A 104,864-nucleotide genomic window follows, 5' to 3' on the forward strand; every position below is an offset into this window, starting at 1 on the left:
AGTGCTCCCTGAGACTGACATGCTGTGAAAATACTTGGAGCCCAAACATCCCAGCTGTCTCAGCTGAGCTGCCCACCCCAACCCAGCTGACATATCACCAAAACTCAGTTATGTGAAGGAGCCCAAGTAAGTCCAAAAGAAGGAACTCCCAATCAACCGAAAAACTGAAAAATGATAAATTGATGTTGTATTAAGCCTGTGAGTTTTGGGCTGATGTGGCCGATTGTGTTTTCCAATGATGGCCCCTCTGATATATCCCATCCCACACGCTCATCTAACAAAGTGATATTGACACTCCCCCCATCTAGTAATGGAGTCTATGTCCCCTCCCCTTGAGCCTGGGTTTCAACCAACTGCGTTAAGCCGAAGTGATGCTACATGACTTCCTAGGCTGTCATAAAAGTACTTTCACTTCTGCCTTGTTCTCTTGGAACCAGCTGCCATGCCTTGAGAGGGTCCAGCCACATGGAGAGGCCAGGTATAGGGGTTGCAGGAGATGGTCCCATCTGAGGTCCCTGCAGACAGGTAGGTTCAACAGCTAGAGGTGAATAAGCCTTCAGAGGATTCCAGCCTCCCCCACACCCCCTGCCCTCAACCCCCCGCAGAGGACACCACATGAGCCAAGATGAGCTGCCCTGCCAAGCCCTGCTCAAACCCTTACAGATTTGTGAGAAAAAAGAAAAATGTTGCTGTTTGAAGCTCTTAAATTTGTGATGGTTTGTTACGCAGCAATTGATAACTGATATAAATTATATCAGAGAGTGATATATATAAAGGCCTATAAAAATGCTTCAAATCACAAGTACTAAGACTTCCTTAAACCTTTCACTTTCTCTCCACATCTACTACCAGCACTAGTATTTGCCACAGATAGGAAGACTGTGAGTCCATGAGAGTTGTTACCTAAATGAAGAACAATCAAGAACAACAACATACCACCCTGTAGAGTGACTATTTTAATTCATTTCCCAGCAAAGTTATCAATTCCTATAAATCATGATCTCTCAAGGCCATTTAGAAATATTTTGATTACCAGAGGTCCAACATATGGGGCTTTGCAGTATAAAATACTTGTGTGTGATCCTCATGACCGCTCAATATAGAAACCCTGCAGTTGATTAACTTGTGAGAAGAAATGTTTAGCGCGCACTTAACTTCCTCTACTCTTTTCTCCTCCAGGCCTCTTAATCTTGTTTGGCTGGTAGTTTGGGAAACTGAAGTAAGTGAATCTGGAATCTGGAAGTTGGTAACTGCTACTTAAAAGCAAAATAAATACCTCTTATGAGGTCAGTTCTTTTTCCTCCTTACCTGCAAGTTACCAGTGTCTCAAGTCTGCTGCTGTGTCATCAGCACTGGGCTAGGGAGTGATTGTGAAATTGAACCCCAGAGAGCATGAGTATTATTGTTTGCACCAGGTGGAACATGGAGCTGCACATTAAGGCCTAGAGTCCAGGAGGGCAAGTTAAAGAGGCATTGAAACTTCTCAGTTTAGCTTAACTTTCAGGGCTCATTTATTTCCAATCCTGGGCCGAAGGAATCCATTTTAATTCAGTGATTTCAGAAAGGAGACCCCTAATTTTGGAAAGGAGCTCAAAGGGATCTGCAAACCCCAGAAATGCAGTGAAATACTTTGAAAATGGAAGCCCAGCCTATCAATCATATCTCATTGAAATCAGTTAAGTCTAACCACTTGCTTTGTTTTTTAACATTCCTAATGTTGTCTTTATGACTATCCCCAATTAATATTCTATTTTTGTCACACTTGACTTTTAGTAACATAGAATATGACATAAGGCACCTACCGATACAGAGTTCCCTTTTGTTACAACTGCTGACAACAACTTGATGAGTATGATATCCGTCCTCCTTCATGTGCAGGTTTGTCCATGCTCACACGTATTATATGGGCATTTTTAATTGAGAAAAAAATTCACACACCATAAAAGGCATCATTTTAAAATGTACAATTCAGTGGTTATTAATATAGTCATCAGTTGTGCAACCATCACCACTATCTAATTCCAGAACATTTTCATCAACCTGAAAAGAAACCCTGTACCAATTAGCATCCACTCCCCCTTCCCCTCTACCTCCAACCCATGGCAACCACTAATCTACTTTCTGTCTCTGTGGATTTACCTGTCCTGGATATTTCATATAAATGGAATCATAATATATGGGCTTCTGTGTTTGGCTTCTTTTACATAGAATAAAGTATTCACAGTCCTGTATGTTCTAGTATGTGTCAGCACAGATCTTCCTCGACTTACCATGGGGTTACATCCAGATAAACCCATCATAACTTGAAAATATCATAAGTGGAAAATATATTCGATGCACTTAACCTACTGACGATCACGGCTTAGCCTAGCCTGCCTTAAACATGCTCAGAACACTTACATTAGCCTACAATTGGGCAAAATCATCTAACACAAAGCCTATTTTATAATAAAGTGTTGAGTATCTCATGTAATTTATTGAATACTGTACTGATGTAAGACTACAAGAGCTTCCAATCTAAGTTTACATTTCAGTTCCTTATTCCTTTATTAAATTATCTTTAAAATTACAAAAGTAATCTATGCTCACTATATCACAAAAAACACAAAACATGCAGGTATATCATGAAAAAAAGTAATTCCATCTCCCTACCCCACACAGTGACTATCAAAACAGACTAGTATCTATCTTTCCACACTTCCATTCACCATTCATCAATAAATGCTTGTTGACAACCTACAATGAAGGTTAGATCAATGAACAAAACAAAGATTATTTCCCTTGTGGAACTTATATTACAGCAGAGGAGAAAGAAGCCATTTAAATATAATTGTTTAAAAAGATAGAATGGGGTCTCTCAGGTAAATATGAGTCACATGTTCAGGCTTTGAAGCCCTAAGGCCATGGAAAGGCAAAGGTTCAAGAATGAAAGGAATGAGAACTCTGATGAAAAAAGCCAGGCCCCCTGGGGTCTGGACCAGTCACAGAACAGCAATAACAGGATGTAATAGTGTTTGAATGTTTGACATGTGGTAGCCCTTTACATGCTTTACCTAATCTAACCCTCACAAACACAAGTGGGTACTACTTTAATCCTTATTTTGCAGCTGAGAACATGGAGGTTGAGTAAAATGAATTTGCCCAAGAATACTCCAGACAGTGAGCAGCAAAAGTGGGCTCAAACCAAGATCTGCTAACATTGGAGCCTGCCATATTGGAAGAAAGTATGCAATGAGGTTGAAAATAGTCTTAGTGAGAGCAAAACAGGGAACTAGCTAGACGGGATCTGGTCATAAAGTGGTGCTGTGATTTTGAAAATGATGCACAGTTGAGACTGTAGGGTATGACCTGAGAAAGGCTCGTGTTTCTCCTAGACACATCTCTGAAGGGTGGCCACAGATGGTCGTGCATACTAGATTCTAGTGTCTGGTCCTCAGCTTTGCTGGATTGGAATTGAGAGTTTGGACACCAGCTATGATCAAGTTCTAGGAGAAAAAAAATAATAAACTCAAAAAAGACTGATGCATATAAGAGCAAGAAGCAAGAGACTTTCCTGGTGGCGCAGTGGTTAAGAATCCACCTTCCAAAGCAGGGGACACAGGTTCAGTCCCTGGTCCTGGAAGATCCCATATGCTGCAGAGAAACTAAGCCCATGCACCACAACTACTGAGCCTGCGCTCTAGAGTCCACGAGCCACAACTACTGAGCCCGTGTGCCACAACTACTGAAGCCTGAGTGCCTAGAGCCCAAGCTCCACAACGAGAAGCCACTGCAATGAGAAGCCTGTGCACCTCAATGAAGAGTAGCCCCTGCTCATGGCAACTAGAGAAAGCTCATGTGCAACAGTGAAGACCCAACACAGCAAAAAATTAATTAATTTAAAAAAAAAGCAAGAAGTAATTTATTAATTTACAAAGAGAAGTAGAACCAGAAAGTATGAATACCTAGTTAGCGTGCACTCATGAGTGTGGCTCATATAGGCTCCTGAGAGCCAACTGTTAAATGTTCAGAAAATTTGGAAGCCAGTTGTTAAACATAGCCCTTGTTAAAAATTAAATTACATAAACTCATTATTAAATAGATTATATTTTTAAAGGTAAGAAAGACTAAGAACTCATCACTTAAAACTTATTTTACTATATTATATTATTATCTATGCTCAGAGGTTATTTACATCTTTTATAGCTCTATGATGGAAATACTATATAATGTTGGAGCACATTTCTTCCCAACTCTGCATTCAGTTATGTCATATTGGTACCTTGAAGTTGGCCATGGTGGGAATATTTACACTATAGAAATCAGCAAATGCTACAAATCAGGACTTTGTTTAATGTTTTGTTGATTGTCTAGAGTTAATAAAGTGATGAAGAATGTTAATAACAATGCAAATTAAACTTAAAAGTCTTTCTTGACCTACATTAGAAATTGAGGAAATATTCTTCTAGTATTCAAAAATATTACTGGTTTCAGCATAGAAGATAACTCACAACCAATATTGCCTTTCTTGTTTCATTTTCATCTTAACTGTTAATATAAATGAAAATAGTAACCACCTTTCACATCAAAACTACACTCATTCACCAGTTGCAACCATAGGTTGACCATGAACACAAGAGTATAGCAAAAATCAATGAAAGCATACTGTGAGAATCAACTGGTTATATGGAATCTACAGTAAAGAATATTATATATGGACAAAGAATCTTACACAGAGAGGCAGTAGTCTCTAAATTTATTTGTTCAGATACTGTGTTGTGTTATAGTTGTTTTTCTCTGTGTTGAGTATAGCTGAATCATACAGCATATCAGGATATTTACAACTTGATGAGACCATGATGCCCCAATTTTTATCTCCTGTCTGGGCCTCTGCAGTGATTCTTCAAACCTTTATAGCCATCAGCTGACTTGATAGCTCCACTTGGATGTTTAACAGGTTCTGCAAACTTGTTATTGTTTCACCATGCATCCAATTGCTAGAGCCAAACCCAAGGCAGCAATCTTGATCCCTTACTTCACTTCCTCTTACCAGCTAATACCATTCATTCTATGTCTTAGTGGGCTTGCACTGCCCAAACAAAATACCATAGACTCAGGGGTTTAAACACCAGACATTTGTATCTTCACAGTTCTAGTGAGAGCTCTCTTCCTGGCTTGCAGATGACTGCCTTCTCACCCTGTCCTCATGTGGCAGAGATAGAGAGAGAGCACGCTCTCCAGTGTCTCTTCTTATAAAGGCACTAATCCCATTATGAGGATAACACCCTCAAAACCTCACCTAACCCTAACTATTTACCAAAGGCCCATCCCAAAATGGGGTTAGGGCTTCAATACATGAATTAGGGTTTAGGACTTCAATATCTAGATTTGGTGATGGTAGTTGCGGGGTGGAGTTGGGGGTACACAGTTCAGTCCATAGCCCTCTATTCCAAAATATATTTCTGACTACTTAAGTCCATCTCTATTCCTTGTCCTGTAGCCCAAGTCACTATTATTCCCCACATAGACTATTGCTAAAGTCTCCTAACCCGTCTCCTTGCTGCCTTTCTCTCTTCTTATGATCCATTCTCCATATAATGGCCAGTGTGAGTTTTTAAAACTGTAGACTAGATTGTTACTCTCTTGCTTAGAATCCTCAGTGGTTTCCAAAAACGCCTTCCCATGACCCTCAAGCCCCAGCCTGTCCTAGTGGCCTCTTCGTGAACACTCTCCCCTTTACTTACTACACTCCAGCCACACTGGCCCTCTTCCTGTTCCTTAAACACATCAAGCTAGTTCCTGCCTTGGAATGTTTTCCGTTGCTGTCTCTGTGCCATAGATCTTCACATAATCATCATTCAGTGTTAGATCAAACATCACCTTTTCAAAAAGGCCATCTTTGGAGATCCGTCTAAAATAACTCCCTTTCCTCTCCTGTCTTCCCCCTTACCCTATTACTCTCTATCACATTGGGGTGGCAGTACTGTATAATGGTTAAGAAAATGAAATCTGTAGGCAAACTACTCCATGCCGTTACCAGCTGTGTGACTTTGGTCAGCTTACCTAACCTTTCTGTGCGTAAGTTTTCTCATGGGTAAAGTGGGATTTATGTACAGCTTAAATGAATTAACGCACAGTAAATACTCAACACGTGTTAGCTGCTATTATTACCTTGTTTTATTTTTTTCATGGAATTTACCATTATCTGAATTTATCTTTATTCGTTTATATATCGTCTATCTCTCCCCTTATGGCTGCCCCCACCCTCCACCGCCCCTCCAAGACGGGAGGTCTGTGAGGGCAGGAAATTTATCTTGTTTTGTTTGCTGTGATATTTCCCCAGTCTCTAGAGCAGAGGCTGGCATATAGTGAGCACTTCTAAAGTATATACAATTGTCAGAAAAGCCTCAGAGTAACCAGGGAAGTGTAGAGTCATTTAGCTCATACTCAGCTTCACACACAGTAGATTGAAACTTATTTGCTGGTGGTGGCACAGGGCACTTCAAAAAACGAAAGTAACATTCCTAGCACTAAGCTACTAGCACCTCCTCAATCACTTAAAAAGAAAAGTTTTATTTGGGCCCCTCAAAGAACCCACTTTTCTGCAATGACTGTTATCTTTTTCCTCCTTCTTTTCTTAGTGGTCAGCACTGGGCATGGCTCAGAAAAGGTGTGTCAAATATCCGTGGAATAAACATAGTCTGTAACATAAGGTTGTAAGTTCTATAACATTTGCATAGTGTTTACAGCTTACAAAGCAGGCCAATATTCCTTACAACATGGGTATCATGATGTCTGTGATCGACTTTAAATTTCTTCAGGACAGTGTAATATTCTGTGTGGGTCATTTGGTTGAAGCTATGCCCTAGAAGTTGCTGGCATTCTAGTATTAGGAATCCACACTCCAGGAGTAGTTAGCTAGCATCATACCAGAAAGGTCACATTCCAGAGATGGAGCTACAAATACTTTAGTCACCTTGACCTCTGATGACACCAGATGTTTGCTAATTATCAGAGTGAGTGCCAGAAATGGCTTTTGATTGACAAAAATAACAGCTTATTAATTATCATGATGAATACTAGAGATGAGCTCTCAAAAGAATGCTCTCCACTCCTGAATAAACAGGGTGAGCTTTTGATTGACAAAAATAACAGCTTATTAATTATCATGATGAATACTAGAGATGAGCTCTCAAAAGAATGCTCTCCACTCCTGAATAAACAGGGTGAGCACTAAAAATTCGAGTCCTCAGCCTTTGGAGATGCCACCTGAGGCTTCATCGCTATTGGTCCTGGCTCTACCACGGGTCTGGAAGGTTTCTGGTTGCCAGATGCTGGCGGTAACTATGATGATAACAGAATCCTGCCTCTGCAGCCCTGTACTTCTGTTTCTCAGCTTTCTAGTGCAAGGTGGTGGTCAAACCATTTACAACTGCACCCTCCAATACTGTAATCTTTATCTACATGTGAATTTTGAGCATTGACATATGGTCAGTTTAAATTGTAAAACATACATATCAGATTTTGAAGACAGTACAAAAAATGTAAAATATCTCATTAATTATTTTTTATTTTGGGTACGTGTTTAAATGACAACCTTGTGGCTATGTGTTAAAATATAATACTAAAATTGACCCCACCTCATTCTTTTTACTGTTTTTGTTGTTGTTGTTGTTGTTGTTGTCGTTTTTGTTTTTTTGGCTGTGCCAGGTGGCATGCAGGATCTTAGTTCCCCCACCAGGGATGGAAGCCATGCCCCCTTGCAGTGTGAGCTCAGAGCCTTAACCACGGGACCACCAGGGAAGCCCCTCTTTTCACTGTTTTAAATATGGCTACCAGAAAAATTTAAATTACATATGTGGCTGAAATTATATTTCTATAGGACAGTGCTGACCTAGGACGGAGAGCTCGACTTTCAACAAGCTAATAGGACAGATTAAATACTATTTGTGCCTGCTTTCTAATAAATATTCATTTCTGAATAAGGGACAAAATTGGGTTTGATATTTGCTTTCACTTAATCTAGTGAAGAAATTGTGGGATCCTTATCCATACTGTAACAGACCAGAAAGAATTTAAAACTTTTAGGTGATCAAGTGATTTAGGTCATCTGTGAACTGTGAGGTTGTAAAAGCATTAAATAGTAGCGATGACTACTACTAGGCTCACATACAAGATAACAGAGAAAATATACTGGGTTTGAGCCATGTAGTTTTAAAACTATCACGTATATTCATTCTATTCGCACAACACCCTATTAAGTAGAAACCGTCAATATTAATAATAAGAACTATTAATATTAATAGTCCCAATTTGACTCTCCGCTGGTTTAAACATAACTTCACAATTCCCATTTGAAAGGGCTTCAGCCGGAATCACTTCTACCTCTGCCAGCTTCAGTAGCGGATCCGTACGACTTCCGCCCACGCAGCGCAGCCAATCAGGGCTGCGGGGTGAGCGGCGTCACTCTCCCAAAAGTCCTCGCCAATTCCCAGAGTACTCCTATTCTCCGTCCTGCCCCTTTTCTATTTGTCAGAGGCGACCGGCGGCCATTTTAGGTTCGGGCGGAAATCCAGTTAAGACCGTGCGGTTAAAAGGCTGAAAATTAAAATCAAGGCAAACTTGCACGTTCAACTCAGAGCCCAAGAAAAGAGACATCTTCACTGACCAACTAGGCGGCTGGGGACAGAGAGTGAACCGCTGGGCCGGCACCGCCGCCCATACTCAAGATGGCACCGGCCTGAGAATCACCGGCGAGGCCTCCTCATCTCGGTTCCGGTCTTTCGCCCCAGTGGTGGCGTTGTAGGGCTGAAGGCTGGCATCCTGTCCGGCTTCCGGACCCGTCTCTATGGTGCCGGAGAGACCGGACCTCAGAAGATTGTGGGTGTAGTGGCCAGAGTATCACGGGGGAGGCGAGGGTGATTGGTGTCAACAGGGGGCGAAGAGGGGACCGAAGCTAAGATCCTCGGCCGCCTCCCCCGCCGCCCTCCCACAGGTAACAGGCAGCCCCGCGCTGCGTCCTCCGTCAGTGCGGGCCTGGGCCGCTGGGGAGGGGGCCGGGCCGGGAGCGAGGCGCGGGGGTGGGGGGTAGGGAACGCGCGCCCCGCTTGCGGGTCCGCGCTTGGGGCCCGCTCGTGGGCGAGCTCGGCGTGGTGTCGCTGCCGGTTGAGCTCTGCTCCCCACCTCAGTGCAGTCTCCTCCTGCTTTTTGCGGGGCGCCCTGCTAACCTGGGCTTCGCGGGCGACCCCCGCCCGGGGCGGCGCTGGCGGCCGGAGCTGTCGAAGGAAGCCGCGGAGCCCGGCCTCGCGGGCAGGTGTGGAAGGTGAGGGGCCAGCTAAGCGGGAGCGCCGCCACCGCCCCTCAGAGACCCCGGGGAGTCGCGGTCAGACCCCGCTGGCCCCCAACCCCCGCGCCCGGGCCGTCCTCCTTGCCGCGGGGAGGGCGAGTGTGAGCGGCGGGGCCGAGCCGCGGGGAGCCTGGGGTTGCGCCCGCGCTGGGATACTGCCTTCATTCTCGATCCGAGACCAGTGCCAGGCCCCCAGAGGCCCAGCTGGTTCTTGTCTTTGGGTAGTGCATTTTGTTTAGAATGAAGATGAAACAGTTCTGGGAAAATCGTATGTAGGAAACCGTGTGAATACTCAGAATTGGGTCCTGAATTTTGGAATCCCTGTGTGCATACCCACATAACATCCCATGTCTTAGCAGAAATCATACGTAGTTCTTTCGGTACGCAAAGGCTTCATAATGTATCGCCGGATTGAGTTCAATATAGGGAATATATACGTGAAACAGAGCAAAGCAAAGGGCTCGAAGTCATGTTATCACTAGATAACGAAATACCAATCAATACCGGGTGTCCTTTGAACTCACAGTGCAAGCCCTTATCGTTGAAACTTCCAAGCTGAGGGAGCTAGGGTAACGATCATCTCAGTTACTTGCTGTGAAAAGAACAGAGGAAGAGAGAGTTCCCCAGAGGACACTGATTTCTTAGTTTAGTGTATGAGTTGCCCAGTGACCTAGACAAGGGCTTTTAGTCCCACAGGTGGCCCAGAAACTTGATGTGCTGCCCAAGGAAGCAAAAGGGTGGAGGAAGATAGGTGAACAACATTTTAAAGAGAAGACCATGATGCGTATTCAAGTCAGAAACTGTGTACCCCACATTTTATTATAGAGTGGAGATGGTAAACTCTGCAAAATACCCATGCTAATATTAAAATATCCTTTTCTGCCTTTTTGTGACTTTTTAATTTCAAAGTTAAACGATTTGGTGTTTTCCCCTTTACTCCTTAAAACAAAAAAGAGTATTTTGGAAGTCCAGGTGTTATTGTTTATCAGTATTACATTTCAGTAAGGCCATTTAGCTGAATTATCATTTTTAAAGCACTGTTGATAGCAACCGTTTTTGTGCCTCTTAGGGTACAGTTTTGTGAAATTAAGAATTACTGCTTTAAGACCATCAGATTGCAGTCAACAGCACATCTTTTTTTTTTTTGCCGTACGCGGGCCTCTCTCTGTTGTGGCCTCTTCCGTTGCGGAGCACAGGCTCCGGACGCGCAGGCTCAGCGGCCATGGCTCACGGGCCTAGCCGCTCCGCGGCATGTGGGTCTTCCCGGACCGGGGCACAAACCCGTGTCCCCTGCATCGGCCGGCGGACTCTTAACCACTGCGCCACCAGGGAAGCCCAACAGCACATCTTATTATTTCCCCCCTAATGAAGTTTTCACTGGACATAGGCTATAACCCAGCTACTCTGTAAGCATTGCAGGATGGTATCAGTAGACTTCTGTCAACATTAATCATGCTTTCAAACCAATAAAATGTCAGCCTTTTGAGTTCTCACAAGGAAGGGGTTCATTCCTTTAAATTTTTAAGTGGCATTTCTTGGGGTCTTAGACCCAAATACATACTGCTAAGAAAAACTGTCAGTTTTAACCTCTTCCTAAATTTTTTATAACCCTATATTGTTAATGATCTTATAGTGGAATTCAGAATATTAAATGAAAGGTTAATAGGTGTTGTAAGGCCCAGTATTCCCACAAGAAGGTATTTTGCTATTTAGAAATGACTAAGCTCATTGATTGTCCATTGCTGTACCTCTGCTGACTGCCATTCATTCAGCCAGAGCGTGTCCCTGACTCTTGGGACCATTTTATCTCCTTTGGAGAGTAATATTAAAGCTAAGTGAATGGCATGATTTTCTGCCAAGATTATTTTCTTGCAGCAATTCCTTATGTGTGGATTTTGGAAAGCTGTATTTTGTGGCTAAGAGAGAGAAGGAAGTTAGACTAGCTTCAGATATACACTTTTCGAAGTAGCATTTCTCTAGCGCCTTCCTTTAGTCTGACTGGTTTTTCAGACAAGAGGAGTTAAAAAGAACTCCTGCTTATGAAATGGCAGTTGGTTTCAAAGAACATGGACCCATTCAGGCTACCTCAGGTGTGCCTCAGGCTACCCATGATTGTAAGGGTGGCAGTGAGGCAGTGGATTTGAAGCTGGGCTTCTTGTAGCCTCGAGTTGGAGTAGTAATGTGACTCTCTAAATCTAAGTTACTCTCCCAGTGTTTGCTTTTCCTTCTCCTGCTGCCAGCTGGCTTCCTCTGTACTTGCCAGGTTTCTGCTTTTACATGGCTTTGGCTTGCCATAGCCCTGACTCTACCTTATGGCATCCTTTTACCTTCAGCTGTGCTGCTAACAGACAAAAATATCTCACGTTCATTCAGATTCCTGGGGCAGACAGTGATTGTCCAGCTTAGCTCTTCATCCAGGTCATGAGTCCTAGAGATGGCTAATGTGTGATTTGACTGCCCTTTGGCCCAGGGTAGGCACCTGACCCATAAAGTGTGCCCAAGAAGAAGGCAGGTGCTAAACATGACCCTCCCGACTGGGGTGGGAAGTGGGAGGTTGCTGCAGGCACCACACCATCTCCAGAATAGGGGAATTAACGGTAGTTGCTTTTCTCCAAGATCCTACATAAATGCTAATTTTATTTGTAGTCCCAGTAGAAAGGTGAGTGTTACATACACAGGTGACCCTTGAACAACATGGGTTTGAACTGCACATGTCCATTTATATGCAGATTTTTTTCAATAAATATGCACTGCAGTACTTCACGATCTGCAGTTAGTTGAATCCCCTGTGTTGTTTGAATCCACAGATGTGGAACTGCAGGTGTGGAGGATCAACTGTAAAGTTATACTCACATTTTTGACTGAGAGGGTGTTGGTGCCCTTAACCCCTGCGTTTTTTAAGGGTCAGCTGTAGTTGAGATACTTTTTAATACTGTTTTTCGTTTTTTTTTTTTTTTTACTTTATTATTCTTAAGAAAGAGAAATTGCTTGGCAGGTAGGAACTCAGTGAATTTGTTACAAATCCAGCTTAGTTCTTATCCTCAGAAACATTCTTGGGTTTAAAAAAAAAAAATCAATTTTAGGTAGCTTTAGCCCTTATACGTGTTGTGTTCCTTATTCAGTGGCGTATGTGGGTCTGTAGGCCCTTGAAATTCTCTGTTTGGGGTATCTGTTTTGAGCAGCATTACATACTCTGATAACCTTGTAAGCATTGTATGGAACTTCACCAAAGTGGAAAAAAATCCAAATAGAAGGCCAGTATATAATGATTCTTGGGTTTATATTTACCCAAAGGATACAGATTTTAAACTGAATTTTTTTAAAGATCCACATAAAATTTGGGGCTGTTTTTTAGAACTAGCAACTTGTTTACCACACTGCCAGAGTTAGTAAGAACTCTTTTTATCTTTTATTTTTTAAATAATGGTAAAGCCAGAACTGAAAACTGACTGCCACAAACTTTTCAGACATGTGTTGTTTGGCCTGTACAGGTTTAAAAACATTTGAGCCAATGTTGGAAAATAGGAAATTTCCACATAATTATTCAGGCTCGTGGCTCTTTATGGTAAATGGTGTGACCTGCCAACTCTGAAATGGCAGTCCTGGTTGGAACCTTGTGATGGTGGCTCCCGTCAGAGTGCAAGCCCAGTCAGTAGGTGCCTGTGCACACAGTAGGCCTTTTGCTATTCCACCAATACTGCTGCATTGCTGTGCATTGTCTTTTGTAACCATGTGAGTTTGTATCCCTGTTGTAAAGAAAGATATGCTCTTTCATGGAAGATTTGGGAGGTGCAGGCAAATGTATGTCTATGTTTGTATATATATGTGAATCATCCATGATCTGATGCCCACAACAAACCTCTGTTGATACTTTACATATTTTTTTCTTGTGTGTGTGTGTGTGTATGCATGTGTACGTATATATATAGATAGCTATAGATCCCTCATCACTATAATCATAATCCAAATACTGAATATATCCATTCTCCCCAAAGTTTCCTTATACCCTTTTGTAATCCTTTCCTCTCCTGTGGCCCCTCTAACTGCCCTCACCCCAGGCAACCACTGATCTATTTTCTGTCATTATATAGTAGTTTGCATTTTCTGGAATCTCATGTACATGTGGGTTGTCTTTTTAACATTTGAGATTATACAATTTTGCATTTTCCCCTTTTTAGCCTAACTCTGAAGACAGTTACGGGATTGTACTTTTTCTGATGTTTATTGTCATTTGCGTTCAATGAGTAGTCTGTTTCCTTTCCCATTAATCCACAGGTGTTTTAGTGTTTTCTTGGTTTATATGCACTCTCCATTTGTTAACATGTTTTTCATCATTTTAGAAATATTCTCCAGTTCGTATTGTTTTCCTTAGAATTGTAGGTTATTTTAGACATGCAGAAGTTCATCATCTTTGAGTGATCGAGTTTTGCGACGCTTTCCTCTGCGAGGCAGGACATGACGGGTTTTAGGGAGCAGGAGAGCTCTTACTCTGTATTCGATCGCGTTTCCACTGCGACGGTTCTGCGTGTGCGCAGTGGGGGGTTGGGAGCAGCGGCAACCACGCGTGTCTGTTTGGTTAAGTGTATTTTCTCTAGAGCTGAAAGTTGTTAATTGACAAGCATTGCAGGTAATTTGCTGAACATTTACTATTTCTGTTGTCAAACAGCCTACTTTATGAGGGTTGTAGGAACTAGTAGGTTTGAGTGCCTGGGCCTGGGTACTCGGCTATCTCTGGCTCATGGATCAGATAGAGACTCAATGTTAGGAAATGCTTTCTGTTTTCTTTCAGGTCTGCTTGGCTTTGAGGAGGAGCTGCAGCACCCCTGCCTCACAGCCTAAGGGATGGGCTCAGAGAACAGCGCTTTGAAGAGCTATGCCCTGAAGGAACCACCATTCACCTTACCCTCTGGACTTGCTGTTTACCCCGCTATATTGCAGGATGGCAAATTCGCTTCGGTTTTTGTGTATAAGAGAGAAAACGAAGACAAGGTTAATAAAGCTGCCAAGGTACTGTAATAGGTGACTACCTAATAGTTAGTACTTTTTACTGTCATCTTGTTTTCTATTAAAATATGAAATTAATAAACTTCAAAGGGGGTAGGTCATAAGGAATAGTATTTTTATTCATGTCCTTTAAAAATATAGTTGCCTTTTCTTCACGGGAATGTCTCCAACTTGCACAACAAGGTCAAGTACCATAGGTAAGCCAAAAGCTTTATGCAATTCAGCGTGATAGCTCTTATCATCCTATTTTTTTTTAGTAAGAAAGTTTGGGAGGTGATTTTACATGGCTCATAGAAGATAAAGGGACTTAATCTAGCTTAGGAAAAATGCTGTTAAGTATGGGCAACATATTAATTGGTGTATTGAGGGTGGACCTGGAAATGAAATATTTTAGGAACTGTAGCTACTGTTTTTTTCTTTTCCTGAGGCATTTTGATGCTCCCAGAAAGAATGTGAAACTGGAATGTGGGACTGGATGCCCCGGAAAGAATGTGACCTTGGCTCTAGTTCTTGCTGAGGGAGCTTAGAGCGTTAACTTCTGGTGGCTTCAGTTTCCTCCTGCCTCACACCTCCTAAGTGCTCCTCCGGGTAAAGGGTGCCAGTGCCATGCTGGCTGACCTGCTGTCAGGGGACCCTGGCCTCTTATTAGAAAAAGTGATTCCTCTTTGGAATATAATTCAAGAAAACAGCCCTAGGTGTCTTTTCAAATTTAGTGAAAACAAAGGTATTAGGTGATATTTCCTTGGATAGCTAGCTGCTTCTTTGGGTATTCAGGCATTCAGATTATCTTCAGGAAGGTTCTAAAAAGGCACGCATTAATTAACTCTTCTTTGTTTACTATGGCAGGCATACTTTTCAGATTGATTTGGTATCTTTATTTTGTTAGAGTTATGATCTGTACCTTGAGTCACTTTGTACTATCAACAAGAATGAAACATTGATATCTATTTCATAGGTCTGTTTAAATGGTTTGTGCCTTTTTTATGATTATAAAGGGCTATGTTATAATATGTAATATTAGTAATATAATTTTGGCATTTTGTTTGTCACGCCGGTTCATTATTTGATGTCTCTGATCAGGCATGAAGTTAACAGTTGTAAGGTGGTTCCTGAGGAAAATGTTCCTCTCAGGATGCATTTTCCATTAATGGACTGTGGTAAAAAGTATAGCTGGCTGTTGTATTGCTAAGTAATTGTGCTTTTTGGTAAGACTACATGTTTGTCTCTTTTCCATCCCAACTAGGAATTGTTAATAATTTTTTTTGTGATTTTGCAAAAGATAAAATGCCTTGCCTCCCTGTTTTATTAACTGTATGTACAGTTAATATCTGACATACTTCCTGTTATTTTCATTTGATAAGGTTGCACTTTTTTTAGTAATAATTTAGAGCGACTGTTACTAGTTAAGTACTAGCGATTTACAATTCTTAGGGTTTTTTTCATAAGACCATAAGATTTTTGAAAATTACATTAACCTTTATGGTGTATGTACTACCAAGAAAGTAGAACAACACAGGTCAGAAAGGTTCTACAGGAAAAAAACAAAGACCTGCGCTCAATGTTTGAGGACTTCCGTGCTGTAGGAATTGCAGAGCTTGAGAGGGAGGATTTTTTCCCCCTTGGTATCTGCATACTCTTCTGAGCCATGACTGAGCCTTTTCAAGTAGTTCACACTTGTCTCTTATGTTCTTCAGGCCATTATGTGGCTTTGAATACCTGAGCTATGAATCTGAGAAATTTGAAATGGCAACAAAACGATAAGGAGTTTAGATGTAGGTTACAGTACTTGAGAAATGTATGGCATTGCGTCAGGTTTTAGGAACTTGATTTCTGAGATACCTGAAGTATTAAAACACCATAGGTAGCTTGCTTTCACTTTCTCTAGAGTTCAGGCTCCTAGTTCTACCACTGATAGTTCTAATGACCGTTTCAAGCAGGTATAGCAGTGTTTTCCTTACCAAATATTGTTAGGTAGCGATTATACTCTTCCTCCACTGTTGTAAATAAAAAATAACAATCACAGCACACTGTTCAACCTCTGAAAAAAGACAAAATGCAAGTATAACCTTTGGCCACAAAACAACATCAGAAATACTTCAAGTCCATCATATCTTCTCATCTTATCTTGAATTCATTAGCTACAATAGTATATAACTTTCTCACTGGTGATTATGACTCATTTCTAACTAATAGCCTATAAGGAATGATAAATCCTGAGTCAGAACTTGGTTACTGTGGTTTGCTATAATATAATCTAAGTGCTTAGTTAGGGCTTCATGGTGAGTACAGGCTCAAAGAATGATTCCTGGGTGTCTTTATACCAAGCAGCCACATCGGAGTAGGTATATAGATGCTATGTCAGTGCTCTGTTTAGTGCCTTAGGAGACATTATGCTCTTCTCCATGATGGGTTCAGGCTGCTTTGTGGAAAGGTTGGTCAACATATTTGAGAACCACATTGTGTGGGCACGAGAAAGAAATAGAAGGGGTGAATGCTGTGCTTGCATTCTGTTTGGAAGATGCTTTATTGCTCTTCCTTAAGTTGACATTTTCTTTCTGTTCCTCTCCCTCTCCAGTCCTTTTCTATGCTATTTACAACCCTCATTCCAGTAAATCAACTTCCCTACATAGTCAGCTTTTAAAAAAATGATTTCCTTCCCCTCATGATCAAAATCTGGTTCTCTTACAAGGCTTCTAAGCGTCAGCTGCTCAGAAGAACTTGGGAAGTATTCCCCCCTCCCTCAGGTATGATAGGGTCACCAGATGGAACTGGCCCTTTGCCAGCTCCCACCACAGTTTTCAGACTTCACAGTCTCATCCTTTCTTCTCTAAATATCTGTCAAAGCCTCTTGTCTGAACTCCAGATCTATATTTCCACCTGCCTATTGAATATCTCCACCTGGGTATTCCAGCAGCACCCAAATGCAGGCTTTCCAACATAGAAATCTTTTTTTTTTTTAACTTTTTATTTTATATCTAAGTATAGCCGATTAACAATGTTGCAATAATTTCAGGTGCACAGCAAAGGGACTCAGCCATACATATCCATGTATCCATTCTCCCCCAAACTCCCCTCCCATCCAGGCTGCCACATAACATTGAGTAGAGTTCCCTGTGCTATACAGTAGGTCCTTGTTGGTTATTTATTTTAAATATAGCATTGTGTACATGTCATCCCAAACTCCCTAACGATCCCTTCCCCCCTGGTAATCATAAGTTCTCTTAAGTCTGTGAGTCTGTTTCTGTTTTGTAAATAAGTTCATTTGTATCATTTCTTTTCCAATTCCGCATATAAGGGATATCATACTATATTTCTCTTTCTCCGTGTGACTTCACTCAGTATGACAATTTCTGGGTCCATCCATGTTGCTGCAAATGGCATTATTTCATTCTTTTTAATGGCTGAGTAATATTCCATTGTATATATGTACCACATCTTTATCCATTCCTCTGTTGATAGACATTTAGGTTGCTTCCACGTCTTGGCTGTTGTAAACAGTGCTGCAATGAACATTGGGGTGCATGTATCCTTTCGGACCATGTTTTTCTCCAGATACATGTCCAGGAGTGGGATTGCAGGGTCATATGGTAGCTCTGTGTTTAGTTTTTTAAGGAACAACGTAGAATTCTTTATTCCTTTCCCTTTCTGCATTTTATTCCTAGTTTATGATCTAACCTACAGGCAGTGGGCATTTAAAGACAGAGCATACTTACCATCTTTATCTCAGATTTGCATCTTAGGGGTACAAGGAAGAATATTTCTTCCTGAAGATTTCTTGCCCTCTAGTATAGGCATCTTGTTATTTTGTCATTATTTCTTTAACAGAGTAAAATTAAGGCTTTCTCCCTGTCTTAAAGCTTGCAAGTGAATTTGAGCTATAGTTAAGAACTACTACTTTGTGTTGTTTTCAAAGTGAAGTAGCAAATTAGAGGTAGAATGGTGATGAAAAGTTAAGCCCCTAAGGCTTGAATTAATTCTCCGGGTAGCTGAGTCATAACTGATTCCTGCAAAGTAGGGATAGTTCATATTCAAGACTAGAGTCACACACTTAACATCTCTGTGTGGGCATAGATAAGTATACATATTGGCACATTATCTAGTACTACTCATATTTAATAATAAAGGTCCTTACTCAGAATCCTTTTTCAAAGACCAGCACCTAGTACAGTGAATGAGATGTGATAGGCATTCAGTAACTTTGGGACAAATGCTTTCAAGTCACTCTCATCTGACAACAGTCACCTTTCTTCACCAGAACAAGAGCGATTTATGTCTTTAATTGATGTTCATTGAGAAAATATCCTAGTTACACTTAGCAAATACCTCTTGTTGTTCCCTCTGTTGTTTGGAGCAGGAGAAGCTTGGATCTATTTGATTAGTAACTGCTAACCTTTCCTGTGAATCTGTGCATAATTTTTTTTTTTTTTTTTTTTTGGCGGTACGTGGGCCTCTCACTGTTGTGGCCTCTCCCGTTGCGGAGCACAGGCTCTGGATGCGCAGGCTCAGCGGCCATGGCTCACTGGCCCAGCCGCTCCGCTGCATGTGGGATCTTCCCGGACCGGGGCACGAACCCGTGTCCCCTGCATTGGCAGGCGGACTCTCAAGCACTGTGCCACCAGGGAAGCCCTGTGCATAATTTTTGCATAACGTTGTGTGTGCCAAAGGGGAGTGACAAGTAAGGTTTTTGCTAAGTTAAGAGCTTTGTTCAGAATCATGCAAGAGTTATCCCGTTCTTCATTCAACAAACAAGAAGTCACTTCGGATAAAGAATTTTGCTGGTCATGTAAGATTAAAAGGATTAAACAGAAGCAAAATGGAACATATTATTTATTAATCAGGTGAACATTTATTGACTGTGTATTTTCATGCCAGCACTGGACCAGGTAGCATTCCTTCTGACTTACTAGTATGCCCTGAGTATTAGAAGGAGAATAAAAGAAGATTTAAAACCAAAGGAGAATAATTAGAGCCCTAGGACACAAAAGCTGAATGAAGACTTTTTCCTGAACAGGCGAAAATGAAGTATTTCATGTTTGGCTTGCAAATTATTTGAAATGTTTCTTATAATGAAAATATGAAAGAGGCTGCATAATTTTACTTAGAAACCACAGCTCCAAAGATACCTGTAGGAAGTTCTCTTCATTTAACACACACGCATTCAACCAACCTGCTAGCACAATTCTTGGCTTATCTGAGCCTTTGCTGTATTTATATGGGTATGTATGGATTGTTTTTAAAAGCTGATATACAAATTAATAGTTCATAATTGCTAGTTTAAAAAATTTTCTTAACTCTTTGTTGTTTATTAGAGTAAATCAGGGGAGGGTAACGCTTCCTTCTTAAGAATAAACAAAAAATTCTATCGGGGCTATCCCCAGAGTTGGCAAAATTTGAGATAAGAAAATAAATTGGGCAAATGAATCCACTCAGAAGATTCTCCTATGATCTTACCTGGGAGAAGTTTAATAGACAAGTGTGAGATGACTGATATAAAACTTGCACCAGTGCTGGGTTATGGGCTCTTAAACTATCCCATGTTCTTCTGAGATGTTTTGGAACATTCCAAACTAAGTGCTTATTTGTGAAAATGAAACCTGATATTATATTGGGGGCTGTTCTCCAAGTGAAATTTTCCATCAGTCTCCTCCCAATTCGATGATTGGTTTACAAGCCTTCCCCAATGTCCAGTGGATTGTACAGGGTACAGCTCAGAGATTTAAAGTCATGTAATTTCTTTTAGAAAAACTGGGTGATTTGTAAAGAAAACCACCAATCCAGCATTTAAGTTTTGCTGTAAATACATGATAAGATTACCTGGGTTGGGAATTTTGGCTTATGGATCTCCTAAATTACTCATGTCAAATTTTAGAGGATAAACAGCATGGGTGGAGATTGGAAAAATCTGGATCTGGTAAGTCTATCATAAAACCAACCAGGGAAGGAAAGCAACTCAACAGAATTAACCTCGGGTTCAGACACAAAATTGTTTTATATTTGTCATCCATCTGTGTATACTCTTTGCTAAGAAAATAGGACAAAGGAAAACGGTGTGTGTTTTGGGGGAGAATACTCCATATTAGGAGGTTCTAAAGTGGGTTATCCATACCCTAGGGATTGTGCAGTATGATTCATTGCCATTTGGGGAAAATATATCAAGAATGTCTATTTAAGTTTACCTTTAATCTTTTATTTTGGTACTTTATCTTTTTTTCCATTTATTTATTTTTGGCTGCGTTGGATCTTCATTGCTGCGCACGGGCTTTCTCTAGTTGCAGCGAGCAGGGGCTGCTCTTCGTTGGGGTGCGCGGGCTTCTCATTGCGGTGGCTTCTCTTTGTTGAGGAGCACAGGCTCTAGGTGTGCAGGATTCAGTAGTTGTGGCATGAGGGCTCAGTAGTTGTGGCTCGCGGGTTCAGTAGTTGTGGTGCACGGGCTTAGTTGCTCTGTGGCATGTGGGATCTTCCCAGACCACGGCTTGAACCTGTGTCCCCTGCATTGGCAGGTGGATTCACAACCACTACGCCACCACTGGTACTTTCTATTTTGTGGGTGTTTTATAGTAGTATATGTATTTTATATATAAACATATATATACAAAATATATATTACACATTCATATATATTATGCATAAGCTACATATTTAACCTTTTTACTGGTGTGAAGTGTGTGAACAAAAACCTTTGACGATCACTTTTCTAGATGATAAAAAGTTTTAAAGATCGTTAAATATTTTAGTATTTTTTAGTATTCCATTTTAATTTATCTTGACTTGGGGTCTGTATTTCTTTATTTTTTTAAAATGGTTGCACTAAGGACTTCAGTATACATAATTAACTTTTAATAGTCTACTTTAGGTTAGTATTGTACCACAGTCAAATAAAATGTAGAAGCCTTGGAATCATATAGGTGTCTCCAGCCCCCAACCCTGCCGTTCTTTGGTTACATATATATCAACTGTATGTGCACACTAGCACACAGGCATACATATACATCACACACATTGAAAACCTCACCAGGCAGTGTTACAATATTTACTTTACGTAGGTGTCTATATTTTAAGTAAGAAGTAAAAAGTAGCCTTCAAATTTATCCTGAGGTTTATTATTTCTGATTTCTGATGCTCTTCCTTCAATCCTGAAGATCTAAGTTTCCCTTTGATATCATTTCCTCTTCAGCTTGAAGAACTTTAACATTTTTGTAGAGCAAATCTTGTAGCAACAACTTTTCTATTTTCCATGATCAAAAATGCCTTTATTTTGCCTTCTTTCCTAAAGGATATTTTTGCCAGATACAGAATTCAGGGTTGATCTTTTATTTTTTCTTTCATTGCTTTAAAGATAGTTGCCCTTTGTCTTTTGGACTCTGTTTTCTTATGAGAAATTAGTATCATTCAGTTCGTTAATTCTCTCCACCAGTGGTGTTTTTCTCTAGCTGCTTCCAACATTTTTTAATATATCTTTGATTTTCAGCAGTTTGATCATAATGTAGTTCTATTTATCCTATTTGGTGTTCATTGAAGTTTTTAAATCTGTAAACTTAAGTATTTGGCCAAATTTGGGAAGTTTTCAGCCATTATATTTTTTAGCCCCAATTCTCTCTTCTTTCTTTTTTGGAACTCCAATTATATGCATTAAATTTTTTGTTGTTGTCACCCAGGTTTCTGAAGCTCTGATCTTTTTTTTTTTTTTTTAATACTTTTTCCTCTTCTTTAGATTGGTTAACATCTTCAGGTTTACTGACTCTTGCCTCTGTCATCATCATTCTGTTTTTCAGTCCATCCATTGAAGTTTTTATTAGTAATATTTTATTTTTAATTTCCAAAATTTCCATTTAGTTCTTTTAATGTAACGTTCATATCTCTTCTGAGAACGTCTATCTTACCACTTATCTCATAACTCTTTCCTTTACCTCTAGGGGGAATTGTTATAGTAGCTGCTTCAAATTCTTTCTGATAATTCTCTCTCTGGTTTATATGGTGGTCAATCTTGGGGTTGATATTTGTTGGTTGTCTTTTCACATTTTCATGGTTCTTTGTCAGTTGAGTGACTTTGGATTGCATTCTGGGCATTTTGAATGTCCTGTTGCATAGACCTTGGTTCTGCTGTAGTCCTCTGGAGAATATTGATGTTTTTTGTTTGCAGGCAGTCAATCCCCTTGGGTTCAAGCTGCTTCTTTTTTTTTAACTACTCTCCTTCTAGCCTTCCTGTGCATGGTAGTTCAAACCTTAGTTCATTTCTCAAAACTTTGCCATGCTAGTTTGGGTCTGTCCTATGCGTGTTTGGTTCAGGGGTTAGTCTGAGACCTGCGTAGGTATACAGATAACTAGGGCATCTCCTTTTCCCTCCCTTAGCTCTCTCTCCTCTGGGACAGCTTCCTCATACTCAGCCCTGCTTTGGTTCTCCTGGCCAGAAAGATGGCAAGGTTTCTCTCAGAGTTTTAGCCACGTTTGCTGCACTGCTCTGCACCTGGGGACTGCCTTCAGTGCACAGTTGTGAGAAGGGACATTCCCTGAACCAGGAAACTCCCCCCAATGGGTGACTCCCCTCCATAATCTACATGTTTTTGTTTACTTTTCAGAGTTCTTAGGTAGTTGTTTTTGGCACTTTGTTAGGAGTTTATAGCAATAATCATTGGAGATCTAGGCTCTTGGGGGGCTTACCCTCCCATAATGGAACTGGAATTCTCTGTAGAGTAATGTAAATGTTGGTAAAGTGAATACTGTCAGAACAAGTCACGTATTCTTCTCTGCCTTTTTTGAAACTTGGGGGGTAGGTGAGAGAGGTAAGGAGCTGGAAAAGACCTTGAATGTAAGTATACATTTTCTGACTTGACTACAATGTTAATGAAACTATAGTTAATCTTGTTTTGAGTCATTAACTTCACCAACTCTTCTGTTTATATTTTTAAAGCACTTGAAGACACTTCGTCACCCTTGCTTGCTAAGATTTTTATCTTGCACTGTGGAAGCAGATGGTATTCATCTTGTCACTGAGCGAGTGCAGCCTCTGGAAGTGGCTTTGGAAACATTGTCTTCTGCAGAGGTCTGTGCTGGGATCTATGATATATTGCTGGCTCTTATCTTCCTTCATGACAGAGTAAGTAACCTGGACACAGTCTGCCTCACAGGCTTTCATGTAGACCAGGGGTGGGGTGGTGGGAGGAGGCTGATGTATGGGGTAGTGCTGGTGAATTACGGTATCTGTAGAAATCATAAATTACTATTCTTATCAGAAGGCTTCCTGAGGGAAAACAGCATACAAGATGCTACAGACAGACAAGTGGTTTGTGGAACAGGCAACAAGTTCTTTGTCCCTGGGCAGTTATTTGTAGAACTTTATTTCATTTTACTATAGTCTCTCTCTAGTTTTGGATAAGTCTTTATATAAAAATAGCTACAGCTGGTATTTGTTATTAAGTCAAGATAAAAGTTTAGTAACATCAGTGCTGCTGATGGACCAACCTTCCTATTTGTTTTCAGGAGTTTTGTTTTTTTCTTTAGATTTTAAAGAAAGAAATTAGCATTTCTTAGAAAGAGGCAGAGTTTTACACACCCCTTTCCATTCAAGTAGGTGGTACCAAAGAGAGATAGCCCCTAACACTGTGGCAGTGTTTGCTATGAAGGGGATAGAGTATTTTGTTTACTTCTTGTCTATTTCTTAACAGTATTATTGAGCTACTATTTGTTAATGGAATTTACATTCTGAAGTATTAAGGCCTTTGGCAGCCCCCCTCCCCACCCGAGATTTAAAAACACCAGTTACAAGTTAGAAGCACTTGCATTTGACTCATCTTAATGTGTTTTTAAAACGTTTTCTGTTATTGGGAGACAGAGTCTCCAAATATCACTTTGGATTTATCATCTCTTAAAGTATGTCTAAGATTCACATAAGTAGAATTATTAATGACCCACTGTGGAGGAATATTTTCTTTGTTGGAGAAATGCATGAACGTGGTAAAAAGTTTGAATAGTATGAGGGTGCAGATAGGGAAAAACAAGTCCCTGCCTCATCCTTGAATCCAGCGCCCTACTTCTCTCCATCGACAACCATGATGATCAGTGTGTTAGTCCAGAGATATTTCTTGTGTGTATAAAGCAGACATCTCTGTGCTTATTCTCCTTTGCTTTTTCCCAAGCGGAAAGACACATGCATACTATTTTAAGCTTTCCTTTAAAAAATATATAACTTGGAGTGTTTTATATAAAAATGTGTACATATTTGATCTGGTGGGTAGAATATTTAAAATGCACTTATCTACTGGAATAATTTCTGGTTTGGAGAAAAACATACTTCAACCCTGTTCTCTTTTTCTTCTTCCCTCTCATTTATTTGACTGTACTATTTTTTATAGTTTTAAATTTGGCTCTTCTGTGGTCTGTGGGATATTTCTGGTGGTCCTTATCATTCCATTTTCCTCTTCTTCAGGCAGAATTTTTTTAATGCCTACTGACAAGATTTCAGGTGAAGTGGATCTGGGTTCATGATAGAATGTAGGTGAGAAAGAATTTAGAGGAGAAAATTAATACAGTAACCTATGGGAGCAAAGATAAATTGTACCTTTAAAGGCATTTGAAGCATACAATGTAGGTTAAAAAGACTTGCAAATTTATGTTTAAGGACACTTGTATCTCCTGACTCCCATGGAGATGGGGTTGTGTAATATCCGTGCAGTGGCTTTTACGTCTTTATTAACCTGCCTCACCAGGCAGGGGGAGATAAGCCTTTCTATTGTGTTTTTTCCCTTTTTTCTAACCTCATAATGTTTAAGCAGCCTCATTCAATTTGTCATTCCTTAAAGTTGTAGTTCTGTTTATAATGCCACAAGTAGGAAGACTTGCCATAATTTTTTTTTTTTTTTTTTTGGTAATGAGTACTTAGTTTTTTAAAACTTCTACTCAGAAAATTGGAGTGGCAATCTTCTTCCTGTTCTTTTTTTCCAGGGACACCTCACACACAACAATGTCTGTTTATCATCTGTGTTTGTGAGTGAAGATGGGCACTGGAAGCTGGGAGGAATGGAAACAGTCTGTAAAGTTCCTCAGGCCACACCAGAGGTAAGCCAGGTGACAGGCCCTCTTTGTTATGCAGAATTTGATAGCATTTTGGTGTGTGGTTCTCCCCTAGGGACTTCCCTTCAATGTTAGTGTGGTCTCAGATTCAGAGACTTGACTTTTTTGTCAATACTCATATCCATAGAATTGTGGGATTTTACTCTCCAGGGGGAGACTAGGAGTCATTTATTCTTTTCTCCTCATTCTATACTTGAGGAATCAGACTGAAAGAGGTCGAGTGGCTTGGGCAAATTTTTAATTAAATGCCCATCCTCTGTGCTCCTGTAGTAGCCTGTACTTAATTTTCCCACTGAATGTTTAATATTGAAATTACCTTCATGTGTCTGTCTTCTTCACCAGTGGTTGAGCTTCTTGAGGGTGATAGTCTCGTATACTTATCTTTATATATCCACCTAGAATAGTGCCTGGCACATATTAGGTACATTAGAAATGTTCACTGAACAGTCGTTCAAGTTGTCCAGAGTCATACACCACGTCTTAAGAGCTGTGCATTGCAGCTGCTCCTAGTGCCGCGCTGTGTTGTTGCTGCCTGTGGTACTTCTTGAACAGTAACTTTGTCTGACAGAGATCTACATATTTCCCTCCTGGGTTGAGCAACCTTGCTCTTCTCTGTTTTGTTTCCTGTTTTCACCATTTTGCATGTTGCCACTAGACTTAACTCTTTTTAAAACAGAAATACCACTCCCGTTATAATTTCCCTATTGACAGGGTGGCTCCCTGACTTACTGATGAGGTGGCTCCCCGACTTCCTGGCTCGGCCTAATTTCCCATGTTCCCTTGTGTGCAGCTTCCACATGGGGGCCTTGTTGCATGTGCACCTTCAGGGGCTCTGGCTCAATTCAAATGCTCCTTCCACCACGAAGACATTCCTTTTTTATTTCTGCCCCTGTTGATCGCTTTCTTCTCAGAAGTCAGCTTACATCTAGTTAGTATACTAGGACGTAATTCTTCCTGTGGGGTTCATCCCAGATTCTTTACCGTGGCATACAAGGCCCTCCACAGTCTCCTCCCCAGCCTACCTTTAGCTCCGTATACCTCTCAGTTATTGAGCTACACTCCGGTTGCATCCTGTTGCACGCATCTCAGCTGTGTTCTCATGGGTGGTCCTCTTTCACCCTCTTCTTTCTTTGTGTGCCATTCTGTTGCTGGGATGTCTTTCTTCCCCTGGGTTCTCTGCAGGATGTAAGATCCGGCTGACGCCTAGCTGAAGTCTAGATCTGGCTAAGTCTCCTCTTTGTGAAGCCCTCCCCCAGGCGTTCCCTACCCAACAAGAGTAGTTCCCTCCTAGGCTTCCATGGCACTCATTCAGCACACGTTATCGAAGTTCTTAGTTTAGTTCTAGGTTGTGAGCACCTGGCTGGGGACGGGGATTTATTGCATTCATTTTGTATTCCTGGTGCCCTAAATGGTGCTTGGGACATATAAGCTCTTGAAAAATAGTCTTTGAATCAGTGAATGAATGTACTTGTTCTGTGGATGTTGGCTTTGTCTCTGTAGTTTATAAGATCCTCATATATCTCATGTGACAGCAAGCCTTATGATTGACTTGACTCAGTGAGCAGATTAATGATAGATTTGTTCTCTGCTGGAGAAGTCTTTTATTTGTTAATATCTATGCAGGATGAAAAAGAAGTATTTCTAATTATAAGGAAATCAGTTACAGAGATGCCTCTGAACACCAGAGGGTTTCTGTTAAACCAGCTGAAGGGGAAAGGAAAGGGAACTCGTAATTTATTTTCCACTAAGCCTTGCACCATGCCAGGTACCATATCTACATTTTTTAGTTATCAAGATTTTAAATTTATGCATTTAATGTGTGGCATCGGTTTGAAGGTTTCATTGCTGCTGTTTCCATTGCTCTTTGTTTTTGTAACTTAATGTAAGAGATCAGTTCACCAAACATATGCTTGAATTACTTTCCTTAATTTATTTCTGTCTAGTTTCTGAGGAGTATTCAGTCAGTAAGAGACCCAGCATCTATCCCTCCTGAAGAGATGGTAAGAGGATACGCTTCAGATGTAATGAAGGCTTCTTTGTGTAACTGAGTATGAAACTTTAAAAAAACCTTTCCTCTGCCCACCTCTTTCTTTGCTAAGTTATAGATGCCTCATAATTCCTCTGGCCTTGAAGGCTTCTAAGACTTACTGTATCATCACAGCAGAAAGCCTTTTTCTTGACACTCAGCTTACATTTTTTGGTCATATAGACACCCGTGATAGTGCTTAAAGATAAGAGGTACCTCAGTGTGAGCAGGGTTGGCGCTTCATAGCTATTTCATGGTAAGTCTTTGTACATTATTGGAAGCCATGAGAGCTGAGGAAGCAAGACCCTGGCCCTTTTCTGTGCTTCACCCAACCAGTCATCTGCCTATCTGGCCATTAGTTGGGATTCCAAGATGTAAGGAAGGGCAATTATTAATATTATGGTGGTGGTAAAGAAAGAGTATATTTACCAGTCAATTCAAAAGCAGCTGCTTTCTCTAAATTTGTTCTTAACCACTATAGACATTGACCCCCAAAGACATATTTAGTGTGCTTTACAGGAAATACAAACCCAACTATAAACTTAAGTATAAACCTAAGACTTGAAATAACTCAGGTTTATTCAAATCAGTACTATGTATATATAGTAGTGTTTTTCAAACTGATGATTTGTGGGTTTTGAATCAATTTAGGGGTCCTGACCAGCATTTTAAGGGAGAAAAAGAAAGGAATAAAATAAAAAATATCATTGGACATCTTGGGTAGTAAAGCTAAGTACTGTCTTATGAAACTTTTGTTTCTGATATGTATTTATACATGTATGTGCATATGTTGATAATGATAATTATGATAATTTTTTTTCTCTGGTTTGCAGTCAAAAATATTTTTGAAAGCCACAGACATATATTCTGATCTTTTTTCTTTTTGCCCCTGTTTGATATTATTAGTATCTTTGATAAATTCTATTCACTAATAGTTTTAAGAGCCTATAAATTAGTGTGTGGTAATATGTAGTTAGCTTTGAGTATAATGAATGCAAAAATGGGAGAAAGTGCTTCAGAGAAAAGTAGAAATGGTTTGTAAAGCAGATCCTCTGGTTTTAATGGTCTTTACTGCTTTTAGCTTCCAGAATTCACAACTCTGCCAGAGTCACACGGACATGCTCGGGATGCCTATTCTTTTGGGACATTGGTGGAAAGTTTGCTCACAATCTTAAGTGAACAGGGTGAGTTGGAGTTATGCTGCTGCATCCACAGAATAAGTAGGAAAATCATCCATGGCTTGTTCTGTGTGTATTCAGAGAACTGCAGTCTTTGATCATAGTAAGGAGCAGTTGCTTACCAAGAAAGTTGTTTAGGGCAGATCCTAATAGCAGGGAGGGAAGAAGCTTCGGGTTTCTTTACTTTGCATAGTTAAAAGAATTTTAGGGCTTCCCTGGTGGCGCAGTGGTTGACGGTCCGCCTGCCGATGCGGGGGACACGGGTTTGTGCCCCAGTCCGGGAAGATCCCACGTGCCACGGAGCGGCTAGGCCCGTGAGCCATGGCCGCTGAGCCTGCGCGTCCGGAGCCTGTGCTCCGCAACGGGAGAGGCCACGACAGTGAGAGGCCCGCGTACCGCAGGAAAACAAAAAAAAAAGTTTTAAGTAGGAAGCACTTTGAACTATGGCTATGAATATCATATGTTATTATCTTACTAATTGTTATCGGTATTTATGGTCTAAAGACGATTCTTTATCAAGCCAGCCAATAAGTAAGTGAATGCTGTTATTGATGTATATGTAATGATCTGAAGAATAGAGTAAGATTCAAAGTTTTTTCTTAATTTCTAAATCAAGATTAACGTTTCTTTATCTTTTTTTCAAAGTCCTTTTGGTTTTTTTTCTTTGTGATTTCATTTACTCATTACTTTTTTCTTTTGTTGGCCCTCAAAGCCCAGGCCACTGAACACATAGGTCTCTTCTGAGCTCTCTGGCAGCCTGCTACACTCTCCTCCAGCCACTCCAGGCCTTCAGTCGTCCACCCTTTAAGTGTACTGGGGTCCATGTCTCATTAGGCCCCTTACTGGCCTATATCTCACATTGCTGCAGCTCTAACGCAGTTTCTTCTTCCCGGTTCACTCAGTGCTCTGCAGTCACAAGCACCATTCAGCTGTCAGCTCTGAGTTGTCCCAGCCTAAACACTTGAGAATTAAACCCTAAGGCATTCTTGGTGGATGATGGACTCACTGTTCTTCACTGTGTCTAGAATGGTGGCAATTATGTACCACCCCCGAGAGAATTGAAAATATAGTCATTCAGATAACTTCCTGTGTTCTGTGGGTGAGGAGACTTGGTTGAAAAGGCCCTCAAACCTGCCGCTTATTAAACCTCCTCCTCTGGGCCTGAGCTGAGTTAAACTGACGGTCAGGAAATGAGAGGGCTTCCAAGGGGAGGCATGTGAGCAGGGGCTTGGATGTGTTGTCAGGACAATTTTCTACACCTGTCAAGGAGCTTGGCTTCAGGAAAGCAGGAAGCTGTTCAGCAACAGCCAGGGCTTTGTTTGTTTGGGCTTTTACAGGTTGGTTTTTGCTCTCGTCAGCCTCCAGCTATAGAGGTCCTGAAAAGAGGGAAACGGCATTGGAAACTAACTGTCGCTCTGGATTTCAGTTTCAGCGGATGTTCTCTCCAGCTTTCAACAGACCTTGCACTCAACTTTGCTGAATCCCATTCCAAACTGTCGGCCAGCGCTCTGCACCCTCCTGTCCCATGACTTCTTCAGGTGAGGGTGCCTGGTGTGACACGCTGGCTGCTCCCCACTGATGCCCGCCTGCTCTCTTGTGGGTTATGCTCCAGTGGTGGGTGTTGGAGGACCAAATGCTGTGGTCCTTTTGCTGCTGTTGTTGTCCTTCTTTATTAGAAGAGAGTGAATCATGTCCACATGGGAAAATAGAGGGAGAAATTGGGTTGCCTCTCAGCTTCCTATCACAGATAGGAAGTTTTCGAACTCCTTAATTGTCATGGAGGCCTGGGTCTAGAAATTATAGCTGGATTACTTAGGGCTTCTGAATGTGAAGAAGCTAGGCTATGTCCAGTGATTTACAGTTGGAAGTTAATTGAGGAACTTAATAAACATGGCCTCTCCTTTTTGCTGCCATTGTGATACGAGTCTGTTATTGTTGAATTTTACTCGGGTGGGGGTGTGGAAATGAGCTTATTTTTCTTCAGGCGGAAGATTGTTTTCTTTGTTTAGTGATACGTGATGGAAGAGCAAAGAAGTCAGTTTAGTGGGAGGGCACAGTGTAGCTGTTAATACTGTCGCTGGATTCAGATGTTTTTGAACCTCTCTTCCAGGTTAGTTTTAATTATGTGTCCTTTATTTTTTAATTTCCATGACTGCAGATCTTCTGCACAGGTTAACTCCACATTCATGACTTTTATTAGCAAAATCAGTTTTATGTCAGTTGTGAAACTAAAAATCCTATGTGTTTGCAGTCAGAAAGCCTGAGAGAAACCAGAGTGAAGGGAAAGCTAATATTATCCCTGAAGGGGGACAGTTACCTCTAAGGATGGGGGTGTATATTATTAAACAAGGCAGAGGGGGTATTTTCCTTGTAGTTACAAGGGTTTTGTCACTTATGCTCCAGGGAAGCTGTTCAGACCTTTCCCATTATGAGTCTTTTAACCAAGGTATTTCCATGTCTTTTTGGGTGATTCATAGTGATGCTTTATCTTGGTATAGAATCTCTACAAAGCAGAATCCTTTATAGTAAATAGATGCTCTCACTACCGTGTGTGATAAGAGTTCTTTAGTAAGAATTATGTGTTAAACAGAGATGGGAGAGGGAAGCCAAAACCACACACCGGCGCCCTGTCCCCCAAATCTGATTGTTACACGAGAGGGGAAAGCCCAGCCAGAGGCGGCGGCAGGAGGAGGAGGGCCAGCAGCTCCCGCTGAGGCAGCCAAGCCAACCTGATTGCACTTCAGTTAAGGCTTTGTGCTTTTTCTCTGCCGCTGAGCCAGAGGGAAACAGGTGTCAATGTGAGGAGTGGAGACCCAGGAGGTCAGCTGTCCTGGCGGGGGCTGCAGGCTGCTGCTGAAGCCTCCTTTCCAGGGGCGACGTTGGCTTGGAGCTGAGTGGCTGCGGGGCTCTCTGGAGACCCTGCAGGAAACTGACCACTCCTCTCACCGTCTTCCCTGCCTGGCTGCAAAAGTGACCAGACAACTACAATGGGAGAACCGAGAAGATTCCTGTGACTTATACCAGAAATTCCTCTTTCCCCAACCCTCTTTAATAGTTTTCACCAAAGGAGACTTGAGAATTAGCAACTATTTTGTAACGGTAATACCGTTTCTCCCAGGATAGTTCATGTAACCACATCCTGTTACAACAAAACACTTGGATGATGATGATTAACACCGCAGCGTTGGTTGGCGTTTGTGTATGCACATGTGTGTGTGGTTAAGCGTGTATCCTCCTGACAGATCTCTTTGATATTCTTAAAATATTAAATTCCCTGTGGACTTGTTCCATAGTATTTGTCTTATAAGCTACTTAGTTATAACAGAATCTTCCAAGTGGCACAGGGGAATGATTCTTTGTTGAATATTATTGTGGTGTGGTCTGCGGTTATTGCTTCAATATTTGACAACGCCATCTTTAATCTGTTGTCCTGCATCTTTTTTTTTTTTTGGCATTTAGGAATGATTTTCTAGAAGTTGTGAATTTCTTGAAAAGTTTAACATTGAAGAGTGAAGAGGAAAAAGCTGAATTTTTCAAGTAAGTTTAGAAAATTCAGGCCTTAAAATTCAGTAACTTGGGTTAAGTCCATGTAATCACTTCAGGTGTCCTAGAGAGGATGAGTCAGACATTAGTTTTCTTAAAGTTTAGTGACATTTCCTATACGTCAGGCTCTTTTCTAGGCCCTGGGATGGATAGTTCTGGTGAGGGAAACAGATACAGACTGATAACCCTTAAACAGTGATGGAGCTTGAGGGGGTCGTCCTGAAAACAGCAGAGGACGGGGGAGAAGGAGGTTAGAGAAGAGGTATTCTAGGCAGAGGAGCAACATGAACCGGCGCACAGAGGCAAGACACAGTATGTCTTGTGCGAGGAATGATGAGCGCTTGGGTCCTGCTGGAGGGTAAGGGGTGGGCACCCTTGGACGTGGCACTTAGGAGTATTGACACTGTTGGTAAGCAGTGGACTTCAGGCCTTGAAACCATCAAAGGAGTGAAAACGGGCTGTGAGATGGCTGTTTCCCCTTGGGTGGATCGCTCTGTTTTCTACGGAGGGCACAGGTTTATTTCACATAAGACTTGGATCGGTTGGTAGACTGCAGTAGTCCAGGTAGTAAATGTGAGGCCTCATGTAAGGGCAGTGATGGTACAGTGAAGAAGACACAGATAAGAAATACTAAAACAGACTGACAAGCCTTAGTGATTATCACCAAAAGAGTTAGAGAATACTGGAGGAGAGAACCTACATGCAGAGAAAATGAAGAATTTGGCATTCAGTGTGTGTTTGAAGTGTCTGTGGGACTTCAGGTAGAGATGTACGTGGGCATTTGGGCAGATGGGTCAGAAGCTCAGGAGAGAGGTCTCAAGCTGATGAGCTAGAGGCGAATGTGAGGCTTCATCAGCCTGTAGTTGGTGACATTGCCCCATAGAAAGTGGGTAGCATGAAAGTACAGTGGCCCACACTGTACTGGGGCACACAACCTTGTAAGGGGGCCAGTGGGGAGGGAGTGGCTGATGAATGTGACAGAAGCAGTGGTTGGAGGAGATTGAGAGACAGCCAGGAGGCTGGTATTCCAAAGGAGTAGAAAATTTCAGAAAGATAGGAGCAGTCAACAGATACCTGTTCACTTAGCAGTCAGGAGAGCACTGATGACCTTGTCTTAGAGCTGTTTCAGCAGAGCGAATCAAACTGCAGTGAATTGAGAAGTGGGTGGAAGGTGAGAAAGTGGACTTTGGGTAAAATCTCCTGAAAAGCTCGGAGAAGAGGAACATAGAATTGCTAAAGAATTGCTAATGGAGTCAAGGAAGGATTTTTTTTTTTCTTTTTAGGAAGGATGTTTTTAAGGCTGGAAGAGACGGGGGAGCATGTTTGTAGGCTGATGGGACGGAGCTGGTGGGGGAGTGAGGGAGGAGTTGAAGATGCAGTTTTGTTGGGGGGCTGTCGGTGCATGGCCCTGGGGGAGAAGGGGATGTTGGGGCGGTGGCTCAGTGGGGGTGACCTTCAATAAGAGGAAGCCCTCGCATCCATGGAACTTGAAAAGGAGCTGGGAGTGAGTTTGGGTGTGGACCGGTTTGTCGATAGTGGCTGAGGGGCTTGCAGGAGATAAAGCATGGTGGGGCCTGTTTCCCAATTAAGGAGGAGGCAGGATTACCTGCTCAGGGTGATTGTATAGTGGCGTTTTACTACTGCCAACACCTGATATCTGTGTATTTCCTAACTAAGTGCTTGTACATAGCTTGTTTTAATGAGTAACAAAAGTTAGTATTTTGTTTACCGTGGAAACTTTAGATAATGTAATATCCTACGTCTTTTAAACTTGAGAAAGTACCTTTTATTGACCAGAAAGCCTCTGGCTTATTAGCGGGGAGAGAAGACACTCTTGCTATTAATGAGGGGCCATTGTTTGAAAAAATTTTCCTAGCTTGGATTGGAGGTTGTGTATGTACTGACTATCTGGCCTTGCCTCACACCTTCTGTGTTTTTCTTAAATACCTGGGGACTGACCTAGCTACAGTTTCTCTAGCTACATTTCAGATTCATCACTTTGATGGAAGTGGAATAAAGCTGCATGTGTCTAAACTGTACAAGTGAGTTGATACAGTGTTACAGCCAGTTTCCCAGGCTTTCCTTCTTTGCCCTCAGGTTCCTCCTGGACAGAGTCAGCTGCCTGTCAGAGGAATTAATAGCTTCACGGCTGGTGCCTCTTCTGCTTAATCAGTTGGTGTTTGCAGAGCCAGTAGCTGTTAAGAGTTTTCTTCCCTACCTCCTTGGCCCCAAAAAAGGTGAATTTTTTTTCAAAGTATTATTAGTAATTACGGAGTTTGGGAGTTATTAGTCCATATTTGAGCAGTGCAAGATTATTTCATGGTAACCTGAATCACCTGGGGAGCTTTTTAAAAATTTGCCTGTGCCTGATCCACTGGTTCTGGGACAGAGCAAGGATGGGTAAATATGTATTTTGAAAGGTCCCCAAATGATTCTGATGCATGTCTCTGTTGAATAACCTACAATAACTACTAGGAAGGAGAGGACCGTCAGCGCCAACTCTTGTTGTAGCATTTAACACACTTCCTGGCTTTGCGGATGAAATTGCAACAATCATATCCGTTGAATCTAGTATATGAAATTCCTCATTGATTAGATGTAAGTATATAAAGAGCTGTCGACTCAGGATTCTATTAGAACATAAGGTTTCTTTGTAAATAGTACATTAAGTATGATAGAGTATTTCAGAAACACTTCTACAAGGTGGAGTGTGATTAAGACAGTTAAGCCTTGAGTAATTTGGGGTCAAAAGAAGCACTTCCCTTTGGTTTGGGAATTTAGAAGAGCATTTAGAACGTGTGTGAAGTTCTGGGCTCAGTTTCTGCGCTGGGCTTCGTGCTCCTTTCACCGAAGTGACGCGTTGTTCTTTCGTCTGATGGGGAGAAGACGGTGCGAGGGGGGGAGCCCCCCGCCTGCTCTCCCCAGCCCTGTTCCAGGCGCGGGTGATCCCCGTGCTGCTGCGGCTGTTTGAGGTGCACGAGGAGCACGTGCGGACGGTGCTGCTGTCTCACCTGGAGGCCTACGTGGGGCACTTCACCCAGGAGCAGCTGAAGAAAGTCATCCTGCCCCAGGTAGGGGCGGGGCGGGTGCCCACAGCGCTGTCCAGGGGAGGAGGCGGAGCCAGGGCCCACTGGGGAACAGCTGAGAAGGCCTGAGGCAGAACTTCAGTTTAAATGCCTCCTGGGATTCAAAGGGCGGGAATTAAAGTTGCATTTCCAGGCCAGTCACACAGGCAAATCAGTTAAACTAACATATTTGGTTTTCACCTGTATATAACCTGAAAAACTGTAATTCTGTTTGCTAATTCTTTGGGGGAAAACTAACAAGATTCATTTGTGGGATGCTTTGTGAACATAAAGTGCAAGTGTCATAATTAAATTACTATAAAATAATTAAATTATAATGAGAGGAACGGGATGATTCCTGTCAGTGGTTTTCAGCCTATCAGTCAGCCACCAGGGAGCCTGTTAGATTTGCCCACTCCAGGGCTCCAGGTTTGTATCGGTTTTCTGTAACTGAGGTAACAAAATTACCACAAACTGCGTGGCTTAAAACAAGAGAAATCTATTCACTTATGGTTCTGGAGGCCAGAAATCCAAAATGAGGGTGTCAGCAGGGCTCCCTCTGAAGGCTCTAGGGGAGAATTCTTCCTTGCCTTCTTCCCAGCTTCTGGTAGCCCTTTAGCGTTTCTTGGCTTGTAGCCGTGTCACTCCAATTTCTGCTTCTGTTGTCACGTGGCCTTTTTATAAGGACACCAGTCATTGGATTTAACCCAGTATGACGCATTTCAAGGTCACATTCTGGGTGGACATGAATTTTTGGAAGACGTTATTCAACTCAGTACAAGGTTTTAAAAGATTTTATCGGTCACATGGTATTTTTCAAATAACTTGTTTTTCTATCAGATTAATTTATTTACAAATTATAAGGCCTGGTTTTATGCCAGTTCTTGTGCTTAGGTACTGGGGCCCTAGAGGTATGTAACACACTTCCTGCTTTCAAGGAGAGAGTAGATCGGAAATAGATCTTTGTTGTCTGTGTAGCAAATCACCCCAAAACTTAGTGCCTTAAAATGACAATCATTTTATTAATTCTCACGATTCTTTGGATTGATTGGGCTCAGCTTGGGGGTTCTGTTGTTCCACATGATGTCAGCTGAGGCAGCAGTCATCTGGGGCCCCATAACACATCCAGAATAGCCCCTTGGCACCTTGGAGGGGAAGGTTGAAAGGTGGGCTTACCTGGGGCATTGGGACAGCTGGGGCTCCCTCTCCATAAAGCCTCAGGACATTTCAGGGCCCCTATTCCTCCATGTGACATCTCCACATGATTTCCTTAGCAAGGTGTGTGGACTTCTTCCATGGCTGCCCAAGGCTACCAGAAGTGCCCAAGCAGCCTTCTTAAGGCAGAGATTGGAAACTGACAACATTGCTTCTGTCACATTATGTTGGTTGAAGTGAGTCACAGAAGTCAGGCCAGGTTCACCATGGGGTGGTTTTATACAAGGGCGTGGATACTGGGTGTGTGGTTCACTGGGGGCTGGCTTTAGAGCCTAGCTACCACAACATAGCATTTTGTGTTTACATCTGCAGCAGTAGTTGTCACCCTACTTGTAGTTGTTTGTGTCTGAAAATTTAGAAGAGGAATGAAGCACTCTAACTCTGAAATAGAGATACCATCACAGGTCTCAGAATTGGCACTGAGCTGAGGTCAAATAAGTAGATACTCAGCATATGAAAGGCAGTGAAAACTCTCAGTGGAGCTACTCCCCCTGTAGGGGAATAACTTGACTGGTTTCAGTGTTCACTTTGGGAGCAGTGGAAGATGGACTAAGGGAGTTCAACTAGGAAGTTACTAGAATAGTCCTGCTAAGAGATGACAAGGACTGGGGAAAACATGGCGGCAGTGATTAAGGGTAGAAGGGGTAGGACTCAGTTTCTCACTAGATGGGAGAGTTTTGAGGATGACTCTTGGGTTTTTGGCTTTGGTGGTTTCTTATTTTATGATTACCATATTCAGTTGATAGAATTCTAACCATGATTTAGTTTACTTGTACAGCTTTGTTTCGAGAAAGTGCCTGGTTTGTTAGCATTGGACCTGTTAGTTATTTTATTGAGTCCTGTTGGAAACCTTCATCTTGGATATATGAGGAAACTGGACCAGAATAATGAAGCGATTAATTGGCCGAGTCATACTGAGAACCCCTGGCAGAGCAAGGACCAGAGCCCAGGACTCCTGATAGCCTTGTGTCTGGCTGGTGCACATGCTTTGCCTGCCATCTTCCTTATATATGTGTTTGCCAATTCAGAGCAAAATCTCTCCTGATAGCTCCATGTGAATGTCTTCGTCAAGATTCTTCTGGCTGCAGGTAACTGAAACCCACTTAAACAAGCTAAAGCAAAAAAAAAAAAAAAAAAAAAAAAAAAAGGAGAGAGACTTTAATCAAAGGATGTCATTCTGCCTTACATGGAAGTCAAGTGCAGCTGGGACTCAGCCATATGGTCTTCATTGCGTTCCTTTGTCTTTTGACTTTTGAAGACCAGCTTTATTTGGTGTACACATGGACAAACACTGTTGACCCATAGCTTCTAAGTTCACTCTCCTCATTTTAAGCAAACCTCAGAGATAACCAGTGTCCCTAAATTCCAGTTTTTGTTACCGGGAAAGAGATCATAATTGGCTCAGTTTGGGGCAGGTGTTATATGCATCAGATATAAAGAAGGTTTCAAGGTCCTATCCTTATGGGTATATAAAACTGAGAAGAGGCCAAGGACTGGTAACATAGCTCTTAGTGACCTAGATGAGTGTTTCTAAGTGAGCTCTGCAGAATATTGCCAGTCCATGTACTGTTTGTTATGGTTCTGCAATGAGGTGAGTACAGATATGGAAAATTAACATTTAAAACCTTTTTTTAAAAAAATTGAGGTACATTATTGATATATTCATTTCAGGTATACAGGAGAATGACTTGATATGTGTGTATATGTATATATATTGCAACTGATCACCACAATAAGCCCAGTTACCATGTGTCACCATACAGAGTTACAAAATCTTTTTCTTGTGATGACTTTTAAGAATTATTCTGTTAGCAACTTTGAAATAGGCAATACAGTATTATTAACTATAGTCACCATGCTGTACATTATATCTCCGTGACTTTTTTATTTTATAACAGGAAGTATGTACCTTTTGACCCTCTTCACCCATTTCATTTCCTCCCTACCTCCTCACTTCCACCTCTGGCAACCACTAATCTGTTCTCTGTATCTGTGAGCCCGTTTTTCTGTTTGTCCTCTGCCCCACCACCACACACACATGAGTATTCGTCTTTCTCTGTGTGACTTACTTCCCTTAGCATAGCATAATGCCCTCCAGGTCGATCCATGTTGTTGCAAATGGCAAGATTTTATTCTTTTTTTATGGCTGAATAGTTTTACTGTGTGTGTACTACATTTTCTTTATCCATCAGTAGATACTTAAATTATTTCCATATCATGGCTATTGTAAATAATGTTGCAGTGAACATGGGCGTGCATATATCTTTTTGAGTTAGTAGTTTCTTCTTCAAAGAAATACCCAGAAGTAGAATCACTGGATGGTATGGTAGTTCTATTTTTAATTTTTTGAGGAACCTCTGTACTGTTTTCCATAGTGGCTACACCAATATAAATTCCCACCAATAGCACACAAAGGTTCCTTTTTCGCCACATCCTCGCCATCACCTGTTGTTTCTTGTCTTTTTGATAATAGCCATTCTGACAGGTGTGTGGTGATATCTCACCGTGGTTTTGATTTGCATTTTCCTGTTGTTTAATGATGTTGAGCATCTTTTTATGTACCTGGTGACCATCTTTCTGTCATCTTTGGTAAAATGTCTATTCATATCTTCAACCTACTTTTTAATCAAACTGTTTTTGCTTTTGAGTTGTATGAGTTATTGGGTATATTTTGGATATTAACCTCTTATCAGATGTACAATTTGCAAATATTTTCTCCCATTCATTAGATTACCTTTTTACTTTGTTGATGGTTTCCTTTGCTATGCAGAAGGTTTTTAGTTTGATGTAGTCCCACTTCTTTGTTTTTTGGTTTTGTAACCTTTGCTTTTGGTGTCAGATCCAAAAACTCATCACCAAGACTGGTGTCACAGAACTTGCTGCCCATGTTTTTTTCTAGGGGCTTTATGGTTTCAGGTCTTACATTTAAGTCATTAACCCATTTTGAGTTAATTTTTGTATGTGGTATAAGATAGTGGTCCAGTTTTATTCTTTTGCATATAACTGTCCAGTTTTCCCAACACTTTATTGAATAGACTATCCTTTCTGCATTGTATGTTCTTGGCTCTTTTTGTCATAAATTAGTTGACCATATATGTATACGTTTATTTCTGGGCTCTCTATTTTGTTCCATTGACCTGTGTGACTGTTTTATGCCAGTACTATACTGTTTTGATTACTATAGCTTTGTAATATGGTTTGAAATCAGGGCGTGTGATGCTTCCAGCTTTGTTCTTCTTTCTGAAGATTGCTTTGGCTCTTCAGAGTCTTTTGTGGTTTCATACAAATTTTAGGATTGTTCTATTTCTGTGAAAAATGCCATTGGAATTTTGATAGGGCTTGCATTGGATCTGTAGATTGCCTAGGGTAGTATGGGCAGTTTATTAACAGTACTAATTCTTCCAGTCCATGAGCACAGAATATCTTTCCATTTATTTATGTCTTCTTCAGTTTCTTTCATCAGTGTCCTATAGTTTTTAGTGTACAGGTCTTTCATTTCCTTGGTTAAATTTATTTCTAGGTATTTTATTCTTTGATGCAATTGTAAATGAGATTGTTTTCTTTCTCTTTCTGACAGTCCATTATTAGTGTATAGAAATGGTACAGATTTCTGTATATTGATTGTGTATTCTGTGACTTTACTGAAATCATTATTAGTTCTAAAAGTTTTTTGTTGGAGTCTTTAAGGTTTTCTACATATAGTATTAGGTCATCTGCAAAAAGAGACCATTTTACTTCTTACTTTCTGATTTAAATATCTTTTTTTTTCTTGCCTAATTGCTGTGGCTAGGACTTCCAATACCGTGTTGGCAAGAGTGGGCATCCTTGGCTTGTTCCTAATCTCAGAGAGAAGGCTTTCAGCTTTTCAGTATAATGTTAGCTGTGGACTTGTCATATATGGCCTTTACTATGTTGAAGTATGTTTCCTCTATACCCAGTTTCTTGAGAGTTATCATGAACGGATGTTGAATTTTGTCAGATGCTTTTTCTGTTTGTCAGATGCTTTTTCTGCATTTATTGAGATGATATGATTTTTATCCTTCATTTTGTTAATGTGGTGTATTACATTGATTTTTTGCATATGTTCAACCATCCTGGCATCACTGCAATAAATCCCACTTGATCATGGTATATGATCCTTTTAATGTATTGTTGAATTTGTTTTCTAATTCTGTTGAGTGTTTTGGCATCTATATTCATCAGGGATATTGGCCTGTAATTTTCTTTTCTTGTGGTGTCCTTCTCTGGTTTTGGTGTCAGGGTAATGCTGGCCTTTTAAAAATGAGTTCCCTCTTCTATTTTTTGGAAGGATTTGAGAAGGATTGGTATTAATTCTTTGAATGTTTGGTAGACTTCACCAGTGAAGCCATCTGTGTCTGGACTTTTGTTTGTTGGTAGGTTTTTGGTTACTGATTCAATCTCCTTACTTGACCTGTCTGTTCAGATTTTCTATTTCTTTATGATTCAGTCTTGATAGGTTGTATGTTTCTAGGAGTTTATCCATTTCTTCTGGTTTGTCAAATTTGTTGGCATGTAATTGTTCATAGTAATCTCTTGTGGTCCTTTGTGTGGTATCAGTTGTAGCATCTCTTCTTTCATTTCTGATTTTATTTGAGTCCTCTCTTGGTGAATCTCGCTAAAGATTTGTCAATTTTATCTTTTGAATAAATTAGCTCTTAGTTTCATTGAATTTTTTTTCTGTTGTCTTTTTAGTCTTTATTTCACTTATTTCTGCTGTGATACTTTCTTCCTTCTGCTAACTGTGAGCTTCCTTTGTTCATCTTTTTCTAGTTTCTTGAGGTATAGAATTAGTCATTTATTTGGGATTTTTCTTGTTTCTTCAGGCAGGCACTTATCACTATGAACTTTTCTTAGAACTGCTTTTGGCTGTGTCCCATAGATTTTGGTATGTTTTATTTCCATTTTCATTTGTTGCAAGGTATTTTTTGATTTCTCCTTTGAATCATTGGTTGTTCAGTGGCATACTGTTTAACCTCCACATATTTGAATTTTCCAGTTTTCTTCTTGTAATTGATTTCTAGTTTTTTTACTGTCAGAAAAGATGCTTGATATGATTTCAGTCTTCTTAAATTTATCAAGTCTTGTTTTGCCACCTAACATATGATCTGTCCTGGAGAATGTTCCGTGTGCACTTGAGAAGAATGTGTGTTCTGTTGCTTTGGCATGAAATGTTCTTTGTATTATCTGTTAAGTCCATCTAATCTAATGTGTCATTCAAGGCCAGTGTTTTCTTACTGACTTTCTGTCTGGATGATCTATCCATTGATGTAAATGGGATATTAAAGTCCGCTACTATTACTGTATTGCTCAGTTTCTCCCTTTAGGGTCTGTTAATATTTGCTTTGTATATTTAGGTGCGCCTGTGTTTAGTGCATAAATATTTATAAATGTTATAAATGTTGGATTTGACCCCTTTATCATTATGTAATGCCTGCTTTGTTTCTTATTACAGTCTTTGTTTTAAAGTCAGTTTTGTCTGATACAAGTATAACTTACCTCACCCTTCTTTTGGTTTTCATTTGCATGGAACATCTTTTTCCATTCCTTCACACCGTCAGTCTGTGTATGTACTTACACCTGAAGTGAGTCTCCTGTGACATCATATCGATGAGTCTTGGTTTTTTAATCCATTCAGCAACTCTGTCTTTCAGTTGGAGTATTCAGATTCACCAAGAATTTGGTTGGGGAATTGTCTACAGCCTTCCCACCCTGAATGCATCCGTCTCATCTGATCGCAGATGCTAAGCAGGGTCAGGCCTGGTTAGTACTTGGATGGAAGACCACCTGGGAATACTCGGTGCTGTAGGCTTAAAAGTGCTGAGCTAGCTCTTGGGAGGACTCTGTGGCCTTGGTTTGGAGGCAAGAGTCAACAGGCATCGTGGACAAATCTAAAACTTTTTATAGTAATTTAACAGAGTCATCTTATTCCTAATATATTTCTAATGTATTTATCTACTTAATTTCATTTTTATTTTTGAAAAAGTATCAGGCTGTGATGGATTGGGAGAAAATATTGGTCCTTGACCAGATAGGTTGCGAGCTACTGACCTAGAACGCGTATCTAAGAAATGAAGTTCACTTGAGCAAGCACAAACTGATTGCAGCCCAACTACTTGTTTACCAGGGGAGAAAGAGACAGGCAATATGGCTGCATACACTTATTACCCAATTCACTCCTAGGTATTACTGGGCCTGCGTGATACCAGCGATTCCATTGTGGCAATTACTCTTCACAGCCTGGCAGTGTTGGTCTCTCTACTTGGACCAGAGGTGGTTGTGGGAGGAGAAAGAACCAAGGTCTTCAAATGCACTGCACCAAGTTTTACTAAAACTATGGACCTTTCCCCACAAGGTAAGAATGATTAAAAGGCCTAGTGTGTTGTTGTTTTAATTTATTAGATTTTAAACATTATACAGATAATGCAGATAGATTGTATTCAAATGGAAAAAGTTAATAATTTCCCTCCCCCAGCTCCTTCTGGGGCATCTAAGGTAACCAGTTTTAATGGCTTAGTGGGAATTCTTTCATCCTTTTTTCTAAGCCCACAAAGACACACAAATGTATGTTTACACACACACATAGGATTTAAAAAAAAAAGAAAATATTATGCACAATTCTACAACTTGATTTTTTTCACATAGCAGCTTATCAGGGACCTGTCTCCAGGTCAGTACATAACTGCCTAATAGTTTTGTTTTATTTTGTTTTTTGACAGCTGCCTAATATTTCATTGAATATAATTCATTCAGTGATTTCCCTATTGATGGCTATTGCACTCATTTTTGGACTTCTGAGTCAGAATATATTGAATATTTAAAATTTTAATAGATAGTGTCAGTTTCCAAAAAGGTTGTAGCAGCTCTTAACAACACCAGATGTTTAAGTTCTTTTGATTTTGATGGCCTGTTAGGTGACAAGCTCTTGATTTTTAGGTACTTCAAGAAATCAAGAGAAAAAAATATCCTTATTTCTGGTATGTTCCCATTGGATGTTACGTGGAAGTAGCAGTAGTTTCTGATCTTTGTAGGCTATAAAAGTCAAGGATAAGAATTTTTTATCAACAGTGTCATTGCTTCTTTGCTCCTTTGTATAACCCTGAAGGATGATGACGTGTTATGAAGCTCTGGATCTCTAATCTGGTTCTCAGTCATAGTGAGTAGATAGCATGGAAACAGTTATTAGTAGAAAGGAACTGTCAGATAGACTGCTCTCTAATTTTGATGCCAAGAGAATTTTTAAAGCGACACTGACTTCCTGACGTTTTGAAGAGAGTTCAGTTCTTCCTTGGTGCTAATGAATCAGTGTCAGTGTGGCTCCAGGGAGCTTAAAGAGGGCGATGGAGAAGCTGTCGCCTCCTCTTCAGCCATGAAATGTCCATACCAAACTGAGTGAGGTCTGTTGTTACCAGTTTTTCTTTTAGCAGAGTGCACAAAGAGCAGATGAAAGATTTATATTTCATCCCAGAGGAATTTCTGGCAGGAGGAGAGGGTATGTGTAATTTTGAGATAAGGCTTAGGGGTCAGTCTCAGGGGGCAGCTTTACATGTTGAATTAGCAAAAGTTCCCACTCCGAACATCTTTTTTACTTATTGGATGGAGTTTTCTGGTTCTAGATGTTACAGCAGATAAGTTTTTACTAAAATAGATTTTCCTGAAAACTTTGAAACTAATCCCACTGACTTGCCACGTTAGGCTTTTCATCCAAGATGGCTGGGAGCCCTGGTGGCAGCCTACATTCCAAGTTTGTAGAAAAGAGAGGCCCTTCTTCTACAGGACATGGGGGACTGCTGGGGAAGGGGCGTGTGTAAAAGAGGTACTCTTAGACTTTTATCTTTTTCCTTCTGTTCTTTTACAGTTCACCTGCATGGTCAGACATAAGGGCTAATATGGAGGTTAGTGAAAAGTGTACCTAAGAGAAATAAGTCTGCATGAACAAGAGTTAGGGAGGACAATTTAGAGAAGGGGACATTTTGTAAGAAAAATGAGTAGGACTTCAGCAGGGAGGAGAGTGGCAGAAATAAGCAAGAGGGTGGAGGGCTTGTAGAGGTCAGGCTGCGCTGAGGAGGGGAGCTGCGGCCTGTGATGAGTTAGCCCAGGCCATCCCCCTCACCCTCACTTTTCCAAGGCAGAGGAAGTATTCGGCCAGAAATTTTGCTAGGATCCTTTTGAGCAATACCCGCTCTTGAGTATGAACTTTCTGATAAGGTGTTAAAGACAACATTTTCGTAAAACACTTTCCTTTTCCCAGTTGGGCATTAAATGTCTGTAACAAAGTTTACCATTTTAAACATTTTAAGTGTACAGCCTTGGGGCATTAAGTACATTCACATTGGTGTGTTTGTACTCTTTATTCTTAAAAGGAAAGTAAGTAGAATCAAGTATGATTTTAAATAACCACTAAGATGTTTTTAAAGGCTGTTAACTTTTATAACTAGGTATCCTAAAGGTTTTGTTTTCTGTCTACTTCAGCTGCTCACCTATGCTTGAAACCTTTCTGTGCCATTACCACCATGTGGACACAGCCTGTTCTTAAATGCCTCTAGGACAGGCAGTCCCTTCCTTAGTAACTATGTTTCTTCAAATATTTGGAGGTGCCCTCTTTCTGCAACTTATCTTTTATCTGTGTTAAATATACCCTTTTCCCTTAACCATTGCTCACCTAACATGTGATAGGAAAAGAAGCAATTTACTACCCCTTTCATTTTTGGGGGGTTTTTATTTATCTTCAGATTCTCCCATGCACGTCGTCTGCAGCCAGCGCAGTCAGATCTCACCTGTCTTGAAGAACCCCTCCTCTAGCATATTCCCTAAATGTTTTTCTGGCAACATGCCCATCACCAGCAAGAAGCACATACAGCGAGATTACTACAGTACTCTTTTACAGACAGGTAGATTCATTAAACTTATATAGCTGTTCCACTGCTTGGGTGAATGTTTTCCTGAGTAATAAGTTTAAATTCTGAACCTTAAGGGCACTTTGGGAATATTGAGACTGATTTTTCTTATTATTTGTAATTATGTAGTCAGCTTGGGTCTGCCTTTTTTCCCTGGACTACAGGGTATATACCTGTCTTTTCTTCATAACTGGTGAAGACGTTGCTTGAATCCTTTTTTGCACCAGATACTTTACTTTGGGACTTCTTCCAAATTGTATCAAAGAATGATAGTTCTGGAAGATGTTAACAGGTGTGCTATGAAAGAGAAGTTCTGTGGTTAAGTAAGTTTGGGGAATTGAGCACAGAGTCAGACCACACTGCACAAGACTTCAGTGACTTGACTGCACTTAAGAAAATCTGTTTAAAAGGAGGATATGTTGGGCGAGGCAAACTTATTTGAGCACACAACACTTTTTCAGGGTGTACGTAATTAACATCTCAAGGGTAACATCGCCTGGCTTAGAACATTTTTATCTTTGTTTGTAGACAGTTATGCCAATAAACAGTATGTCTGAATATTTAGTAAAGGATTAGATGCTCCAGTTAGTTGTTGCTTGGGATGCTTCCATCAAATTACGATTTAAGTATTTGTTTAACTTACATCTTTGTTGATTTATGTTCTGCTGGGATATCTCATACTTCAGTGTACATGGATATTTCCAAGGAATTGGATCTATATGTTTCTGTATAGATCTGTTAACTTTCTCCTAAATATATTGCTTGTTCTTAAAACCAACGTTTTATGAGAATAATTCTTGTACTTATCCCCCACAGGCGATCAGTTTTCTCAGCCTGTTAAATTTCCCATCAACGGAATCTCAGATGTGAAAATCACCTCAGGAGACAGTGAAAAGTTCCCGTCGAGTTCTAAAAAGTCTGAGGAGTGGCCTGACTGGAGCGAGCCTGAGGAGCCTGAGGAGAAACCTGTTGACACAGAGATTTGCCCTGCAGACCCCCATGCTGCTGCCAGGTCCCCATTCACCGACTTGAATGCAGAGGCGGCGGCTTGGGATGACTTTGAGCCCAGCAGCGTAGATACTGAAATAAACCCAGGAGGTGGAATCACGGCTGCAAGACCTGTTACCTCAGGGGAGCAAAAGGCCACTCCTACTTTGCGTCCACTCACTGAAGAGGCCACGCCTTTGAAATCAAGCCTACCCCAAAAGACCAGTCTTGCACGAAGCAGGGATGACCCAGACCAAACCAAGCCACCGAAAGTGTTGTCACAAGAAAGGCACCTTAAAGTTCCATCAGAACTTGGTTTAGGAGAGGAGTTTACCATACAGGTGAAAAAGAAGCCAGTAAAAGACCCAGAGTTGGATTGGTTTGCTGATATGATCCCAGAAATTAAGCCTTCAGCTGCTATTCTTATTTTACCTGAACTGAGGACAGAAACAGTAGCTCCCAACAAGGATAACGTCTCATCAGTGATGCACTTTTCCTCAAAATTTGCTGCAGCAGAAATTACTGAGGTGAGGATTATTAAATTGTGCTACTAGTTTATGCTTCCCTCACATGTAGCAGCTGCACTGTCCCATTGATAACAAACATGCTGTTTTCCCAGTGAGAGAAAAGACTGATGTCCACAATTGGATAACATGATCAAGTATAAAATGAATAAGATCAGTTCCTATAAATAGCATCTTTCATTCCCTAGAAAAATGTAGCAGTGCTTGGGCTAATAAATGGGCCACTTTTTACAATAATAATCTTTTTTGTCTGGAAAAGGGATTAAACCAAGAATGTGGTGTCATCAAGCTGATTTTATTGGCTTATATGGTCCTTGGAACGTTATTTTCCAATACTGTGGTTTTGTAATTCTGGAACCAAAGTAATTCTACTTTTCAGCTTCCTAGTCCAGTAAGTTATTTTACTTAGTACAAGGAAATGTATTCTGGCATCAAAAGACACGCGTTGTGCCCCTTTTAAATTCCTGATCTTTCAAATCTGAACATGGTTTGTTTCAGCAGGTTGCCCTTGGCTTGCTTTCTCTTGTTGCAGGGAGAGGCTGCAGGCTGGGGAGAAGACGGCGATCTGAACTGGGAAGACAATAACTGGTGACAACGGATGTGAGTTAATCTTTAGGAAAATGGATTCCTTTTTTAAAAAATCAAATACCTCAAAAGCAGGCTCTGCAGACAAGAAAACCCAAAAGCATCCTGTTTTTCTCATACCAGGAGCTCTTTTTCCAGTCAGTGCCAACAGAAGTGTGAGACCTGGCGTGCTGGCGGGGAGCCCTGGGCGGTGCAGAGGTTCACAGCCCTTCTCAGAGGAAGAGGCTGTGTGTCTGACTGAGGCCAGTTTCTGTGAAGAGCAAGTGGCTGTGGAAAGGTTGACCTTACTGCTTTTTTCCAGAACAATTCTGGAAGTAAAGAAAATATAAATACAAAAACTCAAGCTGATTAGCTTAATTTTGTGCTATTTCTTTGTCAGAAGAGTAAGCTCTATTATGAAATCAACTTACTGAAATAATTTTAGCTATAAAGTATATAAATGATTTTAAATTGCTAAGGTTTCCTTAGGCAGCTTATTTGTTTACAGATGTACTGAGTGAGTTGCCGACTGTTCCTGTATTATTACCTTGTACCAAAGCTCTTCATGAGATATATCCCCACCATCCTGTTCTCTAAATGTCCAATAAAGACTATTTTAACTAGAATCAACTTTAGAAAAGTTTTATGTGTTAGAAAATGTCCAGACATATAATTACATCAATATTTTCATCTATAGGTGAAATGCACTGTAGAATGACAAAAAAAAATATCCAGCTCTTACCTAGCGATAATATGGTCCAGTCCATTCAGTTTTCACCCTAGAATACATGATGTTTTAGCTTATCAATCCTTTCTTGGAGTGTCTCCATTTTTGTCAGAAGCCAGTCTGGAGGAGGAGACTTTTGGAGTAATAACTCGATTGCCTCCAAGGCCGCTGTTGCTGCTTGCAGTGCTGACCTGTACTCTTCTTCCAAGGGGAGCTCGTGACGGGCTCTTTTTGCAGAAGGCTGGCAAATGAGAAAAACAAGTAGTGCCATGATACCCATTCCAAAATGGTAAAAATAAAGAACTTTCCTTTGGACTAGAGTAAAGCTTATAAGGACAAATTCTAAACCTGTAAAGTTTTATATGCAAATTTTATTCCGGTTATTGGTTCACAAGCGCAGGAGGGCACCCGCCCCCTGCAAGCGTCTGGAGAGATGTGAAGGCATTTTTGGTTTGTCACAGGGATTCAGGCTGCTACTACCATTAATGCTCAAGGTTGAAGGAAACTAAGAAGTGCTGCCTTGTCCAGTAACTTCCAGTGAGTATTCTTTAGCCATATAATCTGTCCTTACAAAAAAGCTCCAAATATGAATTTTCTAAATGCCTGCTGTTTTTCTTTTTAATGCTGAGTTTATAATGATGCTTTCGGAGCCAGTTCAGTAAATTGCCACGGTTTCTAACATCACCGCACCAGGAAGGGGAGGAAGGATTGGGGCCAAGACAGTTTTTATAATCCCTGTCTTCCTAAGGAAGGTCATAACATATAAATTCTTGAGGGCTTATTTATACTACTGATATATTTAACTTTACAGATGTAAGGCATAAAAGTTAACATGTCTTAAAAACAAGTTTGTTTTTTTTAATGAGAACTGTAACTTAAATTTACCATTATGGATTACCGTTCCAAATATACGATTACTGCTCAAAACAATATCCTTAGAGGTATCAGATTTCTGCCTTTTAATAGGTAGATGTGATTTCTAGACAGTGCCAAAAACTCTTAGGCTGATTTGATGAATGAGGCAAAGGATCAAAGTAAACATTTTGGAAGGTAAGTTAACTGGTTTTCTTCTGTGGTTCAGAAACTACTGCATTTGTAGCATCACTGGTATAAAGACATAACTTTCCCAAAGGTTACTACAAATAATTGACAGTTATGTTAAGAGTATATTTTGTATGATTTTTAAAACTTTTTTTGTAGTCCCTCCTCTGTTCTATGTGTTGATAACCTTTCAGGAAGAAGAAATGTGATTTTTAAGAGTAGCTACCATAAAACAATTTTACATGTCTAGATCTATTTATTTTGATATTCAGTATGAGGCCAAGAACCATGCTAGTTTCTGTTTTATCAGTAAGTAATAAGGCAGAATTTCTTATTAAAGCTTGATCCACACTGAAAAGCAGTCCATACCTGTAAAGATGACTTCTTTGCTTCTTCTACAGTAACTTTAGCAAAGGGCTCCCAGAAAGTACCTTTTTCCTGTTTGACACGTTCCACTCTGGCAGCTGCAGTTTCGTCTACAAACCCCGTCTGCCAGAGACCATGAAAAACCAAGCAAACATCAACATTAGCATTCTCTACTCAATATTAAAATGGTGTGATATTCAGAAGGTGAAAGGCCTGCGTGTTTAAGTGCCGGATGTTAAACTGCTCTGGTTTAGCCTGTGAACTAAGCAAATTTGGAAGTAAGCTGGAGTCATCTGTAAATGTATCCTCAGTGTAATTTGGGTAAAATTATTCCACAGTGTTCTCCTTCCCTACAGAAAAATGATAGTCTGATAGCCTTTACTGAATAGGGTGAGAAATTGTTAAAAGCAACATGTGCACACACTTACTTATCATCCAGCTGATATGTAATATATGCATATATAAAAATAATAAGAGACACAGTCCAGTTCAATAATGAGACTATATTAAAAAATTAAGTACTTAAGCATAATTCACTTTCTCCTAGCATTCTAAATTTGTGGTGTAACTGTTCTATGAGTGCTTCAATTAACCTTTAACTTACATCCTACCACTATCTCCATATAAGTTTCAAAGCATGCACAAATATGGGAGCCATATGATTCAACAGTTTGGAAAGTCACTGTTTGGAAAAGCCATGACTAAATTACAGGAGTGAACATGATCCTCGCAGGCCTACGATTCTACATGTGAATCTAATTATGATGAGTAACGGGTGAGGGATCCTCATTCTTCATCTCACTGCCTGAATGATCAATGCAATAGTATCCCAAACTACAGGCAGAGCAACTCCAAAGTGTTTTACTTCTGACTTGTAATGAGGTCCCAACTGCTTAATAATAATGCGGGTCACCACTGTGTTAAGCACTGTGAAAAACTGGAGCTAACAAAGATATTCAACTTGGTTATAATTTGAAAAAAAAAGTAACATGATAAAGAACAAAAGTATGTGCCACTACTATTTTGATTCTATATAAATAAAATACCTTCTCCAGAAAAGATACAACTTTCTTCTTTGTTTCTTCAGAACTGAGACATTGTGGAACTATCTCTTCATGATTTGTTCCCTATTAAAAGATTTGACAAAACTAATTTCAATATATTTCAACAGCTTGCAAAGACAAGTACATGAGTTTTAAGAGCTACCTTAATTAAAAATGCATTTTAAAAGAAAATACTCAGTGCCAGAGGATACTCAAAAGATAATAAGCTCATAGTTATTTCAGGATGCCTTAGGATAATTAATACAATATTCTGCACAAGTGTGGAGCTGTAAGCTGTAATGACTTCTGCCCAGTCATCCCAACATCTCTGGGCCCCCTTATGACCACAGGCACGCTGCACTACAGTGGGTAAAAGTAACCCAACGGCAGGGTCGCCTTCTCTACAGAACCAAGCTAACAGGTCTGTGTTCATCAAACTCTAGCCCCTGTGATAGGTGGAGATGAAATGTACTCTCAATCGACCCCAAAACAGTGTCTGAGTTAGTACACCTGGTCTGAACGCCTGTTCTGATTGTTACTACTCATAGGACCTTAGGAAAGTCACCTCACTTCTCTGGGCCTCATTTTTAGGTCCTGTAAAATAGATGACTAGTAATATATCCTCCAGCAGAAAATATTATGACTGAGATAAAAAAGCAGCTCAATAAATGTTTCTGGAATGTTTTGGAATATCTGAGATACTAAATTATTTTAGAGGTCACTGTGATAGACTGGCCTTCTAATTACCTCAGCAAACTGAGTAAACGCCTCCAAGGAATGTTGTTCTAGTAGCCAATTCCTGTCAGCTAGCAGTAAGGCAAAAACAGAAGACAGGTGGGGCAGAATTTTGTCCTAAAAAGAAAACCAAACCTTATTAAATAGAGGAAAACCTCAGCAGAGTACACCGATTATTCTAACGTCGTCAAATTTCCACAATTCTGTCCCAGTGAACACGTGTTAAAACATGTTAAATCATGCCACTCTTCTGCTCAAATCCTTCCAGTAGCTTCCCGTTTCCCTCAGAGTAAAAACCAAAGTCCTCACCACAGCCTGCAAAGCCCCACTTCCTCTGCGTTAGCTCTCCTATCAGGCGTGCTCCCATCTCGGGGACTTCCATTTACTATTTCCCCTGCTCTGGAAATGCTTTCCCCAGATACCTGCTTGGCTTGCTCTCTCAGCTTCAGGTTTTACCCACATGTCACCGTGGTGAGGACTCCAGTGACAAAGTTCGATTTAAGACTCTGCCCCCGTAACATACACATTCTTTCTTCCCCTTCCCTGCTTTATTTCTCTCCGTAGCACTCGCCACCATTTAGTACACTACATATATCCCCACTTTATTAGTCTGTTGCCTCACAACAGTTGAGAGTCAGTATTTATTAGTTTCATTCATTACTGAATCCCCAGTGATTAAAATAGTGCCTGACACATAGCAAGAACTTAAGTTTTTTCTTGAATGAATAAATGAATCAATTTCATCATGTGGCTTCAAATGCCTCTCATATGCTGATGAATCCCCAAAATTTCTTCACACCTTAACTTCACTCCTGGGAATATGTAAGGTAATGTCTGCTAATAAAACATTTGTTCCATAGGTTCTGGGCCCATTAGGGTCAGTAGTTATGCACTAATGAAGCAGCATTTTAGAATACATTCGTTTTATGCTAAAAAGAAGATAGCTCAAATCCAAGCATCTTTGAATACTTTTGTCCAGAGAGTTGAAAAGAAGCTGGCGAGTACACACTTATCTCATGAGACACCTTACGTGATGAAAACAAATGGTATGGTATTGTTTACCTGTGAACAAGACAGCCCTTTAGAAACTAACCAGTTCAATTTTTGGTTTCAAAGGTTTTAATCAACACGTACTGAGATAATGTCCGTCCATCATGTTTTTGCTCAAGTTAACGTAAAAAGTTCTCATCACTGAACTCTTTATAGTATAATATCTCCCGTGGAGGTGGGAAAAAAAGGTCAACTGTCTAGAATTGTTGTTTTGACCAGACAGTAATAAGGAAGAAAAAACTCAATTTAGGAGGAAGACCTCCTTTTGCTGTGAAGCATATCGTAAAGTTCAGTAGAAGTGTATTGCCAGGCCTTTACAGTTTTATAAATATCCATTTGTCAACTCTATATATACTTTGCAACATTTTCAAAAATATCGTCTTAAACAAACAGGCTGCCTTTCATGGATATAAAACCAAGAGAATAACTTTTATAAATCACCCCATTTCCTCATTATACACCACTCTCTAGAAGACATAAATATGTTTTCCTTCCTCAGGAACTTTGTGTGCTAGAGCCCGACTAGAATAAATCTCACACCATAGCCAACACTATAAATTACTTGTATGTCAACATATATTTTTCTAAAAGTAAATAAAATGAGTTCTATTTTGACAGTCACCGTCTCTTCACAAAATATATTTTTCCCCCAATTTTCTTTGTCAACAATCCACAGAATTTCAGAAATTAAAGACTGAAAATCGATCAGTAATTCTTAGAGATTTTGTTAACATGGGAACAAAAGAATTAAGAGAGTATTATTACCTGGATGGCTTGAGGTATAAAAAGTTTTCCCAGGGAAGACAGAAAATCAAGAACTGCCAAACGAACATGGTCAGGAGGCTCTGATTTGAGTAGTGAGGTCTGCAAAGTTATTACCTAAGGGCACAAAGACCAAAAAACAGTTATAAATGAAAACAAATGCTTTGTAGAGACATGACTAAGATTTTGATGGGTATGTAGGAGGGGAAACAAAACCAAACCCAGGACAGTCGAACATTCCACAAAGCCTACACTTCACAGGTGGAATTTTAATAAAACAAAATGACTGAGTCAATCATTACAACATCAGTCCTACCAACCATTGTAAAAAAAATGAAAAATCCATGTGTTTCTGAAAAATGATATACCAGTGCTCTTCTTTTAAATCTTCAAAAATTATTTTGTATTTTAAATTCTAGAGAGAGAAGTTCATTATTTAAAACATGGGTTGGCCAACTTTCTGTAAAGGGCCAGATGGTAAATATTTTAGGCTTTGCAGGCAACATGTTCCCTGTTACATATATATACATACACACACACACACACACACACGCACACATTTTTTTTAACCTTTAAAAATGTAAAAATCATCCTTAGCACTTGTGCTGAAAACAGGAGGGCAGAATCTAGCCAGGAGGCCATAATTTGCCAACCCTTGGTTTAAAGGAGCACTGAGCTAGTCTATAAAGGAGGCAATATCTAAATGAACAACTATGTTGAAATTTTAAAATGTTATTTGGAGTTTTTGAAGGTAGGCAAAATTATTTACATTAAAACGATCACTAATTTTTCAAAAACAACTAGAATCTTCAGAATCAACAGAATTTGAGTCAATTATTTTATTATATTCTCATTCCCTGTAATTACACATAATGGTAATTTAAAATATCCCTAATTAGTAAATACTTGTTAATGCTAAGTTCTTCATGTGCACAACCAGAAACCAGAGTTACTAAAAGCGAAGTGTTGCTAGTCTCACTCTGCAATATGCTGTGACAGGGTATTACTTCTTCTGTCATCCTCCTAAATAGGAAAGGTTAGCTTTACCTTGGGACAGCTTTTGTTTCTTAAGTGACTGTAAGCTTAAGCCACTTCTGTATTTGGGGATCAAGTCTGTCCAGTATGGACTCATTCCAAAGCCTCAAATCACTTCAGGTAAGATGAAGGCCTTCTCCGTTTTTCCCTCTCTCCATCGCTTAGAACCTCCAAAAGCGAGGCATACCTGAGGCAACACCACACGGATCCCACAGTGACCCCTGTTCTGCCACGCAAGCTGGGGGCCAGAGAGAAAATTCAGTAGCGCTCCTCCTTAGTCATTTTATTTCTTCAGAGAAACAATGAGGATTATCCTTAAGTCCATGGTGGTTATATTCCACACTCCCACAGCTGCTGGCATGCCTTTGAAAATGCTATGAATGCAGGGTTCACACGTAAACTATGACTCCTAACCTCAGGGATTTTTCCTGAGCAGTTAGCAGCAACAATGAAAAAGGTCTGACTACTCAGCATCAAGGAGATAGAGAAGAACAGATAACTTGCTCACTATTCTTACCTGACTTATCAGCTGAGGATCTAGAGTTTGAATGAAAAATCCCAGCAGTGGAAGTAAAAGGCAGAGTGTCTGTTGAACATAAGGTTGACCTGTTACCTTAAATAAGCACAAAATAATTTTGGTGAAAATTTTCAATTACATGAGAATAGCAACATTTGCATTTATTATATATGCTAAGCACTTTATTACCTCACTTATCCCTTATAACTGTGAGATAGGTATTATCACTTTAATAAGAAAAAGGGGCAGAAAGGTTAAATAATTTGCTCTAGATCACAGAGCTAGGAAAAAGCAGAACCATGTTTCAAACCAAGATTTAACTCAGATGGGGATCTAATTACTTTTATCTGTCACTGAAAAAGCTTGCTTATTCCTTAGTCTTCTTAAAATTCCATTTCTCCTCTCCATAATTGTTTCTATCATGATATTGTAAGCTATATCACCAAGAGAGGTCCTCAGTGAATATTTATTGAATGATTTTTAAGGATGAGAGGAAAGTACTTATTGAAGTCAAAATGCTGCAGTAGTGAAATCTGACCTTAGACATAAACTTCAATGATAAGACATCATCTACAAAACCATTTCTATTATTTCCCAAGTGTGAATGTTGCCTGCAGCTTCCATTGACCGGGACAACCAGAGGTCACACATTTATTTCAACTTAAATGTCATATTTAGATATTTAACTAAATATGATTTCTAAACTACAATGATCTGTGGAACATACATCATTCTAATTCTAGCCTGATCGTCACTTGGCTTTCTGGCTTTTCTGGAAAAGAGTAATACCAATTAGCCACATCCATTTACTTGCCCCTTCCACCTTTAAGCCACATCACTCTCCATTGCCCAAAAGATTTTATAAAAAGACCCTGGAATAACAAAAAAGCTATACCAACCAAAGACAGAAGAAAACAATAGAAGAGATTTTTTAAAAAAATAGGATCAAACTGGTCTTGAAAATAGTTAGCTAGAACATCACTTTCACTTCAGTAGGTGCTAGTTTTGCTAATATAATTCTATCACACTTCTTTCTTTTTTAAAAAAAAAATATTTATTTTTGTCTGTGTTGGGTCTTCGTTTCTGTGCGAGGGCTTTTTCTCCAGTTGCAGCAAGTGGGGGCCACTCCTCATCGCGGTGCGCGGGCCTCTTACTTTCGTGGCCTCTCCCGTTGTGTAGCACAGGCTCCGGACGCGCAGGCTCAGCAGCCATGGCTCACGGGCCCAGCCGCTTCGCGGCATGTGGGATCTTCCCGGATCGGGGCACGAACCCATGTCCCCTGCATCGGCAGGCGGACTCTCAACCCCTGCGCCACCAGGAAAGCCCTATCACACTCTTAAATACAACTGGCTGAAAGAGTACTAGTAGGTATTTTAAGTTCTAATCACAAGTTCTACCAAGAACCTAAAGAAATTACATACAGGGCTTCCCTGGTGGCGCAGTGGTTGGGAGTCTGCCTACCGATGCAGGGGACACGGGTTCGTGCCCCGGTCCGGGAAGGTCCCACATGGGCCCGTGAGTCATGGCCGCTAAGCCTGCGCGTCCGGAGCCTGTGCTCCGCAACGAGAGAGGCCACAACAGTGAGAGGCCTGCGTACCGCAAAAAATAAATAAATAAATTACATACATTTTACTCTACAGGGAAATTTCAGTATTATTCTTTTTTCAAAATTTTATTTGTTTTTCAGGGAAATGATTAGTTGCTTTCCTTACCAGTTTAATGTTTAAAAGAGCCCAAAGCTGACTCCCAACTTCCTTAACTGCAGTTTGCTGTCCCATATCCAGAGCTTCACTAGCAGAATTACATACAGCAAGCAAAGCAGAGAGCACTGTGTTCTAAAGGGGAGAGACAGGGAAAGGACCTGAGTTTAGATACCAGTCTAAAGGAGCTGGAACCCAATTACCTGGAGGTTTTCAGTTACTTACAACTCTTCATAAAAACCCATGTAGAATTACATTTCTAAGACCCAAAACCATCTCTTCAGCGATTTCTTTAATACATGTATATTTTGCTAAAACTAATTTTCCTTATACACAGAAACATTTGCTTCATTTTTCTAAATAAAGAAACTTCTTTTCCTTTTAGGTTGAAAATTTAACAAAATGTAAACACCATCATTTTAATAAATAGGTTTGATACAAATGGCCAGTACGGTCAAGCTAATTTATAATCTTCGTCAACTAAAAATTTTATATTTTTACATTATGTACTTAGCAGTCTTTTAAAGTTACCAGATTATTGTTGCTGCTGTTCTATAAACTTTAAAATTTTTCAGCAACACTGCATTCAATAAACAAATATAGTACCTAAGTACACTATCTAGAATTTGAAACTAAAGACAATTTTCCCTGGATTCGCTCTTATCTATATATCACATCTCTCTCTGGCCAGGAATGGGGTTGGTTTGGGCGTGGTAACAATCAGTAACCTTGCCTTTCATCCATTATACGTCAAACAGCCACACTTAATTTTATGTAATTACCATACAGCTTTTAATTTATGAGTTACTTATTTCCTTTTACAAATAAGCATGTTAAGTGACCTGCTGAACTAAAGTTTTGGTCATAGAGCAAAAATCTGCTGAATTTTAGAAAATAGGTGCTTTTATTTTATCTAATACAAAAGACTTTTTGTCTTTACTATAGAGATCTGTGCACAATAACTGCAACATCTGAACAAGTTCACCTACTCCTAACTAGGTAATTAATACTTTTCCGAAAATAAAGGCACATAAAATTTTATATTCCCTTTCAATGTATGTAAATGTTTTAAATTATCTTGATGATTATGGTCAAGTGCCATTATGTAACAGAGTATCAGAACATTTACACTCATTATAGAAATATAAGTCCTGAGAAAACCCTGAACTCATAATTTAAAACTGCAAATAGGTCCTCATCCCCTTGAATGCCCTGTCTTCATCCTTGCTTGATTCTTCTCTACTTATCACAAACCGATATATAATATATATTATGAATATATATATTTATTACTTCTCTGTCCACAGCTAAGCTAGAATGTAAGTCCATGAGAGCAGGAATTTTTGTTTGTTTTGTTCCCTGATATATCTCCAATGCCTAAAACAGAGCTTGACACATATGAGCATTCAAAATATGAATGAATGAATCAAAGAATGAGCAAATAAACACTTAACTACATGTACTATATTCAGTTTTTTAAACTGTATTTTTCTTTACTTACAGATGAATTTCTTTTTTATTCCATTATTTTAAGAGGGAGCATTCTAAATAGAAAGGTACATAAAAGCTCTGAAGAGGTTTGCGTAAAATGAGGGTTGTACATCAAATAGAAGAATCATGTCTGCCTAATCCAGAGATATGTCAGCAAAAATACTACAAATAAAGTATTTCATAATGTGTTTCATGTTGTTCCAGTGTGTCTTGAGCTACGGACACTCTCCCCCCCTAACATTTACATCAATCAAGATAATAGTAGTTTCTCAAAGACTTGTGCAATGTAGAAATCTGAACCTCTTGCTAGATTCTAACCTGAGGGCACAAACTGTCTGTCTTTTTAACAATACATCCCCAGTAACTGAGCTTAATAAACAGCTACTGAATGAATCAAGGCCATCAAAATTATCTTACCAGAGACTCAAGTTCTCCCAACGTGCGACTGCTGCTTAGCCACTTCCTGCACTGTGCAGTGCCTGATCTGCTGACCTCAAGTGCAGTTTGTTTCCTAAGCTCAGCAGGTAATGCCTGAAAGGAAATATATTGCCACAGAAGCAGATTTTCTGCTTCTTTTGGGGAAAATTTCTGGATAAACTCCACCTGAAACAAATTGTTAAAGAAACAAAAGTAACATAAAACAGTCTAGTGAATGGATACACCAAAGCTAAGTATTAGCTTCCATATTTAATATTTTTTAAAAGTTCTTAACTGAATAGCAGTATCACAAGGTACCAGACCAAGGCAGCTTAAATGAACACACATTTTAGCCGTTATTCTTGTTGTTGCTGCATTTGTTTCCAAAATGAAAAACACAGGTTAAGTGGAGCACAATATAAGTGCATTAAGAAATGTTAAATAATGTATTTCATTATTAGTCACATCAGCTATTTTACATGCTCCTACCCAATAATTCTATTTTTTCCTAAGAATTTGTATACTCATCACCTTGCACAGCTCAATCAAAAGTAATATTCCCAAATATGCCAATGAGATTGATTTAGCCAACTTTTGTGGCTTACTACTCAGCTGATTATCATAGAGAACTTAAAGAAGCAAAGGTCATAGGTTCAGTTTTCCAATGGGCTAGCCGCCAGCTCTGTTCTACTTTAGACAACATATGAAACTCATTCACAAGTGTTCAGGATAGTATGGTTGGCAAATCCATTCTACCACTGAAATAATTCAAAGTGCTTGCCAGGTTAATAGGAAAACAGAACTGTTTTAAAACGTGTTGTCAACAGACTAGATAAAAATGGAAAACAAAAGTTCTAAAAAAAAAAGTTAAAATATTAAATTAGTTTCTGGTGGAAAAACAGCAAAAACTGGTGCACTTACTAATTTAGGTATACTCTAACTAGGAATATTAATGTAATTTTTTAGAAGAATAATTCAATTTACAATCCAAACTCGTTGAATGAAATTTTTCCTACATCAAAAATGAAAAAAAAACCCACTATATTAAATTTGACTGAGAAACTCTTCTACGTTATATATTTGAATTTTCTTTTGTTTAGAGAAAATATTTAGCTAAAATATTTAGTCAAAACAAGGGAAAAGTCATGTGGCTATCTTTTGGGATAGCTGATAAAGCCAGAAAAATGGATCCCTTCATGAGCTATGTGTCTATTATAATAAGCAGCTTTATTCATGAAACCAAACTGCTCCAGGAAAGCCAAGAGAATTGTGCCAACTAATAAACACCTGTTCAAACAAGACCTTTCTTTATAATAATGAAGTCCAGTGAGTGACTGAGTTCCCTTCCCAAAATAGAACTATAAATAATAACATCCTGGACAATATTAAAGGGTAGGTGTTGCCAAGATTTGTTACATACAAAGACTGATTGACTGATTTACTATTCTGAGTTTGAAAACCTTGGCCTCAACACAATTTCCAAGATTTAAAACTGCAAGTGCTGACAGTTTACAAGGAATGAAGCATAAGGGGATGATGCGCAGAGCATTATGACTTCCCTCCTTAACACTAAGAGAAAAAATACACCAGTGGGCTTAAAATGCAAATATATAAAGTAATCTTTCCTTTACATAAATATGGTAGAACAACTAATGTGCTTAAATCAGGCATATTATATCCTTTCCCCTCAGGTAACCTCCTGGTACTTTTCCTTGTTTCTCTAAAACAGGAATATTGTTAATTTCACACACTAAAAGAACAATAGGATATGCAGTAATTACTCCCCATATTGAAACAGTGGATACATCTTAATCACCTTATATACTTGCATTCCCCCCCCAAATTATTATCTATCACAGACACCATACTTTTTTAAAGTAAAACACCACTATACTGAGATTAACTATTTTCATTTATGTTAATGCTGCATCATAGATCCAAAATCTGGGTTTTTATTTCACTATCTAAAAAGACACCATCTTGTACGCAAAAGAATAATTATTTCCAGCTTCACTACCTGCCTCTCCTTTTCCCCTAGCATGTGCTCTCTCACCTTTGCTCTCTATTCCTGCCCACTCCCTCCCAGTTCACCCTTCCTTTAGCATGAATCTCAAATGCCACCATCTCCAACAGCTTCGCCATTCCTACCTGTTCCCACACCACACGTCCCCAATAAACACCCAACAAAACCTGATTTGCACCTCAGTCTTGACACTCATCACGTACTACCTTTTATTATGAGTGTTTTTATAAATTTATAATTTCTACTAGGTTATATGTCCCTTGAGATGTCATGATATAGTGCAGTGGAGTCCAAGTTTTTTAAGCAACAAAACACTATTAAAAATTTGTGAGCAAGCTTTGTATGTCTAAATAAAAGCAGATTTCCTAGGGTAAAAGGGAGTAAGGAGGCAGAGTCAACAGCCCACAAACAGAGGAGGCCCCTGAAGTAGCTGCATGAAGACTGAAAAGAATACTGGAGCTGTGGAAAGAGCACAGATTTGCAAGCAAGACAGATCTGATCGGAATCCCAGCTCAGTCATTTATTATGTTTGAGTTTGGGGTAGTTCTTTAATTTCCCTGAGTTATTATTTCTTCATCTGTAAAATGGACATAATATCATCATCTATCCCACAAGGCTGATGTAAGGACTAAAAGAATTGAAGTGCCTAGTACAAAGCCTGGTCCATATTTCAGTCTCAAAAAATACAGGTTTCCTCCCTGCCTACTTTAAGAAGAGGGATCAAGTCTTAAGAGAAAAGGAAAAAGAGCTGAGCATGACAGAAGAACTAACACTTGTTAAATGCTCACTTGATGTATAATATATATACATTCTCTATCTCCTCCGGCCTCACAACTGCCATCTGAGTAATAGTATTTCAATTTTAGGATTAACTAACTCTCCCAAGGACTCTCAGAACAGGGACTCAAATTGAGGTTTGTCCCTTAATCTTTAGTACAGTAACTCGACCACAGCAGGAAAAACCAGTATTTGATAACTGAAGGAAAAAATTAAAAGTAACCCCTCATTTATCTATAACTTACATATCTGATAGCTGCAATTATTTGGAAAAATTTAGAAAACTGAGAAGTATGTAAGAGATCTCTAAACATAGAGTTTATCTATAACAAAGCTTCTAGAACTCAGGGCTAATTCATTCTGAGTTGTATTATCCTAAAAATTAAAATTTCACAACCCTGGGAAAAGGATCTTATTCCCATTTTGTAAGTGAGAAAATTGAGGATCTCTTCCAGACCCCACTTCTTCAGGAAGGGCCTCCCAGTTAACAGGGCTTCTAGGAAGAACAGTGTACTGGAAACCAGGAGTAAGACATTTGATAGAGGAGAGAAATGTATTAAAATTCTAAGAGATCTGGAGCAGACAACTCTTGAGGAGTTTTGGAGGGAAGAACAGCAACCCTAACATCTTTTCTAGAGGGCTGTGAGGTGGGCCTGGTATGCTTTTTGCCTTGGAGACACCGGTAAGGAAGAGAGCTAGGAGGTCAGTGGGGTTCCTCTCGTGCCTGGCCAACCTCTCTCAGGCAGGAAAGCAGGCATGGGCTTGGGGTAAACACTCTAGTCAGAAATAACTCCCAGCATTTATTGAGCATCCTCTAAGCCTGGTACTATGCTAAGTGTTTTGTATATATTATCTCTAAGTCCTTACAAAATTTTTCAAAATGGTTACACATATCTGTCACTTTGTAGACAGGGAAACAGTTTCAGATAGGATGACTTGCCAAGGCACCAAGGCCTGTAACCCCCTTCACTAACCCAGTGTCTCCCCAGCTTGTATCCATGTCAGAATCATGTAGGAATTTAATAATAACAATAACAAGTTAAAGAGCCTCACCTCACAGCCACCACTCTATACCCACTCCATTCACAGGTTTAGGTCCCAGAACCTGTATTTTTTAAAAAGCTCCCATAGGAGCTCCAAACTGACTAGTCCAAGGGACTATGCAAGGCTACACAGGTTCCTGTACCTGTACAATCTCCTCTGTCACAGCAGAGTTTGTTTTCCTCACAGTAGCAAACAACTAAGGCTCATCATACTTTGTTTTCCCCAAAAAGTTCAACTTATTTACTTAAAAAAAAAAAGGTATCATTATCATTAAGAGCATAATTAATATTCTAGTTCTTCAAAATAAGTTAAAAGGGGCAGAGGATATAGAACCACTTCAAGTATCTTAAATTTATGAGAAACAAGGAGAAAGAAGACAGAATTACCAATAGAATGATTATCTGTAACTTGCAGCAAAGACATTAATAAGGACTCTCTCCTTGACCAAACTTAAGTCAGGCTTTTCTTAGCCCTCCTCTCAAGTAGCCTTTGACCTCCAGCTTGTGTCCATCTTTTTTGGGCCTGCATCATCCAATTTTAGCAAGAATCCTGCTAAGTCAATTTAGAAAAAATCCCTCACCCTTGGTATCTGATCATCCTGGTCTGTGTTCAGCAAGAATCCTGTCAAGCCAGAATCACCCCCTGACTCCTGATGCTTCTTCTTAGTAATTTTTATCCACTGACCCCCACCCTGCTCCTTGATTATAGATCCGCACTAGTTTATGCTGTATTCAGAAATAAGCCCAGTTCTACACTGAAGTCTCTTTGCCCCTATTGCAACAGCTCCGAATAAAATCTGTTTTTATCACTTTAACTACTGTATAGCTCTGGCTTTTCTTTAACATCAAAATCTAAACACACCTAAAACCAATAACCAAAGCAATGAAGACATTAAAAATTTATGTTCAGATCATGTCAGCATTTAAATGTAGAACAAATGGGGGTCAAAAAGCCTTCCAAAGTATCTGGATCCAATTCTCCTCAGGTGCTCAAAGACAGTGACGCAGATGGTATCCTTGCCTGCTGGGGTGGGGTCATGAAGAAGAAGAGGCGCCTCAATAGTACTGATAGGCTGGTGAGCTGATGACATTCTCCAGGGCAAGATTTTATCTGGGAAAGGCAGGAGACAGAGGAGAGATTGACTGACTTAAAAGCATAGCTTTTACAAGCTTTTATACGCCAAAATATTAACAGCAGCTCTTTCTGGGAAATCACCTGGGTAATTTTAATTTTTAACCTGGAGCTTTTCTTTATTTAATTTTTTCCCTTCCATGAACCTAGATTACTTTTATAATGAGAAAACAATTTTGATGTTACTTAAAAACAATACTTTGGAATTTCTATTTCTAATTACCATTTTGATTATAACTTGATATGTTAATTCCCCTGCTCAAAGATAATTCATGGAATTGTTTTAGATCTAAGCACAGAATTGCAGAGGTAAATCTCTATAAGATGGAAGCTTCATTAAAAGATTTTATAAATTCCTATCATAATGTACTAGGAGAGCTTTTATTTAAAGTAGATACAATACACAAAACATAAAAATCACTCTTTGTTTTGTGCAAGATGTATTGAGGATTTAGTAAAGTAGGTAAGTGCTCCAGACCATTAGCCATGGAGATACAGATGTCAGGCTGTCTGGTTATCATCAACTCACTGGATTTAGTCTACAATATCCTTATAAGGTAAACCAAGAAATATATGACACAATGACTCTACTAAAAGACAAAAGACACATGGACCCACATAAGATCTTTATCAAAGGCCAGGGACAAAAAAGACCAAGCAGGTCATGACCATCTTATATAGAACATAAACATCTTGGAATTTAAAAGCAAAAAAAGACCAACATTGAAAAGATTAACATAAGTTGTCATTAAATAATTTTCTCTTTGTATCCATTCACAAAGCATCACTTCTTTTTTTTTTTAATTTTTACTGGAGTATAGTTGCTTTACATTGTTGTGTTAGTTTCTACTGTACAGCAAAGTGATTCAGCTATACGTATACGTATATCCTGTCTTTTTTGGATTTCCTTCTCATTTAGGTCACCGCAAAGCACTGAGTAGGGTTCCCTGTGCTATACAGTAGGTTCTCATTAGTTATCTATTTTAAACATAGTATCAAGTGTATATATGTCAATCCCCATCTCCTAATTCATCCCACTCCCCGCTTCCCCACCCCCAACTTGGTATCCATATGTTTGTTCTCTACGTCTGTGCTTTTACTTCTGCACAAAGCATTACTTCTTTTCCCAAAAGGCATCGATCACTATCACATTTAGTCCCTCTCAGAAAGAGATACAACAAAATCAAGAGTCAGACTGTAAGTTAGTTCAGAGAGGGGGACTGGGGGGAGAGAGAGAGAGAGAGAGAGAGAGAGAGAGAGAGAGAAACGGGGGAAGGAGACAGTAAGAAGAACTCTTGGTCATCAACATTAAAGCTAACTCCTATTTTCTACTTCACATTCAACTTTAAATTTATCCTCAATCAACCTAGTCTTTCTTTCCCAGAACAATCAATGAAACTCCATAAAATTTTGAAAATATGAGACAATTTCCCCAGTGCTACACTCTTTCTAGTATATCTTTCTCAAAGCATCAGCATTAATGAAGAGCAAAGAAACTGTCAAAACAATTTACCATGCTATTTCTCCTTTTGATATTCACTTTAAGATATCATATCCTCAAAGGAAGTGCAAGGAAAGTGAGTGTTTTAGGCCTTATAATTCTACTCACCAGATGAGCCACTATGGTGACATGGTGGGCACAGAGTTCAGCAGTCCCATATCTGTGATTTAAAGAGAAAGCAATCTTCATACAATTATTTATACAATTATTCAGAAAAGCAAGGAGATGACTTCCATAAAGCACTAAATATTCTAAACTGCAGTTATTCCACGGCCAAGGAATATCATAATACACAAAACTACCTAAGCAATAGGTTCTACTGACTTGAACCAAAGAAAGGAAAGAGGGAATTCAGTCTCTAATTTAGTGCTATGATATGAAATCAAACCATTTTGGGGGGCTGTTAAAGGATTATCAAGACAGAATTTTTCTATAAACTTACAAGTATAAAGTCATTTACTGTCAATCACTACTATAAATCAATCCAAACTCTAAAAAAGTAAGTACGTTGTACCGAGCAAGGAAGCACCATGCGTCCATAGCTAGCAAAGAGGTGATCATATTAGCACTAAGCACAGCATTCAACAGAGCAGTGTCCTAGTGAAAAACAAAAAGCTATGATAAATTATCATTAATATTACATTTCTCAAAATAAAACAACAAAATACTATCACAATCCAAAAAACAACAGATCCTCAGTAGGAAAGCTCGACTTTCTAGTATATGAAAGAAGCTATGTTGCCATTCCCTCAACATTTATTGAGCACTTACTACATGTTAAGCATTGTGCTGAGCTACAGAGATTCAAAAGTGGTTTTCAATGTGGTAACTCAATCACAAGGCTCCACAGAAATTCTCTATGTAGGCTGAAATTTTTAAAACAATATATACAATACACACGCCTATACTTTTGTTTCTGCCTTAAACCATTCAAATACGATATTTAATATGTGCTGCATATTATCCATTGTATAATATCTTAAATGATACTGATCCTTAAGTAAATTCTAAGAATGTTTTTCCTAAAATTTTATCAACATCTTTTCTAATCCAATTACACTAAAAAAAAAAAAAAATCCACATTAAGCCTAGGATCGATCTATAGGAGACTTGGTACTACATACCATTTACTTCTTTTCTTTTTATGAAACTGAATTAGGTGAAATCCTACCCATTTTTCCTCTTCTCACACTGTCTTTCCATACCTTCCCACCCAAAATGTTTCCTCAAATATTTTAGCTAAATATTACATCTGAATACTATAGGACTCTAGGATTACCATTTCCTAGGAGCCAGCTGAATTAAAGGGTAAAATGTGCAAGCTGAGGGAATGACATTCAAAAATAAATACACATTTACTACCCCACACTTTCTTCTATATCTGAATCACAATTTCAATGAAAAGAAAGCAAAAGTGTAATCTCAGCTTAGCCCAGCAAGTAACAAACTTACCAGTTCAGGGAACAGTGAGGGATGAAGGGAAGCAATAAATGTACACAGATGAACACAAACATGCTGATATAAGGTGACAGCAACCTCAGTTTGCCCTTTACTCTTTACTTCCTGTACATGAACAGGTAGAGACAGTTCACCAGAACACTGCTCAAAACTGGAGAAAATGGCTTTGAGTAGAGACACCCTGCAGGGAAATTGAGAACACTGAACCCAAGATTATTAACATTTAACAATTAGCAGGTGTAATAATATGACATACAGAGGTTTATCTTAGTTAGCAAAGCCAAATGTCTCAAGATGTATATATCAACAACAGTTTCCAATATGTGTGAATATGTATCCGTAAAAATAAAATACAGTTAGAGAAATCCCTTAAAGGAGAATTTTCATATATATCTTTTATCATTTACCAAGTGTTTATCATAATACAGAACTATACAAAGTCTAAGACAAAATTCATCAAGGAACTTGAAACTTAAATAGCTAAGCTAGGTATCATATATAAAATAGAAACTAGGTATTATCATTCAGATAGGGAGGGGTTATTTTAAGATTTAAATGATTTAAGAATTCTCATAGAGGATTTAGATAACAAATTAAAAATAGGCAAACTATAACAGGTAAAGAAGATAAAGCCTGAGTATAAGGTAGACAGGAATCACCAGTCTGACAGGAGCAAGGTATACGTATAGAAAATGAGTGACATGATAAGGAGCAAAAGTAGATGATGAAAACAGAATGGGTGGGTTTTAAATGCAAAGCTGGGGAGCTGGGATATTATGCTTTAGTTACTGAGCAGGAGAATAGGAAGCTCAGAGCTGGGGTGTAAGGAGACTACCTGGTAGTGGTACACAGGATGCCACTAAAGGATAGGATAAAAAACTAGAGTACAACAATAACCCAGGACGTAAGAAACTAGAGCCTGGTGTTGGCAAGGAAGAGGAATACAAGTGAAATTTCCCAGGAAATAACTTATAGTATCTAAGCACTCTATTTAACAGAGCTCATTTTTAAATGTTACTAACTACATCTAGTCTGCTACACTCAATGTTTATAACACTATTAGCAATACCTTCTAAAAGAGTGAACAAAATTAAATTATTTTCCATGCCTATCATAGATTTATGTATTTTATATTTTTATTAAGTAACAATATGCATGAGGTCTACACAGTAACTATTAATTAGAATATGTGACATAACAAAGAACTTAATTTCAAGGTCACTGCAAACAAATAGGGCATTCCAAACCATCGTAATATGATTGGATATCAACAACACGTTTACTACCTGGTTGTAGCTTCTGAGACCTGGGTCTCTGTGCACCACAGGGTCTGCACGTCCTCAGGCTGAGAGGGCAGCTCATCCATGATGACAACCAGCAGTAGACACTGTGGAAACTGTAGTTCACATGGCAGCTCTTAAGGTGGTAAAATTAAGTTACAACAAATTAGTAAACACATACTCTACATACTTTCAGCAGAAATCTGATTGTAATATATAAAAAAATTAGAGGCATAATTTTTAAAAAGCAGAACTATGTTCCAAGAAAAAAAAGTAGAAGTAATTTTAAATAAAATTTTTAAAACTTAAAAAAAGGATGACTGGGACTTCCCTGGTGGTGCAGTGGTTAAGAATCCTCCTACCAATGCAGGGGACATGGGTTCGAGCCCTGGTCCGGGAAGACCCCACATGCCGTGGAGCAACTAAGCCTGTGTGCCACAACTACTGAGCCTGTGCACCACAACTACTGAGCCTGTGCTCTAGAGCTCGTGAGCCACAACTACTGAGCCCATGTGCCACAACTACTGAAGCCTGTGCATCCTAGAACCCGTGAGAAACCTGCACACCGCAATGAAGAGTAGACCCCGCTCAACGCAACTAGAGAAAGCCTGTGCACAGCAATGAAGACCCAATGCAGCCAAAAATTAAATAAATAAAGAAACAGGATTAACTGTATGAGAGAAAATTACCCTGTCTCTAACATGTAATAATTAATAAGAGATGATTTAACACTAAATCTGTTTTGAAATTTACCCAATTCACTGTCCAAAACCACTTCCACGAAAGGTTGGAATTTGAGAAGCTGACTGACAAGTGGATCCAGTGTGACCAGGAAAGCACCTGCTATTTCCTCCTGTTGTGCTTTAGAAATCCCAGCAGCATACAGGCTTGGAGGAAACTTACTGGGAAGGGAGGGAAAAAAACTCATTCATTAATAACTATTTTCAAATTTTAGATAGAGGTAAGTACTGATGTTCTTCCAGCAGTGAAAATATATTTAAAAATTAAGTAGCATGTGTTTTATAAAACAAAATTCAAAGTACTGAACTGACATCATAATTCTATGAAGAACCTCTGAACTAAATAACATGGCTATAATTCTATAAAATTAAGTTTATAATCTTAAAGAAAATGCTGGTATGGTTTTGATGCATTTTAATACATTGTTCACAATGATATTCTTAAAAAATACTGTAAAAATATGAATCAAATAACTAGTAAAAACATATGTAAAAAAGATATTTCTGATAAATTCTGGGGTAATTACTTCTATTGAAAGTTATTTTAAAATAGGTAAAATGCTGAATTTACTATGAATTTAATGCTCAGTTTCTCAGAAGCAAGAGTTTTATAAGAACAAACTGTATACTAACACTGAAGGGAGATGCAAAGAATTTCATGGAAAATGTCTCAGTAACTGAGGTTTAAACTAAACTTCGATCAAAACCTATGTGAGGGCTTCCCTGGTGGCGCAGTGGTTGAGAGTCTGCCTGCCGATGCTGGGGATGAGGGTTCGTGCCCCGGTCCGGGAAGATCCCACATGCCGTGGAGCGGCTGGGCCCGTGAGCCGTGGCCGCTGAGCCTGCGCGTCCGGACCCTGTGCTCCACAACGGGAGAGGCCACAGCAGTGAGAGGCCCGCGTACCGCAAAAAAAAGAAAAAAAAACCTATGTGAAATAAGATATGTATTCAGTATTTTTTGCCATGTTATTTTAACTGTGGCAAACTTGATAGTACATGAGAAAACCCTGTCTAGCAGGGGATGACAGCATTTAAGAGGAAGCAATTAATATAAACACTTGAGGCCTTTGTAGTGTGATGGAAGAAGCACCAGTCTGTCAATTACTAGTTATGTGACTTTGGTTCATTCATTCGACCTCTCTGAGCCTCACTTTCTTCACTTGTAACACTGATTCAGAGTTGTGAGGACTAAATTATAAGTGAAATTATAAGGTGAAAGACATATAAAATACAACAAAAGTAAGGAAGCTCCACAGATTTGAACTACAGCTACTGAACATCAAAGCAAGTGTGTGTTTTTCAATCAAATGATACATTTTTAAATTAATTTATTTGACAAATGTTTATAAAGTGTCTATGTATATGCCATGTACCTTTCTAGGAGCGTGTGATATACTCGTAAACAGAATATACAAAGTTACTGCCTTACCGAGTGTATACTCTAATGAAGGGGAGAAGTTAACAAGTAAGTGAGTAAGTAAATACACAATATAGTAGATGTTAATAAGTGCTAAGGTGGACAGGAAATTCCATTGAATTTCTATTTGAAATTCTATTGAATTCTGTTTGAATGTGGGTCATTTGAGAGTTTGTGCAGAGAAGTCACATGATCTAATTTATGTTTTATCACTCACTTCGGCTACCGTATGGAGAACAGACCAGAGCAAGGCAAGGGTGGAAACAGAGACAGTAGATACGATGCTCTTTTGCAAAAATGCAGGCAAGAAAATAATAGTGGATGAGATTGAATGGTAGCCGTTTAAGTGGTGAGAAGTGGCTGGATTCTCTTTATATACAGGGCATATACATATTTATACTGAAGGTGATACTGACAGAATTTGCTGATGGACTAGATGAGGGGTATGAGAGCAAGACAAACATCAAAGATGACAGGAAGGTTTTCTGACCTGATCAATATGAAGAACCAAATTACCACTTAAACTGAAATGAGGAAGCGACAAGAGGAGCAGATTTTGGGGGTTGGGGAGTGGCGGATAGATGAAATGGGTTGGAATCAGGATTTTGGTTTGCGTCAATTTTAAGTACACATGTCCTGATTGGCAGTTAGACATTAAAGGGGAGAGACATAAATTTAAAGTCTTGAGACTAAATGACCATAGAGGAGAGAAGAGGCCTGAAGACGGAGTGCTGGGCACACCCAACTTAAAGTAGCTGGAGAGATGAGGAGGAACCTGCTGAGGAGAGGTGTCTTGGAAGCCAACAGAAGAAAGAGTCCAAATGAAAGGGTTAAGTGCTGCTGACAGGTTATATAAGATGAAGCCTAAAACTGCCCACTAGATGTAGCAACATGGAGTCACTGAAGACCTTGCCAAGAGCTGTTTTGATGAAGTAGTGGAATAGAAAGCCTGACGGGAGTAGCTTCGAAAAAGAAATTAGAGACAGTGGTAAAGACAACTCTTTCTAAACACATGCAGAAAAATGGGAAGGTGTTTATTTGGAGGAGGATGTAGAGTCGAGAGATTTTGTTTTATATTGTTCTTAAGATGGGAAAAATAACAGCATGTTGGTATACTCATGAGAATGACTGAGAAAGCAGGGAAGACTGATGATGCAAGTGGGAAAAGGAACAGCTTCTAAAGTAAGGTCCCTGAGCATGTGAGAGAGGGTGAAATCCAATGAATGAATAGACGCTGGCCTTAGATAGGCACACAGACAGTTCACTCATGGGACAAGCAAATATGTGGGCCTAGATACAGATAGAATAGTTGATGTGTCAGAAGGAGAATATGGAAGCTCTCTTTCAATTGCTTCCACTTTTCTCAGGGACACACACAGTGAGGACATTAATTGACAATGAGAAATGGGGAGGTGGTGCTGGAGATTTAGGATGTTTGAAGAGGGAGAGGTATGAAAAGTTGTCTGGGAGACTAAATGGGTTAAGGAAGTATAAGAGGGTTGCTGATGAATGAGCTGACAGAGTCTTTTAGTGTCAAATCAAGGGCTCTTCTGAGGTTACTATCAATTTTAGATGTCATTTAGCCCTCATCTAAATTATGACACCCTTTCTGTAACTCACTTTTTTTCTGGGATGGATTTAACTACTACTTGAATTAAATCTCATAGAAGTAAAACAAAAATTAAGAAAGATAAAAAACGGTATGCTGATATAAAATGTATGCACGTATATATAACCTCTTTTTTTTCCCTTTGGTATTTATTATACCAATATTCATCACTTGGATATAAAGTACTAGTTAAGAATATAAAGATAAGTAAAACTCATACGGAACCTATTCCTTAAAAGCTTCCATCTCCATTAATTTTAAGCAAGCAGACAAAAATTCACTAAAACATTAAGAAAAAATTACTGTGGTATTTTATTTTTAAATGATATACCTTAATGTTTGCATGGCTCATATGGCTCTATTACATTTTAATGGTCATATAGCAGTCTTCTTACCTGTGTACCTGAAGATAAAGCTGGTGCAATGTACAGCAAGAATCAGACAGGAAAGGAAGAAATTCCTAAAAATAAAGGAACTCTATTCACTCTTTATACACAATGTGCTTTGCTAAAATAGATCCTCTCATCAAAGACATGCAAAATAAAATAAAATCCCAGATGTGCTACCTAGGGAAAAAAATTTTCTTGGATGAGAATAAAAAAGGGGATGAGGCTAAAAGCACCTAAAATTCTTTACTGTTAAAACTATCAACGCAACCACAATTAGGAACTGTCATTTACTGAGTATCTCCAAATGCTCAGTAGACGTGTAGTGACTTTACGTACATTATTTTAGTCCTCTCAAAAATATTATGACATATTACTGCCCCCATTTTATAGACTAGAAAGCTGAAGCTAAGGTATCAAGCAACCTGAGACACATAGCTAAAAACCAGTAGGGCTGGGATTCAAGTACAGTTGTGACTGCTCTATCCATAATGGTTATGCTATCTCTTAGAATGTCAAAGAAATAGTTTTAATTGTATTATATGATATAGAAAACAAGCTGACAGTTAATTATTTAAAAAATTTAAATTCCCCTGAAAGAAAAGAATTGATTTAAAAATGGAATAATTAGGCACAATTTTGCCTCCTAACAACTCCGGCAAATATCAGATGGGTAACTGCTCAACAAGTGCCACTGGTGCCAGGACCCTCCCACCCTGTACCTCTGCCACTGAAATACACACCCTGCGAGCTGTAGGGAACCCGGTATTAGAGCAGCCAACCACGGTAAGTGGTAGTGGCTCTGAAGGATGAACTCGGACAGCACACCAACAAGGATGGCAATGTGTCAGTAGTCAGTGAGCCTGCCATGGAATTCTGACTAATAAACAGTCATCAGAGATCCTTATCTTTTCCTCAGAAAGGAGGAAGACAAGGTCAAAAACAAATTCGACATGGACAATAGTTTTCTTCTTTTAGTTACAAATATTTATTACTATTGGTATTTCTTTCACTGGCTGCTGTAAGTATCCTCTCCTCTTCTTTCCAAATAATCTCCCTTGACACCTTATCTATTCTATTCATATATCTTCAACAATCACTATGCTATCCTGATGAGTCCCAAATAGACAGGTCTTCTTAAAATTGTCATAAGTTTGAACATTTAAACTTTAACAACCTAATTTAGAAATATGGTAGAAATAATTTATAAACAGTATTTAAAGGCAAATTGAATTATCTTCCGAAAACTGATCTGTGCTTATAGAAATAATTTTGTTTATGCTTACAGAAATAAATTTTTCAGAAAATTGAATAAAACTAGTAACAATATGGACTTCCCTGATGGCGCAGTGGTTAAGAATCTCCCTGCCAATGCAGGGGACACAGGTTCAAGCCCTGGTCCAGAAAGATCCCACATGCCGCAGAGCAACTAAGCCTGTGCGCCTGTGCTCTACAGCCCACAAGCCACAACTACTGAGCCCGTGAGCTACAACTACTGAGCCCACGTGCCACAACTACTGAAGCTTGTGCACCCTAGAGCCCACGTGTCACAACTACTGAGCCCATGAGCCGCAACTACTGAAGCCCGCGCACTCTAGGGCCTGTGTGCTGCAACTGCTGAAGCCAACATGCCTAGAGTCTGTGCTCCGCAACAAGAGAAGCCACCGCAATGAGAAGCCCATGCACTGCAACAAAGAGTAGCCCCTGCTCGCCGCAACTAGAGGAAGCCCACGCGCAGCAATAAAGACCCAATGCAGCCAAAAATAATAAATAAATAAATCTTCAAAAAAAATTTTAAAAAACAAATCAGTAACAATATGATGGTAGCAACTTAAATAACAGATGCTCAATATTTAACAATTAACAGTATAAAACCAAAAACCCTACGAAATATACTCTTGACTAAATAACTTCAAAAGATTGTTTTGGGCAGGAATGATAAAACAGGATAACTTACAATGTATTGTAGATTTCACATTCACGCATTATTAAAAAAAATAAGCCTTACCTTAGTATAGTGCAAAAGGGAGTTGGCAAAGAAACGACACAATTTGAGTGTTTTCTGAAATAATTTGCAGTCAGTATTATCCTGTTCCAAAAAAAGGAAATAAGAAAGCATAATGAATAGGAAAAGAATATGAAATTAGCTAAACTTGTAAATGAGACAATATTTTCTAAAAAGATCTCTTAATAAAGTGTAAACATTTTCCATAAAAAAGTAATTCTTCTCTGAGTTGTTATAAGCAATACAAACACACATCAAATGATAAAATATGTCAAAAAATTAAACTCTACATCACTGAAAAGAAATCTTAATCTATAACAGCAAAAGAGGTGATCATTTTTGATTGATCTGAAAGTGAAAGAAACTTTTAATACCTTATTGTTCTTTGCTATATGGGGATCAGTAGCTGGTCAAAAGAAAAAGGTCTTACAAACAAATAAAAGAATGAGATATAAAAGAAAACAGGTAAGACATGAGAAGGCAGTTCACAGAAAATATAAATTTCCAATAAACTAAAATTGAAAAATTCTAAATTACAACCTAATTACATATCTTTTGAAGGGGGAGGGGAGAAAACTATTTGATTAGCAAAGATTTAAGACTGATAATATCCCAGAGTTGAGGAAGTGGAGTAGCAAGCACTTTATTTTAACAGTCATGGGAGCATAAAATAATACACTCTTTGCATTATTATTAAAAGCTAGAGTGTTATAAATTCCTTGACCCAGTAGCAATCCCACTTTTGGAAATATATCCTATAGAAATACCAGCACAGGTATGCAATGCAATCTTTCTTATATAATGAAAATGGAAATAAATCCAGTATCCATCAGCTGGAGAATGGTTAAATAAATTCAAGGTATAAAACTGGATGATGAATACATAGAGATTCATTATTTAAAAAAAAAAAATTCAAGGTATATTCACAAAATGTAGTAGCATAGAGCTATTAAAAGGAATTGGGTAGATACACCTTCATGAATACAGAAAGCCCTAAGACAGATTAAGTAAAAAATCATGCTGCAAAACAATATGTATAATATCATCCTATTATTATTTTTAAATGTGTGTTATGTGTTAATATTTCCTCCCTAACCCTCCCAAAATAAATTGAAATCTTACCTGTGGTTCTCTGTAGCACATTAAAGTAGGATTTCACTGTCCATGTTAGGTATTTGTGTAATGTGTGAGTGTTTTCTGAGCATGTATTACATTTGTAAGTTGATAAAACACTGGGTAATGCCAAGATATCTATGTGTATACAGGGGATGTAGAGGACAGTGGAGTCACCCTACCTGGATTGAAATCCTGGCCTTACCACTACATCTGCATGATCGTGGGAAAGTTACCAAGCCTCTCTATGAGGGTGCAATGTGGCTTACACTAAGGTTACTGTGAGGTTTAAATAGTGTCTGACACTTAGGCAACTTAGCTTAATAAATATTGGTTGTCATGTCGTCCAAATGTGTAATACACACTATACTCCAAAGAGCTTTAAATTAGTACCTTAAAATTAACTCAAACAGATACATTATTATCTTTAATGTGGAGAATAATTTCAAATGAAATAACTTTATTAACTGTGTATGTTCAATCTCTTTACAAAAATATATCAAAACCTTAATTAAACCAATCAAAGTGGAATTGAATGATCCACTAATTGAATATGACCCTTCATTTTTACCTTTTATAAAAATATTTGGAAATAGTCAATTTTCCTCAGCAAGATTAAGTTAGGTGAAAATTCACCTCTTTGATAATTATGAACTCTCTCATACACTGCTATGGAAGTTTAAAAGGACAGAGATTAAAAATGAATATAAGATACTTGTAAGATACTTAATAAGAAATTTTATTCAGCTTAGATGTCACATCACAAGAAACTGTTATTGACTTCATGATTGGGTTCCTACCTTTACTCACATAGGCCAACCCGCAATTCTCCGAAGATCACACTAGTCTAATTACCTGCTTATACTATCTCCCAACCTAGACTATAAGTTATTGGAGGCAGAAAGATATGGCTGATTTAGTACCCAGCACATTTTCTGGCACACAGTAGGGACTCTGGAGATAGCTGGTAAATGAATTAAATGAATAAATGGTGACACACAACTTATCATGTTTGCCTACTTTAAATTTTTCTTTCTCATTCAAGAGGAAATTGTATAAGATTTGGTTGAAGACTCTGGTTTTACTTCATTACTAAATAGCATACCAATTAATCTAGAGCTGATTTTCACATTTTCAAAAAGCAAGTGTACAACACAAATACTATCCCACCTTGATTTACTCAACTGTTTAAGTCAGAAAGTTTGCATCTCAATGCCAATAAAAAAGGGGGGGTGGGGATATAAACAAGGAAAACCATTTTTAATGTTTCAAAATATTGAGTATCCAGTCTTCCTTTCTTTAAATAAAACAAGAAAAATACCGATAAAATCTGAATGTAGTGAGCAATGAATCTAAGTGTAGGCAATAGATATAAAAATATGAGTTTATTTTCTGAATATAACTTTCAGTAAGCATTCTATGAACAAAAGTAGGAATTACAGTGCAAATTAAATTTATATCTAAGTGTTACAAATAAATTTCCCTATCTTTATAGAAAAACTAAATTATTTGTGGCTAAAAAGCTTGTTACAAAGTCTAATACAACAGTCTCATTTTGAAACCATGTTCAAGACTTAAGAGGGAATAAATATCAATTTTAGGGGCTGTCACGGGTTGAACTGTGTCCCTTAAAAAGACAGCGTGAAGCCCTAACCCCCAGTACCTTTATTTGGAAGTAGGGACATTGTAGGCGCAATTAGTTCAGATGAGGTCATACTGGAGTAGGATGTGCCCTTAATCTAACATGACTAGTGTCCCTATTATGAAGATGATAAGAAGAGACAGGGAGAGGACACCACTTGATGATGGAGGCGGAGACTGAAGTTATACAGCTGCAAGCCAAGGAATGCCAGTGATAGCAGAAACTAAGAAAGGCATGGAGCAGACTCTCCCCTAGAGCCTTCAAGAGAACAGGGCCCTGCTGACACATTTCAGACTTCTATCCTCTAGAAGTGTGAGTGAACAAATTTGCCACCTGATTTGTGGTAATTTGTTATAGCAGCCTCAGGAACCTAATTTAGGGACTGATACATCTACATGCTTCCATAAATAGCATATTACCTATGAAATCTAGAGGTTTTATTCTGATGTTTTTAAAAACAAGGTGAAAAAACTGCTTGGAAGAATTTAATGAAATAGTTTGATTCTGCAATAAATATCAATAGTGAACAGCAGAGGGCGATGCTAATCAAAATTTAGAGTTAAGAATGGAAAAACTACACAGACCTTCTCAAAGCTCCATTTCAGGCAATGGACAGTAAGTAGTGCTAGTTACGTTTATCAGTACCAAATAAGTAAAGAAAAACAAGTAAGGCAAAACATGAAAATTTGCTTGGACAGTTAGGAAAGTTTACTATTTAAATTCTCTGATTTTCATATACAAGCAGTTTATATACACTGAACTTATGTATTCAATACTTCATGTACAAATAGCCATCCTGGTCAGGTACCCTCGGGACTTCTCTTTCTTCTTCCATTATAGACTATACTGTGGCTTGGGCTTTCCCCATCTCACTCCTGTCCAGGAATCTCTGTCTAATCTTACTCTCCAAGTAACTCTAACTGGGGGATCTGTGGTGTCAAGATAAGCAAGACGGAAATTGGAAAAAGAGGTTGAGGTTGAGGTTGAGGATACAGAGGTATAGGATAAAGGTGGATAGGGGAACATCCTTCCTGCCATTGACACAGGATACCCAACAAAATGCCTTCTCCTTTCGGGAAGGTGAGGGGAATTAGAAAGGGTATATGAAGGAAGTGGGGACAGAAAAGAAAAGGAAAAAAGAAAGAAAGAATGTAAGGGAAGGATAAAGAGAAAAAGAAGAGAAGCAAGAAGGAAAGGGTGTGCCCCTTCCTAAAGTTACTCCTCACTCCCTCTTACCAACTTCAGGGCCCCTTTTCAAACTTCCACCCTCCTCTCGGGTTTGTCTTTCCAGATCATCCCTGCCCCATGAGTTGTGATCAGTGTTTAGGAACTGGATGAATCCTTACATGTCCACCCCCATAGCTGCTGGGCAGGGAAGAGCACAGGTACAGAGGAATACCCTGTATCAGTTTGCAGGTCTACAACAGGAAGGGATGTTACTGTTATTCTACGGAGAAATATTTAACTCATTTTCCCACTGAAATTACTGCTTATAACTGTGAGGTCCTGACTACTATTAATCCTATAATTTAAGACTATTACAAGTTAAACAAACTTTAAAGAGCTAGTGTGAGAACAGAAGGCACTATGTATAAACACTGTTATAGGAAAATATACTGCAATTCCCAATAAGCATATTAAAATTTTTTAGAATACAATCTGTTTTATAAAAGGGATGCCAATTCAACACTATAACTTTTTTTTTTTTTTTTTTGCGGTACGTGGGCCTCTCACTGTTGTGGCCTCTCCCGTTGAGGAGCACAGGCTCCGGATGCACAGGCTCAGCGGCCATGGCTCACGGGCCCAGCCGCTCCACGGCATGTGGGATCTTCCTGGACCGGGGCACGAACCCGTGTCCCCTGCATCGGCAGGCGGACTCTCAACCACTGCGCCACCAGGGAAGCCCCAACACTATAACTTTTTGAAATCAATATAAATGTAAGTATACACCAAGTATACACACAGCTGTATACTGCATCTCTACAGGTTGTAATGGATTGGTGAAGAAAAGGTTGACTGTGGCTATATCATCAAGACGACCTTAAATAAATACAGGACTAAGGAATTAGATTTTTGTCCAAGGGTAGAAAAGATTCTGAGGAGAATGCCTTGACCAACCAGTGAGTATATAAAAAGGCAGGGACAGATAGACTATAGATGGAACGAAAGCAGATAGGGGTCTAATGCAATGCTCTGAGTGAAAAGTAATTATGGGCTGTAAATAATCCCACAGATTGAAAACAAAAACAAAACAAATTAAAACCCTTTTAGGTAAACTGACCCATAGATCTAAATGAGATTTAGTAACTGCCAAAAGAAAAAGAGCTACAGTTCACAGTGTTGTTAGACCATATTTTTACCTGGGCATCTGATTGTGTCATCTGCTCAGCTAACTGTAAACAAGAACGGAAGGAGAAAAGAATGTCTTCGCACAAGCTAGTAATTATATCTTTGTGTTTCAGCTGACTCTTTATAACCGACTGGTGCTTAAGGCTCTGCCTAAATGAATAAAAAGAAAAGAATGTAATCACCACAAGTAACACATCAAGTAACTTAGGACCATAAAAATATGACTTGAAAGAACATGTAAAAAATCAAAATGCATCATATATATCAGACACGGCATAATTAAGATGTACTGACGTTACCTCTGAAGCTGTCATGTTAGTTTGAGTAAGTTGATAATTTTTTATTTCTCCTTATAAAATATTAATTGAACTCTTACTATATGCCAGGCACTCTGTGAAGCCCTGGAGATAGAGGGGTGAATGAAAAGACACAATCTCTGCCCTGTCTGCATGGAATTTGTGGTCTAGCACAAAAGAGAACATTAAATAATGTAAGAATAGTTGATTGATTACAGCTGTGATGAATGTTAAGCTGGAAAAGTCCAGGATGCTACAATAGAGAGATCTAATCTAACTGATTCTCAGGGTGAGGATGAAAAGAATGCTACCATCAAGACGTAACACTTAAACTGAGAACTGAAAGATAAGCAGGAATTAGCAAGGTGTAGAGTACAAGAGAGAAGCATCCCAGGCAGAGGGAAAAGCTGTGAAAAGGCTCTGGGACAGGAGAGTTTGTTATGTTTGAGGAGCTGAGAACAGGGAGAGTGCAATGGAGATGGGCTGGTGAAGAAGGCGGGAGCCAGAGAGGATTAGGTTGTTACTCTTAGTAAACTGGGATGGATGTTAAGCAGTAGAGTGACATGATCTAATTTACATTTTTAGAAGATCAGTATGAATGCTGGATAGAAAATGAATCAGAGTGGGGCAAGACTGGAAGATATTCAATGGTGATGGTGATGGCGATGGTGTGGTGTGGTGTGGTGTGGCTAATTCACTGGGCACTCACTGTGTGACTTGCAGAGTTGCAAGCATTTCACACCGATAAACTCAATTCTCACTGTAACCCCACAAAGAAGGTGCTATTGTTATAACTCCCACTTTCAGATGAGCAAACTAAGACTCAGAGAAATTAACCAAATTGCCTAAGAGTTCCAGAGGGGTAAGTCATTTCAGAATGGATTCAAGCATATGCGGTATGGCTGAGTTGACACACTTTGAACCACTGCACTATTACTTGTTGGCAACGTAATGACCTGGTGGTGCAAGAAAAACACCTAAGACCTGAAAGTATTACACTACCTTTAATGTTTTATGCATATGTATAAAGTAGAGGTTCTTAACCATTTTTACATCTCAACTATATCTCCTCCCACCCCCAAGAATCTGATGAATGCTATGGACACTCTCCCTAGCAACCCTTCATAACGCTCTAGTTAAAATTATAAATGGAATTAAAATTGAACAACTCAAAAGTATATAATGAGGGGATTATATTCAGCTCTAATTATGATTATTAATTTATCTAAGCCTGGAAGTAGGATACTTGATAGTCAGTTAAACAACAGTAGCAGTAGGCAAATGGTTAAGACCCATGGCCCATTATTTCAGATGTACTAGCTAACTGAGTAGAACTTTTTTTTAATTTTAGAGAGAGCAGGATAAAGAAGTATGATTTAGTTTGGGAGCTACATGTACAACATTTGGATTATAAGAGAGCAGTGTCAGTAAACATTGTACACACCCATACAAAATGTTTTAAATGCAATCTAAGAAAACTTACAAATAATTAAGACTTTTGGATATGGAAACTATATTACAAAAAGTAAAAACAAAACAAAACAGAAACTTACTTAATTATAAATTTCCAAGTATTGGCATGAAATGCATGGTCCATACTGGAAATAACAGAGCAGATATCCAACAATGAATGAATAACTACAAAGAAAGATAACAGAACTCTTAGGACATTCAAATGTCATATGGGGTGAGTTTCTTCTATATTTAAAAATATCTACTGAACAATTTTGACATTTGCTAAAATAGGCAATACAATTTGAAAAAAATTATCTCAAAATAATTAGTGAAAGTAAGTGTCACGCTTTTGATTTAGGGTTTTTATAAATTATAGAAAATTAAGTTTGATGTTTACACCTACTCTATGACCTAAATAAAACTAAAAATGTTCAGTGGACTAAAAATTATGCCCTATTGTAACTGAAACATTCTACAGATATTCAAATCAAAAATGACAAAATATACTGCTAAGGAAAGAAAACCTAACAAGGAAGAATCAAATGAATTTGCACAGTACTCATTAAGGCTTGTACTTTGCCTGAGGTAGATTATTTGTTAAAATGGGCACAATAAACCCCCTTTCTGTGTCCATGCTCTTAGTCAGTTCGCTTCCACAGACCCTGGGCTTCGCGACATAACTTGCTTTGGTCAACAGGACAAAAATAAACATAAACCAAGCAAAGACTTTAAATGTGCCTGCACACTGGGGCCTGCCCTCTCTTGCTGCTCTTAGGACCCCTGAGGCCATCAGCAGGTAGCTGAGCCTGGGCTAACCTGCTGCATGATGGGCTACATGGGACTGGCTCAGGACATTATCTCTCCCTCTGCCGACAAACGACCATGAGTGAGGTCAGTGACCACAAACTGAGTGAGCCAGTTACACCATGTGAAGCAGAGAAAGCTGTTCTACCTGAGCCCAGCCTAAAACACTAACTCAGAATCATGAATAAATGAAACAGTAGTTGCTTGATTTCTTTCTTCCTTCCTCTCTCCCCCCACCTCCCTCTCTTTCCCTCCATCTCTGCTTCCTCCCTCCCTCCCTCCTTTCTTTTTTCCTTTCTTTCTTTCCTTCTTGCCATGCCACGTGGCTTGCGGGATCTTAGTTCCCTGACCAGGGATTGAACCCAGGCCCCAGCAGTGAAAGCACCAAGTCCTAACCACTGGGCGGCCTGGGAACTCCCTAGTAGTTACTTTAATGTAATAGATTTTTGGGTTGGTTTGTTACAGAGCAAAAGATACCTGATAATACTGCACAAAACCACCTTACTCTCTTTATGCTGAAGCTATGAATGCAATCTTTTTATTAGAGTACTGCTTTTCAAACTCTGGGCCATGATCCATTGGTAAGTGATGAAATTAATAAAGTAGCAATCAGCAATTCTTTAAAAATGAAATAGACTATAATAGAGTACGTTATTTCAAGTACAATAAATAAATGTAGTATATACATACACATTCACAAACATACATACAAGTATGTAATTATATGTGTTCTGGGAAGAAATGCAAACTTCATTTCTTACTATGAAGTTATGGTTTAAAAACACTGAAAAAGCTACTGCTTCAGAATTTGGACTACTTTAGAGGGTATAAAATTGCATAACTTTCTTTGTTAATCACTGTGGAGTAACAACCTACTTTGAACATTGACTAAATATATAAATCTATGTTAATGCATCAAGTATCAATTTTACAAAATCTAAAATTTAAGAGATTAAAAGTTTATTGGGTAGGATTTAAATTTTTTTACACATAATATCATGAATCATTAGAAACACTGGGTTCAATAATTTAACTGATGTACAGTTTATAGTCAATATACATCATATACTAAGTAGTAAGTTTTTTTCACTCACCTACTACCATATTCAAAATGTCATCATTCTCATCTATTAAAGGGTCCATGCAAACCATATCCAGCAGTTCCATTAGCTGCTTTTGAAGAGAATAGGCCTCCTTGAAAAGAGCCTGCAGAAGGTCTGAGACTAGGTGTAAACGCCCAGAATAAACAGATTCGCTATTCTGATCACAAAGGAATAAAAACGAGAGAAAAAGCAAATCATAAAAAACTCAAGAGCCACATTTATTTTAATTCATTCTATCAGAGCTCATAAATGTAATGCTTTTAGAGAGTAGGTGGGTGGGGAGCATATGCAAAACATGGGGTGCAGAATAGCATCAGATGTAAGCTGGTGCAGCCACTGCGGAGAACAGCACAGAGGTTCCTCAGGAAACTAAAAATAGAATTACCATGATCCAGCAATCCCACTCCTGGGCATATATCCGGACAAAACTATAATTCAAAAAGACACATGCATGCCTATGTTCATAGCAGCACTATTCATAATAGCCAACACATGGAAACAACCTAAATGTCCATCGACAGATGAATGGATAAAGAAGATGTGGTACATATATACAATGGAATACTACTCAGGCATAAAAAAAGAACAAAGTAATACCATTTGCAGCAACATGGATGCAACTAGAAATTATCAGACTAAGTGAAGTCAGAAAGAGAAAGACAAATACAATATGATATCACTTATATGTGGAATCTAAAATATGACACAGGGACTTCGCTGGTGGCGCAGTGGTTAAGAGTCCGCCTGCCAATGCAGGGGATATGGGTTTGATCCCTGGTCTGGGAAGCTCCCACATGCCGCAGAGCAACTAAGCCCGTGCGCCACAACTACTGAGCCTGCGCTCGCTCTGAAACAGGAGAAGCCACTGCAATGAGAAGCCCACACACCGCAATGAAGAGTGGCTCCCACTCGCAGCAACTAGATAGAGCCCACACACAGCAACAAAGACCCAACGCAGCTAAAAATAAATAAATAAATTTATAAAATAAAAAAAAAATATATATGACACAAATGAACCTGTCTATGACAGAAACAGAATCACAGAGAACAGACTGGTGGTTGCCAAGGGGGAGGGGGTTGCAGGAAGGATGGAGTGGGAGGTTGGGGTTAGCAGATGCAAGCTTTCATATATAGAATGGATAAACAACAAGGTCCTACTGTATAGCACAGAGAGCTATATTCAATATCCTATGATAAAGCATAATGAAAAAGAATAGTAAAAAAGAGTAAGGTACATATATATATAACTGAATCACTTTGCTGTACAGCAGTAATTAACACAACACTGTAAATCAACTGTACTTCAATTAAAGAAAAGAATTCTCACCAGCAAAAAAAAAAAAAAAATTTAATGATTCTTAGTGAATGACATATTCATTCATTAAACAAATGTTTAGTGAACCTCCATTATACATAGTGTACTTTGAGAGATGCAGGTATGTATAAAATATGATTTCTGACTTCCAAGATCTTACAAATATAGAACTAAAAGGGAGCTAATAACATTAGGTCCAGTGCATGACATTTCAGTACCCTGTCACCAAAGAGAAGCATTAGTTAACTAGCAATTTTCATTCATCCAACAAACAGCATTATCAAAACTTCCTGTGACCCACAAATCCTAGGTCAGCTTTTGTGCTTTAAAGCTGTCTCAGGACTAAATAAGGGTCAGTGTCCCTTTATAGGCACCTAATTGTTAAGCAATTCATCTGAGCCACCAATGCCATGACAGAAATATTTGAGGATCCCTGCGACTTGACACAAATCTGTATCACTTCTTTCCTTATCAAGAGGAAATAGAATAAGACAACAACAAAACTGCAAGAGCCTCCTTTTTAAGATTTCTTTATAACTACTTATTTTGAAACAAATATTTACATACATGCTCTTTGTTCTATGGAAAAATGCACTGCAATAATATAGGTTAAAATGTAAACTTATGAACAAATACCATAAGCACCACAAACTCAGCCCCTTTGCCCATGGATTTTAGGCCATTTAAAGTGTACTTAGGGCTTCCCCGGTGGTGCAGTGGTTAAGAATCCGCCTGCCCATGCAGGGGACTCGGGTTTGAGCCCTGGTCCAGGAAGTTCCCACATGCCACAGAGCAACTAAGCCCATGCACCACAACTACTAAGCCTGCGCTCCAGAGCCTGCAAGCCACAGCTCCTGAAGCCCGGGTGCCTAGAGCCTGTGCTCTGCAACGAAAGAAGCCACTGCAATGAGAAGCCTGTGCACCACAACGAAGAGTAGCCCCCGCTCACCGCAACTAGAGAAAGCCCGCGCACAGCAACAAAGACCCAACTCAGCCAGAAAAAAATAAATAAAATTTTTTTTAAAATGTTAAAAAAAAATAAAGTGTACTTAGACCCATCACTCACCTTACAATGTACAAATGTACTTTTGATTACATGTAGGACTGAGGAGGGAAGACTGTGAATATTTTCTAGAATGATGGATTCCTGAGTGGCACAGACATGCTGAACACATCCTGTAAGAGCTCCTAATAGCTGTACCATTGTCTGGAAATACGGAAAGAAGTTTCATTCAGAATATATTTTCTGTGTACCTAAAAGGTACAGACAATATGCTGAGTGCTAGGGATACAGCAGTGAGCAAAATGGACCCTCTCTCTGTCCCTCCTTACACATAACTATAGTCTGTCAGAACTACAAATATTAAAAGTGGCTAGGGACTTCCCTGGCAGTCCAGTGGTTAAGACTTCACCTTCCAACGCAGGGGGTACAGGTTCGATCCCTGGTTGGGGAGCTAAGATCCCACATGCCTTGTAGCCAAAAAACCAAAAATTAAAAAACAGAAGCAATATTGTAACAAATTCAATAAGGACTTTAAAAATGGTCCACATCAAAAAAATCTTAGGGAAAAAAACCCCCCAAAAACCTGGCTAGCCATTTGGTTAAAAAAAAAAGAAAAAAAGAAGTTGGAATCCTAACCCACAACATCAAAGTATATGGCAGGTGTTCTACACATACGCTTTAGAATTACAGGCAGGGCATGCTATCTTGATTACTTGTCTTCTTATACGAGTTTAGATATTTACTAAGCATGAAATTGTATAAGAAATTCAGAATTTATGTTTTTTGCAATATCTTTATATCTTTAATTCTATAAATTTAATTCTAGCATTGGGGCATTATATACAGAATATAAAGTTAATTAATATTTCACACTCCTTAAGCTCTCCCACCCCCCTTTCTAATATATTTGACATACCTGTAAAATATTTCTTATAGTGGTCTGGATTTCTAAATTTTGGCTTGATAGTCCTCTGGCTTGACTGGTTAACTCATACACCATGTCATCAAATAATCTCACAGTCTGTGAAAACAAAGCAGGTCATAAACAGTAGTAACAGAAGTCATTAAAAAAGGAAAGGCGTATCTTTAAAGAAATAAATTAGATTTGATTTTGCATTATTAACAGCCACGGGATATTGTCTAGTGTAACAACTGCACCTAATAAAGTTAATAAAATATATATTTTGTAGTGTTTCTATAGTATTTCTATTTTTTGTATACTATTTTTCTACAATAGAATCTCCTTAAAAAAAAAGCCTCCAACAAAAATTGATTTGTCTTCCATTTCTGTGATTTGAATCTACTTAATAACATCCATAAAAAAATGTCACTCAAAAGTTCATTTTTTGGTGATGTAACAAAAGTGCTACTCTTACACTTAAATAAATAAAAGATGATGATCTTAACCAATCAACATCCATGTGAACATTTACAAGGATATTTTCTGGTAGTGGTAATGAATTTGTGCTGAATTACCTATTCACTTGTTTTCTAACCAGCTCCCCTTTCTGACCAACTCAAAATACTATTCCTGGGTTAGAGACATAGTACGTGACCTCAGAACTAAGTGTTTTTGTCTGTGAAACATTAGCCAACCTAAGATCTTAATACTCTAAACAAGTTAAATGGCCTAAACACTACACTACAAGAAAAACCATAGTCAGCAACACACTGTAACTAAAGAGGGTACTGCTTCCCATAAGCCTGTTAACACTCAACATCTCGTTTTCATCTATATACTAGCTGGACCTTTATTTGGCGGTCAAGAACAAAATTTAAGAAACTTTTTAGATAGAGACCAATTGAGTGAATATGAGTAAAAGGAGTTCTGATAATTATTTGTTTCAAAGCTAAACTTAGAAATCCATTCCAGTAAGAGATAAGTTATCATAAAAAAATGTTTCATTTTGTCACCAAAGTATGTTTAGTTCCCACAATTAAAAAGAAAAGTTATGACTCTGCTTTTCAGAGAAAAGGTATACCACATATATCTAAAAGGTAACAATGCAGTTGGTGAATCTGATATTTTCTTTTAAGTTACTTGATTTTACCAATATTCCAGCCATTTTTATTCTAAGGCTTCTTTAATAAATTTTGGCTCCATTTTTGCAGAAAATGAAATTTAACAATTATTAATAAATTCTACAGAGAAGATAAAGAAAGAAGCTTAACTAACTTCATCATCCATCCCAATTTTCAATGAATAGCTTTAAAATACAAGAGTATTTAAAACCAACTACAAATAATGTAAATTCAATTAGTAAAGGATCCATACTCTCTGAAAATATGTTTTTTAATCACCTAATGATCATACTGACACCATCACATTCTCTATTTTAAACTATTTTATTTGTATTTCAAATATGTGATACATTGGGAATTCCTTGGCAGTCCAGTCGTTAGGACTCGTCACTTTCACTGCTGTGGGCCCGGGTTCAATCTCTGGTCAGGGAACTAAGATCCCACAAGCCTCGCGGCGCAACCAAAAACAAAAAAAGTGATACATTAAGAAATTAAGAATAAATGGTCTAAAACTGAGGCCAGATCTTAACAGCCTTTATAACAAGTAAATTGATTTAAGGTAATAATAGTACTATACCTTTGGCAGCACTTGTGAAAAGAAAGTCTGTTCCAATGTCAGGTGGTTCATATGAGGTAAAAACATTTCTACAATAATTTTCAGAATTTCTATAAAGGAAAATAGTAACATATTTTGTAGCAATATTAAGTCATGTCAGCCAACAAAGGTCACTACCCTTTCCCAGATTCAAGAATATGTAAGTACTAGCAATCAAAAGCTTTGTACAGTTTCAAAATGCCATATTCTATGTAGAGAAACTATTAACAGTTAAACAACCTGAAATAATAGAAAAATTTTAAGAAACAAAACAAAACAATGTATGTGTACAGCAACTGAAGATCAGTTAATGGATGTGGGTACATCTACTGAATAGGATCTGCTATCATTAAAATGATTGTTAGAGATCGTTTAAAACCATGATAAAATGTCCACAATACATTAAGCTAAAATGAAAAAACTTCCAAATAGTGTAATTCCAATCTTAATATATATATAAACATGTATATACAAAAAATAACCGATAGGCTGGCAGGAATATATAGAATCAAGATGAGAATATCCTATGCCAAAATCTTAAACATTTCAGATTAATGATTGTTTTATTATCTTTTATGTTTTTCTGCATGTTACAAATTTTCTATAATGAATATGTACAACTCTCATACACAGGATAAAAAGTAACTGTTCCTTAAAAAAATCAGACCCCACAGGCAGCACACATATCCAAGATTATAAACAAATATTCCACAACCAAGTGAAATGTAAATAGAAAACTCAAAATATATGAGTAAACTCTGCAGATAGACTTAACTCTCTACCTCTCCTCCTAACTAAATAAATAAATTACATCAAGTAAGATTAATGAAGACAGATGAAGAAAGTGAACTTTTCCAAATGACAAATTTGTCATGCCTAAACAATCAGCCTTTTGTAACTTAGGAAGTATTTTCTAATTGACACTAAACATGTTAAGAGGCTGAAAGTTATTAAGTAGACTGCAAATTATGTTTTATATTGGTCTAACCAGTTTAACAACTAACATTTAAAATTTACAACGTGGGGCTTCCCTGGTGGCACGGTGGTTGAGAGTCCGCCTGCCGATGCAGGGGACACGGGTTCGTGCCCCGGTCCGGGAAGATCCCACATGCCGTGGAGCGGCTAGGCCCGTGAGCCATGGCCACTGAGCCTGCACGTCCCGAGCCTGTACTCTGCAACGGGAGAGGCCACAACAGTGAGAGGCCCGCGTACCGCAAAAAAAAAAATAATAATAAAATAAAATAAAATTTACAATGTGTTTATACACACATTATCAAACAGAACACTTTTGGTATCTATCCAAAATGGAATTTAAAACTTTAAGTACTGTAATTTGAAGTAATTTGGTCATTTTAAGTAACTGAAGATTACAAAGGCTGTAACGCTACAATAGGAAGAATAAACTTAAAGAGTATACAAAACTATATTTAAATTTAAAGGGAATACGAAACTGGGATATGTGGGACTCAGTCCTTAAAGACATCAAAGTAATCATACAATTAAGATAATTTTACTTACGAATATGCTCAAGCCAACTGTCAGAATGCTGATACATAGAGTAAAAAAATTAAGGAAGATACTAGTATCAGTAGTAAGATATTCACTATTGAGAACAGATTTTAAAAGGACCCTTCTTGAAGTTTAAGCAATGATCAGTAAGAGACTGAAATTAGACTCAAATTACTGGCTTAATTTTGCTGTAAAACATGTAATGTTTACTAGGTATAATGAAATATAATGAAAATACTTTAAGGAAATGTTTTCAAAATCGCTCAGGGATAAACTTATCTTTTCAAATTATGTGTAGTTATGACTTATTTCTGACAGATGAGAAACAGTCTATAATAATCCATGGGTTTCTGGTTTCTGAAACAGAAATTTCTTCCTCCTCAGCACTTCTATAGTACTTTATTTGCACCTTTCTTAAGTCACTGATCAACTCTTAATCTTTTCATGTTACTAGCATATCTATCTTACCACCTTATCAGACAGAAACTCTTCTGCACATAGAAGCTTACAAATATGACATAATAAATTATGCTATGTTCATTACAAACGTTAATGGTAATCACATTATAAACTATACACTTTTCTACCATTCAGAATAATTGTTAGAAATGTTTTCCTGTAAAAATAATATACGAATTATTAAAGTATGTGTCAATAAGAAAAATGAATAAGCCATAACTGTCACAGTAATACAGGAATTGATTCTTTTTCTGAAATCTTACTCTGCATATACATCTTACAGCAGCAATCAAAATGAGATAGTCATTAACTCATTTTAGTTCAGTAGGGTAGAATTTGCATCGTGGATCAATTTCAGTAAAGGTCAAAAAAATTCTAGCCTCTTCCAAAATTAAACATAAGTTATGATTATGCAGACATGCAGGTAAGGACTGGAAAATAAGGGACTTCCCTGGCGGTCCAGTGGTTAAGACTCCGCGCTTCCACTGCAGGGGGCACAAGTTTGATCCCTGGTCGGGGGACTAAGATCCCGCAGGCCGAGCGGCGCGACCCCCCCCCCAAAAAAAAGAAAGACTGGAAAATAACGTGTGAAATGCAAAACATGAAAATAATTATGTTTGGGTGATGGAGTTACTGAAAATTTCTTTCATTTGTAGAAAAAGTGCTGAAGTAAAACCAAAAGCTGAAAAAAAATTTATCTAATGAGATTTTCAGGCAGTTTTAAAACATGACAATATCTTTTAGCCCTTCATTGAATGCTTACTATGTGCCAGGCACTACTCTAGGTGCTGGAGAAAACAAAATTCCTGCCTTTATGAACTTTACAGTACAGTGAGGAAAAGTAAAAAGAAAACAAAGTAAACAAGATAATTTCCATTAAGGTTGCTTCTGCTCTTTAGAAAACTGAACAGGGCAACGAGATAAATATTACAGACTGGGTTTGGGAGAACCACCTAAGACTGAGGACACTGAAAATGGCTTGCTGGCGTGACATCTGAGCTGAGATCTGAATAATGAGATGGACAAAAGGCTGAGAGAAGAACAAACTACGCTGAAGGATCAGCAAAAATGAAGATCCTGAGGTAGGTGAGCTTCATGTATATGTGGACAGAGTGTAGTGAGCTAGGTAAGCGAGGAAAAGGCTTAGAACATGAGGAGCCTTGAAGGTAAAAGTTTAGATTTTATTCCTAATTTGTTAAGAAGCCACTGGGGTGGAGGGAGTGGTTTAAAAAGGAAACAACATGTTTTTCACTTGTTTGTGAACTTTTTTTGGAGAATGGATTATAAGAGGACGTGAGTAGAAGCAAGGGAGCTATAAACAATAGTTCAGGTGAGAGGTTATGGGGGTTTGAAAGAGTGGTAGCAACCAAGATGGAGATAAGCATTTGGATTCAAGATATAGTCTAGGTTAGAAACAAAAGGACTTGCTGATTGGATGTGAGAGAGAGAGGACTGAAGGTTTTGGCTTGTAAAACCATTTATTTAGATGAAGAAGACTGGGGGGAAGAACAGGTTTGGGTTCTTTTGAATTTTAAGTTTGAGATGCAAAACCAGGTGAGAATGATTTTTTTTTTTAATGTAAATAAACAAGCTTGGGAATTCCCTGGTGGTGCAGTGGTTAAGAATCCACCTGCCAATGCAGGGGACACAGGTTCCAGCCCTGGTCCGGGAAGATCCCACACATCGCGGAGCAACTAAGCCCGTGTGCCACAACTACTGAGCCTGCGCTCTAGAGCCCGCGAGCCACAACTGCTGAACCCACGTGCCACAACTACTGAAGCCCGTGCGCCTAGAGCCCGTGCTCCGCAACGAGAAGCCACCGCAATGAGAAGCCCCTGCACCGCAATGAAGAGCAGCCCCCACTTGCCACAAGTAGAGAAAGCCCGTGCGCAGCAACAAAGACCCAACACAGCCAAAAATAAATAAATTTATTAAAAAAAAAGAGTAGCCCCCACTCGCGGCAACTAGAGAAAGCCTATGTGCAACGAAGACCAAACGCAGCCAAAAATAAATAAATTTATAAAAAATAAAAAAAATTGGGCTTCCCTGGTGGTGCAGTGGTTGAGAGTCCGCCTGCTGATGCAGGGGACACGGGTTCGTGCCCCGGTCCGGGAAGATCCCACATGCTGCGGAGCGGCTGGGCCTGTGAGCCATGGCCACTGAGCCTGCGCGTCCGGAGCCTGTGCTCCGCAACGGGAGAGGCCACAACAGTGAGAGGCCCGAGTATCGCAAAAAAAAATAATAATAATAAAAATAAATAAATAAATAAACAAGCTTGACTTTCAATTATTGAAATCCCCCCATAATCTTGAGAAGAAAAAGAGGAACCATGTTTCTTATCTTTGTTCCCCCGAAACCTAACACTGCCTGGTACATATAATATTCGGTACCTAGTAAAATTTTTTGAGGAGGAGGATGGCTTTTTGTTACCAAAATCAAAAATCCTTGAGGACAGCAGTTCCATGTCTACACGATAACTAAGAAAGCGCTTTGGTACCTAAGTGGGACCACCTGCCAATGCCCAGGTGAATAATTTCTATGTGACCGTAATATTTATATTTGGCTTTAGCTGTAAAAAATTATTTTTGCAGTGTTCAGACTCTCTCAAGTGAAGGTCTTTTTTTTCTTTTGAGTGTAGTTTTATGTGCTCAAAGCTGTTAAAAAAAAAATTACCCTTTAACATGAAGGGCTAGGACTCCAGGTACATTTACAACCAAAAAAGGATTCGACTACTAAATGATCTGCATCTGGACAACGGAGACGTTAAGTACCTCACACCCAAGAGATGAAAGCCAATTAGCAAAGGAAGCAACTCCTTCTCACCAGTAATAAACCGAAAGAGGTTCAAAAAGGGGAGGGGAAGAACATTTGTATTTACTGAACATCTTTTACAGACTCGGCACCATGGCAGAACTACGTCCTTTAATTAGATTCTCAAAATAGTGAGGAAGGTATTCATTTTCACCACCCATTTTAGAGATGAGAGCTCAGAGTACCTCGCTCTCTCTACTTCATCCAGTCAGCTCACCGTACAGCCCAAGTCTGAGTCCTTGCCTCTCCCCGCTCCCCCCGCCCCATGGAAAAGTACTCACGCTTAACTGCACGTACAGAGCAACTCAAAGGCCCAGAGAAATGGCAGAAAACGCCACATCCACTGCCAAAACCACTGGCAGAACACCTCTGCAAGCCCTTCGGATGCCAAAGCCAGGCATGCCTTCGGTCTCGGCACCCACGGCTCTCGCTCGCCCTTCCTTCCCTCGCTTACTCATCTCGCTCATCAACAGAGAAAGGAGAGGGTTGAAGCCGCAGGAACCCAACACGGCCCTGCAGCGGGTGTGATGAGACAGGAGAGAAAGTTGGAGACAGGCCCCACACCCCTCTCTAGGTGGAAGTGACAATGAAGGATATAAGGAGCCGAGGCAGGACAGATGGCAGTTCCCGGCGGCATAGCTCCTCCGGCCAGCTACTTAATTCTTCCAGGGGAACCGCGCTCGCCGGGACAGCGCGTTCCTGAGACATGCTCTCGCCCAAGACCAAAGCTTCGAAACCCTCCCGCCGGAGCCAAGACCGGAAACTCCCACCGTCCCGGCAGGCCTTGCGAGCCAAAACCATAGAGAGGAAGGGCGCCGCTTTCCTTAGTGAGCCCGGGCCCCACACAACTGGGAATAAGGCCGGGCTTGTCTGGCCCGCGGAGGCCTCGACTCACTGGTGAGCGCTTTCAGTCGGGAGCGTCTGGCCGGATTACTCTGGAGCTGGGAACCTGCCGGGGAGCTAACGTCCACGGGTCTGGATCGCTGTAACGTTGCTTTTGAGACGCTTTGGGGGAGGTGAGGGCCGGGAGTCCACAGATTTGCTACACTCCGTCCCTTGGGGCTTTGAGGTTGCACATCTGGTGTCGGGTTTGACCTGGGACTTAGAGCCAGAAATGACTCCAAGCCCCGCTGTGAAGTGGGATAGAAACAGGCGCCTTCCTACCCATTTAATGTGTTGACCCTACTCTGTACATCCTATGTAATGGGAATAAAGACCCACCTGCCAGCATTGTTGTGCAAATTGAAGTAGACGGTATATTTTAAGTGTCTAGCCAGTAGATACAGAGAAGAGTCTCTTTAAGTTGCTTCCATTTTCTACGGATCTCCCCGCACAGTTCAGTGCCCTTATTCTGTGTCAAGCTAATCTTTACTAATTACTCCACAGTTACCTCACTCCCAGTACACTTAGAACTGCAGGTCTCCACGAAATGTTTGTAGTGAGGTCATCTGAATGAATTTACACACATCAGAGCATACCTGTTCCTGTTTTTAAAGGGATGTTCATTTATCAAAATACAATCTTGAAGTCCTGTTACTTGAAATGATAACAGATTGAAGAGATTCTGGCAGTTTAGGAGGTTAATATGTTTGGGCAGGGTCGTGACAGATGAAACACACTAAATAGCTAGGCTTGTCATTTCCTGCCTGAGAATTTTGGACTTTACGTTATTTCTAGTTGTTGCTGCTGCTGTTATTTTGTTCGTTTTTACGGTTTATTCTCTTCTCCAGCTTTTTTTTTTTTTAAGATGTTGGGGGTAGGAGTTTATTAATTAATTATTTTTGCTGTGTTGGGTCTTCGTTTCTGTGCGAGGGCTTTCTCTAGTTGTGGCAAGCGGGGGCCACTCTTCATCGCGGTACGTGGGCCTCTCACTATCGCGGCTTCTCCTGTTGCGGAGCACAGGCTCCAAACGCGCAGGCTCAGTACTTGTGGCTCACGGGCCTAGTTGCTCCGCGGCATGTGGGATCCTCCCAGACCAGGGCTCAAACCCGTGTCCCCTGCATTAGCAGGCAGATTCTCAAGCTCTGTGCCACCAGGGAAGCCCTCTTCTCCAGCTTTTGAAACCTGAAGGGTGTGTGTGTTTCCAAGTCTCTTTATCTCCCTGTCCCTCCACCGCTTTCATAGAAAAGGCAGCTGCTGGGGGTGGAGCAGGGGACTGTTTAATATTACATTGATGTAAAATGTGTCATTTTGCTTTTTAATAACAATTTTCTTTTTTTTTTTTCTCCAGAGCTAAATTGAAAAAAGAGCAAAGACCTCTTAAAAGTCATTTGGAAATATCTCTGAATATTGTAACTGTTTATAAGCAGCTAAAGAGAAATGGACCTCCAGCAAAACTAACAGAATAATTGAAGCAGGTTTACGTGTGTGTCATCAGTTCTATCCAGAAGTTGAAGAATCTTCCTTTGAGTTTAACGATTGTGTGCATTTTATGAAAGAATGACTTTTCAATTTAATTTCACTATAGAAGACCATCTGGAAGATGAATTAACATCCCTTGGAGATGGAGCTTTGGCCCTAGATTCCTCAAAAGAGTCTTCAGTCTCAGAAAGACAAAAAGGTACACATAGAGACAAAAAATGTTCTACAGAACAGTTTGACCTGCTTCAGGATCATTTGTGGGAGCATAAGTCAGCAGGAAATGCAGGTCCCTCTCAAGACACAGACAGCTCACTCAATGCAGCTAACAGTTCAAGTAGCTTGGAGCCACATGAAAAACAGCCCTGCTTTAGAGTTGCCAAAGAGCATGCTATGCCTAAAGATTTAAAGAAAGTGTTAGAAAATAAAGTCATAGAAACATTACCAGGTCTCCAGCATATGAACATATCAGTAGTGAAAACCATCTTGTTGAAAGAGAACTTCCCTGGAGAAAACATCATTTCAAAAAGCTTTTCTTCTCACTCTGATCTGATTACAGGTGTTTATGAAGGAGGTTTAAAAATCTGGGAATGTACCTTTGACCTCCTGGCATATTTTACAAAGGCCAAAGTGAAATTTGCTGGGAAAAAAGTGTTGGATCTTGGTTGTGGATCAGGGTTGCTGGGTATAATGGCGTTCAAGGGAGGCGCCAAAGAAATTCATTTTCAAGATTATAACAGTGTGGTGATTGATGAAGTAACCTTACCTAATGTAGTGGCTAACTGCACTTTGGAAGATGAAGAAAATGATGTAAACGAACCAGATGTGAAAAGGTGCAGGAAATCAAAAGTAGCACAAGAACTATGTAAATTCCGGTTCTTTTCTGGGGAGTGGTCTGAGTTTTGTAAGCTTCTACTAAGCAGTGAAAAACTTTTTGAAAAATATGATCTCATTCTTACCTCAGAAACCATTTACAATCCAGGTTATTATGGTCCTTTGCACCAAACATTCCTTAGATTGTTAGATAAAAATGGACAGGTGCTTTTGGCCAGCAAAGCACATTATTTTGGTGTGGGTGGAGGTACTCATCTCTTTCAGAAGTTTGTTGAAGACAGGAATGTATTTGAGATGAGAACACTTGAAATAATTGATGAAGGACTAAAGAGATTCCTAATTGAGATGAATTTTAAGTACCCCAGTTAATGCCCACTGAGTGTCCTAAGTGAAATAAACAAAATAACCAAAACCTTATTTTGAATGTTTGATTTCTGCTTTGCTATTATTTTTTTCTGAAATTATGATGTTTGTTTAGTTTTGTTTATCCAAATAAGAGACCAACTATATTAGCGACATTGTACTTGCTAAGTGAGACTGAAAAAATAGTGTTCCTCAGCATTTGAAAAGAGCTCCTAGGAAATCATTTTGTGGGAAAGTTTTCTGTTCTCCACTTTCATTCTATTTGACCATTCTACCACCTTTGGCATATAAATTTGTTCCCAGGAAAATCTGCCATTTCTTACCTCAAGTTTGAATTTCTTCCCAGTCTTTGTCAGTTTCTGTTCACATGAAGTGCCTGATCAATCACCATGCTGTTAATTCTAAAGGCATACATATGCATCACTAAATGATTCTGAATCTAAATATTAGATTGAAGGCCTTGGGTAACTAGGAAGAAGTTTTTGTTTTGTTTTATTTTTATATTCATTTATCTTGTATAATAAGAATTAGAATGCTGAGCAGTTGAATTCAACATTAAGATGGAAGAAATAAGGGGAATCATGATAGAGAATATAAAGATGGTACAGAAAACTTACAGTGCTTGTAGCCCTTTTTAGCCAAGGAAGTAGGAGACCCTAGGGTCTTGGTAGGAGGAAAAAGAATAGGAAACAGAATTCCAGATTCTGGGGGGTAAAGACTCTTCACTAGTTAAGTAGGGCAAAGAAGGGGAGAAAAAGTATTTTGATTCTAATGCAAAAATATTCACACTTAACATATCTAAAATTGGGGTCTACCTTACTGTCTAATAATTATTGTACAACTGGCAGTATTTTTTTCCTTCTTGAAGGTACCTAAAATAATGGTACGACTTGGATTCAATGAAATGTGATATTTACTGGACATCTGTTAACTAGGCACTTTGTATATATCTTGCTTAATATTTATAACCTCATAAAGTATATATCATCCCCATTTTAATAATGATCATAATAGCTAACAGTTTTCAGCATTTACTATATGCAGGGTAGAAGAGATTTACATATACTAACATATAATATTTGTAACAGCCCTGAATTAGGTTATAATTACTATCTAGATTTTATAAAGAAATTGAGGGACTTCCCTGGTGGTGCAGTGTTTAAAAATCCACCTGCCAATGCAGGGGACATGGGTTCGAGCCCTGGTCCACGAAGATCCCACATGCCGCGGAGCAACTAAGCCCATGCACCACAACTACTGAGCCTGTGCTCTAGAGCCCGCAAGCCACAACTACAGAGCCCGTGCACCACAACTACTGAAGCCTACATGCCTAGAGCCCATGCTCCACAACGAGAGAAGCCCCTGCTTGCCATAACTAGACCACATACAGCAACGAAGACCCAACGCAGCCGAAAATAAATTAATGAACAACAACAACAAAAAAAATTGAGACTCAAGAAAGTAAGTAATTTGATCCCAATCACATTCCTCACATTCAGAATCAGAATCTGAACTGAAGTCTTTTTAAAAGCTTCACTCTTCACCACCCCAGTAGCCTTACAATGCCTATTTTTCATCACATATATTTCTTAGCACCCTTTTATTATTCCGAAATGAAAGTCATTGTTAAAGAAACTTATTTACACACATCATTAAAAATTATATGTATTATACATAAATCCCTAATGCATATATATCATATATGTGTGTGTATGTATGTATGTATGTATATATAAATAAAACTATAATATGAAGAAAGTCATTTATAATCAAATAATTTGTATTCCATCAGGTAAATGCACAGGTGTAGCTACTGAGAGGACATGTAGTAGTCAGATGCTTTTACCTAGGATACTGTTACTGCAAGTATCACAGCTACAATTCCAGACCCACCTACTAGATAAGGTAGAATAGGCCCTGACAGCAGTTTTAGCTAATTGAGGAGGTACAAAGCATTTAGATAGAGTCCCATAACAATAGTCAGCATCAATAATTTTGAGACAAATAGGTATCTCTCAGTTCTCCATGACAAATTAGATACCCAAAGAGGTGTCATCTAGGAGGCCTCTCCAGGAGTAGAAGAGACACCGGCCCTTAACGGGAGGGGGGTCCAGTGAAAACAGCAGGAGTCAAAGCAGAAGCCCAGTCCTAGGAACTAGATAATCCTGGGCATTAAAGATAATTCTGGAGGTGACAGCCAAACAGGGACATAGCTACCCAAGATAGCTGGCAGCAAAAGAGACTTGAGATAAAATTATGGATATAAATCCAGGAGAAGGATGCATAGTGCACTTTCTCATGTAAATAGCTTAATTATTTAAAGAGGCATATATGTTAAGACAATGAGCTTTGGAGTCCAATACTTGGGTTAAAATTCAGTTTCCCCAACTGCAAAATGGGGTTTATAGTAATATCTCCCTAACAGAATTATTTTAAGGAATAATAGTTAATATTGGAAACCTTTCAGGGAGTTTGGAGTTTTAGAGCATGAGTCACCCATTCTCCTTGCACTGGTGCCTTACAATAAATGCTGCACCTTCCTTCACTACAAAAAAAAAAAAAAAAAAAGTAGTATTGAGCACTTATCATGCTTCCTTCCACATGGTTCCTATGTATAAATGGAAATTATTATGTTCATGAATTCTCATAATATTTTTCATCCTGTCATCCTGTTTTCACAATCAAATAGGAAGCCTTGTTCACTTTTCTTAAAAATTGGGTTTGTGACTTTACAGTTTACAAATCCCAGTTCAGAACTTGGAGAAATAAATAGATTCCAGAACTTTCACTGCCCAAGACCAACCCCATTCTCTCCCTCCACAACCCTCCCCAAACTTCACCTTGCAGTTTCCAAGTTGTCTTTTTTGGATGCTTTGGCATTGCCGAGCATTAAGGATGAAGAAGAATGCATCTTGTAAATTTTTTTCTAAAAACTCATTCACATGTAGCCTGTGTTCTGCCTTTAAACTCCCCATTTGTCAGATGTGCCTGTACCCTTAGTTCCATTTCCACTGCCCCCCAGAGGCTCTCTGCCTGAAGCTCAGAAACAGGGGATGCCTCCATGCAGACCAGGAGCTGACACACTTCCTTGTCAAATGCAGTTGCCAATGACACATGTGCTGTACTGTCCTCAGGGCACAGGGGTCTGATGGGGTCAGCTGCTCATCTAGAGGAGAAAATATGCCTTCACTCTTCAGTACCCTCCATAGTGTTTTATTCAGGTTTTATTATAGCTTAATACATAGCTATTTGAAAAAAAGAAATAGCAAGTAAACTATGTGACAACGTAAACTTGATTCTTTGCCTACACCTCAGCTAGAATTTCCTTAACTTCTCATACTGTGTTATGGTGGCACTGAGCTTGCTGATATTAAGTCTTTTCTTTGGGTGAAAATACACATTCAAAATCACCATCATAACTTGGGTGCAGCCCAGCAGAGGAAACTCTCTGTGCCATAAAAGAATACTTTTTTGCAGCCCTGGGATGCAGCTTCTAGTCAACCAGGTTGGTTGGCGGAAGCTACAGAACCCTTATCACCATTAGATAGTCTCTCACAATTCCAATTGCTGTTTTCTTAAGGAATTAAAAGTGAACTCAGATAACCCTTAAAAATAGCTTCATCATCTATACAGGAAGTTGTCAAAGTGCGTTTTCAGGAGAAGGATTAATACTCTGTTTGAAAGAAACAGTAAAAATTACAATAATAACAAACAACTTAGTAAGCTAAATATTACTAAAGAAAGTATTGTAAAGGAAGTGTGTCAGCTCCTGGTCTGCATGGAGACATCCTCCACCATCACCCTCCCCAGTTTATGAGCTATGGGCAGAGAGCCTCTGTGGGGCAAGGGAAATGGAACTAAGTGTACAGGCACATCTGAGAAACGGAAAGTTTAAAGGCAGAACATAGCCTGCGTGTGACTGAATTTTAGCAACAAATTTACAAGATGCATTCTTCTTGATCCTTAATGCTCTGCAATGCCAAAACACCCCAAAAGGACAACTCTTACCCCTTACACAACAGGATAAGTGGCCGAGAAGGTTATGATCTTTAAAAATACGATGAAGGGAATGCTGCTGCTATCTTTTTTTTTGTGGTGTATACTGATGGGATGGAAAAAGTCGATGTGAAGGTTTGCTTTTGGCAGTATGTACCATAAGCTTTTGCAGTAGAATCAGATGTACTCATTGTCACAGAACCCCCAGTGCCTCAGCCATGCTGCTGCCGGACTGTGGTGGCTTGGTGCAAAGAAAAAGACACTCTGCCCTCCAGGCAGACACAGCTTCAGGTTAGAGAACAGGATGGGGCAGGTAGAACAGGGCTGTTTTCAGCTCCATTTGCTCCCTCAGCACTTCTTAGTAGCCCTGTGCTTTAGCCTTACAAACTTCCACAACTTTCTGACTGATAAAATATTGGAAAATGGGCAATAAACTGATGAACACCAGAGGATCATGTAACATCCACTAAATCCAGGAAGTGGAGGCTGTCAGAGACGGTGCTTTTCTTTTCTCTTCTCACGGTGATTTACAGTCTCTCTGTCAGGAGCAACCAGCACAATTCTATGGAGTAAGGTCTTAGGGATCTTATTTTACAGCAGGTGAACTCAGAAGGAATGTCTGAACTGGGGTATGAGCTACAGAGACAAGAATTCCCACGTAACCTCCCCCTGCACACTGGACACTGCCACGGAGGTTATCAACATGATAACTGGAAGCAGATGGCTACTGAGACCTGTCCCTAGCACCCCATCCAGGAGTCTCAGAGGCCTTTGGCTGTCCTAGCTGCACCATAGCAGCTGCACAGTTCTGAAAGCCTCCTAACATATCCAGTTAGCCACATAGCACGAGGATAGCTCTAGCAATTTTCTCAGCTTATTCTGAAATTCAACAGGTCAGTGAGGTTCAACTCCTGGTCCCAATGTAATGAACAACAATCATTCAACCAGCCCAGTCATCTTTCAGATCTGAGGCGACAGAGAACTCAGTGCCTCAGAACCTGTCGACAACTAACCCACCCACCCTAAGAAAATTATTTAGTCAAAGAGGTAAATAGAAAAATTTATCATCCTCATTCCATTAATGGAAATCTGAGATAGGAAAGGTCAAGACTTGACCACATTCTTTATGTGTGTCTATAATGTCCTAGAACTCAAAATTCTTCTAGATCTTTGCTGTTCTGGGCTAAATTATTTCTGGTAAATTTTTATAAACTTGACTCTGAACTTGTTTTAGATAGCATGAAAAAGAGTGTTTGGGGTGCATTTTTTAGAGGAGACTTTGTGTAAAAGGGTAGAATAAAGCCCTAGAAAAACACCAGTCAGTCACTGGCACACCATATTCTCATTAACTTATCTCTATGCCAGCTTTTTTATTATCATTGCTTTCCTACCTTCTGTGTTTAAAGAATCTTCAGAGGGAGCTACATTTTCAGTGATTTGCTTTTCTTTTCTGAGCTTTCCACAAATTGAATTCTGTTTCCTGTTTGCTTTGCTGTTTTCAAGCTTCTCCAAGATTTTTACAATAAGAACCAAAAAGATTCTCTCTTCTAAGGAAAATACCTCAGAGAAACATTTTCTCGGAAGAGTGGCCCACATGTTTCTAATGTGGAGACATTTTAGTACCTTTAACAGGAAATGTGTTCCGGCCTTTATTTTAAACATTAAATGTTTAATTTATTTTAAATATTTTTCATTTTCTCAGAGTAGGAAAAATATCTTATTCTGTAATTAATATCTAATTCTCTTCCCAAAACACTTCAGAAACTCTTCTGTCCTGTCTTCTATAATCCTATAATTCAGCATAAAGAGAAATAACTTTAGAGTCAAAATCATTAGATATTTTTATGTCTCTGATAATTTTAGTTTCCTAACATCTATTACTATCATACGGACATTTTATCCAATTCCTTAATAATAAAGGACAAAACCAGATGTCAGAGGCTGAATGTAAATTGCTCTACCCATAATTGGTCTAAAGAGGCATCTTAGTTAAATTTATTCCTAGATATGTTATTCTTTTTGATGCAATTGCGAGTGGGATTGTTTTATTAATTTCTCTTTCTGATAGTTCATTGTTAATCTAAAAAAGACAAACAAATAAACAAAACAAAACTCATAGATACAGAGAACAAAACTGCCAGAGGGGAAGGGGGTTGGGGTGAAGTGGGTGAAGGGGATTAAGAGGTACAAGCTTCCAGTTATAAAATAAATAAGTCATGGGGAGGTAATGTACAGCATGGTGTCTATAGTCAATAATATTGCATTTCAAATTTGAAAGTTGCTAAGAAAATAAATCTTATAAGTTCTCATCCCAAGAAAAAATTTTTGTAACCTTGTATGGTGACAGATAGCTAAACTTATTGTGGTGATCATTTCAAAATATATACATATATCGAGTCATTATGTTTTACATCTGGAACTAATATAATGTTGTATGTCAGTTATATTTCAATTAAAAAATAAAGACATCTTGTATGGTCCCACTGTTTGGTCACACATAAACATGCATGGGAAGTTTTTACCTCTCAGGAGTATTGTAGTAAGAGGAAGAATTGAGCCCCCTGCTAGGAGCCACTTCCTAGGTGCCAGTCCATTCATGTTTAATCTTGTCCAATACTTAACAAATCAAACGGAATTCTGTACTATGCTAAAGCCCAAATGCATTCTCTTGCCAACAAGAATTCATCAAGTACTTATTGTATGTCGAAAAGACTATTTCCATCTTTAATAATTTCTCTCAAAGACACGTAATACTTCTAAGAAAAGTTTACTCTTGGGTTCTTTGGTAACCAAACATACTTCCAGTTACCCCCCTTTTCTCCTGGATCTTTATAGAAATGGTGTGATGAATAAACAAGTCCCCAATTGTATTTGACTTCTGTGTGCCCCCTTTACTGTGACTTGTGCATTTCCTTTGTTAATCAAGAGACTTTGTCCAATTTAATTTATGAAGGGTCAGAGATTAACTAATGGGAAACAGAACAATAGATAACTGATAGGATTCAAGCCTCAGAAGAAGAGAGATGTATGAAAGCAAAACAAACAAAGCTGGGAAGGTAAGAGGGAAAGGAGAGAAATGAAGAATGATAGAGAGACATATATGGAATTATATCAATTAAAATTTAGAGCACTAGAAAGAGTCTGGGGAAAGCTAAGATGTTGGAGCCCAAGGAAAAAGACCAATCAGGGAGTCAAGAGATTTCCTGGAATTTGCACAAGAGTTGAACCTTTAAACAAGTGACTAGAAGTGGAACTGCTGGTGACTCACAGCGGAGAAGACACTGAAGGAACAGGGTCATGTGACCAAGGTAAGAAGACAAGGAGAAGCATTTTATGGTAGCCCAAGTGACCTGGCTGTACCCCTAGCATTTCATCCCAGGTGGAGATTTGGTTTATGGGGCAACACTGCTGAGCTTCAAACCTAGAATAACCATATGTCCTAGTTTACCTGAGACAGTCCCAGGTCCATACCTGTTGTCCCAGTGTCCCATCTGGTTTAACATTCTAGCATTCTCAAAAGTCTGCTGATTTGGATGATAATTGTATGGTTAGCCATTTATACCAATTTGGTAGCACTATCCTTAACCTTATAATTTTGTGGAATAAGTCACAATCGAAAAAATAATCACTCAATAAATCAGTATTAACTTCCAAGTTCAGTCTTTTAAAAAACCTACACCCAAGAATCAAGAAAAATGTCCCTCTTCCTATCATATGTCAGACACTGAGCTTGACAACGGGATGTAAAGATAAAATGATACATTCTGTGTTTTTAGGGAGCTTCCAATCTGCGGTAGAAATAGTAACACAACTAGGGAACCTCTTGTGTGAATGTCACACATACTGTGCAGGTTTCTGACAGGGTTGTCCTTTCAAGCTCTAGATTAAGACCATATGCCTGTAATGGGGTGTATAAGGGAGAAAGTAGATAGGGAAGAGGATAGGTGGATATTTCCTAGTGTCAATCATCTGATGGTGACTTAGTAGATTTTCAGATAGAAGCAGAAGTTGCAAGATTGGTCACAGAGCTAGGAAATTCTGCCTTTCTTTTTTTAAATCTTACCTTCAAAAATTGAGACAGTCCTGCAGGGACAGATAGCCTTTTCCAAGTGGAGGCAAGAAAAGGGGGACCTTGGGGTTTCCCTGGTGGCGCAGTGGTTGAGAGTCCGCCTGCCGAGGCAAGGGATGCGGGTTCGTGCCCCGGTCTGGGAAGATCCCACATGCCGCGGAGCGGCTGGGCCCGTGAGCCATGGCCACTGAGCCTGCGCGTCCGGAGCCTGTGCTCTGCAACGGGAGAGGCCACAACAGTGAGAGGCCCGCGTACCGCAAAAAGAAAAAAAAAAGAAAAAGAAAAGGAGGACCATAGACTAAAGATGAGTGAGCTAGATCTCATAAGGGGAATGTGGGGTGAGTACTACCTCCCTTCTTAATTAAGAGTTTCCCCATTGCCAATCCTAAAGGATAGGGGTTTTACTTCATTAGAGGAAGTTACTAGTTTCCTTACATAGACATGCAAACAAACAATTAACATGCAAGAGGAGAATAGCAATACTGGCAGTCACCCCTGATCCAGGGCTAACACACAGGAGAAATTCCTTTGGGCCTGTGAGGGAAGACTTCTCAGAAGAGATAACACTTGATCTCAGACTCAAATGTAAGTAGATTTTTATCAGATGGTTAGAGGAAGGGGGTTGGGAGGGCAGAAGGACTGGTCCGTGAAAATGCACTGAACGCTGAGAATATGTTAATTCCTTGACTCATTGAATATTTACTGAGCACCTACTATCTGGCAAGCACTTTTCTAGGTGCTGCGGGAGATGGGGGGGGGGGAGATTCTGGATTTCTAACAAGCTCAGGCGCTGTTGCTGCTAGACTATGGCTGGCACCATAGGAAGCAAAGCTCCAAATCATGGCGCTACATGACCTCAGTCAGATGTGAAGCTGACTCATGGTAACAGGTAAAAGCTTCTTCTTGTTTTGTTTTTAATTAATTTATTCTTGGCTGCCTCGGGTCTTCATTGCTGCGCATGGGCTTTCTCTAGTTGCGGCAAGCAGGGGCTACTCTTCGTTAAGGTGTGCGGGCTTCTCATTGTGGTGGCTTCTCTTGTTGCGGAGCACAGGCTCTAGGGACGCAGGCTTCAGTAGTTGTGGCACACGGGCTCAGTAGTT

The 104,864-nt window shown here is 39.2% G+C and overlaps 3 protein-coding genes and 1 pseudogene across 17 annotated transcripts; 3 read left to right on the forward strand and 1 right to left on the reverse strand.

Annotated features, from left to right (window-relative positions):
- The first annotated feature begins 8,503 nt into the window (after positions 1 to 8,503).
- SCYL3 (SCY1 like pseudokinase 3) lies at positions 8,504 to 91,369 on the forward strand. 9 transcript variants are annotated; one of them, XR_016393163.1, is made up of 16 exons: positions 8,505 to 8,974; positions 14,115 to 14,332; positions 23,238 to 23,423; positions 25,268 to 25,381; positions 27,340 to 27,396; positions 28,504 to 28,606; positions 30,027 to 30,138; positions 32,060 to 32,137; positions 34,241 to 34,380; positions 35,030 to 35,214; positions 42,625 to 42,796; positions 45,174 to 45,332; positions 46,155 to 46,852; positions 47,351 to 47,449; positions 48,602 to 79,096; positions 90,233 to 91,369. XR_016393163.1 is itself a non-coding variant. In XM_089911300.1 (15 exons), exons 2-14 carry the CDS (start codon positions 14,168 to 14,170, stop codon positions 47,432 to 47,434), a joined length of 2,253 nt encoding a protein of 750 aa, XP_089767426.1. In that variant the 5' UTR covers positions 8,505 to 8,974; positions 14,115 to 14,167; the 3' UTR covers positions 47,435 to 47,449; positions 48,602 to 91,369. The 9 variants fall into 9 exon arrangements, 7 of the variants coding, with proteins under 7 accessions (XP_089767440.1, XP_089767426.1, XP_089767421.1 ...); XR_016393165.1 differs by having other exon boundaries at positions 47,382 to 47,449; XM_089911300.1 differs by having other exon boundaries at positions 48,602 to 91,369.
- On the forward strand, positions 42,136 to 42,253 carry LOC115801781 (5S ribosomal RNA; annotated as a pseudogene).
- On the reverse strand, positions 46,578 to 92,915 carry FIRRM (FIGNL1 interacting regulator of recombination and mitosis). Of its 6 annotated transcripts, XM_022560144.3 has the most exons (25): positions 92,742 to 92,915; positions 88,884 to 88,923; positions 87,348 to 87,436; positions 85,665 to 85,769; positions 84,812 to 84,952; positions 82,422 to 82,587; positions 80,622 to 80,706; positions 78,784 to 78,922; positions 73,672 to 73,752; positions 71,673 to 71,737; positions 68,265 to 68,413; positions 67,518 to 67,647; positions 66,226 to 66,412; positions 65,288 to 65,370; positions 64,882 to 64,933; positions 63,162 to 63,251; positions 58,298 to 58,483; positions 56,402 to 56,524; positions 54,690 to 54,785; positions 53,141 to 53,254; positions 51,338 to 51,442; positions 50,594 to 50,674; positions 49,551 to 49,670; positions 48,156 to 48,381; positions 46,578 to 47,434 (listed from the first exon to the last, which is right to left on the reverse strand). In XM_022560144.3, the coding sequence occupies exons 1-24, from the start codon at positions 92,850 to 92,852 to the stop codon at positions 48,193 to 48,195; spliced, it is 2,727 nt and encodes a 908-aa protein (XP_022415852.1). In that variant the 5' UTR covers positions 92,853 to 92,915; the 3' UTR covers positions 46,578 to 47,434; positions 48,156 to 48,192. The 6 variants fall into 6 exon arrangements, with proteins under 6 accessions (XP_022415852.1, XP_022415853.1, XP_089767403.1 ...); XM_022560145.3 differs by lacking the exon at positions 56,402 to 56,524; XM_089911277.1 differs by lacking the exons at positions 88,884 to 88,923; positions 92,742 to 92,915 and adding an exon at positions 92,442 to 92,681.
- On the forward strand, positions 92,680 to 99,512 carry METTL18 (methyltransferase 18, RPL3 N3(tau)-histidine). Of its 2 annotated transcripts, none has more exons than XM_022560152.3 (2): positions 92,680 to 93,117; positions 94,375 to 99,512. In XM_022560152.3, the coding sequence occupies exon 2, from the start codon at positions 94,584 to 94,586 to the stop codon at positions 95,703 to 95,705; it is 1,122 nt and encodes a 373-aa protein (XP_022415860.1). In that variant the 5' UTR covers positions 92,680 to 93,117; positions 94,375 to 94,583; the 3' UTR covers positions 95,706 to 99,512. The 2 variants fall into 2 exon arrangements, with proteins under 2 accessions (XP_022415860.1, XP_022415858.1); XM_022560150.2 differs by having other exon boundaries at positions 93,052 to 93,160.
- Positions 99,513 to 104,864: the final 5,352 nt, after the last annotated feature.

Source organism: Delphinapterus leucas, chromosome 1, assembly GCF_059928025.1.
Source record: "Delphinapterus leucas isolate spDelLeu-1000000601 "Yukka" chromosome 1, BTC_Dleu_Yukka2, whole genome shotgun sequence".
Classification (NCBI taxonomy): Eukaryota; Metazoa; Chordata; class Mammalia; order Artiodactyla; family Monodontidae; genus Delphinapterus; species Delphinapterus leucas.

Coding starts and splice junctions, on each gene's coding strand:
- FIRRM (XM_022560144.3), bottom strand. CDS start 92,852: ATGTCTCAGGAACGCGCTGTCCCGGCGAGCGCGGTTCCCCTGGAAGAA. Junction 84,953..85,664: donor CTATAAGAAATATTTTACAG/GTATGTCAAATA, acceptor CCGTATTTCCAG/ACAATGGTACAGCTATTAGG. Junction 58,484..63,161: donor TCATGACCCCACCCCAGCAG/GCAAGGATACCA, acceptor AATTTGTTTCAG/GTGGAGTTTATCCAGAAATT.
- METTL18 (XM_022560152.3), top strand. CDS start 94,584: ATGACTTTTCAATTTAATTTCACTATAGAAGACCATCTGGAAGATGAA.
- SCYL3 (XM_089911300.1), top strand. CDS start 14,168: ATGGGCTCAGAGAACAGCGCTTTGAAGAGCTATGCCCTGAAGGAACCA. Junction 23,424..25,267: donor TTATCTTCCTTCATGACAGA/GTAAGTAACCTG, acceptor CTTTTTTTCCAG/GGACACCTCACACACAACAA. Junction 28,607..30,026: donor CACAATCTTAAGTGAACAGG/GTGAGTTGGAGT, acceptor TCTGGATTTCAG/TTTCAGCGGATGTTCTCTCC.